At 38.1% G+C, this 144,179-nt stretch overlaps 9 protein-coding genes and 1 long non-coding RNA gene across 14 annotated transcripts; 4 read left to right on the top strand and 6 right to left on the bottom strand.

The window, feature by feature from the left end:
• Positions 1-5,594: 5,594 nt before the first annotated feature.
• Positions 5,595-43,139, top strand: LOC134824060 (glutamine synthetase-like). 3 transcript variants are annotated; one of them, XM_063835751.1, is made up of 9 exons: positions 5,595-5,630; positions 38,440-38,569; positions 38,964-39,098; positions 39,426-39,573; positions 39,727-39,927; positions 41,036-41,202; positions 41,542-41,694; positions 42,145-42,235; positions 42,726-43,139. In XM_063835751.1, the coding sequence occupies exons 2-9, from the start codon at positions 38,448-38,450 to the stop codon at positions 42,804-42,806; spliced, it is 1,098 nt and encodes a 365-aa protein (XP_063691821.1). In that variant the 5' UTR covers positions 5,595-5,630; positions 38,440-38,447; the 3' UTR covers positions 42,807-43,139. The 3 variants fall into 3 exon arrangements, with proteins under 3 accessions (XP_063691821.1, XP_063691820.1, XP_063691822.1); XM_063835750.1 differs by having other exon boundaries at positions 5,608-5,630; positions 38,426-38,569; XM_063835752.1 differs by lacking the exons at positions 38,440-38,569; positions 38,964-39,098; positions 39,426-39,573; positions 39,727-39,927 and adding exons at positions 34,655-34,786; positions 34,964-35,098; positions 35,333-35,480; positions 35,772-35,972 and having other exon boundaries at positions 5,608-5,630.
• A 3,247-nt stretch (positions 43,140-46,386) lies between these two features.
• On the bottom strand, positions 46,387-47,528 carry LOC134824621 (uncharacterized). Its single transcript, XR_010161446.1, has 3 exons — positions 47,383-47,528; positions 46,828-46,929; positions 46,387-46,663 (listed from the first exon to the last, which is right to left on the bottom strand). It is a non-coding gene; the product is annotated as an uncharacterized LOC134824621 (long non-coding RNA).
• A 1,511-nt stretch (positions 47,529-49,039) lies between these two features.
• LOC134823887 (uncharacterized) lies at positions 49,040-53,755 on the bottom strand. The gene is made up of 10 exons (XM_063835484.1): positions 53,511-53,755; positions 53,031-53,135; positions 52,489-52,614; positions 52,169-52,293; positions 51,651-51,808; positions 50,187-50,284; positions 49,858-49,997; positions 49,626-49,714; positions 49,315-49,441; positions 49,040-49,103 (listed from the first exon to the last, which is right to left on the bottom strand). Exons 1-10 carry the CDS (start codon positions 53,541-53,543, stop codon positions 49,040-49,042), a joined length of 1,065 nt encoding a protein of 354 aa, XP_063691554.1. The 5' UTR covers positions 53,544-53,755.
• A 33,241-nt stretch (positions 53,756-86,996) lies between these two features.
• LOC134824089 (uncharacterized) lies at positions 86,997-93,717 on the bottom strand. 2 transcript variants are annotated; one of them, XM_063835797.1, is made up of 8 exons: positions 93,635-93,717; positions 90,561-90,753; positions 90,212-90,354; positions 89,679-89,813; positions 89,110-89,259; positions 88,677-88,788; positions 87,757-87,879; positions 86,997-87,579 (listed from the first exon to the last, which is right to left on the bottom strand). In XM_063835797.1, exons 1-8 carry the CDS (start codon positions 93,677-93,679, stop codon positions 87,434-87,436), a joined length of 1,047 nt encoding a protein of 348 aa, XP_063691867.1. In that variant the 5' UTR covers positions 93,680-93,717; the 3' UTR covers positions 86,997-87,433. The 2 variants fall into 2 exon arrangements, with proteins under 2 accessions (XP_063691867.1, XP_063691866.1); XM_063835796.1 differs by lacking the exon at positions 93,635-93,717 and adding an exon at positions 93,460-93,618 and having other exon boundaries at positions 88,677-88,869.
• A 4,313-nt stretch (positions 93,718-98,030) lies between these two features.
• On the bottom strand, positions 98,031-127,014 carry LOC134824108 (uncharacterized). Of its 2 annotated transcripts, none has more exons than XM_063835833.1 (7): positions 126,988-127,014; positions 122,756-122,883; positions 122,144-122,263; positions 117,218-117,339; positions 116,930-117,042; positions 98,977-99,084; positions 98,031-98,577 (listed from the first exon to the last, which is right to left on the bottom strand). In XM_063835833.1, the coding sequence occupies exons 2-7, from the start codon at positions 122,874-122,876 to the stop codon at positions 98,466-98,468; spliced, it is 696 nt and encodes a 231-aa protein (XP_063691903.1). In that variant the 5' UTR covers positions 122,877-122,883; positions 126,988-127,014; the 3' UTR covers positions 98,031-98,465. The 2 variants fall into 2 exon arrangements, with proteins under 2 accessions (XP_063691903.1, XP_063691904.1); XM_063835834.1 differs by having other exon boundaries at positions 122,756-122,880.
• Positions 99,922-101,474, top strand: LOC134824212 (uncharacterized). Its single transcript, XM_063835988.1, has 2 exons — positions 99,922-100,160; positions 100,337-101,474. Exon 2 carries the CDS (start codon positions 100,360-100,362, stop codon positions 101,038-101,040), a length of 681 nt encoding a protein of 226 aa, XP_063692058.1. The 5' UTR covers positions 99,922-100,160; positions 100,337-100,359; the 3' UTR covers positions 101,041-101,474.
• On the top strand, positions 102,154-113,806 carry LOC134824211 (SCO-spondin-like). Its single transcript, XM_063835987.1, has 24 exons — positions 102,154-102,677; positions 103,417-103,542; positions 103,699-103,869; positions 104,182-104,352; positions 104,612-104,782; positions 105,212-105,382; positions 105,539-105,709; positions 106,030-106,200; positions 106,339-106,509; positions 106,689-106,859; positions 106,982-107,156; positions 107,383-107,519; positions 107,977-108,159; positions 108,399-108,522; positions 108,875-109,056; positions 109,412-109,591; positions 109,788-109,913; positions 110,632-110,811; positions 111,107-111,286; positions 111,492-111,653; positions 111,911-112,054; positions 112,954-113,204; positions 113,362-113,504; positions 113,645-113,806. Exons 1-23 carry the CDS (start codon positions 102,515-102,517, stop codon positions 113,500-113,502), a joined length of 3,822 nt encoding a protein of 1,273 aa, XP_063692057.1. The 5' UTR covers positions 102,154-102,514; the 3' UTR covers positions 113,503-113,504; positions 113,645-113,806.
• LOC134824276 (protein CREG1-like) lies at positions 118,790-119,991 on the top strand. Its single transcript, XM_063836078.1, has 3 exons — positions 118,790-119,073; positions 119,201-119,359; positions 119,476-119,991. Exons 1-3 carry the CDS (start codon positions 118,791-118,793, stop codon positions 119,685-119,687), a joined length of 654 nt encoding a protein of 217 aa, XP_063692148.1. The 5' UTR covers position 118,790; the 3' UTR covers positions 119,688-119,991.
• Positions 124,769-129,583, bottom strand: LOC134824107 (O-acyltransferase like protein-like). Its single transcript, XM_063835831.1, has 7 exons — positions 129,537-129,583; positions 129,116-129,206; positions 128,717-128,858; positions 126,012-126,105; positions 125,764-125,874; positions 125,396-125,541; positions 124,769-125,167 (listed from the first exon to the last, which is right to left on the bottom strand). Exons 2-7 carry the CDS (start codon positions 129,169-129,171, stop codon positions 124,880-124,882), a joined length of 837 nt encoding a protein of 278 aa, XP_063691901.1. The 5' UTR covers positions 129,172-129,206; positions 129,537-129,583; the 3' UTR covers positions 124,769-124,879.
• Positions 129,584-129,789: 206 nt separating this feature from the next.
• On the bottom strand, positions 129,790-137,840 carry LOC134823886 (uncharacterized). The gene is made up of 15 exons (XM_063835483.1): positions 137,647-137,840; positions 136,506-136,642; positions 136,054-136,222; positions 135,460-135,894; positions 135,218-135,281; positions 133,726-133,898; positions 133,406-133,510; positions 132,814-132,975; positions 132,536-132,625; positions 132,094-132,165; positions 131,840-131,933; positions 131,547-131,633; positions 130,616-130,715; positions 130,301-130,372; positions 129,790-129,903 (listed from the first exon to the last, which is right to left on the bottom strand). Exons 1-15 carry the CDS (start codon positions 137,831-137,833, stop codon positions 129,790-129,792), a joined length of 2,061 nt encoding a protein of 686 aa, XP_063691553.1. The 5' UTR covers positions 137,834-137,840.
• Between the last annotated feature and the right edge of the window lie 6,339 nt (positions 137,841-144,179).

Raw genomic sequence — 144,179 nt, 5'->3', positions numbered from 1 at the left:
TTTGCTTCAGCTTTGTTAAGTGATAAAGAAACTATTAGCATTACTGCTAATAAATAGACCATCTCGCTTCTTCTTTTCTCCTATAAAATAAATGTGGTTTAAATTTGCAATTAAAATGATTTAGTTGTACTGCAATTAAAATATTTACAAATTTTTTGAATATCAGGTAAAAACCCTTACGTGTTATCGATCGCGTCGGGCAAACTAATAGAAATACTAATACATGGCTATGTAATAGCCATAGCACATAGTTGGTTCGTGCGCACTTCGCGCTTTTTAAAACCAGAGTTGAAAAATACGTATTTTACGAATTTTATAAAATATCAAAAATACGTTAAATACGGCGTATTTTATTTTCGTTGAACAAAATACGTAATAAGTGTTATTGTACCATTGTTAGCTCCAATAAAGAAATAAGTACTATTGCTTTATATAAATTTACGATTTTATCAAAACTCGCGTAGCTCTGTCGTTTTTCACCTCGCATATGACTTCAGAGTACTGGGCACGTGCTATACCAAAGCATTAAAGCGTTGAAGTTAAATAGAAATGTGTCTGAAAAAAATGCAAACGAATGACATAACTTTAGTCTTTGAATGAAATTTCAAGAAAAACGTATTTTAACGTATTTTTGAAGTATTTTATTTCTAAGCAAAAATACGCAAAATACGGCGTATTTAAAAAATTATCTCACGTATTTTTCAACTCTGTTTAAAACACAACGCACGAAACGATCTAAATTCACGCACTTTTAGGTACCTTTAGGGACTTTGTACCAAATAAACTTATATACAGTATAAAACCCCGATTTACTGCGCCCCGATTCACCACAAACCCCGATATACCGCGGCCATCTCCTTTCCCCCAAACAAGGCTTATCATGTTTAATGTAAACAAACAAAACCCAGATTTACTGCGAACCCCAATTTACCGCGGATGTTTCCTTCCCCCAAACTCCGCAGTTATTCGGGGTGTTACTGTATTATAGTAGTGGTAGTACTAGTACACACACCATCGGACACTTTCACGTAATTTCAATCATTATCTAATTCTATATCAACAAATTGTTTTTTCAATTTATTAGTCACTATAATTAGCTAATTATCCAATTCAATGATAATTTAACAGGAAAATTGTCACAGAGTCACAGAGATAACATCAAAACAACAACAACAACAAACATCCTAGTTATAACTGGATCTTTCTGTGACCTTTACCTACCTTTTACAGTCGAAGACATTTCAAAATTAGCAACTATTCAATAATTGCTAAGCAAAAGATAGTGAATATTAATTTTAAAATTTTGGTATTCAAAATATCGAAATACCAAAATTTTCCAACTTTTTATCATTATGAATACGACTTAATACCTCCATCAATTTTGTGATTAGCATGAGCTTATTGATTAAAATCTAATTTGTCTTTTAAAATTCATTTTATAATCTTACGACTTTACTAAGTTACTACTGATTATCTTACTGTATAACTATATATAAAGCGAGAAGATATACTAGGTATATATGTTGCAATTTTATTTATAATGACAACACGGCATCAACTTTAACACGAATTTCCAAACCGTGAGAGATATACGATTGAAACTGGGTCAAATGCTTTTATGGCCTTATTATCAGTATACAGAAATAAGAACTCGGCCACGGAATAACAACTTTAGGTCCCGAAATTTGGACCCCCAAGTGTTGTCAATTGTAATAGGGGTAGCTGTACTCGGCAATTAAGATTCAATAAACATCAGCTAATTGGACATTACGATTAACTACCAATCTTATCCCGAAATACTAGGTATCGACGCGAAAGCAACCCAAAAAGACTTTTTCAGCATTTGATTGATATAATTAATTAAAACTTATTACAATTCGTAAGTCGTGAATAAATGGGAAAAGCGAGCGACCGATTTCATTCTCGGTATCATTTTGCATTTGTGGACGGTTATTCAAATTAATATCGTTTCCTTGCAAATGAGAGACACTGGCAGCGGTCCACCCTACCAGTGTCAAATTTTGGTCAAATTTATAAACAGAAAGACTTTAAAGCATTACTTGAAACATGGAAATATGGCCCGCAAGACAGGAGCCATGCTAAATTACTAAAAATCTATCGTACCCTGTAACGTAGCCAGTTTTATAAATGGCTACGTTCCTTGCAACGCGTTATCCTTTAACTCAAACTGCAAAGCATGATTTTATTTCTGGTGGTAATTGACTAAAGACTGGCACCGCGCTGCAATTAGATTTAGATTGTGCGTGGCACCGGAAAGGTTTCTGCAACAACTTGATTGGCGAGGTGCCGTGTAAGCTAATCCCCTTGATATCATTTTCTAACGTACAGAAGGGTCTGATAATAACGTACTGGCTAATCCCAGTCAAAGCAAAATAAAATTAAGAAGGAGTAGGACTAAATCAGTTTATCTCATATAAGTATATAGTCCTATATATACTTATATCCACCAGCGTGCGCTTTTTCGCATAGCGGGCTCTCACCAGCCCGCTGTCAAAGGGCCCGATATCTCTACAGCCCGCTCATGATATAGCCCGCTAACAAGTGACATTTAATTTGACCAGTAGCAATATAGCCCGGAGTTCTCTAAAATATTTTCAGTTTCTGTATCGTCTCCATGTGAAATTCCTTATTACACTGACTATATATACATTTTATTATTGTGTCCGGTAGGGCTGCTCATGCAGCTCGTGAGCAGATGACATGATACTTTGATTTATATCAACGTTATTATAACACACTACATAATACACATCAGCACTATAATCCCCCTATATTATTGATATTCATCGTCACTGACATTACATTCATTATTCCCACGGCCCAGGAATGCAGTGCATCTCCAGCCCCTATATACGACACAGCCCTTTATGATTGGCTTACATTGAACACGTGACGTGTTACCATGGTTACATTTACAACAATTAGTGGCGACCTTTTCTAGAGTTGACTTTTATACAAGCTCCATTGTTTATTTATAAAATTATATATATACATATCACCGGAGACTCGCGGGCGGAACAAAATATTGCACGCGCACGCGCGTGCAATATTTCATATGTCCCCGAGGGCGCTAGCCCGAGGAGGACATATTTTCGTATAGCACGGAGGGCCCATCGGGCCCGAGTGCTATACGATTTTTCCGCCCGCAGGTCGAGGTGATGTGGATTATATCCACCAGCGGGCGTATTACAGTTAATATATAATTTTATAAATAAACAATGGAGCTTGTATAAAAGTCAACTCTAGAAAAGGTCACCACTAATTGTTGTAACCATGGTAACACGTCACTTGTTCAATGTAAGCCAATCATAAAGGTAGGTAGTGCGCCATCGACAGTGAGCCGCGCGTGCCGACTGTAGGATGGTTTTTTAACGCTAATTTCGGCCAGCACAATTTTCTTCAAACAAATAGATATTGAGTATCCTTCCCGACCTCCAATTGCAACAAAAATTGGTAAGCTTACTCATAGACTTACAAGAAAAGTGTCCGAAAAATTTAAAGCATATCCAACCATCAAACATTATGTTACAGCTAAAAGCAGCGTATTTTGCCCCATTTTGATCACTATATCAACTCCGATATCCACCAAATTTTTCGGACAGTTGTGAAAGCCCTATTGGAAGGTCGTCGCCAATTTTCAGAATGATCTCATTTAAGGAACTGAAAATAAATCCGAATAATACGACAAAAATGGTCAAATTTGGACGAATTTGGTCAAATTACACGACTTTTACAGCTACTTTTGCTCCAAAAGCCGCGCACCATCAAATATGGCACCTAGGAGAAACTCACTGATCTTTCCAAAAAGGTATGACAAATTTGGTATTGTGAAAATTCTCACAGTCTCTAGAAAACAGTGGTACAAAAATTTTTAAAATCCGAGCAAGTTTATTTTTATCGTGCACCCCCTAATAAAGGGGTGTGTCGTATATAGGGGCTGGAGATGCACTGCATTCCTGGGCCGTGGGAATAATGAATGTAATGTCAGTGACGATGAATATCAATAATATAGGGTGACCGATTATAGTGCTGATGTGTATTATGTAGTGTGTTATAATAACTTTGATATAAATCAAAGTATCATGTCATCTGCTCACGAGCTGCATGACCCTACCGGACACAAAAATAAAATGTATATATAGTCAGTGTAATAAGGAATTTCACAAGGAGACGATACAGAAACTGAAAATATTTTAGAGAACTCCGGGCTATATTGCTACTGGTCAAATTAAATGTCACTTGTTAACGGGCTATATCATGAGCGGGCTGTAAAGATATCGGGCCCTTTTACAGCGGGCTGGTGAGAGCCCGCTATGCGAAAAAGCGCACGCTGGTGGATATATTAACTGTAATACGCCCGCTGGTGGATATAATCCACATCACCTCGACCCGCGGGCGGAAAAATCGTATAGCACTCGGGCCCGATGGGCCCTCCGTGCTGTACGAAAATATGTCCTCCTCGGGCTAGCGCCCTCGGGGACATATGAAATATTGCACGCGCGTGCGCGTGCAATATTTTGTTCCGCCCGCGAGTCTCCGGTGATATGTATATATATATACTCCTATGGAGAACCCGGTGAATGTCCTTGCTGTACGGCAGTGATAAAGTTAAACAAGGAACTGAAACTGAGGGGTTCTGTTCAGACTTCAGGCCCTACACACTTTGTATTTGTCTAGTTCTAATGTACCGTCACAATAGTGACTTTAATATACTCCTAGCTAGTCCTACAGACTGGTAATCTATTTGTCCAGGTAACACAAATTCCAACTACTCTCTACTTGTTCCGCGGAAGGAGTAATGAAAAGGATCGAGTGTCCCGCAGAAGCAATTTAATAATATAATATATTTAATATTTAACAATATTAATTATTAAGAGGTGCAAGAAGTCAACAAGCCTATAGAGACAGTGTACTTGCTTTGCTATACGACGATTCATCTGCACAACAAGCCTAGAGACAGTAAATTAACGACGGAAAGGTTCTCCTAGGTGCCGGAGACACAGAAAACTCTACTAGTATATGATGTTTTCAAGGCCGGTCACTTGGCGGAAAAAGTTTACGAAATTATGGCACTCAACAACATAGTTCATGAGCTATAGTCCCCGCCAACATGACAAACTTGTTCCAGCCTCTAGATATTACGGTAAATCGTGTTGCCAAGGACATTGTCCGACGTTGTTATAGTTCATATTACTCAGGGGATGTAATGAAACAGTGCTAGGAAAGCTCCACGTGATGTTAAGGTTAACCTAAAGTTGTCTAAGATAAAGCCACTTTACGTCGAATGGATTGTAAAAGTTAACACTGAAATACAGGACCGGGCTAGTTTGATAAAAAAAGGTTTCCATAAAGCTAGAAACCACTGATGCTTTAAGCATGGACTATTCTATGCACGAAAACCCATTTGATGAAGATGATAATATGTGATATTAAACACTGATCATGTACACATATTTTAACATTTTTAATGCTTAACGACTGCTTTTCTTACTTACTGAATAAAAAATGGATTTAAAAATCATTTGCTGAAATAAAAAACGTCAAAGAAAAATGAATTAAAAAATTATATTTTAATACTTTCAACACTACTATATAACAAATAATTTGAGGTATCGAATTATTACAAAGCAGTTGTTTAGTTTTTTTAAGAACTGACAATTTGTCATTTTGTCTTTCGGTCCTTGATCTTTGTAGCAGGGTGTTTAACATGGAAAAGATGGAGTTGGACCTGAAAAAGATGGAGGAACAATTGGAAAAGATAAACTGCAATACACTGAAGTTTAAAGGTAAGAAAGATGATAAAGATAATAAGATTAAGATAACTATTGAATCCGCAGCTAGTGGGGACCTTTTAGGTACATTTACCAAACCAGACATGCTTGTCGTTATCCAGGATATTTACACTTTCTCCAAAAATGCTCTTCGACTAACAAAAACTGTTCTAGGAGCAAAACAAGCCACAACTTCTACCAAACAGGAATCACCAGATTTCAAAGAAATTATAAAGACACAGCTCAAAGAGGTACTAGCAGAAGTACTCCCTACAATACTACCCGATTTATTGACTTCAGTGGTGGCAACACTACCCAAAGAAAAGAAGACTCAAGAAGAAACGAAGCTCGCAGAAAAACACATTCTCACAGTGGAGAAAAAGACTGGGAGTTCTGAAGAACCCATTACAAAGGAGGATGAAAAGGAAATGAAAGGTTCCCTTAAAGTGAACCCAGTGAAGAACTATACAGTGTCCGGAAATACTGCAACTTTCAAGTTTGTGACCAGGGATCAACTTCAGAAAGCTGAGACAGTATTTAAATCTCAAGATAAATACAAAGTATCATCAAAATCCGAACCAGGAAAGAAGTTGGACCCCAAATTGTCTATTCGGAATATTCCCTCTGACATCACAAACAAGGAGACATTGCTAGAGAAACTTTTGGAAAAGAATGAAATACTGAAGTTCTCTTCTGGAAAAGACGATGCAGTAAAAGTGGTTTTCTTCGATGAGATTGAGAAATCGGCTGTCATCCGTGTCACTAGGCAGCAATGCGTGAGTTAATCAGACAAAACAGAGACTATATACACATTGACCTCAGGGAACACCATGTCACAGACCGAATTCATGTCATTCAATGTTATCACTGCCAGGAATTTGGTCACATGGCCAATTCCATGTACTGTAAAGCCAAAGATAAAGACCCAATATGTTTCTTCTGTGCAGGAAGCCACAAGTCGAAAGATTGTAATAACAAGAGTGAAAATAATGTAAAAAAGATAAAGTGCTCTAATTGCGCCAAAAGTAGTAAACACTCGGAGAAGAACTCAGCAAAGACCCATAAAGCCTCTGATAACCTATGTCCCTCGTATGTAAGAGAACGGACTGGAATAATGAATAGGACAGCAGGATGTGAGAATGCAAAAAACTGGTACATACAGAAGACAAAGGAGACCAAACTACGCCTAGGAAGAGTTTAAGGATTGGAACGTTCAATGTTAGATCCCTAGTGAACAAAACAGTCGGAGTGTTAGAGCATCTTCAAGAAGTTGATTGTGACATCTGTTTTGTACAAGAAACCTTCTTTCGTGATGGAAACACAGCTAAGATAAAGGAGATCAAAGACCTTGGTTGGAATATACTCTCGGATCCAAGAAAACACAGAGGAGGAGGAGGTATAGCTATGCTATTTCGTGATGTGCTCCGGTTAAAGTGTAATAGTAAGGTCATGAAGTACAAATCCTTCCAAGTGATGGAATCACTGCTACAATCTCAACAAGATATTGTGAGACTTGTGAACTTGTATCGGCCTCCTTATACCAAGAAGGCTCGGTACACGGAGTGTGCCTTTTTAGAAGAATTCGAAGACTACCTTAAAGACCTCACAGTCAAACCTGGCTTCCCCATCATTGCTGGAGATTTCAACTTTCACATGGAAAAGCCTGAAGAACACTACCCAAAGAAGCTCTACCAACTCCTGGAGGAGTATGATCTATACCAACATGTTCCCCTTGAACCAACCCATGACCAAGGTGGAACCCTAGATCTTGTAGTGACTAACCGATCCTTCAAGGAAAAACTGACTTCATTCGAAATCTGTCCCTCTAGAACCAAATCTGACCACTTCCTTGTCTTCTTCGATGCAGACATCAAGACAAAGACCAAAGAAGACGCAAAATTCATGAACTACAGAAACTTTAATTTAATTGATACAGAACAGTTTAAAGAAGATATTTTAATTTCAAAACTGACAAACTTCCCTAAAGACATGTCTCCGAATGATGCTGTTGTCCTTTACAACACCGTGCTCACTCAGTTAATGGATAAACACTGTCCTTACATAAAAAAGAAGATTACTAAGAAGCCAATGCCTTGGTTAGACCTGGAACTTCGTATTCTCAGGCGAAAGAGAAGAACTGCTGAACGTGCGTGGAGAAAAGATAAAGTTGATGATATAGACAGTGCAAGATCTGAGTACCTGAGATCGGATTATGTTAAGCTAAGAGATGAGTTTTCCCGACTAGAGTTTGTCAAAAGATGCGCTCACCACAAAACCTCTCTTAGGTCCTCTTCAGGGGATACTAAAGCGTTGTACAAAAAAGTCAACAGGCTTTTAGGAAATGACACCCAAAACCTTCCAAACTACAAGGATCCTGTGAAACTGTCAGAAGATTTCAAAGATTTCTTCGCTGAAAAGGTTGCAACCATCAGCCAAGCCATTGAGAAGGAAGGAAAAGACAAAGACAAAGACAAAGACAAAGACAAAGACAAAGACAAAGACAAAGACAAAGACAAAGACAAAGACAAAGACAAAGACAAAGACAAAGACAAAGACAAAGACAAAGACAAAGACAAAGACAAAGACAAAGACAAAGACAAAGACAAAGACAAAGACAAAGACAAAGACAAAGACAAAGACAAAGACAAAGACAAAGACAAAGACAAAGACAAAGACAAAGACAAAGACAAAGACAAAGACAAAGACAAAGACAAAGACAAAGACAAAGACAAAGACAAAGACAAGGACAAGGACAAGGACAAGGACAAGGACAAGGACAAGGACAAGGACAAGGACAAGAACAAGGACAAGGACAAGGACAAGGACAAGGACAAGGACAAGGACAAGGACAAGGACAAGGACAAGGACAAGGACAAGGACAAGGACAAGGACAAGGACAAGGACAAGGACAAGGACAAGGACAAGGACAAAGACAAAGACAAAGACAAAGACAAAGACAAAGACAAAGACAAAGACAAAGACAAAGACAAAGACAAAGACAAAGACAAAGACAAAGACAAAGACAAAGACAAAGACAAAGACAAAGACAAAGACAAAGACAAAGACAAAGACAAAGACAAAGACAAAGACAAAGACAAAGACAAAGACAAAGACAAAGACAAGGACAAGGACAAGGACAAGGACAAGGACAAGGACAAGGACAAGGACAAGGACAAGGACAAGGACAAGGACAAGACAAGGACAAGGACAAGGACAAAGACAAAGACAAAGACAAAGACAAAGACAAAGACAAAGACAAAGACAAAGACAAAGACAAAGACAAAGACAAAGACAAAGACAAAGACAAAGACAAAGACAAAGACAAAGACAAAGACAAAGACAAAGACAAAGACAAAGACAAAGACAAAGACAAAGACAAAGACAAAGACAAAGACAAAGACAAAGACAAAGACAAAGACAAAGACAAAGACAAAGACAAAGACAAAGACAAAGACAAAGACAAAGACAAAGACAAAGACAAAGACAAAGACAAAGACAAAGACAAAGACAAAGACAAAGACAAAGACAAAGACAAAGACAAAGACAAAGGCAAAGTATCAAAGATGTCCTGGTATCAAAGATGTCCAACAAGTTCTGCTGCTTGGATCCGATCCCAGCATTTCTCTTAAAAAACTGTGTCGATGAACTAACACCTTTTTTACTTCATGTATTGAACTCATCCTTGAAGACTGGGGTCTTTCCCTCAGATATGAAGAAAGCAGTCATCAAACCGACTTTGAAGAAGGAAAATGCTGATGTTGATATTCTCAGTAACTATCGACCAGTGTCTAACCTTTCTGCCTTCTCTAAGATCCTAGAGAGAATTGTACTAAACCAGCTTAATGTCCATCTAACGAACCACAGCCTTTACTCAAAAGTCCAATCTGGATATCGCCCTAATCATAGCTGTGAAACATTACTTGTTAGAATGTGTGATGATCTAAACAAAGAAATTGAAGCTGGGAATGTTGTTATAGTTGTACTTCTCGACTTAAGTGCAGCATTTGATACCATTGACCACACAGTCTTATTCGGAAAAGCTTATGAAGGACTATGGAATTACTGGAAGTGCACTGCAATGGATAAAGTCCTACCTTGAGAAAAGACACTTCTGTGTTAAGATTGATGATACTCTTTCATCTTTCTTGGAGCTGCTGTTTGGAGTTCCCCAGGGATCACTCTTGGGGCCTATTCTTTTCATCCTTTATATCAAAGCTCTCCAGAAAATTGCTGCCAAATATGGTCTTGATATACAGCTCTATGCAGATGATTCTCAACTGTACATCTCATTTAAACCAAACCGTGTGGTACAGTTCATTGATGTCCAAGAAAGAACAAACAAATGTCTTGCAGAGATAAAAGCATGGATGGTGAACAACTACATGAAACTGAACGAAACAAAGACAGAACTACTGGTGTTAGGAAAGAGCCATGTTCTAAAAAAGTGTGAACTCAGTGTCAGACTGCAATTTGGAAGCACTGAAATTCTGCCTACGGAGTGTAAAGGAGACAGCTGGAAGAGTCTGGGTGTCAAATTTGATGAAACTCTAAATATGGAAAGACAGATCAATAATGTCAAAAGGAAATGCAGCTGGACAATGATGAATCTAAGAACCATTGGACGTTACCTTGATGAAGGCATTAAATTGATGCTGGTGAAACAACTGGTCATATCTAAATTAGACTACTGTAATTCTCTTTACATGAATCTACCCAAGACCAGATTGAACAAACTTAGATCAACCCTTAATGGGGCAGTTCGTTTCATCTATAACATAGAAGAGAGGACCACGGACTTGGTTCCCTTCTATAAGAAGGCCCACATACTCCCTATAGACCAACGAATCTTCTTTAAAGTTTGTCTTTTAACCCACAAATCAGTTCACGGTACTGCACCTGATTACCTCAAAGCACTACTGGATGTGGATGTAGTGGATAAAGAACTCTCAAACACCATGACCATGACCAGGTCGAAGAGACCTGATGACCATCTCATGCTCAAGGTACCAAAGAATAAAAGATCCAAAGTTGATGACAGACGTTTCTCAAGCCATGCACCGATTGCATGGAACTCTCTTCCCCTGATGTTGAGATGTATCACTGATACCAACTTTTTCAAGCGAATGTTAAAGAATCATTTATATAATCAGTTCTGATGTTTTTCTTTCCATTGTCTTCACTTTGCAAGACACATTGGCTTTTATTTTTTACCGCACTCCATTTTATGCCTTGATCTCTTACTTACTTGGATCTGATTCTTTCTTGATTGATTATGTCACTGTACTAACCTTTATTATACCTACATGTACTGTATGGTTTATGCTTCTATTTAGTTTAGTGTGGTTTACAATAAAAGATGTTTTAATTTTGTCTTTGCCTTATGCTGAGTTATACTTTAGTTCACTTTTTACACTTTTGCTCACATCACTCACAGTCAGCCGCTCTGACATGGTTAACCACCTTCCTTGTGCTGTTGGTTAATCATATGAGCGGGATATAAATACCTCATTTCATTTCATTTCATTTCATGTACCGTCATAATAGTGACTTTAATATACTCCTAGTCCTACAGACTACAGGTAATCTAATTGTCCAGGTAACACAAATTCCAACTGCTCTCTATACTTGTTCCGCAGAAGCAATATTAAGAGGTGCAAGGATCTCAAAGGAACTTTTAATCGAATTCCACAATCAAAAGGTCATCTGTGATTTGCCTTGAGTCACAGCAAAGGTATGTGTTTATTACCTGTAAAATTAGGTTACCAGTCTGCAGATATATATAGTCAACGTCCTACAGACTGCGGTAATCTAATTGTCCACTGTCCAGGTAACACAAATTCCAACTGTCTGATCTACTTGATGAAAAAAACGTACTGCAATTCCAACTGCTGATGATTCTTTCAAAGAAATTTCTAATAAAACAGTAAACTCAATGCCAACAATTTAAAATTAAATTAAATAAATCGCGTTACGACATTTGATTTTGATTGTTTGTCCTGAAAAAATGATTGAGTATTTTAAGTCAAAATAAAACAAAATAAAGAAGCTGTTGATAATAAAACGGTTTTGTATAAACCCTCACCCCAATCCAAACCATAAACACAAACCCGAAGGATCGGAGATAACCATAACCATATAAACCATAACTCTAACCATAACTCTAAACATTTGAATATAGTTTTACTTGAATACTCCAATTATTTCAGCCCTCAATAAAATTGATTGTGGATATAGACAATGGACATATTGATATATAAATACAATTACAGCGAATTCACGGCGCATTATAATGTACAAGGAGTAAATGTGCTATCCATTTATCAAAGTAATTGATAAATGACGAAGGAACTGATAAGAAGGAATGGGAAAAGCGAGCTTGTCAAACAGTGTAAGATTAAGAACTACACGAAAATGATAACAATTCACAATTTGCTACACAGTTTGAAATTAAATTTCATTTTCTGTGTTATGGGAATCATGGGTCATTTTATTTCATAGGTAACGATTCGCTTTACAAAATTTTGCAGGGCGTCTAGACGTTGACCAAATCGACTGCAAAAAATGTTTCAAGTTTCAGGAGTATCGGGAAATTGATTTTCTGGTACCCCTGTTTTACGACAGATTGTCGTGATACATATATACGTACATATATATTATATATTCAGTGATAGACGCTTTGCCAGTCAATTGTAGCCTGTATTTAAGTGTCCGTAGACATATTCCGAAAGTTTTATGGTGATCGATCAACAAATTTAGGAGGATAAATATTTGTAAACCCGATTTTCACTACATACGAGGGATACGCTTTTCTGTGCGGGAAAGTTGTGAGCATAATCAACGACACATTCCTAATTCCTATCCTATAATATACATATTTTCTTCGAAATTCCTGACCCGATAGATCAGTGATCTAACTCTAAGAAAACATACAGGAAGTTAAATGTTCTCTTCGATATTCCTGACCCAATAAATCACATACTGTGTAAACTGTAAAGTAGTTAAGTTTTCCCAAATTATCCCACATTTAAACAAAGATTTGGCGCCCCCTAAGATGGCACCCCCCCCCCCCCCCCCCCCCCCGCACACTGCACAGCAGGGTCGGCGGGGCCCTTTGTTAAGCCATGCACTGTGTCATCAATTTAAGCGATTTTAAAACTTGATTTTTGACAAATTAGTAACAACATTTCAAGTCAATTTTACAGCATAAAGAAGTTATTTTATTCAAAATTTTAGGCCTTGTTGAAGTTAGATAATTGTTTAAGCAATCTGAAAATCTACCGAAAAGTTTGCCTAGCTTGCTCCTTCCTAGAGATATTCGTCATTGAACATTGAAGTTAGTGCTTTTTTGAAGAATTATTTTATAAAAACGTCAATTTTACGATTTAGTATTCTCTGGTGTTGGGCCATGCCTTGGGTTGTGGAGCTGAGTTCTGCTTCCTATAGGTATAAATGGTGCATTAGGCTAGTTTTGAAGTTGAAAATCGAAAAGTTGCACAAGTGGGGATACGCCCAAATTGATAGAAAATTGCTAAAATCACTGAAAATTACTGTTTTCACCATTTTCTGTCAACTTTAGAACTTTGGAGTGCCGTTGTGATAACAGTTCTTCTTAAAATACTTTGAAACTTTGCATGCTTATTGAACTATACATAAATTACAAATATGCAAAATTGAAAGGTGATTAGATATTGGATGTGCACGCAACGTCCGCTCAAAGTTTGCACGTGCGAAAGGTGAGAATTTTGCCCATTCGTGATTTCGAACAATTACAAATTCTGCTTTGCCACGACAGTTCAATGCCATTGTATATGAATTTAATGCCAATTTGAATGAGTATAATGTGACATGTTCAGTCAGTGATCGACCGATATGCTTACCTCAACACAAGGAAATGTTTTCAAAGGAAAAATTTCGAAATCGTTGAAACTACCCCCTTATTAATGAAGATATCAGTTTATATTTTGACTTTATAAAGTACCCTGACATTATAATCAAAAAGAGGTGATACTTGACCAAAACCCATAATCATGAGTAGAGTGGACCGCTACCAGTGTCTCTCTTTCTCAAACAAAAGGAAAGAATATTTATTTGATTGACCGTCTGCAAATGCAAAATGATACCAAGAATGAAATCGGTCGCTTGCTTTTCCCATTCATTTAAAATTGTAATAGATTAAAAATAAAAAGAACTACCCGAAGGCAGCTGTACTCGGCAATAAAGATTCAGTAAGCTTCAGCTAATTCACTTACTACCACCCTTATCCCGAAATACTATGTATCGACTCGATCGCAACCCCCCTGGGCCTCCCCTACATGAGTAAATGGGGCAAGGGGCCCTCCCGAAAATTTTATGAGCCCCCCTCAAAAATTGGAAATGGTTACTGCGAAATTAGAAGAAAGAAAAAGAATTCGGTATGAAACAATTGACACATGAGTGCCCATTCAGCACTACCTTATCGGACCTTATAAACTCCTGCTTCAGAACTGTTAAAACCAATATAAATTAAAGTTCCATGTTCAAGTTCTTCTGATCAATTAAATGTAAAAAATAAAACCTTCCGGTGAGAATCAATTGTATACGACAGCTAAATACCGAAATCTAGTGGAGATTAACAAGGTAATCATTAATCAATACACACTTTTCAGCTTTCTAAACCAAAATGTATCAAGCCTGCGCTTTATAAGTGCGCTTAGGCAGGCAAATAATAACTCTTCAGATACAATTGATATTACTACAAACTACTTTACCATTGCAGCACGTAACCCGTCACGTAACCTATCACATAACCTATCACGTAACCTGTCACATAACCTATCACGTAACCTATCACGTAACCTATCACGTAACCTATCACATAACCTGTCACATAACCTATCACGTAACCTTTCACGTAACCTATCACGTAACCTGTCACATAACCTATCACGTAACCTATCACGTAACATATCACGTAACCTATCACATAACCTATCACATAACCCGGCACATAACCTATCACGTAACCTGTCACATAACCTATCACGTAACCTATCACATAACCTATCACATAACCTATCACATAACCTGTCACATAACCTATCACATAACCTATCACATAACCTGTCACATAACCTATCATGTAACCTGTCACATAACATATCACGTAACCTGTCACATAACCTATCACGTAACCTATCACATAACCTATCACGTAACCTATCACATAACCCGGCACATAACCCGTCACATAATCCGGCACGTAACCCGTCACATAATAACGTAATAGATCAGCTAAAATTAGAAAGACGATCGCATTGCAGAATCAGAGATTGCAAATTGAATTTTCGTGTCGCTTACTTTGAGTTGGGTTGTATTTATACCTCAACCTGTGCACTATAGGACTAGGAACACTATAGGACTAGGAAAACTTAGGACTAGGAACCGACCGGATATCCGGCTGAATCCGGATCCGGCCGGATATTTGGCCTCAATATCCGGTTCCGGCTCCGGCTCCGGCTTCAAAAATTTTGCCGGATTTTTTGCCGGATATTTCATTTTTAAAATGTATTTCTAAAATCTTGAACTGCATATTTTTCGTCACATTTTAATTCGAATCCCTAAAAATCAAAACTTTTTTTCACTATAAAAAATATTTCCGGCTAATAATGAACAGGGTAGCATAAAACGTGGAGAAAAGTGGTTTTCAGAAAAACTTCGAAAAAATTTTGACTTAAACAAGAATTGCGCCCGTTCTTTCGTTTTGGCGGACGCTAGATTTCCATTCCACATTTACTATAAATTTAAATATAAGCTCCAATCAGCTCACTTCAATCTTCATGATAATAATATTGATAAATTATGCATCAAATACGGGAAACACTTGAAATTCAGTTCGATTGCCGTAGAACTTAACTTGTATCTGTAATTCAAGAAATTATCAGCAAAGGTAAACTATACTCGTGTACACATCAATACACTACGCGTGCCACGTACAAATTGGGCTATTACCTAATATTAATATTATACATTACATGCATCATATACATTAAAACACAGTCGCGCCGCGCATTCATAGATCACAGGCTATCTATACATCACATCTCCGCAAGCAATCCTCGCGCGCGCGCAACTTTTTCGTTGCTTGGTAACGAACGGAAGTAAGCAAGGAACACGACATATATTTGACCCACCTACCGCAATCTCCAAAATCCACGTTTTTCTGCAAAAACCTCCATTCGTAACCTTTCACTATTGCCTTTTTACAAAAGGGTGAAATGGAAAAAATTTTCGGTCTGAGTGATTCTCGATACGTACCTCCTGTATCGAGAGCTCCCGCTTCCGAGCTTGTGTTGCAAAGGGAAGGCTTACAACAGATTGTCGTGAAGTATATACTGCCGTTCCCTGAGAAAAGGCATTAAGTCCATTTTTACGAAATTTTGAGATATTGGTACCAAAATTTTCAGGAGAAGATTCTCTACAACTTAAGCTATGAATCAAGTTATGAAATTACTGTTTTAGCTGTCACGAAAGGCAACTTAAGTCACAAAAAACTTGAATATTTAGCTCGTTATCCCAAAACCTTCCCTGAGAAAAGGCATTAAGTACGTTTGTAGAGCCTTCTCTGAGGGAACTTTTTCTGTTCCCTGAGATTCCCTGAGAAAAGGCATTAAGTCCACTTTATTTGCAGTTTTTGGCCTATAACTTCCACAGTTTTAGTTATATCGAAAAGATTTTTATGTGGTCGTTATCAGCTCAGCAAGCAAAAACGTTTGTACCAATATTTATAAATTTAAATAAATATTATTTTCAACATTTTTGAACCTGAACACAATTAGGGTCCCTGTGTGAATTATTGAAACATTATTTGAAAAATTTGGTGTTTTAATTATTGTATGTTCAAATTTTGTAACCCAAATTATTGCGTCTGACTGAATGCTATGCTGTAAAAATTATTTCAATATATTCGATATTTAAGAAGAAATTTATCCATTTTTCGTCAATATTACATACTTCAACTTTGTACAGGAGGCTCACATAATTATACTGCAAAAATATGATCAAAAATATAGAAATGTTGTATTTTCTGGGTTGACTTTATCTGAGGAAAAATGGACTTACTGCCTTTCTAGAGAGGAATCGGTTAAATTCAATCCTGATAAAAGGCAGTAAGTCCACAATTCCCTCAGAAAAGGAATTAAGTCTAATTCGGATGGGAAAATAGTTTAGTTATTCTGGAGAAAATTGGTTTTTATAGATCAGTGTTGGTGAATTTTTGCTTTTAAGCATGTTTAGGACATATGTAATAAAGCTTATTGAATGGGAAAAGCGAGCGACCGATTAGATTCTCGGTATCAATTTGCATTTGCGGACAGTTATTCAAATTAATATCATTTAATTTTGTTTGGGAAAGAAAGACATATTATATATTACTTCATCTTGTTACATTTTTACACGGTAAGATAAGAAAACCATCTCATTATTTAAATGTAGCCGTGTTCCTCCAAACCTACGACTTTAAGGAACTAAAAGTAGCTGTATTTCGCCGTTAACCTACACCATTATACTGTATACTTCATGATTGGGTCGTAATTCAAAAGCTAATTTGACAAGAACTAGAAGTGGGGCTCATTGGGTCACTTAACGTCACTTGCGTCACACTCACAGCGAAGGTATGTGTTTTCTGATCTAGGAACATGTACCTTGCTCGGATATTAGATTATTCTACTAATATCGATCCAGGATTGTTCCGCAGAAGCAATATCAAGAGGTGCAAGGATCTCAAAGGAACTTTTAATCGAATTCAACAATCAAAAGTCACAGCAAAGGTATGTGTTTATTGCCTGTACAATTAGGTTACCAGTCTGCAGGAGTAGGATCTCAAAAAGATCAGCAATATTAGTTCCAGTTCCACTTGTTCCGTGGAAGGAGTATTGAGAAGGTCGTATGTGATTTGCTTTGAGTCACAGCAAAGGTATGTGTTTATTGCCTTTACAATAAGGTTACCTGTCTGCAGGAGTAGGACTATATCAGTATATCTGTATAATATATAGTCCTAGTCCTGCAGACTGGCAATATAATTGTCCAGCCTTATTATCTGGGAGCCTTATTTTTAGGAGCCTTATTTTCTAAGGTCCGACAGTTTCCATTAAGCATTTACATTTGATTAACAATTGACAACACTTTTGCTAGGGCGTACGCCAAAACTTTTCTTAACGATGTGGCTGGGATTGTTTTATATTTTGTAAGATCGATAAAGTTTATCCTTAATATTTTCGCAGAGACAGCTCAAATTTTCGCAATGAGTTCGCAACAATACAATTGTCGATGTACTGATTACCAACCTTCACCACTGACCACATTCTCACATTAACAATCTTATCATACACCCATCAGAACAATCATGACAGTCCTGGGATGCTGCTGCAACGAGAAGCTCAAGAACGTTTTAATAACCGGCATTGCTATGGGTATCTCATTCTCTGCAGTATTTCCAGCAGGGGCAGTTCAGAATATAGCACTGGAATAGGAACCGACCGGAAATCCGGCTGAATCCGGTTCCGGCCGGATATCCGGCTTCAAAATCCGGTTCCGGTTCCGGCTCCGGCTGGAAAAAAAATTGCCGGATTTTTGCCGGATTTCAGTTTTTTTTACCGAAAAAAAAATCAAAAAAATATTTTCGGCTAATAATGAACAGGGTAGCCTGAATCGTGGAAAAAAGTGGTTTTCAGAAAAACTTTGAAAAATTTTCACTTAGAAGTTTTTCGGTCCGAGTCGTTCTCGAGACGTACCTCCTGTATCGAGAGCTCCCGCTTCCGAGCTCGTATTGCAAAGGGGAGGCCTGCCTTTCGAGATCACATTACCAGGGGAAACCTCGAGTCCAGAATTGTGTATCGAGGGGTAGGTGGGGACTTCGAAAAACCGAAAAAATATTTTCGGCTAATAATGAACAGGGTAGCCTGAATCGTGGAAAAAAGTGGTTTTCAGAAAAACTTCGAAAAATTTTAATTTAAAAGTTTTCGGTCCGAGTCGTTCTCGAGACGTACCTCCTGTATCGAGAGCTCCCGCTTCCGAGCTCGTGTTGCAAAGGGGAGGCCTGCCTTCCAAGATCACATTACCGGGGGAAACCTCGAGTCCAGAATTGTGTATCGATGGGTAGGTGCGGACTTCGAAAAACCGAAAAAATATTTTCGGCTAATAATGAACAGGGTAGCCTGAATCGTGGAAAAAAGTGGTTTTCAGAAAAACTTTGAAAAATTTTCACTTAGAAGTTTTTCGGTCCGAGTCGTTCTCGAGACGTACCTCCTGTATCGAGAGCTCCCGCTTCCGAGCTCGTGTTGCAAAGGGGAGGCCTGCCTTCCAAGATCACATTACCGGGGGAAACCTCGAGTCCAGAATTGTGTATCGATGGGTAGGTGCGGACTTCGAAAAACCGAAAAAATATTTTCGGCTAATAATGAACAGGGTAGCCTGAATCGTGGAAAAAAGTGGTTTTCAGAAAAACTTTGAAAAATTTTCACTTAGAAGTTTTTCGGTCCGAGTCGTTCTCGAGACGTACCTCCTGTATCGAGAGCTCCCGCTTCCGAGCTCGTGTTGCAAAGGGGAGGCCTGCCTTCCGTGATCACATTACCAGGGGAAACCTCGAGTCCAGAATTGTGTATCGAGGGGTAGGTGGGGACTTCAAAAAACCGAAAAAATATTTTCGGCTAATAATGAACAGGGTAGCCTGAATCGTGGAAAAAAGTGGTTTTCAGAAAAACTTCGAAAAATTTTAACTTAAAAGTTTTCGGTCCGAGTCGTTCTCGAGACGTACCTCCTGTATCGAGAGCTCCCGCTTCCGAGCTCGTGTTGCAAAGGGGAGGCCTCCCTTCCGAGATCGCATTACCGGGGGAAACCTTGAGTCCAGAATTGTGTATCGATGGGTAGGTGCGGACTTCGAAAAACCGAAAAAATATTTTCGGCTAATAATGAACAGGGTAGCCTGAATCGTGGAAAAAAGTGGTTTTCAGAAAAACTTTGAAAAATTTTCACTTAGAAGTTTTTCGGTCCGAGTCGTTCTCGAGACGTACCTCCTGTATCGAGAGCTCCCGCTTCCGAGCTCGTATTGCAAAGGGGAGGCCTGCCTTTCGAGATCACACTACCAGGGGAAACCTCGAGTCCAGAATTGTGCATCGAGGGGTAGGTGGGGACTTCGAAAAACCGAAAAAATATTTTCGGCTAATAATGAACAGGGTAGCCTGAATCGTGGAAAAAAGTGGTTTTCAAAAAAAATTTAACTTAAAAGTTTTCGGTCCGAGTCGTTCTCGAGACGTACCTCCTGTATCGAGAGCTCCCGCTTCCGAGCTCGTGTTGCAAAGGGGAGGCCTGCCTTCCGTGATCACATTACCAGGGGAAACCTCGAGTCCAGAATTGTGTATCGAGGGGTAGGTGGGGACTTCGAAAAAACCGAAAAAATATTTTCGGCTAATAATGAACAGGGTAGCCTGAATCGTGGAAAAAAGTGGTTTTCAGAAAAACTTCGAAAAATTTTAACTTAAAAGTTTTCGGTCCGAGTCGTTCTCGAGACGTACCTCCTGTATCGAGAGCTCCCGCTTCCGAGCTCGTGTTGCAAAGGGGAGGCCTCCCTTCCGAGATCGCATTACCGGGGGAAACCTCGAGTCCAGAATTGTGTATCGAGGGGTAGGTGCGGACTTCGAAAAACCGAAAAAATATTTTCGGCTAATAATGAACAGGGTAGCCTGAATCGTGGAAAAAAGTGGTTTTCAGAAAAACTTTGAAAAATTTTCACTTAGAAGTTTTTCGGTCCGAGTCGTTCTCGAGACGTACCTCCTGTATCGAGAGCTCCCGCTTCCGAGCTCGTATTGCAAAGGGGAGGCCTGCCTTTCGAGATCACACTACCAGGGGAAACCTCGAGTCCAGAATTGTGCATCGAGGGGTAGGTGGGGACTTCGAAAAACCGAAAAAATATTTTCGGCTAATAATGAACAGGGTAGCCTGAATCGTGGAAAAAAGTGGTTTTCAAAAAAAATTTAACTTAAAAGTTTTCGGTCCGAGTCGTTCTCGAGACGTACCTCCTGTATCGAGAGCTCCCGCTTCCGAGCTCGTGTTGCAAAGGGGAGGCCTGCCTTCCGTGATCACATTACCAGGGGAAACCTCGAGTCCAGAATTGTGTATCGAGGGGTAGGTGGGGATTTCAAAAAACCGAAAAAATATTTTCGGCTAATAATGAACAGGGTAGCCTGAATCGTGGAAAAAAGTGGTTTTCAGAAAAACTTTGAAAAATTTTCACTTAGAAGTTTTCGGTCCGAGTCGTTCTCGAGACGTACCTCCTGTATCGAGAGCTCCCGCTTCCGAGCTCGTGTTGCAAAGGGGAGGCCTGCCTTCCGTGATCACATTACCAGGGGAAACCTCGAGTCCAGAATTGTGTATCGAGGGGTAGGTGGGGACTTCGAAAAAACCGAAAAAATATTTTCGGCTAATAATGAACAGGGTAGCCTGAATCGTGGAAAAAAGTGGTTTTCAGAAAAACTTCGAAAAATTTTAACTTAAAAGTTTTCGGTCCGAGTCGTTCTCGAGACGTACCTCCTGTATCGAGAGCTCCCGCTTCCGAGCTCGTGTTGCAAAGGGGAGGCCTGCCTTCCGAGATCGCATTACCGGGGGAAACCTCGAGTCCAGAATTGTGTATCGATGGGTAGGTGCGGACTTCGAAAAACCGAAAAAATATTTTCGGCTAATAATGAACAGGGTAGCCTGAATCGTGGAAAAAAGTGGTTTTCAGAAAAACTTTGAAAAATTTTCACTTAGAAGTTTTTCGGTCCGAGTCGTTCTCGAGACGTACCTCCTGTATCGAGAGCTCCCGCTTCCGAGCTCGTATTGCAAAGGGGAGGCCTGCCTTTCGAGATCACACTACCAGGGGAAACCTCGAGTCCAGAATTGTGCATCGAGGGGTAGGTGGGGACTTCGAAAAACCGAAAAAATATTTTCGGCTAATAATGAACAGGGTAGCCTGAATCGTGGAAAAAAGTGGTTTTCAAAAAAAATTTAACTTAAAAGTTTTCGGTCCGAGTCGTTCTCGAGACGTACCTCCTGTATCGAGAGCTCCCGCTTCCGAGCTCGTGTTGCAAAGGGGAGGCCTGCCTTCCGTGATCACATTACCAGGGGAAACCTCGAGTCCAGAATTGTGTATCGAGGGGTAGGTGGGGACTTCAAAAAACCGAAAAAATATTTTCGGCTAATAATGAACAGGGTAGCCTGAATCGTGGAAAAAAGTGGTTTTCAGAAAAACTTTGAAAAATTTTCACTTAGAAGTTTTCGGTCCGAGTCGTTCTCGAGACGTACCTCCTGTATCGAGAGCTCCCGCTTCCGAGCTCGTGTTGCAAAGGGGAGGCCTGCCTTCCGTGATCACATTACCAGGGGAAACCTCGAGTCCAGAATTGTGTATCGAGGGGTAGGTGGGGACTTCGAAAAACCGAAAAAATATTTTCGGCTAATAATGAACAGGGTAGCCTGAATCGTGGAAAAAAGTGGTTTTCAGAAAAACTTCGAAAAATTTTAACTTAAAAGTTTTCGGTCCGAGTCGTTCTCGAGACGTACCTCCTGTATCGAGAGCTCCCGCTTCCGAGCTCGTGTTGCAAAGGGGAGGCCTGCCTTCCGAGATCGCATTACCGGGGGAAACCTTGAGTCCAGAATACAGAATAGTGTATCGAGGGGTAGGTGCGGACTTAGAAAAAACCGGAAAATATTTTGGGCCACCTCCCTGGGCTAGCCCCCGGCTATAATCGCAAAATTGGCAGTATTTAATCTTCTGATTATGAAATACGAAATATGAAGGTCACGTGTTCAGGGTCTGGGTAGCTACTTAATTAGCTCATTACTGCAATCATGTGACTCAGCTCTAGACGCCAGACGGTGATTAGTACTGTACTAGACAGTGCCTGCTTACGAACAACCTATTAAGCACCTTTGGTTGTAAGTCACGTGACCCAATGATACTCAGACTTGCATGAAAAAAGGGAATTCGCACAAACGCGCTCAATCAGGGGTCTGGCAGCATATGCCAATTAGATATCATTTCTGATTATTACTCGTCTAGTGTCGTGACTCGTGTCTACTCGTGTTACATTGTGTCTGCTACGTACTGCTTGTTTAAGCAATGTCTAGTAGTAGATAGGAAGATTTGTAAAAAAACTATATCTGTTCGGACGTTGAAGCCGCCCTAAGTCGAGTCGAGTAGTACCTAGTAAATCTAAAACATCGTCCGTCTGGTTGTTCTACTCAGAAGCAAATGGGATCCCTTATGCAAGCTGCAAGAAGTGCTCGATGAAGATTAGGCGTGGAAAGGAAGGAAATTTTCCGGCAACATCCGGCAAAATCCGGCAAAATCCGGCTGCCTTTTATTTCACTCTGAAACCACCGGTTCCGGTCCGGCAAAATCCGGCTTGCCGGATTTGAGATCCAAATCCGGCTGAATCCGGTCCGGCAGCCAAAACCCCAATCCGGTCGGTTCCTACACTGGAAGAAAGTAGCGACATCCCCCTCACTGTAGGCTACTACTCCGCTATAATTCAGAATATAGGCTCCATGGTTACTGCTCTGGTATTTCAGTTTCTGTATAATCGTCTCGGACTCCGGCTAACAGCAGGCCTCTCAATAGTACTGACAACTGGTTCGTACTGGCCTATGATTTGGATTACAAACCAGTATGTTATCTACGCTGGAGAGTTCCTCAGTGGAATTGGGAGAGGTGCGGGCTGGATCTTCGCTCCTATGATTGTGATGGATAATTCCGAGGTGGGTAAATCTCAACGGAATATGGGCTATCTCTGGACCACTGCACACGCGGGTATGGTGGCAGGAGGACTAGTTAACTATTTCTACTTTGTTGAAGTGACTTCAATATCTACCACTAACAGACAGATAGTCTATGCTCTCTGTGCTGGTGTCACTGTCCTTGCTAGTCTTCTGGCTGGGTTTGGAATATCCGAGATTAAAGGTAGGGATTCTCACAAAACTACTGCAGACGTGAATTATGTGAAAATTGATGAAAATAATGGGGAGGATGATTCTGTTATGAAAGTAGATGAAAGTAGTGTAGGGGATGATATCGTTGATATGCCAAAAGAAGATGGCGACAAAAAGGAAAGAATGGATGGGGGTGAGCTAAACAATTCATTTAGTGACTTTATTGTATGGTTCAAGATGATGGCAAGGCGCCCTGTTTTTTGGCTACATTTTGTTCCCTTGATATACTCTGGATTTATCTGTGCCTACTTTTACAAGATGTTTCCCACAGTAATAGCTTCAATATCCAATCAACGGAAGCTGATTCCGCCTACAACAGTAGTGATTGGCGGATCCAATCTTGTCGGAAGTGCAACTTCCAACATAATTTCCAGATGGATAACCCCTACCGGTTGTATTGTTCTCTCTGGTTCACTTATCCTGGTGGCCATGATACTCTCCATCTTGATATTCCCCAAAGAAGCTTTCTCCCAGATCCTAGAAATTGGAGCGGCTGAGACCTTTATCAAAGGAGGAATTGTTCATTTGATGGTCATCTCAGCTCTTATCGGATTGGGAGATTCAATGTTCAGCGTGATCTATGACACAGCAATAGGACAAGAAGACTTCTTTCGGGTACTCCATTAATACCCTTGTGTATCACTTGATGTATGGACTTGGTATGTTTTCTCCTACTCTATCTGATATGCACTCTTACTGTTACATCACCATGGTGACGGTGGTAGCTTATTGTCTTTCCCTCGCTGTTGGACTCAAACAGTACGTTAGGGAATGAGAATTAGAGAGTGAGAATAGAGGGAAGAGCAGCTATTATAGAACCGTTGTTAATGTTTCCGTGATATGATAGATATGATTTATGTGTATTAAAACTATAGACAGTTTTTGGGTTTTTCCAAATAATTTCTGATTATTCTGATTTGCGACAAATGATATTGCACTGTTAGGATAAACGACGTTTCAAAGTAACAACTTCTTATTCATGCTGACAAAATTGGTAAATATGTGAGAAAACTGTCTCATAAAATTTATTAATCAAAAATGGCTAAACGACAACAAATTGTTCAAATACTCGACTAAAATTAGAATCAAAATCTATATATTATATACAACACTACTCGATCTGCTATTCAATAAACTTAAAACATCCACTAAACAGCAAGTACGTGATTGTGATCGTGTGATGGAATGACATGTACAGTGATAACAGATGATTTAAGATGTAAGTGATAACAGATGATAAGGTAAAAGATACAATACATGTGAGATGGTGTATACACAATGTGAGTGAAAATATAGTGAGTGGTTACTGATTGTGAGCGAGATGTGAAAAAACATTAAAACTTACTACTGCTAGAAAACTTAAACTGTATGCAATAAAAAGGGAATGAAACTAAAATATCTAAAATTCTTCAGTACTAGCTATGATAAAACGTTTAATAGTATCCAGTTCTTCTCTCTTGTTAATTGTAGGGTTCAGATTAATAATGAACATCGCTTCAAAAATCTTTCTTCTGACAGTATTGGGTTCAATTCTTAAAATATCTACTTCTAAACTGGGATTTAACCCCTCATGACAGCTCGAATAATGTATGGCAAAAGCTTGACTAACATTAGAAGGGGTAGCAGGGTAGGTAGCGTAACGTAAGTGTTCTCCTACACGAGCATGTACTTTCTTACTGGTTTCTCCAACGTACAGCTGGTCACATAATTTACACTTAATCTTATATACAACATTCTTCACTTCACAATTTTTATTACAAACTATCAAAGGACAAATTTTACATGAATTAATACTGCACACACGTTTATCATACGGTCTGTTACTACATAAAATATTTCTCAATTTCGAAGTAGGTTTAAAGTTTACTTTAATAGGTAAATTGTTCTGCTTTACATAATTTCTAATCTTATTGCTAGTACTGTCCGAAATGAAATCTAAATTAAGAACTGTCCTGGAATCATCCTCAACACTCTGACGCCTGTTAGAATTACTACTGTTACAATAACGTCTTGGGTTCTGGTAACCGTTTTTCTGTAATAGATCATCAAGGAGTCTGAGAGAGTGCTCCTTTTCCGCTGGACCAGATGAGATACGGCAAGCCTCGCTATATAGGTTCTTCACTGTATTAATCTTAACAGACTCAGGATGGCAAGTTAATTCATGTAAAATTTGTCCTTTGATAGTTTGTAATAAAGATTGTGAAGTGAAGAATGTTGTATATAAGATTAAGTGTAAATTATGTGACCAGCTGTACGTTGGAGAAACCAGTAGGAAAGTACATGCTCGTGTAGGAGAACACTTACGTTACGCTACCTACCCTGCTACCCCTTCTAATGTTAGTCAAGCTTTTGCCATACATTATTCGAGCTGTCATGAGGGGTTAAATCCCAGTTTAGAAGTAGATATTTTAAGAATTGAACCCAATACTGTCAGAAGAAAGATTTTTGAAGCGATGTTTATTATTAATCTGAACCCTACAATTAACAAGAGAGAAGAACTGGATACTATTAAACGTTTTATCATAGCTAGTACTGAAGAATTTTAGATATTTTAGTTTCATTCCCTTTTTATTGCATACAGTTTAAGTTTTCTAGCAGTAGTAAGTTTTAATGATTTTTCACATCTCGCTCACAATCAGTAACCACTCACTATATTTTCACTCACATTGTGTATACACCATCTCACATGTATTGTATCTTTTACCTTATCATCTGTTATCACTTACATCTTAAATCATCTGTTATCACTGTACATGTCATTCCATCACACGATCACAATCACGTACTTGCTGTTTAGTGGATGTTTTAAGTTTATTGAATAGCAGATCGAGTAGTGTTGTATATAATATATAGATTTTGATTCTAATTTTAGTCGAGTATTTGAACAATTTGTTGTCGTTTAGCCATTTTTGATTAATAAATTTTATGAGATAGTTTTCTCACATATTTACCAATTTTGTCAGCATGAATAAGAAGTTGTTACTTTGAAACGTCGTTTATCCTAACAGTGCAATATCATTTGTCGCAAATCAGAATAATCAGAAACTATTTGGAAAAACCCAAAAACTGTCTATTGTTATAATGCGACTAATAAATAATGTTCCAGTCCGTAATCTTTGTACATGAAAAATGTTGAATTATGTTTGAAAATCATTCGTCACAAATCATAAACCGTTATTATACATAAAATAATCTATAATTAAAATTCAGTATCAAATCAAAAAGGCAATGTTGTTATTACTCGAGATAATTACTCAAATAAATGTCCGATTATTCAGGATCAGCGGACGTATGGTGGGCAGAAAAAATGTGGATTTAGAAATATAGATATATTGTTTTATGTTCCGTCACAAATCACTAGTACTGTCAAAAAGAAGTAAAGTTCAGCGATTGGAAGGAAAAAGTGTTATCAATTTTTTTTTTAATGAAAATCTTTTCAAAATTTACGTACAATATAACATGTGGCGCAAAATAAAAACAAAATATAACTGATTGCGATCTCTAAAGGACTAGGAACCGACCGGATTGGGGTTTTGGCTGCCGGACCGGATTCAGCCGGATTTGGATCTCAAATCCGGCAAGCCGGATTTTGCCGGACCGGAACCGGTGGTTTCAGAGTGAAATAAAAGGCAGCCGGATTTTGCCGGATTTTGCCGGATGTTGCCGGAAAATTTCTTTCCTTTCCACGCCTAATCTTCATCGAGCACTTCTTGCAGCTTGCATAAGGGATCCCATTTGCTTCTGAGTAGAACAACCAGACGGACGATGTTTTAGATTTACTAGGTACTACTCGACTCGACTTAGGGCGGCTTCAACGTCCGAACAGATATAGTTTTTTTACAAATCTTCCTATCTACTATTAGACATTGCTTAAACAAGCAGTACGTAGCAGACACAATGTAACACGAGTAGACACGAGTCACGACACTAGACGAGTAATAATCAGAAATGATATCTAATTGGCATATGCTGCCAGACCCCTGATTGAGCGCGTTTGTGCGAATTCCCTTTTTTCATGCAAGTCTGAGTATCATTGGGTCACGTGACTTACAACCAAAGTTGCTTAATAGGGTTGTTCGTAAGCAGGCACTGTCTAGTACAGTACTAATCACCGTCTGGCGTCTAGAGCTGAGTCACATGATTGCAGTAATGAGCTAATTAAGTAGCTACCCAGACCCTGAACACGTGACCTTCATATTTCGTATTTCATAATCAGAAGATTAAATACTGCCAATTTTGCGATTATAGCCGGGGGCTAGCCCAGGGAGGTGGCCCAAAATATTTTCCGGTTTTTTCTAAGTCCGCACCTACCCCTCGATACACTATTCTGTATTCTGGACTCAAGGTTTCCCCCGGTAATGCGATCTCGGAAGGCAGGCCTCCCCTTTGCAACACGAGCTCGGAAGCGGGAGCTCTCGATACAGGAGGTACGTCTCGAGAACGACTCGGACCGAAAACTTTTAAGTTAAAATTTTTCGAAGTTTTTCTGAAAACCACTTTTTTCCACGATTCAGGCTACCCTGTTCATTATTAGCCGAAAATATTTTTTCGGTTTTTTGAAGTCCCCACCTACCCCTCGATACACAATTCTGGACTCGAGGTTTCCCCTGGTAATGTGATCACGGAAGGCAGGCCTCCCCTTTGCAACACGAGCTCGGAAGCGGGAGCTCTCGATACAGGAGGTACGTCTCGAGAACGACTCGGACCGAAAAACTTCTAAGTGAAAATTTTTCAAAGTTTTTCTGAAAACCACTTTTTTCCACGATTCAGGCTACCCTGTTCATTATTAGCCGAAAATATTTTTTCGGTTTTTTGAAATCCCCACCTACCCCTCGATACACAATTCTGGACTCGAGGTTTCCCCTGGTAATGTGATCACGGAAGGCAGGCCTCCCCTTTGCAACACGAGCTCGGAAGCGGGAGCTCTCGATACAGGAGGTACGTCTCGAGAACGACTCGGACCGAAAACTTTTAAGTTAAATTTTTTTTGAAAACCACTTTTTTCCACGATTCAGGCTACCCTGTTCATTATTAGCCGAAAATATTTTTTCGGTTTTTCGAAGTCCCCACCTACCCCTCGATGCACAATTCTGGACTCGAGGTTTCCCCTGGTAGTGTGATCTCGAAAGGCAGGCCTCCCCTTTGCAATACGAGCTCGGAAGCGGGAGCTCTCGATACAGGAGGTACGTCTCGAGAACGACTCGGACCGAAAAACTTCTAAGTGAAAATTTTTCAAAGTTTTTCTGAAAACCACTTTTTTCCACGATTCAGGCTACCCTGTTCATTATTAGCCGAAAATATTTTTTCGGTTTTTCGAAGTCCGCACCTACCCATCGATACACAATTCTGGACTCAAGGTTTCCCCCGGTAATGCGATCTCGGAAGGGAGGCCTCCCCTTTGCAACACGAGCTCGGAAGCGGGAGCTCTCGATACAGGAGGTACGTCTCGAGAACGACTCGGACCGAAAACTTTTAAGTTAAAATTTTTCGAAGTTTTTCTGAAAACCACTTTTTTCCACGATTCAGGCTACCCTGTTCATTATTAGCCGAAAATATTTTTTCGGTTTTTTGAAGTCCCCACCTACCCCTCGATACACAATTCTGGACTCGAGGTTTCCCCTGGTAATGTGATCACGGAAGGCAGGCCTCCCCTTTGCAACACGAGCTCGGAAGCGGGAGCTCTCGATACAGGAGGTACGTCTCGAGAACGACTCGGACCGAAAAACTTCTAAGTGAAAATTTTTCAAAGTTTTTCTGAAAACCACTTTTTTCCACGATTCAGGCTACCCTGTTCATTATTAGCCGAAAATATTTTTTCGGTTTTTCGAAGTCCGCACCTACCCATCGATACACAATTCTGGACTCGAGGTTTCCCCCGGTAATGTGATCTTGGAAGGCAGGCCTCCCCTTTGCAACACGAGCTCGGAAGCGGGAGCTCTCGATACAGGAGGTACGTCTCGAGAACGACTCGGACCGAAAAACTTCTAAGTGAAAATTTTTCAAAGTTTTTCTGAAAACCACTTTTTTCCACGATTCAGGCTACCCTGTTCATTATTAGCCGAAAATATTTTTTCGGTTTTTCGAAGTCCGCACCTACCCATCGATACACAATTCTGGACTCGAGGTTTCCCCCGGTAATGTGATCTTGGAAGGCAGGCCTCCCCTTTGCAACACGAGCTCGGAAGCGGGAGCTCTCGATACAGGAGGTACGTCTCGAGAACGACTCGGACCGAAAACTTTTAAATTAAAATTTTTCGAAGTTTTTCTGAAAACCACTTTTTTCCACGATTCAGGCTACCCTGTTCATTATTAGCCGAAAATATTTTTTCGGTTTTTCGAAGTCCCCACCTACCCCTCGATACACAATTCTGGACTCGAGGTTTCCCCTGGTAATGTGATCTCGAAAGGCAGGCCTCCCCTTTGCAATACGAGCTCGGAAGCGGGAGCTCTCGATACAGGAGGTACGTCTCGAGAACGACTCGGACCGAAAAACTTCTAAGTGAAAATTTTTCAAAGTTTTTCTGAAAACCACTTTTTTCCACGATTCAGGCTACCCTGTTCATTATTAGCCGAAAATATTTTTTTGATTTTTTTTTCGGTAAAAAAAACTGAAATCCGGCAAAAATCCGGCAATTTTTTTTCCAGCCGGAGCCGGAACCGGAACCGGATTTTGAAGCCGGATATCCGGCCGGAACCGGATTCAGCCGGATTTCCGGTCGGTTCCTATAAAGGACAGATGTATGTAAATTTCAAAGGGAAACCAGAACGCAGTAAAATTGTAGTCGAAACCACACCGCACAAGCCTAGTCCCTGGTAAATGAAAATCAATCAAATAATATGTTGATAAAAAATCATATCCCATCAGTCCTTCTCGGAGCTTACGATCTTATTGTTCCTTATAACATGAACTCGCTGAGGCTCCAATTCCCGTTTCTGCTTAACTTCAAGAACTAACTTCCTGAAGGCAGCTCTCTGCTCGGCTGATCGGTCGGGGCTGATGTACACTGAGTCATACCCCTCCACTTCTCTTAGTTTTCTCGCTTTGCTCAACACTTGCCGCACATGATCTGAGCCGCTGAGAGTGAACTTGATAGGTTTAACGGCTGGTCCTCCATCTGTTACAGTTCTCCCCATCCTACAGCAAGAAACGATTCGAGGTTTCTCATCTATGTTTTCTAGTACCTCAAGCACTCTCTTTTCCAGGATTTCTTCACTCTTTTCTGGTAGACCGTAGATGACCAGATTTTGACTACGATCCTCTTCCTCGGAGGCACGTTTCAGAGCAGCTTTCATTTTCTTAGGCGCTAGCGCCTTGCTGCATGAATTCTTCACAACTGACGACCAGGCTTTGAGTTCGCTTTTCACTGTCGTCTGAACAGAGGTCAAATCTTCACTTTTCTTCTCAAGCAATTGTCCTTGCAGTTTAATCACAGTGTTCTGATCTGCAATCTTTTCGTCCTTCAGTTGGTCGATTTCATCTTGTAGTTTGGTCGCTGAAAACAACAGCGGTGAACAATAACTGTCGAGAATGTCGATAAAAGTTTCCATCCAATCACACAGCGTAGCCTTGGTGATCTGAGGCTTGTTGAGCGTTTCTTTACGTAACACATTGGATTTCTGAACACCTGCCGCTTGACGCATATCGTTGAGTAGCATAATCTGAGCACCCAAAATCTGTTCAGCATACATTGATCTGAATTTGAGTGTAGAGTAATTCAACGCTATTTCATTGTCAAGATTCTCCAAGTATTTGTTAACCATGATGTACAATGTACACGCAGGGCCAGTTTAATATACACGAGTATATTATCTGCTACACAGTGAGAGCTGTTTAAACCGACGCAAAAGCAATTAACTGATAAGAATAGTTTCCAATCGTATTGAATATTACAAGAAAAACTTTCCTGAAACATTTGAAATAAAAGAAAACACACTGGAAAAAGATGATGTTAAAAGAAGTCTTAAATTGCTGAAAAGTAAATACATTATTTGTAGTATCGACAAAGCTTCTGGTAATTTTTCATTTATTTGTAAAAAGTTTTATGTAAAAACTCTTGTCAATGAAATGGGTTTTGATCCTAATACTCTAGAATGTATAGGTAATGCTACATATAAACCCTGTAGCGAAGACGAGACTCATTATGTCAATAAAATATCTGAGAGTCTAAAGGAGAGATTTAATGTACAAGTTGAAGATAAAAACTTGCGACTAGCACGCATCTTCTGGAACCCTAAGCTTCATAAGAACCCTTACAAGGCGAGGTTCATTGCAGGTGCCCGTTTTTGCGTTACGAAACAACTTAACGTCCAAGTTAACTGTTGTCTGAAACTTTTGAGGAAATCTTTCAAGAAATACTGCGAGGCAATCTACAACAACAGCGGTATAAACATGTTTTGGAGCATAGATTCCTCAAGTGAATTCCTTGAAGCTATCAAAAATAGCGATGTTTATAATATACAAGTATATGATTTTACTACTCTTTATACCAGATTAGACTTGATTGAAGTAGAGAATATGATTAATGAAGTTGTTGATTTAATATTTTCAGACCGTAATAGATATATTTGTATTTCTAAAAGAGACAGTAATACATGTTTCTTTTCCAATAAAACCTATGATTCTCATGCCTGCTTTAGTCAAGATGACCTAAAAGAGGCTGTTAAATTTATTATTTATAACACTTATGTCGTCTTCGGTGGGATTGTATTCATACAAACCAAGGGTATTCCTATGGGTGGAAATTCAAGTTCCCCTATAGCTGATCTCACTGTTGGCAAAAAGGAATTTAATTATATGAAACGTTTACTTCAGGAAAAGAAAATGGGATTAGCAAAGATATTATCCAATAATAAACGATATGTTGACGATTTATCTATTATTAACCACCTTTACTTTCATAAATTGATTAAAGATATTTATCCTAATTCATTGGAGATGGAGCGAGCTGGTTCCAATAATAAAATCATTAACTACCTTGATTTAAATATTAATATTTCCACAGAAGGACTAGAAATATCAGTGTATAACAAAACTGATGATTTTAATTTTCATGTTGTATCCCTTACATTTCCTCACAGTAACATCCCAACCGAGGTTGGCTACAACGTTTTTTCAAGTCAAGTTCTTAGATATGGTAATGTTTGCACTAGATTGGATATCTTTACCTCCCATCTTCACAAAATATTCAAAATTCTAATTGATAGAGGATATAGCCGTGATAGACTGATTAAAGGCATTAAACGTTGTCTGAGGAAATATGATAACGTTTTCAGGAAGTTCGGTATTCTAGATGACCGTAACATTATTAAAGAACTCCCCTGATATCTTTTGATTTATTGAAACACGGGTACTAACTCTGCTAAACTGAACAAATTCTGAAACTTAGGTGAATAAGTGTACAACGTGCTAAACCGAAGTTCAGACTGACCAGTGAAAATGGGCGAGCGTACCAAATGTCATTTTAATTAGAAGTTTTAGTCAGTGATTTATTATTGAAGCTTGTAATTACAATATCTAATACTCCTATAAATACTTTAATTAATTGTTTGTCCCGTTATTCTTTTTCCTTCCTCTTTTCCTTGTCATCCCCTTTAGTTTTAAGACTCTTGCTATAAATGGCTACAGCTAACACTATTAATGCTAAGTACCAAACAACAAGTGGGAGGTGGATCGTTGGTACCATTAAATCGATTTAACACCGCAATTCCAGTCGCAAGCCTGGGACCACTACTAGCATAGTCACAACATCTACAAAGCTGCCATATAGCCTGACTGACAATTTTCTCGACTGACTGACAATGTTTCTTCTTTTTCCCCATTTAGAATACAAAGATTAGTACATTTTAGCTTATGATTAATATTATATTTTTACCTATAGTTTACCTAGATATAAGATTTTCTTCCTGATCACAATCACGTGACAGAAGCTCTAAACGATTATTTAAGAGTGCCCTCTGCAGGAATACGATCATTAACGTATATATTTCACAAAAAATAATTCTAGACTGATCGGACCTCATCTTATCATGCAAAATTGCAAATGGAGTCAAAAGATGCTGGCTCAACTTTAAACATACTTCTCCCTAAACTTCGTTCACTCTTCTTTTCATGCACAATCAACACGCGGTCATGTTAAAATATCCAACCGAACAAAAAAGAACATTTTCTTAGAATCTGTATCTACTGTCATGTAGCAGCAGCCCGACCTGTGAATATGTCTCCTTAAACTCTTAAAGATGACAATTCAGAAATCACTTGATATCGTGGCTGCTTATGATCAAAATCAGCGATTTTAAATTTAACTTGAAGCACAAAAAAAAAATATGAATAGTTATTAATCGTGAATAATCCACGTGATGCAGATAAGCAGATTGAGCGTTTGCACAAATTTAAAATTAACCGGTTCTGGGGATATAATAATAGAAATGGTAAAACTATTTAAAGTATTATAAAACTATTTAAAAAATAAGCGGTTTTTGTAGGAATAAAAGGGAACGTGTTCATGCAGGCAGCTGTGCTACTTGTTATACGGATTATAGCGATGTTTCTTTGAGCAATTCGGGCAAGCCAATTATTTTTTCTGTTTCGGGCATTTGACTTTAACATAAACAATTTCTACATTTCTTACAGGCCTGAAAATTGAACAATTTGAACGATTGCTACATCAGTTACAGATGGTATGATATGGTACCGCGACAATTGACCCCCGACAATTGACCCCCCCCCCCCCCGACAAATGACCCCCCGAAAATTGACCCCCCGGGTTTTACTGTATTTCTACTGTATTGGAGGACGTACTTAATAGATGTTATTGTTGTCCAGAAGCGATCCCTGTAACCTAAAGTAAATAACCTAATTATCCCAGACTTTGCAGAAGAATGACTTCAACAATCACCGACGGACTAAACGGAAGGAGTAACCCCTTCATGAAGCTTCCTCAGGGGGATAAGATACAAGCTTACTACATCTGGGTTGATGGCTCCGGAGAGAATGTCAGGTAACCGAAAATAGCTCTTAGAGTTTACACGAGATCCTGTTTGGTGGAGATTTTGGCAAATCATTGAGCGATCGTAACTTTGTTTTAAATTGAAAACTATTGTTTTTAATTTGTCAAATTGATGGCTGATAAATAGTTTATATTTTACATAACTTAATCTTAATGCACTTGTACCAGGGGAAAGACAAGGACGCTGGACAGTGTCCCAGACTCTCCTGATGACCTACCGTGGTGGAACTTTGACGGTAGTAGTACAAAACAGAGTACTGGCGAAAACAGTGACGTTCTTCTTAAACCAGTCGCTATCTTCAAGTCAGTTGATTATGATTCTTATCGAAGATGAATGTTATACTTTGAATTTCAATAATTTATTTGGAGTTAAGTAAGTATAAACTTCAATAGAACTATCTAACTTCCACTTGTCGGCTAGAAAAACACCTTATACTTAAACTTTTCTACACGGGAAGCAGAAAAGATGAAGGAGCAGAAAATAAGATATATTAATAATTAATTCATTATTAATTTGTAAATTAATATTTGCCTCAGGGATCCGTTCCGAGGAGGTGACAATATAATCGTTATGTGTGAGACATACGGACCCGACGAGACCCCTCACCCGACTAACCCACGACACGAGTGTATTGAAAATATGGAGAAGGCTGCAGAGCTTGAACCTTGGTTTGGTATTGAACAGGTAATGACAATCACAAGCCTCTGCTTACTAAAGTAAAACTATTTTCCTTGTATATTATTCAATGATTTCTGCCAACATCTAACAGTTGGGCTATGATAAGATATTTTACTGCTCTTGATCCGTTTCCTAAGGAGTTCAGGGCAATTTGCACTACCAAAAGTCTGATTTCTTGCCTTATGTACGTTTACCGATGATCAATATACAATATTCATCTATCAAAATGTATTTTTAAATCGGTCTCTACATAAATTTAAAATCATAATCCTCTCACTCTCATCACGCTTCCTTCAGGAATACACCCTGTTTGACTCTCACAACAAAGAAGTATATTGCTGGCCACGTCACGGGTTCCCAGGCCCTCAAGGCCCTTACTATTGCGGTATCGGAGCTGACAGAATCAAGGGGAGGAAAGTGGTGGAGGCTCATTACAGAGCTTGTCTCTACGCTGGTATCATGATTGGAGGTTCCAATGCGGAAGTTATGCCCTCTCAGGTAAGAATCGTTCTTATTTTATTTTGATTACAGCTTATAATCCATGATGAATTATATTGAAAACGTAATCTTGTTAATTCTATACCATTTACAATACCTCTATTTAAATCAGTGTATTGATATAAACATACAGATATCTTCAGTTCCGAAAATATTAAATTTTAAATACCACTTATATTGTGTTGGGTTAAATTTCAAAGGACAATTATCAACGAAAAAATTGAAAATTCAGTCATGCGAAATGAAAATTTAAATGTCTCCCAATTTTACAATTCCAGATGTGTCTTTCAGAATGAGTAATTTTTCCAATAATGCATAAAAGTTCACTGCATAAATTTTGTTCTTTCCAACAATCCACAACAAAAACCGTTGATCATGATACAACGATACTGACCACCGATCATTGAGTTTACCCACTTAAGGTCACGAATAACCACGCTCGCTGACCAACATGATAAGCACACCTTCTCATTTAAACACACCTTCTCGTTTAACCACGTACACGTACATGCCAGATATCGTCTGTCAACTCATTTCATGATTTTCCGAGAAATCATCACTGGTTCTAAGTAATCTCAAATTGATTAATTGTTGGAGTTGGCCATCGCGAGCTCCGTCGAGACGCTTCTCCGATGTTTTTAAAAGCAATCACGATATACAATATGCAGCCGAACTATAATGGCTAATATAAGGTCTTGTGATCAAATATATGTCATATCATTAGCAGATTCTAACGGTTCCTGGATTCTTCTCGAACTTCCATGATTCTTCTAGATCTTCTTAAATTCGATCTAGTCTGACTTGAGGACTCCCTCGAAGAATCCGGTGAGTTTTATGGTAAATTGTTCCTGGATGAAATGCTTATAAGCTTTGATTTTACCACTTTTTGTTGCTTTCTTTATAGGTCTCTTATTTTAGGTATAAAGAATATTTTGTATCTTAACAGTTTAATATTCTTAGGTACTATAATTGCAGGTATTTAAAAATTAAAATCGCGTTCAAGTTTCAAATTACCATTTCCAGCCTCTTTTTGGTCCTGTTAATTCGTACAGACCCGAACTACCGGTCCCTTTTATGAAGAAAAAAATGCCACAAAGCATTTGCAACCCGCTTATTATTTATGTCAACAATCAAATGCCCTTTTAAATATTCAGCACTGATTTCATCATAAATTAACAAATGTTAATTTTTAATCCTAAGAACAAGCATGGACAAATATGAAGACCATGATTCCTCCCGTGGTAATTCTCCTCTTGAGCAGAGTAAAATCTGCTTGTTACTGTCATTCGTTATATAAGATATATTAACCGCAGTTATTTAACTACTGGTTATTGAGCTGCAGATCAGCAAGTAATTGTATTATCCTGTATAAATTTATGCATGACTCCAGAGCCGATATAGTTAAAATCGTAGACAACTGAATGTTCCACATTTAATAACTTAATATTTTAATTATTTGATAATTCTGGAAAAAGAAGTCTATTCTTTTCTATCGTTACTGTGGTATCCACTACGGCTATTTAAAAGCAGATATTTTCCGCCTCAGTTCTCAAATATCTTAAACTTGACTGCGTCTGTTCTCATTATCGAATCGAATCGATAAATTATTTTTCCCATAGCCACAATTAATGTAACCGCTTACAAACCACAAGCATCCACCTCGGTGATCTGGAATGTTAGATAAATAACACTCTCCACTATCTCTTATTCTTGATGTCAAGCACTGTGCGGAGTAGATGACTAGATGAGTCTTCAAACAACGTGCTTAGCGAGTTGTAATTTAGTGCGTCCGGTAATCAAAGCTCGCTCCAAACTTAAGCACACTAAAATGTCCTAAATCTTTGCCTTCAAGTGACAAGTAGCAATGTTTTCTTTGAATGCTTGCCGGTTAACAAAATAATTGGTCAGTGGAGGGATAATTGCTTGTCATATCATTCACCGAAGTTCCCTTCGCTGACCAATTATTTTGTTAACCGGCAAGCATTCAAAGAAAACATAGCTACTCGAAGGCAAAGATTTAGGACATTTTACTGTGCTTGAGTTTCGAGCGAGCTTTGATTACCGCTCGTCGTATCAGTCAAAAACGTCAAATGATTACATTGTGAACACTTTGCATTACAATTAATAAATAATGTGCTTGCGTTACTAATATAATTATAGAGATCAGCACCTTTCTTTTTTAGATGTCAACTCTCATACAGTAGAGTCACTATTGCCATTTAAAAACATACATCTGCGATTCAGTTCTGCACCACCAAGTCCAAGATATCCAGCATGCCGCAAAGTGCGCTCGTTTAAAGTTCAGTTGCTATTACTCTTCCTATCTAAACTTTCTACTATGAGATATTTAGGGGCAGTCAAACTATATCGGGCTTGAATGAATAAGGACTTGCTAACCCATGGCAACATTAAAATATATCGACTCTGTTACATCGCGTCCTATTAATTTAAAGCTCCGTAATTAAAGGAACAGCTATGAGTGGTGCAGTTGTCATGGACGGATTAAACGGGAGATCCAACCCCTTTATGAAGTTAGATCAAGGAGATAAGATACAAGCCTACTACATGTGGGTTGACGGCTCCGGAGAAAACTTGAGGTAACTGCAACAGTTATTGAACCAATTTTTAAGGATGATCACAGTTATTGAACCAATTTTTAAGGATGATCACAGTTATTGAACCAATTTTTAAGGATGATCACAGTTATTGAACCAATTTTTAAGGATGATCACAGCTTTATTGAACCAATTTTTAAGGATGATCACAGCTTTATTGAACCAATTTTTAAGGATGATCACAGCTTTATTGAACCAATTTTTAAGGATGATCACAGCTTTATTGAACCAATTTTTAAGATGATCACAGTTATTGAACTCATTTTAAAAGCTGATCACAGTTATTGAAATAATTTTTAAGGCTGATCGCATCGCTTAGATTTGGAAAATTTGTTTAGTCCACACAGTATTTGACATATCTTGATTACTCTATTAGAGGAAAGACAAGGACGCTGGACAGTGTGCCAGATTCTCCCGATGATCTGCCATGGTGGAACTTTGACGGTAGTAGTACAAACCAGAGTCTTGGTAAAAACAGTGACGTTCTCCTTAAACCAGTCGCTATCTTCAAGTCAGTAGAATATGATTTTATTGAAGATGAATGTTATACTTCGAATTATTTGTTAAGTATAAATTTCAATAGAACTATCTAACTTCCACTTTTCTTGTCGTCTACAAAAACACCTTATACTTTACCTTATCTTCAAGTACGAAATAAACATTTTTGCTCACCAATGTAAAAAAATGCTTATACTTTTCAGCCTGCAAAGGATTTCATTTTGCTTATATAATTATATTCCATACCTCTCGTTTTGACAAATATTACCTAATTTACTATTTTACTAGAGATCAACATGTGAATAGTCAATCTAAAAAGTTGAATTATTACTTGCTCCAGAGATCCGTTCCGAGGAGGAGACAACATCCTTGTTTTATGTGAAACTTACGGGCCTGATGATGAGCCTCATCCCACTAACCCAAGACACGAGTGTATTGAAAATATGGAGAAAGCTGCTGAGCTTGAACCATGGTTCGGTATTGAGCAGGTTTGGACAGCTGATGATTTTAAAACTAGTTTTTGAAACTGATTTGTTTTTAAACTTCTTCTTTAGTAAATGTGACACAATATTCAATCAATTCAATGCTTGGAACTTCTTTTTCGAGTGTTTATGATAAACGTACAACCTGTTTTTTTCCAGGAATACACCCTGTTTGACGCCCACAACAAAGAAGTATACTGCTGGCCCCGATACGGGTTCCCTGGCCCTCAGGGACCTTACTATTGCGGTATCGGAGCTGACAGAATCAAGGGGAGGAAAGTGGTGGAGGCTCATTACAGAGCTTGCCTCTACGCTGGTGTCATGATCGGAGGTTCCAATGCGGAAGTTATGCCCTCTCAGGTTCAACTCATATAAACCACGTGATCAAAAGCACGTGATCAAAAGCACGTGATCAAAAGCACGTGATCAAAAGCACGTGATCAAAACCACGTGATCATAACCACGTGATCAAAACCACCTGATCAAAACCACGTGATCAAAACCACGTGATCAAAACCACCTGATCAAAACCACCTGATCAAAACCACCTGATCAAAACCACCTGGTCAAAACCACCTGATCAAAACCACCTGATCAAAACCACCTGATCAAAACCACCTGATCAAAACCACCTGATCAAAACCACCTGATCAAAACCACCTGATCAAAACCACCTGATCAAAACCACCTGATCGAAACCACCTGATCAAAACCACGTGGTCTAACCACGTGCTTATTCATGACCACTACGTCATAACATAAGAACTTTAGTAACTCACTAAGTAACTCACGGGCCCACTTTAAGAGCTACTTTCAAAATTAAAACTCGGAACTTACCAAATTTGGTATCTTCATCACCATACTTTTTTGACTATAAAGTATAAATGTCATTATCAAAAATGTAATACTGAAGTATGTACATAAACTTTCGTAAATCATCACGGCCGTTTCGAAATTATTTATTCTGAAAGACATGAACGTTGAAAATTCGGAACTGAAGATATTTTATAAATCGAATCTAAAAAATCCTAATAAATCCTAACACTCATAACACTCTAACACACCACTCTAACACACCTTCCCACCACTCTAACACACCTTCCCAACACTCTAACACACCTTCCCACCACTCTAACACACCTTCCCACCACTCTAACACACCTTCCCAACACTCTAACACACCTTCCCACCACTCTAACACACCTTCCCACCACTCTAACACACCTTCCCAACACTTTAACACACCTTCCCACCACTCTAACACACCTTCCCAACACTCTAACACACCTTCCCAACACTCTAACACACCTTCCCAACACTCTAACACACCTTCCCAACACTCTAACACACCTTCCCACCACTCTAACACACCTTCCCAACACTCTAACACACCTTCCCAACACTCTAACACACCTTCCCAACACTCTAACACACCTTCCCACCACTCTAACACACCTTCCCACCACAGTGGGAATACCAAGTGGGACCCTGCTCTGGAGTAGACATGGGTGACCACCTTTGGGTATCACGGTACATTCTTCATCGTGTAGCAGAGGAGTTTAATGTTTGTGTCAGCTTAGATCCTAAGCCAATTGATGGAGATTGGAATGGCGCTGGTTGCCATACCAATGTCAGGTAGGGACTGTTAATTTTTTGAAACTAATTAATCAATCAAATAATCACCTACTCATGTGCCTGTTACACAAGTACGGCAGTCGTATTAAACAGGAATTAAATAGGAATTAAACTAAACTAAACAGGAATTAAACATGAAATGACCAAGGAGAACATGAAATGACCAAGGAGAACACTAACGAACTCGTATAAGTAATACAACAATTCAGTCGTATGCTACTGAAGGGGGGACTGGAGAGGGCTCTCTCGTCATTAGAAAGTTAGAAGATTAGAGTAACCTTTGTATGTTGTACAATTCTGTTAATTTTGTTTACAATTCTGTTAAATCTCTTGTCTCAGCACCAAACCAATGCGAGAAGAAGGAGGAATGGAACACATCATGGTAGCTATAGAGAAGATGGAGGCTAAACATAAGGAGCATATTGAAGCTTATGATCCGTCAGGAGGAAAGGACAACGCTAGACGGCTGACTGGTGCTCACGAAACAGCAAGGTATTAAAACTATTTTCACAACTACAATTAAATACATTTATTGAGTGCTATGTAACCTGGCAGTAACGTTGAAAAGGACTTTGAGGGGGTCTGTAGTCTCCCGCATAGTATGTTTGTGTTTCACTGATTTGTAAACTGAAGACGTAAATACACGTGTTGTTTAACTATTATCAATTAGTTAGCTAATTATAATTAATAACGTGCTTATTTTCTGATGTTATAAACGGGATTTATAGCTGAATAAAAAGCATGGAAGCTATCAAATATTAAGGATCGAGCACAATTAAGTGTTATAATATTATGTGATACTTTTTACATAATTTGTTTTAATTTTGGTGACGTTTTTGACTTATCAAACTCAAATATTCTGATTCTGTCACCATGATTCACATAATTTTTATATTTTGCATATTTTACATATTTCACTTACATTTACACACATTTCTTCAGTATTAACGAGTTCAGCTACGGTGTAGCCCACAGGGGAGCCAGTATCAGGATCCCAAGATCTGTTGAGAAGGACGGTTACGGTTACCTTGAGGTATGTCTCTCACTTTTAAGTTTGTTTGTTTGTTTGTACTTTGTGGGGCAGCCACTGAGGCCACTCTACAAGGAAATCTTAAAGGATTTCGCGAGTATTTTGGCCTGTCTAGTCATTGACTACTGATTAAACTATACATAAAATTTGTCGCAAATAATGGGAAAAATCGCGATTCCGTACATGCCGCGATTTCCTTTTGTTTCTGGTAAGGAGGCTATGTTCATTTACTGGGCTGACGTCTAATGGGGTCCCTTTCGTTGCAGATATCCGGTTATAACTGAGCTATATATTGTCATTCACTTCTATATATCCTACTTCCTTGTTGAAACTGTTTGTGTATTATAAAAACAGAATATATTGATTTGTATAATCTAGTGCAGGTTCACTGTGGTCAGTAGAAACATTTCATTTTCTTTATCACTGTTCTTTGGTTCCCTGATCTAATAAAAAATAATTAATTAATTAATTAATCAAATAATTAAATCCCCAGGATCGTCGTCCATCCAGTAACATGGATCCCTACGTGGTCTGCAACAGAATCATCAAGACCATTGCAATTGACGAAGATTAAAAACTAGTGTTGATTTACATTGGACTCGTAACTAGCATAACTTAAACATTGATTAGTTAATCAATTAATTAATTTGTTAATTAATTGATCATTTTTCACGGTTTAAGGATTCCAAACCTTGTGGTTGAGATAGATATTTATGATTGTCAATTGTTATTTTGTATTATTGTATAGTCATATGAAGTCTCAGCTTATGAGCCGGGTCTTAATTTTAAAATAAAGCATTATTTTGCCAAATCTAATATTTAGATTCCAATATAGTGTTTAAATAATATTTGTGAATACCTATACATTGTGATATATGAAATGGATTATGTAATATAATCTAACATACGCATTGTTTTCCTTTTTGTTTCAGAAATTGAAAAGCATTTAATAAAAAAGTTGAAAAATCATATCATAGCCTTTAAAAAAGTTTCGCTAAACTTTATGCAGATTGTTCGAGTTCATGATTGCACAAAAAACCGCGGATTATAAATTTCACTAATTCGATTGATGATAACGCGTTCTGCATATGCTTCAGTTATATTATTAGGGATTGGGTTGGGATCATAGTAGAGTGTTAGGGTTTTTGGATGGTCAATCAGGGCCATATAGAGAAAGTTTAAACAAATCACTAGATAGTCGAGTGTAAAGTGATTAATCATCATCCGACCGCAATACTGAGCATTGATACCAATGAAAATTCCCCAAACCCGTACTAAACGAAAAGTGCCGGAGGGATAGTATTACCGCCCGGGCGAAAATCAAAAAAATTATTGAAAATATGTTTTTTAAGACTTAGTTCACATATAATACTGTATGCCTGAAAATTATTTGCTCCATTGCGAGGAAGCACACAGCACACAGCAAAAAGGTCAACTTAACGAAAATTTGTATTTTCCAAATCCTGTCCCATTTTCAAATATGAACATTTCTGAATACAAATTTGACCAAAACCCATAATCATGGGTAGAGTGTACCGCTGCCAGTGTCTCTCTTTTCCAAACAAAAGGAAATGATATTAATTTGAGGAACCGTCCGCTAATGCAAATTGAAACCGAGAATGAAATCGGTCGCTCGCTTTTCCCATTCATTCACGGCTTACGAATTGTAATAAAGCTTATTAAATGGGATCGGAAAAGCGAGCGACCGATTTCATTCTCGGTTTCAATTTGCATTAGCGGACGGTTCCTCAAATTAATATCATTTCCTTTTGTTTGGAAAAGAGAGACACTGGCAGCGGTACACTCTACCCATGATTATGGGTTTTGGTCAAATATCATCTCTTTTTGATTATAATGTCAGGATAATTTACACAGTCGAAACTTCATTAATAAGGAGGTAATTTCAACGATTTCGAAATTCTGCCTTTGAAAACGTTTCCTTGTGTTTAGGTAGGTATATCTGTCGATAACCGACTGAATATGGCACTTTTTACTCATTCAAGTTGGCATTAAATTCATATATAATGCCATTTAAATATCGTGGAAAGCAGAATATATTCGAAATCACGAATGAGCAAAATTCTCACCTTTCGCACGTGCAATCTTTGAGCGGACGTTGCATGCGCATACAATATTGAATCACCGTAAATTTTTGCATAGTGGTATTTAATATATAGTTTGATAAGCATGAAAAGTTTCAGAAGATTTTAAAAAGAACTTGGATCACAAGGGGACTCCAAAGTTGATAAAAATCGTGAAAATCAAAATTTTTAGTGATTTTAGCTATTTTAAATCAATTTGGGCGTGTCCCCACGTGTGCAACTTTTCGATTTTTAACTTTAAAACTAGCCTATAACACAATTTACACCTTTAAGAAGCAAAATTGAGCTCCACAACCCAAGGGATGGCCCAACACCAGAGAATACTAATTCACAACTTTTGTGTTTTTATAAAATTATTCTTTAAAAAAGCACTAACTTCAATAGCAAATATTTTTATGAAGGAGCAAGGTAAGAAACTTTTCCGGTAGATTTTCAGAATGCTTAAACAATTATCTAAGGTGAAAATGTCCTCAGATTTTGGATATAATTACTCCTTAATGGTGTAAAATCGATTTGAAAATTTCTTACTTTGTCAAAAATCAAGTTTTAAAAACACTTAATTTGATGACGTCATCAAGTGATGATGATGACGTTAAATTATTTTTCAATAGAATGTAAACTGAAGTTTAAACGGTTATCTTTAAAACCTGTGGTTTGAGATGACTGTATCGTTTATACTTTTGGATCTACGGACACTTAAATGTAGGCTACAATTGACTGCCAAAGCGTCTATACATCATATATATTATACTAGAAACCCGCTAGTCGAAAGCTTTGTTCGAGGAAATTTTAAAAATCAGTTATGTTTTAATTTCTCTTCATCATATAGCTCTGTTATACTGTAGACATAATGGAATTTATCTAACAATGGCGACAGCGTTGTTAGTATTCGGATTCCCAAAACGATACTTTTTACCGCATCAAAAAATACCAATCACAACCAAAGTTATGAATATAAGTCATAGCGTGAGCGTAAATGTGAGCTAGTTTTGAAATTATGACGTAGCATACAGCATAACAACGCGCGTAGTTAAGATGTTCTTGCTCGCGCACGTGCTACGCAACAGCGCAGTAAACCTTTGCTAAAATAACGACATTATTCTAACGGTTATTTTACCTCACTTCCGACGTTAATTATAAAAAATCTAAAGCCTAAATCAAAATTCTAAGAATGCTATAGCCTATTCCTATCCTTTTTCTACAACCCTGCTAAAAATGGCGAGGTTTCAACTCCATTTGCGAGCTGGGTTTGATTTCACCAGAGGGTCATTTTGAGGTCGATTTTCGGTGTTTTTTCTTCTATGTCCCCGTTGCCGGGGAAATTTCGTCAAGTTTAAATTATAGTATAGATATATATGCTTCACGACAATCTGTTGTAAAACAGGGGTTCCAGAAAACCCACTTGCCGATACTGCTGAAACATGAAATTTTGTTTACAGTCGATTTGGGCAAGGTCTAGACGCCCTGCAAAGTTTCAGATCTCTAACTCAATTTTAACACGGTTTTTAAGGCACCTGAATATGGCGATTTTGGGTTTTTTACCTAATTTCGTATAACATGCTGGCGCGTATTTTGCGCAAATTTCTTAAAAACCTCCATATAACTATTTCTTATTCCTGTCATCTTTAACATTGAATTAGAATGTTTTGAACTTAAATATACCTGCTGAACTACTTTCGATGAGTCTTAATGCCTGGAAAACAATAAAGGGGATATAATAGTATAGGGGGTAAATAGTATTGTGAATATAAGGGCGACGGTAATGCTTGCCAGCATTGTGATTTGACAGATTGGATGAACTTTTTGCCCAGAAACTAATTAGTTAGTTAATTTATGCTAGTTAAGTATGAAACCAAATTGAGGTACTGGAAGTCAAAATGGCGAAGAAAATTGCAAAATCATGTTTTCCCATTTCCTGTCCCATTTTCAGTAGAATCATAAAGATAAAACTAAAAGATAATTCATAAAATTAGCTTTGTTCGTAACTCCGTGAGCAGCATTTTCAATCAGTATAATATGTAATATTTACAAAAACAACGTAAACAATCAAACTTTACTTGAACATCAAATATTGATCGCAAATGTTTTTAGAAAAGTTTGGCTCATCTCCAACATTTCATGCTTCGCTGTTAGATCAGCTCAAAATTTAAACTAATTTTTTAAATTATCAATAAATCTAAAATTGTTCAATGTATTATTTATATTCATTCTCTTCTGCCATGTCATTTGAATCAAGGGACAAGATGAAGCTATTACTTCTTGGAGATATCACCTCAGGAGTCCCCAGTAAGGGTGCTTGAACTACACTTCTTCTACGAACTCTGCTTCCCTGTGATTGGTTTTAGAGTTACGTTAAGTTTTAATTTAACAATTATTTAAAAAATTTGTGTGCGATTTTGTGCGATTAATGTTTCTATGGTACCATCATCTTAAAAATGAATCAACTTATAAATCAACTCATTATGTGAAACTGACTATGTACTGCATAATTACCAAATGTGCGGATTTATTCTCTGTAATAGTTACTTGCTGGTCAAGGGGCTCGCTCGAAAAGAAGGACTTAGACCCGAGCTTAACACAGAACTTCTTCTCCTACTAAAATAACAGTGTTAAGATTATACACTTTTAATCATATTTTAATACAGAAAATAAGATATGATAATACTCATTAATGTACATATTTCTATTGGCATTGCTCATTTCTCTTTCTGGGAGAGGAAAGTAAAACGGATGAAAATCGATGATCTGCAAAGTATTGGGTTTATTACAGAAGAGAATGGGTAATTTTTATGTAATAATAATATGTAATGAAAAAAATACTCAAAATAACGCGTTCACCCCCTCGAGTACAACAAAACAAAACTAAAAAAGAGAAACAAACAACATAGTTTTAAACTAATTACAACACTACAAATCTATTACATTTATTGAGAATTATGTAGTGTAACACGATGGAAGTATTTTAAGCGGGCATATCCTGTCCAAACCCAGGATGCACGACATAAAGAATTTGTTTTAACTTGTTTGTATAAAAAGCATCAATAGTACCTCATTGCCGGTCTGCCAGTGGAGATATGCGTCGTCCAGGTTGTTTAACAGCTAATAAAACTTTCTTTTGCTCTGAGCAGTTCAGCGTGCTTCTCTTCCGTTATTTCACCTCGTTCTTTAAGGAAATTAATCCATTTCATGAGAGTTTCAACCTGAAATGAGTGTCATAACTCATACTTTTTTAAAAAGGTTTCAGAAATGTATAGATGTGGAAATTGTGGATATGATTGACTGAAATTGTGACCAGTGACCAGTGGCGAAACTTTGCTTGTTGGCGCCCCCCCGCTCAGTGACAAAAAGCCCCCCCAAAAAATTTTTTTTTCCCTAAAAAAAAAAAAAAAAAAAGGGTCGGGTATTTTTTTTCTCGCCCCCCTACACTTTTTCCCCGGGCCCCCTTTTTAAGGGAAAAAAGGGAAACCCAAAAAATTAATTTTTTTTCCCCCGGACCCCCCCGAACGAAAAAATTGGGAAGGGGAAATCAAAAACTGGGTTTTTTTTTTTTTCAGGGGAAGGGGCCAAATTCAGGAAAATTGGCCCCCCTTTTCCCCCCGGCGCCCCCCCCCGCCCCGGGGGGCCCTGGGGGGGGCCCAAGGGGAAGCCCTCCCATGCCAAAATTGAGGTTGACACAAAGTCGTCATCAAGGTACGGGGAGCATGAAATTCAGGTTTTATAGATCAAAACACCACCGGGGCCATTTTTGGGCCTGGGGTTTGAAATTTCGACTCAAGTGGTCGGAAAAAGAAATTAAACCTGGGCATGTGGTTTTTCCTGGGGAAATGTAATAAGCTAAAGGGGGTCGTGAACAGTACCCAAACCCGGGGCCTGTGGAGTCCTGGGTACGAAAAACTGCTCAAGTGGCCTTTGGAACGTTTAACCGGGCATGGGGTAGTCCTTTTACGGGAAATATAAACTCAAGGGGTCGGGGGGGGAACAGTATCAAACCTGGAATGTTTTAGTCCTTGGGGGAAACTGAAATTTCTGACTCAAGTGGTCTTAAACGGTACCCAAACCTGGGCTTTGTGGAAAGTCCTGGGGTACGAAATTTTGAAAAAAGGGGTTTCTTAAAAACTATCAAACCTGGGAGGGGTAGTCCGGGGTTCTGAAATACTAAATCAAGGGGTGGGTTAACTTACAAACCCGGGGAATGTTTTTGTCCTGTGGTAAGTAATCGGACTAAAGGGGGGGTCTGGAACATTTTTCATATTTTTTACCTTCTGCTGAAAAAACCGGGCCCGACGGAAACTTTTGTACGGAGCCAAACCCCCGGGTCCACGCACTTTTTCCCTAAGGGTTAATGATGTGCAGTTAATAATTGACAATATCTATGTGTTTCTATTCTTCTGTTTTACTATTAATCATGGCAAATAATATCGGTAAAATTTTGTTCTGTATTGGAAAATTATCCCCTATGATTTATATATCATGTATAATTTTGTAGTACCGCGTGTTATTGCCACCTCGCTATAATACCCTGCGATATCTGACAACGCGGACCCTTAGCTATAACGCTGATCTCGCTATAACGCTGACCTCGCCTATAAGTATAACGGTATAGTATAAAGAACCCATCAAAGTCTCCAAACCACACGTTTTACCTCAAGGGAAGGCTGCAATATGGTGTTCTGCACTGAACAAGTCCAGTTCTCTTTTGTCGTGTTTAAGAAAGATTGGAATTATTCCAGCGCTCTGTATAATCAGCTTCAACCCATCCGAACGTCTTCCTGCAGAGCATATTCTAAATTTTAGTGAAATGTAAGTGAAACTTTTGTGAAGTGAAACTTTTGTAAGTGAAACTTTGTTTTATTTTATTTTTACCTAAATTGACACTAACTTTTGTGGAATGGAGATTATTTGGGACTTACGAATTCAGCAAGCACATAGAAAGCTCATATAAATTGCCGATGCTTGAAGTGAAGATTTTAAACAAATTACCCATATGAACGAGGCTGGTAGCCTTCCAGCAACACAAACTTCACACAGTAAGTTCTTGTTAGGTTCTGCGCTCCACTGAAATGCATACCTGCCTCCTGGACCTCGGACAGTGCCATGTAACACTTTCCTGTTGTGTGGTAAATAGCTGTTATTGGTCTGAAAAATGCAGTTCAGTGCTGTTTTCTGTTGACGCTTGTGTTATTTGTAAGGCTTGGAGAAACACCACACCTACTTGATAAGTGTTTCATAGTTAAATTGCAGTTAAGAACTTATAAGGTTAAATAATAAAATATATAAGTAAGGAAAACAACCTAGTTGATAATGGTTGTGGGTGTTGTGAGTTAGCTCCACTGATCGCAAGAGAGCATTTTTTGCCTCATCCATCTCCCCTATCCTCATTCTGAAGATAAAGCGGTATAGGCGCAGGGATGATATGATCAAATTTGGTCGATTGAAAGATTGAAAGAGAAATCATGAAAACTGCTCATTTTCCTAAATCAAGATTTCAGTCACGTGATCATTTTTTTCAAGCAAATTACTCACCGTATTTTTCCGTGTAAATAGAAAGCGTGAGAATGGCAACATTCTGACCAGTTTACTTTGCTGGCGATGAAAATGGAGTATGGATGAGGATTTTTGTTCGTCTTTTGGGATATCTTCCACTTTTGGTTGAGTGATTTGACCTACATTTTAATGGGATTATGGTTGTGTTTCAAAATCTCAGTTTCAGCAATATATAAAGTTATAAATAGACAAACACCCTATCAATTACATTTCGGAATGAACCATGTGTTACCTTGATGTCAACATATTCATATGATCGTTAATTAGGATAAGGATTGAAATAAAAAAGAACAAAATATATGACTGACCAACAAATCAATATTTGGAAGAAACTTCGGGCTCCTTCTATTGATATCGTGAAATATTTTGATCGCTTTCTCTATAGAAGAATCATACATCATCTTTCCTGAATCGGGGTGTTATTAAAAGCATATCAAAATCGTTTTACAACAATTTATCAGCAATAAAGATCAAGTATAGTGAGCTAGATTACATGTTTAATGCAAGTACAAATCAAGAAACAAAATATATCATAAAAAACATCACGACTTTAAGGGGGGGGGGGGGGGGGGGGGGGGGTGGGGTTCACCCTGATTTTTTTGTGAAACTTGGTTTCGAGATAGTAGTTGACCAACAAACTAGGACCAGTGACCGAACTTTTGAGGGGTCCCGGACCCCAACCGCCAAACGGTGCCCGCGGGGCAGCCACGCCCATATTTGGTCCAAATTAGGCCCAATTTAGCCAAATGCCCTGAACATGCCAAAAATCCAGATTTTAGGTACTCTACTTGTAGCTAGTGGATCCTTGAACTCGTATATGAATTTTCATCAAGATTGGACCAAAAATGACTGAGTTATGAGCAAAAAACCATATGACCATATTTGGGCATACGCACCAAATTTGATCGATTTTGGCCCATAAATTGGTCAAATATCAATATTTTTTTAAAGGCCTAACTCAAAATTTAGCAGTGCAAATTTTGGAATTTGGCCGCCAAATTTTTTTAAAGGCCTAACTCAAAATTCTGTCCCAAAACTTAAGGTCATGAGACAATTCTACGTTGATTCTGAAAATTTCATGAAAAAATATTGAAACCCTATTGAGTTCTATTGTTTTGAGCGAAGTCAGTTTTGCAAATATCGCAAACTGAGATATGGGCAATTTTGTTCATTTTTTGCGATTATTTGAACACAGAATCCACAGTTAGGTAGATACTGAGCTGATACTCATAAATAATGTGTAGTATAGGCTTACCTTCCATATAAAGTTGGTTTCATTCAAAAATATTGATATTTGACCAATTTATGGCCAAAATCGATCAAATTTGGTGCGTATGCCCAAATATGGTCATATGGTTTTTGCTCATAACTCAGTCATTTTTGGTCCAATCTTGATAAAAATTCATATACGAGTTCAAGGATCCACTAGCTACAAGTAGAGTACCTAAAATCTGGATTTTTGGCATGTTCAGGGCATTTGGCTAAATTGGGCCTAATTTGGACCAAATATGGGCGTGGCTGCCCCGCGGGCACCGTTTGGCGGTTGGGGTCCGGGACCCCCTCAAAAGTTCGGTCACTGGTCCTAGTTTGTTGGTCAACTACTATCTCGAAACCAAGTTTCACAAAAAAATCAGGGTGAACCCCCCCCCCCCCCCCCCCCCCCCCCCCCCCCCCCCCCCCCCCCCCCCCCCCCCCCCCCCCCCCCCCCCCCCCCCCCCCCCCCCCCACCCCCCCCCCCCCCCCCCCCCCCCCCCCCCTTAATTAGAATTCACCTAATGAGTGTTCCAGAAGAACCCGTCCGAACAAAAACATGATAAAATCGTTAACATTAGCACTCCTAGAAACGTAATCATCCAGTAGAACACGTGCAGCTACGTTTAGATTGAACAGTTGGAACAGTATCGCCAGATCTAGTTTTACTTCTGGTGACCTGATAATATGATGAGGGAGTTGAAATTCTGTGATTTAATATTTCTCAAGATTTTAACTACTTTGCTAACCAATCTATTAATCGTCGTCGTTATTTTACTGAATGAATCCGTATGTTTATTACAGCTTACCATAATAGTTCACATCTAAGAAAATGAAATAATATAATTATAGACACTTTATATAGCACTAATAATATTTTGTTTTTACTGTAATTAATAAATTACCCCTGCTTAATTAATTAATAAATCACCCCTGCTTAATTAATTAATTAATCACCCCTGCTTAATTGATTAATTAATTATCCCTAATTAATTAATTAATTAATTAATTACCCCTGCTTAATTAATTAATTAATTACCCCTGCTTAAGTTCGTTAAGCCTCTTGAAGTAAATAGCTGTTTTCTCCCTATTCCCAGTTTCACATAGCAAGATGACGTAGTTTGACAGGGTTACCTCTGAACTGGGTTTAACTCTGATAGCTTCCTGGGATAATAGCTTCACGTGACGTACATTATTACAGTTTATAATTAGTTCATAATTAGTTCATAATTAGTTCATAATTAGTCGATTATTGGTTCATAATTACTCGATTTCATTCAATATAAATGAACCCGAGAGTATAAAAACGCGATTATCATTAAGAACAAATAGCAAATACAAACTTCCCATAGAACTAACCAGGAAATACTCCTCCGCTTTCCCCTGATGTCCATTAATAGCAAGGTATGTAGCAATGAAGTTGTAGAAGTAGTGGCGGTGGGCACTTGGGTAACTTGCTAACTCCCATTTAACTTTTTCGAATACCTTTTTAAATGTAAGTGTTATGAATCATAATAATCATAATTTTTAATCATGAATAGTTCAAAATGTGATATAGTGGTTCACGTTAAAAATCATCGTAACTTTATAAATAATGCGCTTTATAGTCTATAATTAAGACACCGTGATTGTTATAAAAAGGAGATGATGAAGCAAGTATTCATGAACATAGGCAAGGCATGACACAAAGAAGAACGGTCGGTGGGGATTGGGACCCACTTAAATCACCTTAACACAGTGCCCCTCAGTACCTAATCCAGCCTGTCACTCAAATTATTTGTTATAATATAGTAGTTTGAAAGTATTAAAACTGAAAGTAACTAATATTTCAGAACCCAATATTTGACTATAAACTGATCTGTAAAAAGTAACCAATTTAAAGTAACCGATTTAAAGTATACCTCGTCAACAATTGATTTATCTTGTTGGTAAAGTAGCTGGAAGTAGTTCGGTCGAGAAAAATACAGAATGTTCTTTAACGCGCAAAGTTCATTTCCTTCCAATATCTGAAAAACAGAAAAAGTAAATAATAACGGAACAATTATATTTCTTTAATGGATGATAGTTGGGGGGTGAGCCATATTTCCTTTAAATATTCTTGTTTTGATTCTTGTTTTGATTCTTGTTTTGATTGGTCAATGCTTGACGATGATTAGACAATCGCTTAGTTTACATTCCCCCTAGCATTCAAATGTTTTTAACTGTAAGCTTCGGCTTATTTTGTTAGTGACAACAAACGCGGATTTAGAAAAAAATAATCTACCAAAAACTTTTCTGTAATTATAAGTACTAGCCATGACGTCACATGGCTAGTAGTATGACGTCACTGATACGTGACATCACGTCATAGGTCAAGAAGTATGACGTCACTACCTACTAACCTCTTCTATTTCTTCCTCTGACAATCGATACATAGACTTTAAACAGTAACACTTATCACTCAAAAAAGTAAAAATAGAAATAAATGTCACGCCTATATACAACTTGTTCGATTTTATAGCACGATAATATATAACTATAAGACAACGTGAATTATGGAACAACGATTTTGAAAATACAACAGCTGAATTGACTTTATGATGGGTCCAGGATAATTACATAGCATACGTGCCATGCACCCTGGACAATACTCAAGATCAAGTTATAGGCAATATGGCCATAGCAACAAATTATACACACAGAGAGCAAACCGTAGTGACGAAAATAATTTGATCTAACTCGAGGGGGTCTAAGAGGAGGCACCCTTAATAACGTGAACTTAATTCAGTTTAATGGACAATGTTTAATTATTGGTGTCTGATGCAAAGTACTTAGATTAAATTAAAGCCTTTTGAGTACTAAAAGAGCAAAGTGGAATTCGTATAATTCGTGTTGCAATTAAATCGAATTACTGAATTAATGTTTTTAAGGCGAGGATGAAAGTCTGCGAATTAATAATTTCAATCGAGACTTCAGGGGAATCCGTAGTCCGTAAAGGTATCGCAGAGTTTTGAAAATTATGTTTGTACAAATAATATAGTAACATGTTTCATCTGCACAAAAATTCAAAAAAGCTGAACGATATTTAATACACTTATTAACCATTAACCATTAGTTGACCTCAGAAAAGACTCTCCGAATCATAAAACCTGCTATAAATATGAAATGCATCGTAATAATCATGTGTGCATTTGGGTACGTGACTTTCTGTCTCGTGACATGACGTATTATAAGTAATATAAGTGGTATGACGTCACGAGTCACTTCTCCCCAAAGAAATTAATTTCATCTCTACTTTGGACCTGTTAAAATCGTCACTGGCTAAATTCCTTAAAGAATTCCCCGACACACCTCCGACTAAAGGATACACCGCTACTAACAACAACTCACTCTTGGAATGGTACTTACAAAAAGACCCCAGTGGAGGGATAGGAGGACGTACTTGATACTGTTGTCCTGAAGCGATCCCAGCCAAACCTACTCAAAGTACTCAAAGTAAGTACTGGGTACGTGGGTACGTGACTTTCTGTCTCGTGACATGACGTAAGTGGTTTGACGTCTCACTGGGTACGTGAGTTATTCTCTTGGTTCAAACCTCGCATCATAGATCACATACGAGCTCAGTTCACAAGGCTATCAAATTATTGGCTACCGGGTTCTCTATTATGTGAACTTTTAGAGCATGTGTAATACTAATAGCAGGGTTGGTAGGCATGCTCTTATTCCTCATGGTACTACTTAATCTTATTAAAACATGTCAATCTGACCTCCAGCTCGCCATTTTTGAGATTCAAGCAAATCGAGGATGTTCAAAAGGTGCAGGATGTTTAGCTCGTCAAAATACCGGTAGAAATATTTTCGTAGGCCCTAAAATGACTCTTCCAGATCCAGTATTATCCTTAAATTGGACATAACTCACTTATAATCTTATAGCTGAACTAGCTCTTATACTTCATCAGATGGCCAAACTGATGGCCAAATGGACCAAATTATTATATTCAATGTGACTGCATAATGCTGGGGTATCTACAATTCAGAAAGTGCAATGATTATAACTGGTCAAACTATAAAGTACGAAGATATGAATACATACAAAGCACATATTGTATCAAAAGATGTAAAACTGAAGAAAACGGATACTATGCATGATTTAGAGTTACTATACTGTTACTATACTGTTGAAATATGGAATGCAGGTGTGCTTTGAACTGAAAGAAAATTACCACTTTACCTATTGTACGCCTACAAAATTAACAGAAAGTCTGATCTTCGCAGTCGGTTGAGTCCCAACCGTTTACAAGCATGCGTTTCCATGGTAACATGAGTGATTAGCAATGTTGCAATATCACAAAGTGATACAATCAAATCACACGGAATTTCAAAAATTACATAACTCCCGTGTGATACATTATTGTGATAAGTTCTCCTTGACTTATAAGCCCAGGACTATATATCGGAGAGAAAGGGGGTTATAAAAATTACAGTTTTCGCCATTAATAAAGTTTTGTTTCTTCAGTAATTATCAAATTAACGAATGACATGTGCTCCAGACTGCAGCTATATTTCCAGACAGCGTTCAATTAGTATATCAAATGTTAAAAGAAATTTACCATAAATATCAAATGTTAAAATTAAAACCTTCGTACCTGATTTGTTCCCACTTTTGGCTGCCTAAGGGTGGTTTTAGAGGGTTTCCTCGTCCTGTGTTTAACCACCATCCTGTGTATACCGTCTAAAGTTTTAAAGTATGACTACTTGACTAGTATAGCAAAGTGAAGAAAATGTTCCTATACAAGTTACAGGCATTACACCGATATGAAATGAGAAAGTCTTTGAAATCGATTAGGTTTTACTGTGCATCAATACATAATTTTTGCAAGCAAAATCGTGAGAAAGAAAGAAGACAGAGTCTGCGGAGATTTGAAATATAAGGTCTTTGGATTTTATATTTTACATGGTCCAGTTCTTGTAACATATTTTACTGAAATCATACTTAATTAATTAATTAATTATTTGCGTCCTGAGAAATATACCAATACTTGATTAGTGTAAACACAATGTACGACAATGTGACTTGATCCAATAAGTGAAAATAACTAAAATCGCGAACATTAACATTCAAAATAAATGAAAATTTAAGTTGGCCCGAAAGTATTCCTGTTATTCAACAAATGATTATCATAACAAAAGTTACATTTTGGATCGCAAATTTGTTTATATTAAAGTCACTATTGTGACGGTACGTTAGAACTAGACAGAAACAAAGTGTGAAGGGCCTGAACGGAACCCCTCGGTTTCAGTTCCTTGTTTAACACTGCCGTACAGCAAAGACATCCACCGGGTTCTCCAAGGTTGGGCACATAGCTCACTCCACACTATGCTCTGTCAAATGTTGCTTATATACCAAAGATCTACAGGAAATATTTCTTTGTAAGTTTATATGTCATACTCATATGAGATCGAAAAATTTTCAGCAACGGAACCATTCGCATTTCAGAATCAAAAACCATTTCAAGCTTGAATATTAGCGCTAGAAAACACTGCTGATCCCCACCAAAAATGTGCAGCAGTTTATTTCCCTAATTTATTTTCGTTGTTTTCATGTTTCAAGTTGACGGGATGCAATAAAGTTTGTTTATGAACTTAGCAATATAGAGGAAACGAAAATATTTGTCTAATTGAATGGAATAAAAAATCCTTCATTCTGAACTGTAAACATGAACTCAGAATTAAAAATTGTAATCATAAAATGTTCGTCTTTTCAAGGGATGCAGACTCGCCACTAAACTGCATCAATCTTCTTTTAAGTTTGAGCTCTCCTCGGCCCGTCGGCCGTTAGGTGATTAAGATTTCGTGTGATACTGATGATCTTAAATATAAACTATGGGACCTTTACTCGCCTACTGCTGCATATCATGGAGACCCCGTAACAATGGTTGCGACATTTCGCTTTTTCCAAGTTAAAAACCGGATCCTGACAAAACAATTCCAACACACGAATGACCCCTGAAATACTTCCCCTCAATAACCACACACTCACTCGCCACCATATTATATATATCCTCCTGAGCCTCCTCACTCAGATGCTTGTACTCCGCCTGCAAGAAGAACGATATCACGTGGTCCCTGTTTGAATCGCTGGTTTTTCTCACGAAACTATCAACGTCCACGTACGTCTTTTCTTGAACAACTTTCATCGGTATATTTGGGTAGTTTTCTTGGAGGCGAGATATTATTGTTTCCGCAGTTAAAGAATGGTCAACGAATGTTTTCCTTGCAGAGAAGATGTTAGGATCACTTTTACTTGTTAAGTAAGTAAAAAGATTTGCACTTCCAGGAGCTCCCTGATGGAGGACAAGTATTTTCCCGGTACGTTTCAGGAAATTTGTGGCATGAGCAACCGCTCCATCAGGGTCATCAAACCCATATAAACTATGCGAAAACAAAATCAAATCAAAACTCCGCTTTGCTGCTTTAGATTCCTCGCTGAACTCAAAATCTTTACTGAAAAATGATCTGTTGATATCGTACTCCACATCAAGACTTCTCAAAGCAGTCTCCAAAACCACTCCATGATCATGGTTCGGTTCGATAGCACAAATATAATTCAACTTCAACCCCAGTTCCCCAACAAGATCCACTTCAAACCCTCCTGTCCCTGCTCCTACAGTCAGCATGTGTATTGGTCTTATGTTGAACTTGTTATCCGTAATCACCGACTTGGCTATGTTCTTCATTGCTGTGTATTCTGTTGTTTTTTCTATAACTGTAGCAAATGTTCTGGCGTATTGTTCTTGAGAGAGCGGCGATGCTGTTTCGTGTGGTCTGGTCATTTTAACGTGCGATTTAGAGCTGTTACGGGTCACGTGTGAGTGATAGCTGCACCGCGCCTATTAAATGTTATAAGATTTTATAATATGTAATTGTAATACGATTAAAGGAATTGAATTATATCAAGCAGCTTATCAAAAATCATAAACTGACTTCTTAGATTTTAATAAACAAATTCACTTAATTACTATCACAGTGCTGGCAAGCACGACCGTTGCATTTATTGTGGGTATACTATGTTCCCCATTTACTATTATACCCCCTTTACTATTATACCCCCTTTGGTACACGTTACAAGCCTCTTTCGTGCACGCGAAGCGTGCACTCCGGCCGGAGGCGGCGGCCGAAGGCCGCCGCCTCCGGCAGGAGTTTTTCAGGCATTAAGACTCATCGGAAGTCGTTTAGCAGATTTATTTTTAGTTCAAAACATTCTAATTTGATGTCAAAGATTTTTTGTTTGGGGACTGGTTTGTAAGCCAGCCAATGTTTACGAATATAATGGGGACTGGTTTGGGGACTGGTTTGTAAGCCAGCCAATGTTTACGAATATAATATTAATAACTTTATTACATAATCATAAATATATATCATAAATAGATCAAATCTGAAACACAAATTTGCACGCAGTTAATAAACTTATAAAAAAAAGAAAATGGAAAAAAAAAAAAGGTTTATTGATAAAACAAAATATGTAGCACTCGGTGCTTCCAACAGCCTTTCAGACTCGCGCTAAGTTTGTTAGGGACTGATTTAGGATATCGTAGATATTGCTATACTATGCCATGCCATTAGTTTGGATATGTAGTGTTTGTGATTGTTGAAATCAATTAATTACGGTTTGTGCTGATAGGAAAATAGTGATAGTGGGGAATGTGGCAGTGTAAATATGGACCTGGAATTTAGGATGTGTGGCTTATCCATTAATATTAGTTGCCGCTAGTCTGTGATCAGTTTGTTCTAGTTTTTTTGTGTGCAAATATATATTCATAGTTTATTTTTGTAATATCATATAATATATATTACTTAATAATAACCATATGACTAATAACTGATTTACTAATTAACTAATTAACTAATTCACTAAACTGATATAATGACCGTTGTGTCCAGTAACTTTCAGACACGTTGTGACCTTCTTAGACCTGGAATATTATGTAATAAGAAACTGGGCCACGTGTCATCGTCATTTTCACTCTGCAGGTTCAAGAGCATGCGTTTTGTAGCCGATTTAAAAAGGTTTATGGAAAAAAGTGTGGGTAGGGTGCTTACATTTGCATTTGCAGCATAAATTGAGAGTAAAGGTCCTTTGAAGAACATTGAAGATCTGAAATGTGTGGTGTTGTACTCGGCTAACCAGGATGCTGCAGTCACGTGATCTGAGTTTGCAGTGGGTGCATTTTCTGGGATAGTCATACAGATTTGTTGAGGGACTGAGCTGCGGAAATGTTTGATTCGGTGCATGAGAATTAGTGTGTTTTTTACAATAACACTGTGCACTGTGAGTATACCATTGTTATTGAAAAATTGTTTTGTGTGTTCTGGCAGTCGACCGTCTTTGTAAAAGTAATTAATGTGACCTGGCATTACTGCCCTGATACCCTGTTTTTGTCGTGAGAAGAGTGATTCAATGTGATTTTTTGCTGCAAACCCCCATACAATTGAACAGAAGTTTAAATGCGATTGAACAAAACTTTGATATATCTGTAGCCTTATTTGAATCGATAGGTGACGTTTTATTTTATACATAATTCCTACATACCGCATCATTTTTGATCTAACAGCTGCTATATGCTTAGACCATGTTAGTTTATCTTCCATTATAACGCCAAGGAACCGTGCTTCCCTTTTACGTTCTAATTGTGTGTCTGCAATATGAATATTTGGAGTATTATCAGTATTTCTAACACCGAAAAGCATATAGCAGGTCTTTTTTAGGTTAAGTGCAAGTCCATTACAGTCAACCCAGCGATGACAGGAATAAAAAATAGTTATGTTGAGATTTTTAAGAAATTTGCATAAAATACTCGCCATGAGCACTGTTATACGAAATTCGGTAAAAAAACCCAAAATCGCCATATTCAGGTGCCTTAAAAACCATGTTAAAATTGAGTTAGAGATCTGAAATTTTTCAGGGCGTCTAGACGTTGACCAAATCGACTGAAAAAAAGTTTCAGGTTTCAGGAGCATCGGGAAATGGGTTTTCTAGAACCCCTGTTTTACGACAGATTGTCGGGACATATACATACAGATATACAGATATACATATATATTCAGGGATAGACGCTTTGCCAGTCAATTGTAGCCTGTATTTAAGTGTCCATAGATTCAAAAGTATAAAAGATACAGCCATTTCCGACCACAGGTCTTGCAAATAATTGTTTACACCTTAGTTTACATTGTATGAAAAAATTATTTGACGTCATAAACACCCCTTGATGACGTCATCAAGTTAACCGTTTTTAAAACTTGATTTTTGACAAAGTAATAACTTTTAAAATTAATTTTAAACCATTAAGGAGTAATTTTATTCAAAATCTGAGGAAAATTTCACCTTAGATAATTGTTCAAGCATTCTGAAAATCTACCGGAAAGTTTTTCTAGCTTGCTCCTTCATAAAGATATTCGTCATTGAAGTTTGTGCTTTTTTGAAGAATTATTTTATAAAAACGTCAATTTTGCGATTTAGTATTCTCTGGTGTTGGGCCATGCCTTGGATTGTGGAGCTCAGTTCTGCTTCCTATAGGTATAAATTGTGCATTAGGCTAGTTTTAAAGTTGGAAATCGAAAAGTTGCACACGTGGGGACACGCCCAAATTGATAGAAAATTGCTAAAATCACTGAAAATCACTGTTTTCGTCATTTTCTGTCAACTTTAGAGTGCCGTTGTGATTACAGTTCTTCTTGAAATACTTTGAAACTTTGCATGCTTATCAAGCTATATATAAAACAATTACATGCAAAAATTTACGGCGATTCAATATTGGATGCGCACGCAACGTTCGCTCAAAGTTTGCACGTGCGAAAGGTGACAATTTTGCTCATTCGTGATTTCCAACAAATTCTGCTTTGCCACGACAGTTTAATGTCATTATATATGAATTTAATGCCAACTTGAATGAGTATTAAGTGGCATATTCAGTCAGTGATCGACCGAAATGCTTCCCTAAACACAAGGAAATGTTTTTAAAGGAAAAATTTCGAAATCGTTGAAACTTCCTCCTTATTAATGAAGATATCAGTTTATATTTTGACTTTATAAAGTACCCTGACATTACAATCAAAAAGAGATGATATTTTACCAAAACCCATAATCATGGGTAGAGTGGACCGCTGCCAGTGTCTCTCTTTCCCAAACAAAAGGAAATGATATTAATTTGATTGACCGTTCTCAAATGCAAAATGATACCGAGAATGAAATCGGTCGCTCGCTTTTCCCATTCATTTACAATTGTAATAGATTAAGAAGAACTACCCAAAGGCAGCTGTACTCGGCAATGAAGATTCAATAAACTTCAGCTTGTTCAATAAGTAATAACTACCACCCTTGTCCCTTACCCCGAAATACTAGGTTTCTACCCGAACGCAACCCAAAAATATTTTTACAGCATCTGATTGATGTAATCAATCGAAACTTATTTATACAATTCGTAAGCCGTGACTGAATGGGAAAAGCGAGCGACCGATTTCATTCTCGGTATCATTTTGCATTTGAGAACGGTCAATCAAATTAATATCATTTCCTTTTGTTTGGGAAAGAGAGACACTGGCAGCGGTCCACTCTACCCATGATTATGGGTTTTGGTAAAATTAATCATACGTACTCATAGTGTTCGGTAACGAAATTCTGCTCAATGTACTGAATAAGGTTTTCCACCATTCACTCTGATTTCTCCGGCAACCTTCCCCAGGATTACCACAAGTTAGAGGTAGGCAGAGCATCTCAATTCTATCCTCTCGTACGTGGGCTAACTTGGCCCAGCAACAACAAAAGAGGTCGAACATCATCACAGCCGGTCTGGAACACTCCCTAAAAGCCGGTACTAGAGCTCGAATCTATCATCAAACCAGCTATTTGCCGGTTACTCTCAAGCGTTCACTGAACTGCTAGCGACCACTTTCACTATTTTGAAATTGTACACACGTCTAATTAGTACAGTCAAATCCGTCCTTATTTGAGCCTTTGTCGGACAAAATTCGCAACAAAGCGATTTTAACGGGATATGGTCGGGACAGGTCCCAGAAATCATTCCAGAAAAGTCCCAAAAAATCTGACTTGAGCAAAATCCACAATTACCACTTTTTTACCACCTTTTTACCACTTTGGTTTTCCGCAAATAAGTCACGTTCTGAATATCTTAGAAGATTCTAGTTTAAAGCAGTGTGTTTAGGAAACAAAGGAGAACAACTTTTTCTTTAACAACTTTTTCAAAAATAAATTATTTAATTAATTAATTAAATAATTAATAAATTTTCAAATATTTAAAAAATATATTTTCATAAAAAATGTTCACAATTAAATTCCACGTATATTGAACCAATTCTTATAAAAAATTTGAAAATTTTCACTTTCAATATTTTGGACTTGTAGAATTTGTAAAGAATAACTAAACCACTATTTACCACTTTTTACCACATTGGATCTCCGCTAATAAAACGACTTCTGAATGTCGTAGAAGGTTCTAGATTGAACCGATGTGTTCAAAATATAAAAGAGAACAACTTTTATTCGCCAACCTTTGGATTAGATAATTAATCGATTAATTAATTAGATGATAAGTAAATTTTTGAAAATTTCAAAAATATAATTTTTACCAAAAATCTTTGCCGTGACGTAAAACGTAAAATGAATTTACTTGAAAAATAGAACAAACACCGTCACATAGATTAGATAACAGATAAAAAGAGATGCAGATAAATGGAATAAACGGTAAAATATCCAAATTTGTACGATACTATTATATTATAGATAATAACTATTTACACATCATCTCTCGACTTAGTGTTGTGCTTTTAAACTAGATTGTTAAACTGGTTCGTTTGGAAGCGTAAGCTTCAATATTTAATTTAAGGAATGAATCCTGGCATCACCAACCAGCGATGGAAAGTGAAAGCCCTCCAAGAGTCTATCAGCTCCAACCCGATCCACACTCCTTTCTTCACCTTGACGGAAACCCACCTCAAGTCGTATCACTTAGATGCGGAGGTTCACATCCCAGGTTATACCGGCCCCCTTCAGCTCCTTTTGACAAGTTTGATGAATGCCTCTCTACCCTCCAACAGTTCATCAACGGAATTCAACGCACCCCTGTACTGCACATTACAGGAGACTTCAACCTACCCTTTATCAACTGGACGAATTCTTCTATCGACTCAGGATGCAGTATTTCCCTTTCAGACCGACAATCAGCCCTAGCACTTCTGAACTTCAATGAAGAATGCCTGCTCCAACAAGAAGTCCTCGAGCCAACTCGCAAGAACAACATCTTAGATCTCGTTTTCTCAAACGACTCTGACTCGATCCATAGTATCTCTGTTACCAAGACAGAGTTATCAGATCATGACATTGTGAGCTGCACTCTCCTCAATCCTGAACTCCTCCTCCCCTCGCAGACTCCGGAACGGCCAGTCTTCACCCCCTCCTGCCTCCTTGATGACATTAACTTCAACTCAGCAGACTGGGATGCCATTAATGCAGAACTGGTAGAAGTAGACTGGGCTTCTATCACTGACCCAAGCAACGATCAGGATACAGCTTGGACATTGTTTGAAGACAAGGTAGCGTTTATATGCTCTAAGCACGCTCCCTCGCACAGCAGAAACATCCAAGTGTCATCACAATCCTCCATTCCCAAGCCCAGAAGAGAACTTATTCGTAAGATGTAGCGACCATGATGCTCCTGTACAAGTCCTACGTACGATCTCATCTGGAATACTGCTGTCCTCTGTGGTCTCCTCACATGCAGTGCGAAATTATTAAACTCGAAGCAGTTCAACGATCCTTCACTGCTAAAATCCAGGGTCTTGGAAATCTCAACTACTGGGAACGCCTCCGTCGCCTGTCTATGTACTCCCTTCAAAGGCGTCGTGAGAGATACACTATCATCCTAGTTTGGAAGATCTATAACAATCTTACTCCAAACAGTATAGTATGAACATCAACTTCCGCGAGACCTCACGATACGGAACTACGTGTATACGACCACTAGGGTCCTCCAAGTACACTAGTGTCAATAACCTGAGGTTCAACTCCTTTGCCTCTAGAGCCTCTGCAGTCTGCACTGTACAACGTGGTCCCTCCTAACATCAAGTCCCTCCTAACCTTGACCGCTTTCAAACCTGCTCTTGATGCTTTCCTCAATAAATTCCCTGACACTCCACCATTCAACACCTGGGTACACTGGACAGAACAAGAACTCAATGCTGGAGTGGGCCGGTGGCACGTGCCTCTGACGCGCTACTACTTGGCGGTGGATATGCAAGACATTCTTGGCCTGGTAGCACTCTAGCTCGGAACCCAACCCAAGTAAGTAAGTAATAATAAAGGGCCTTTAGTAGGAGTGCATACGCTAGGGTATTGTTTCTCCGTAGCTTAGTGCACTAGATTCCCACTATAGGGATCGTGCACAAAGCCCAATTACAGTATCGTAGCACCCTGTCGCATGATTAGCGATTAGGTAATCATTGATTACCCAATCAATTTCGCTAACGAGACAAACGAATTGCTGACTTCGTCATTTTCAGTCTGTTTCGCGCCAATATCTTTTCAGAATTCAGATCATATTCCGAATGTAATGGCCTATTGCAATGTGCAGTTAACAGCATGTTCGCAAACACGATTATTTTGATTACAAGACTCAACGTATGTGTATTAACTCACGGCACCCCCACTCCCCCTAAACTTGGAGGATATTTTGATTTCTAAATGGTATTTAACGACCACGTTCATTCAAAACATCAGTTGCAACTGTTTAAAATCAGGTTGTGGCAATGCTTGTTCATGCAGAAAAGCAGGAATACATTGTGGATCAACCTGCCTCAAATGTCAGGACAATTGCACCAATGTGCCAGCTGAGGACTCATAAGTATCTAGTATATATTGGCTATATAAGTGCTGCTTCGATTTCCCAATCAATTTAATGAAAAATTGTTAATTATTCGTGTTCTGCAATTTTAAAATATTTTGATCGAAAATAATTTTTATAATTTTTGAATATTTGTTAAATAATTGATTAACTGATTAATTAATTATCTAATCAAAAGGTTGGCGAATAAAAGTTGTTCTCTCTTATGTTATTAACACATCGGTTCAATCTACAACCTTCTACGACATTCAGAAGTCGTTTTATTAGCGGAGATCCAATGTGGTAAAAAGTGGTTATTCTTTACAAATTTCGAAAATTTTACAAGTCCAAAATATTGAAAGTGAAAATTTTCAAAAGTTTTATGAAAATTAGTTCATTGTACGTGTAATGTAATTGTGAACATTTTTATGAAAATATATTTTTTAAATATTTGAAAATTTATTAATTATTTAATTAATTAATTAAATAATTTATTTTTGAAAAAGTTGTTAAAGAAAAAGTTGTTCTCCTTTGTTTTCTAAACACACTGCTTTAAACTAGAATCTTCTAGGATATTCAGAACGTGACTTATTTGCGGAAAACCAAAGTGGTAAAAAGGTGGTAAAAAAGTGGTAATTGTGGATTTTGCTCAAGTCAGATTTTTTGGGACTTTTCTGGAATGATTCCTGGGACCTGTCCCGACCATATCCCGTTAAAATCGCTTTGTTGCGAATTTTGTCCGACAAAAAGACGGATTTGACTGTACTAAATGTGTATTATGAGTGATTCAAGCTATTCGTCGAGACAGCTGTGTCGAGATACTCTGAATATCTCTATAAAAAAGTCATCAGAATCTGGTTTATGCATGTTATACATGTTATAGAATACTGAACGTGAATCTGTAGATGTAAAAACCGTAATATCCTAGGAAACATATGACGATCTAATTCCATCGTGTCACGTGTTTAACTGTCTGATCACATTGACTGATAGTCAGTCAGTCAGTGGTCCGACTGTGGTCACATGTGGCCAATCAAATGACAGGGACACACGACACGTGTGGTCTGTCGATCTTGTGTCACGTGGGTCACTACAACTCCAGGGTACGTCATTGATCATGTGACAACTCTCGGTTACGTTATTGATCATGTGACAGAACAGAGTTTCTGTTTAGCTTTGACGATGTTATCAGAGATAGTCATACGACAGAATCATCTCCATCAAGATATATAAACCCCTCATATCTGATACAACCATCATCAGTACTTCTGTCATAATATTAATCAGTCAGATCTTGTTACAAAGCACTACTTCGACCCTACCTTAGATACACCATCATGCACCAGAAAACAGTTACTGCTCAGTTTCACGCTCCCCCTCCTCCCCCTCCTCCTGCCCCTCAGTTTTTCTCCCCACCACCACCACCCTACCAGGAAGTCTTGCCACAAAACCACTGCTACAAAGCAGGAACACGGATCATACCTGCTAACAAACTCATCCTGCAGTTCCCTATCAAGCAGACGCTTGTAGGTTTACAACCTACCAAGACGCGCGCCGAGTTGCACTCGTCGACGGTAATATTTGGAACAAATATTTTACGAGTATCACCCGTTAAGCAGACGCTCAACCTTGATTCTACCTACGAACACGCCTACTGTCATAACCCCATCTTACCCCGACCTGGGGCGGTGTGTTTGAACAAGTCACGTGATCTAGAGACCCCTTCAGGATCCTCTGAAAATGTAGAGACCCCGTGTAAATCCTCTGACAAGGGACGTACCAGGAGAAGGTTTTGGAGGAGCCTCGTTCGAAAGGTTACAAAGAAACGTTTGAGGTCTAGTCCAAAACCTTGCTATAGATCAGTAAGCTCGGGTTTAAAACAACGGTTCAGATCCACGAGCTGTGATAATTCCCGTCATACTATCCAGATAAAAGCAGTGACGAACCCTACCATCACACCAGCTGCTAACTCCTTGGTGAATGGAACACTTTCACTTAAACCCCCAACTCTCCCGCCCAGAGGTATCGTGAAACCGCCACGAAGATTTAAAAAAACCTCCCTGGACAATTCAACTTCAATTTATTGCAGAAAACACCTTTCGTCGGATGAGAGGATGAGGAGTCCTCCAACTCACTGGTTAAAATTAAAAAGGCTGTATCCTTCGCTTATATCTGTACCAGTACTCTTACCCAATCTAGAGATTACGGAAAAGAAGTGGTTACGAAGTCTTACCTTGTTAACGGCTATGTTTTTACTGATTTGTGAATTTCTTATCATGCTTTTTTAGTAATTTGTTTTGATACACTTATAAAGTTTTTGGTATTTTTTAATGTATTAAGCGTTATTTTATAATAATTATTGTCTTTCCTCTTAGTACTCCAAATATCGATATAATTGTTTTCCTGTGCTCCAATAAACTGTGCGTTAAAATGGTGGTCGGTGTTTGACTAACAAGCCAAAAATAATTCATCGTTGGTGGTGACCAAAGCAGGATAAAATTTAACTTAACAATAACAGAAGGTAAACAGTTTTAAATTTCTTAAACTCTTAAACAAAACGAAACTGAACAAGTCATATGAGATAAAGCCGTTGTTACATGAGTTATGAATACAATGTACATTGTACAATGTACAATGTGAATGTGTTCTTATCATATGTTACCGCGTAACTTGATCTTGTCGCTAACTGAACCATTTTGTGACGAGAAAAAGGTGCTGAACGCATTATTATCAATCGAATTAGTGAAATTTTATTATCCGTTGTTTTTTGTGCATTCATTAACTCGAACAATCTGCATGAAGTTTAATAGCAAATATTTTTTTAAAGGCTATTAATTAACCAGCTAATCCTCGTGCGCGGCACCAACTACCATGATCAGCCTAATTGACTAATTGGTTTCTTGGCAAAAATTTTATCCAATCTGTCAAATTTGTGTTCAGAAATTTCATATTTGAAATTTTACCAAAACCCATAAATATAATTGGGTATAGTAGAGTAGACCGTTGCAGTGTCTCGGCCCTTTCCCAAACAAAAGGAAATGATATCAATTGGAATAACCGTTGAACCGTTCTCAAATGCAAAATGATACCGAGAATAAAATCGGTCGCTCGCTTTTCCCATTCATTGACAATAAATTAAGCAGCACAACCCAGAGGCAGTTTGTCTCTGCTGAAGATTATCAGATAATGAGAGATGAATTCAACTGCATAATACAGGTTCATAATCGGTTCTTTTGCGATAGTCAAAACGCAACAACTAGCGCTGGATGGCGACAACTAGCGCTATCCTGCAGCGCTAGTTGTCGCTGGCTATGTGCTATGCGACACTGTCGCACCCGATAGTTTGTGATGGCCAGCGCAACTGGCCATCGCAGAAAACAGCTAAATAACTAGCGCTGGATGGCGACAACTAGCGCTGGATAGCGACAACTCACAACTAGCGCTGGCCAGCGCTGGCCATCGATGGCCAGCGCAAAATGTTTGCGATATTACTCGTCAGCTAGCGCTGGCCAACGCTAGCCAGCGCTAGCCAGCGCTGGCCAGCGCAAAATATAAAAATCAAATATTTGCGATATTACTCGTCAGCCAGCGCTGGCGTACGCAATATAATTGCGATATTATTCGTCAGCTAGCGCTGGCGCCATGGCCAGCGCAATAACTCAAAATCAAATATTTGCGATATTACTCGTCAGCTATAAGCGCCAAGTGTTGTGGCGTTGTGCATGTGGCGAAAGCCACGATACAGTTGACCATTGTTAATGATCTGGCCCGGCGCGCGCTACTTCGTAGCACTTCGAGAAGAAAGCGGCGCGCGCTACTTCGAAGAAATTTAGACGAGTAACATCCGTCAACGATACAGCTGCGCAGCAGGATATAAGGATATAAGCTTAAGCAGGATTTATATTTGTAGGTTTACTACCTACCAGGACGCGCGCCGAGTTGGACAGATATTTTACGAGTATCACCCGTTAAGATTTATCACAATGCTGGCAAGCATTACCGTCGCCCTTATATTCACAACACTATTTACCCCCTATACGATTATATCCCCTTTATTGTTTTCCAGGCATTAAGACTCATCGAAAGTAGTTCAGCAGGTACATTTAAGTTCAAAACATTCTAATTTAATGTTGAAGATGACAGGAATAAGAAATAGTTATATGGAGGTTTTTAAGAAATTTGCGCAAAATACGCGCCAGCATGTTATACGAAATTAGGTAAAAAACCCAAAATCGCCATATTCAGGTGCCTTAAAAACCATGTTAAAATTGAGTTAGAGATCTGAAACTTTGCAGGGCGTCTAGACCTTGTCCAAATCGACTGTAAAAAAAATGTCATGTTTCAGGAGTATCGGGAAGTGGGTTTTCTGGAACCCCTGTTTTACAACAGATTGTCGTGAAGATATATATATACTATATATATATATATAGACGCTTTTTGCAGTCAATTGTAGCCTACATTTAAGTGTCCGTAGATTCAAAAGTATAAACGATACAGTCATCTCGAACCACAGGTTTTAAAGATAATTGTTTAAGCTTTAGTTTACATTGTATTGAAAAATAATTTAACGTCATCATCATCACTTGATGACGTCATCAAGTTAAGTGTTTTTAAAACTTGACTTTTGACAAAGTAACAACTTTTTAAATCGATTTTACACTATTAAGGAGTAATTTTATTCAAAATCTGAGGACATTTTCACCTTAGATAATTGTTCAAGCATTCCGAAAATCTACCGGAATAGTTTCCTACCTTGCTCCTTCATAAAGATATTTGCTATTGAAGTTAGTGCTTTTTTGAAGAATAATTTTATAAAAACACAAAAGTTGTGAATTAGTATTCTCTGGTGTTGGGCCATCCCTTGGGTTGTGGAGCTCAATTTTGCTTCTTAAAGGTGTAAATTGTGTTATAGGCTAGTTTTAAAGTTAAAAATCGAAAAGTTGCACACGTGGGGACACGCCCAAATTCATTTAAAATAGCTAAAATCGCTAAAAATTTTGATTTTCACGATTTTTATCAACTTTGGAGTCCCGTTGTGATCCAAGTTCTTTTTGAAATCTTCTGAAACTTTGCATGCTTATCAAACTATATATTAAATACCACTATGCAAAAATGTACCGTGATTCAATATTGTATGCGCACGCGACGTCCGCTCAAAGTTTGCACGTGCGAAAGGTGAGAAATTTGCTCATTCGTGATTTCGAATATATTCTGCTTTCCACGATATTTAAATGGCATGATATATGAATTTAATGGCAACTTGAATGAGTAAAAAGTGCCATATTCAGTCGGTTATCGACAGAAATACCTAACTAAACACAAGGAAACGTTTTCAAAGGCAGAATTTCGAAATCGTCGAAATTACCTCCTTGTTAATGAAGTTTCGACTAGCTGTGTAAATTATCCTGACATTATAATCAAAAAGAGATGATATTTGACCAAAACCCATAATCATGGGTAGAGTGTACCGCTGCCAGTGTCTCTCTTTTCCAAACAAAAGGAAATGATATTAATTTGAGGAACAGTCCGCTAATGCAAATTGATACCGAGAATGAAATCGGTCGCTCGCTTTTCCCATTCATTCACGGCTTACGAATTGTAATAAAGCTTATTGAATGGGAAAAGCGAGCGACCGATTTGATTCTCGGTATCAATTTGCATTAGCGGACTGTTCCTCAAATTAATATCATTTCCTTTTGTTTGGAAAAGAGAGACACTGGCAGCGGTACACTCTACCCATGATTATGGGTTTTGGTCAATATATGATATATAATTGCGCCAGTTAGCGTAAGGGGTCGTTCGTTCACTTCACATATTATTTTTATTGTTAAGTAATCTTTTTTGGAACATTTTTACCCTCCACACTCCGTAATATCAAATTATACTAGCGTCATCATTTGGAAACCCCCCTCAGCTATTTGAATACGTAATATGTGAACGAGGTTCTTTTGCGATAGTCAAAACGCGACAACTAAGCGCTGGATGGCGACAACTAGCGCTATCCAGCGCTATTTGTCGCCATCCAGCGCTAGTTGTCGGCTGTCGCTATCCAGCGCTGGATAACGCTATCCAGCGCAAAATATATAAATTCGATAATTGTCGCTATCCAGCGCTAGTTGTCGCCATCCAGCGCTAGTTGTCGCCATCCAGCGCCTTAAGTGGTAGCTTTAAGTGGTACCTAAATGATAAATAGTCCAAGTACCATTTTTATTTATCCAATATTCATGTATATCATAAACGTTCAGGAGCGTGTGTGCGTTATATTTTATACATCCTGAAGTGCTGCGTGGAAAATTGTATGATATAACAGAGTCGATATATTTTAATGTTGCCATGGGGTGGAATTGTGGCAAGTGGCCATTCATCGTAGTCCGATAGTTTCGATGCATCCTAATATATATATATATTCGACAGAAGTTTTCGTCTATGCGGGAGGAGTTTGACAACTTCATTCATTTCCACACACTATCGATAATCAATGTATGTATAAGCCTTTTTTAAACCAAGACATGTCATTTTAATTCGTATAATTAGTTTCGTATGCTTTGCGAACAATGAACGTAAACATCAACTAATGGAATAAATTGGAAAACACGAAGAAATAACCTATTTAATGTCAAGATATAATCAAATTTAGACGTGCACGCACTTTAAATGATTTTTTCAAAAATATTTCTGATTTTTCTGAATAGGCTCGGCAATGGAAATTTTATTAATAAATTAATCAGATGTTACCAAAACAAAGCTACTTGTCTATGTTACTGAAGGAAGTTGGGACAAACTCTAAAGAGGAACTGTGAACCCTGATGCGGGACAGGGACATATTATGGAGGGGTTATCTGGCGTAGATCGGACTTAGTTCCGACATAGTATTAGTAGTAGTAGTATAGTAGTATCAGATGTTACATTCTGGCACTAAATAGTAAATATGTGATGAAAATATTCTGGAACTCAAAAAGCTATCTGATCCCGTTACAAATTATAAAGTACAATTCTAAACAAGAAATACTGAACATTATTTCTCGAATCATCTACATTGATTATTAGGAGGTAGTGAACCTACCGGGCTACGATGAATGGGGACTTGCCACCCCATGGCAACATTAAAATAGATCGACTCAGTTACATCGCTTTCCGAAATCATTTATCAAATAGTAGCGTTGAAACCATAAAAATTAATATTAGATTATCAGTCACAAAAGCGCAAGGGTTTATATGTTGTCATCATGCTCTTCAGCCTAGCAGACGCTTTGGGAGAATCGCTAAAAATCCCTAATTGAGTTTGGAATTATATTCGTGGAGAGCTGGCTGGAAAACAACTGCATGTTTGTGCCAACAACAAGAAGAGTATAAGTAGATGAATACAATTTTAAACACGGGTAGTTTGTCGGGTTAAATTCACGCTGTCTGGGTTTATTGGTGGACTGTCAGATTGAAAACACAGTTCATCTGGTGCTATTTGAGTTATCACTGGAGAAGATAGCAGTGTGATTGAGTGAAGCTCTTGAAATAACAGTGATCTGATTTTCTGAGATTCGTATTTTAATACTAGTACCGTTCTTTTTGGTGTACTGCTGAGTAGTTTCCTAGTTGTTCAGCTGTTTGCTTCTTCAAACGTTTTTAGTTGTTGTTTAGTACTGGCCTCTTGTGACCGTTTTTTCTGGCGGAGTAGTTGGGTAAACGATGGGTAGATCAGAGAGAAATCAACAGGTAATCTTCTAGAACTATGAGAAAGTTATTTGAATGAGTATTTGGTCGCAACTATCATACTCATAACTGCCCCACAACCTCATAAATCCTCCTAACCCCTCCTCATAACCCCTCGTTACCCGCTATTAATCCATCGTAACCTCTCATATAACTCCTCCTAACCCCTCTTTACCTCTTAAACCCTCCCTCACAACTCCAGGACGAGTTGCAGACAGTGAGACCCCCAGTGAGATCAGGTCGTCGAGCATCTATCTTCCAGCCACTTCGTCCTCTGGTGGACGTCTCTCAGCTCCCTTTTATACTCATTACAGATGAAAACGGTGAGTGGTAAAACTCATAACAGATGAAAACGGTGAGTGGTAAAACTCATTACAGATGAAAATGGTGAGTGGTAAAACTCATTACAGATGAAAATGGTGAGTGGTAAAACTCATAACAGATGAAAATGGTGAGTGGTAAAACTCATTACAGATGAAAATGGTGAGTGGTAAAACTCATTACAGATGAAAATAGTAAGTGATAAAACTCATTACAGATGAAAATGGTGAGTGGTAAAACTCATTACAGATGAAAATGGTGAGTGGTAAAACTCATTACAGATGAGAATGGTAAATGGTAAAACTCATTACAGATGAAAATAGTAAGTGATAAAACTCATTACAGATGAAAATGGTGAGTGGTAAAACTCATTACAGATGAAAATGGTGAGTGGTAAAACTCATTACAGATGAAAATGGTAAGTGATAAAACTCATTACAGATGAAAATGGTGAGTGGTAAAACTCATTACAGATGAAAATGGTGAGTGGTAAAACTCATTACAGATGAAATGGTGAGTGGTAAAACTCATTACAGATGAAAATGGTAAGTGATAAAACTCATTACAGATGAAAATGGTGAGTGGTAAAACTCATTACAGATGAAAATGGTAAGTGATAAAACTCATTACAGATGAAAATGGTGAGTGGTAAAACTCATTACAGATGAAAATGGTGAGTGGTAAAACTCATTACAGATGAAAATGGTGAGTGGTAAAACTCATTACAGATGAGAATGGTAAATGGTAAAACTCATTACAGATGAAAATAGTAAGTGGTAAAACTCATTACAGATGAAAATGGAAAGTGATAAAACTTATTACTGATGAAAATGGTAAGTGATAAAACTCTAAAATTCTAGAAGATAGCAAGTAGGGAAATTATCATACCTAAGGTATACATATTTTACAACTCCATCTGAATTCTGAATGTGAAAAATTGGAATCGCTTTCATTACACTTCATCAGTCGCATACTTGATACAGAAATATAATGCCTCGGTAGTTGCTAAATGGATACAAAATAATTGAGCTTTGTTTCTAGAGTGCCAATTTAATATAAAAGCAACCACACTAAACATTTTCACAGAGTGTACATTTCAAATACCATTTTTTACATAATGTTTCTCACTCCAGCTGCAGTCTGGTAGTGTTGAGTCTCATGAATATTTTTCTAGCTCTCTTTTCCATGTTTTTGCCTCACAGGAGATATTGTGGTCTTTTCTAAATATAACTGTAATACATTGATGTAAAGTTTATTCGAATTTTGAAATAAAAAAATGTGAAAAACCACATACTGCTGATAATGACTTTCATCACACTTTACTAATTGTCTTATAATTGACATATAATGCCCGTACTTAGCACAGACCCTACTTCCTGTAGACCTCTACCCAACCTCAGAAAACTTCAAATATTCTCACACAAAACCCCGATTAATGGGCTACCAATAAAACACAATTAATAACGATCATTGACTGCCAGTAAGCACCGTTACAATTCAGAGCGAGATTTTGAGAGAGAGAGAGCACATTGCTGTTGTTACGTCAGGTAGGTATCAAATAGTTCGTGCAGTAGTTCAGTAGCCACATTTGAGTCCTTAATCAACGTGTCCACACTCGATCATGACAATAATGTCGATCAGGACCTGCCATTTTTGTGAATATGTCGTAGAACAATACGGAAATATTTTCTTTTCTTTAGGATTATATACGTTAACGTTATTATTTATAATCACTGGAGTTGTTTTGTGCGCTGTGCCATGCTGTGCGTCAAACCATGGCACAGTGCACAGCATGGCACAGTTGTTCGTTCTTTTAGGACAGTTCTGTCGTACTGTCCACCCTTTCAGAAAAAATATGCCGTACTGCCTATTCATTTGAAAAAGTTTCGCCATATTTTCCAACCTTTTAAAAAGTACCGCCATATTTTCCACTCTTTTGAAAAATTTCCGCCATGTTTTCCACTCGTTTGAAAAAGTTTCGCCATGTTTTCCACTCTTTTCAAAAAGTAAAGCCATATTTTCCACTCTTTTAAAAAAGTACTGTCATATTTTCCACTCTTTTCAAAAATTTCCGCCATATTTTCCACCCTTTCAAAAAGTACCGCCATATTTTCCACCCTAATGTTCCGCCATTATACTGTCTTCCGTGTGTTGAAAAAAAGACAAACCTGGATAGTAACTGTCCTTAGTCTGAAGGGTCGCGAAATCTCGAATTTAATTTTAAATATCAATTTAATGTATATTAATTAAACAATCATTTTCTACCCGCTCGATAAAAATAATCATTTTGTGCATAGTAGCATAGTGATTAGTGCAGCTGCATATTAAACATTGCTTCTTTAATCCTCAATTAATTCATAAAACCAAGACATGTATCCTCAATTAATTAACTTTAGATTTTCAAGTTGTCAATCTGCTAATAATTTAATTGCTGCTAGCGTAGTAAGGGAGCAATGTTTCCGGTGACAATGTGTCGGTCACTGAGCTTCAAATTATTAGTGCGAACAGTTAGACGCCTGGTTATGTCAGTATTTTAGTGTTAGAGGAACTCGACCGAGTTGTTCATTAACTGCTTACTTTTTACTTTCTTATTTTCTTACAGACAGCTTTACTTTTTAATTTCTAAATCAGTTAACACTAACTATTTAATTAATTATTCAATATTCATATATATATATTTCATAAAACTATAATTCACCAATTTACCGTTTTAAAACATTCACCTTTTGACTGCAGTATATACAGATTCATTTCATTGTTCTTGTAAGTTTTGAAGTATTGACTTATCTCTGCACCAGTGTTATGGATGTCCGGAACCATTACCGACATGACCCACAACTATCTCTACCAACAGTCCCAGAGATAACAACTCACACAGATCACCTACAGAGTATAACTAACAACAGGACATCTTGTGAAGAAGGAGCGGGTATATCACGTCGTCACTCACTCACACGGCAGATGAGTCAGGAAATGAGTGATGATGACGACATGTCCTCACAAAGTAGGAGTCACTCCGCAAGCGATCGTAGCAGGAGAACTGGTGAGCTTGAAGCTCCTCCAATATCCCCTCATCCCCCCACATCTTGCACTGTGGGACAACAGTCGGATAAACTAGAGGAGTCACTTAATACAGGGGATAGCACTACACGTGACATGACACGTGGCACGACACGTGATGTGACACGTGTCATGATCCAGGAGAGTGATGTAATCAAAGAAGGTGAGATTCCTCCGTGGGAACTGAACTGGGAAGTAACACCCCCTCAACTGCTGGCATCTGATCCTCCACACATGTTCAGGTCTGCATCAGACAACAGCATTAAAAACAACAAGCTGTCATCATCACACAGCAACAAGCGACAAAGATCTGTTTCTAAACTTGAGAAACCCTCTGTGCTAAGACCAGGACGATTTTCTTTAGATGACCGTATAAAACACAGCTCCACTTTGGAAACAGAGAGAGGTTCCAGTGCGGGTTATCTGCTGAAGAACAGGAAAAAGAAGAGCCGGATCTCCATGGACATGAGATCACCGTCTCTGTGGAAAACGCTGAGGAAAACGCCAGCCGACCAGAAATACGAGCACATAGCGGATATAAAGGTGGAGTTTGGAGAGTATGTTAAGAATAGGAGGTGTAGTAAGGAGACACACAATCATGGTTATAGAGGTGAGTAATTGTTGCACTGTTTATAATCTTTATAGATAGATAATACATTGATTAATTTTCATAGATTTTAATATATTAAACATGAGGATTATCTAACGATGATTCTTTTCAACTTTATATCGGCGCCTTTTCGATCAGTCCCTTTATTTTAATTTTACCCTAATCGAAAAGATGAATTCTCTCAAACTTCCCGATTTTATCGTGTGACTCTCCCAAAATATTAAATCAAATTTGTAAATATTAGATTTGTAGGGTTATGAGTCCATTGATTTAAGAAGAAAAAAACAATACAATAGTTTAATTTGCTGGTTCTTCACAAATCATTGACATGTGTGAGCAATCAAATAGTGAGCAAACAATATGAATAAGAACAATAGATAAAGATTGCAAATACCATAATATTAATGATAGTTCTGCAAGATTAGTACATAGAAAATAGATTTGTCCTGAGAAACGGTATCAGCGATATGTAGTACGTACTAAAATGATATAAAAGATGATAATAAAATGTCCGCGCTCCAGTGGCGTAACAAAGGGCCCTGCTGACCCCGCTGTGCAGGGGGGCGCCGTCTTAGGGGGGCGCCAAATTGTCGTTTGAATGTGGGACAATTTCGAAAACTTAACTAAAGTACTAGCAAAACTGCGCGTTTTGCTCTAGATACACATTTTTTTAGAGATTTTACCGGCGTATCCTCTAAAATCACCCAATTTGTTCAATTTTAGGGAGGGGCACCAAAAGGGGAGGGGGCGCCAACAGGGGGGCGCCTTTTCGGCAGGGGGGCGCCAACAGGCAACGTTACGCCACTGCCGCGCTCCTGTTCTTTTCGATTATAGTTAAAACAAGTCCTTCATATCATGGAGCCAGGGTCTGGACTGGTTTCACTTGTTTAAAGCATTTCCATCCTATTAAATAATGATTTTCAATAAATGTAACACATTTGTAGTGTTGTGATTACAACACTACAAATCACAGTGATTAGTTTAATTCTAATTTCTCACGGCAATGAGTTAAGATGATAAAAACTGTCCACCTATAATGCAGTCAAGAATATGATGTCTCCAACTTTCTCATGAAAAATGTTTCTAAATTGTCTCCGACTTATTCTAAATGAATTGCAACATATTTTATATAATATATTTTCTATATAAAGACACACAAGGAAGCCCCACAACACCGGCACGCTACCATCAGTTGAATATAATCTAAGCTATAAAACCGTACAACTTAACTTAATTAACTCAAAATATTAAAACTAATTAGCTGCGGCCCGCGTAATCTGATGACATATTGGTGATTTTAAAGCTACTTTAATAGCTTAATGAAGTAAATTAACCGAAACAATAAGACAGTGGTAAATGGGGAGTTGTCCCGCTTTGTTTTTATTTTCGTGGTGGTTGAGTAATTACAACTTGTTTATTTGTTCGTTTTCACTGGTCTCTACATATTGTATACTAGTAGTTGTATGACTGGTGAAAACTTCGTTAATTTTGATACCAACACGTGTACGAAATGAAGAAGCTGCGTAGAAGTAACTCAGCAAGCGGAGATAAAGGGCTAGGAGGGGTACTAGCGGGGATGACGGGGGTAATAACCGGGATAACTGTAGGCTCCTCCCCCAGCGGGAACGATCCTTTATTATCACTGCACAATTACATAGTGGGGACGGGTAATCCAAGGAAGAGGAGGAAGTCACTACCTGATCAAGGAAGTAAGAATTGAACTAAGGAGAGAATATCTTACTGTAGTTACCTCTTGGTAACCATAGTAACCTCCTGGTAACCATAGTAACCTCCTGGTAACCATAGTACTCTAGTACATACAACGTAATACTACCTCAAGCTAAATTCTATTAGAAAAAATATTATGATAAAGTCGTACTGTGTGTCCACTATTTAATTATGTATGATTTTACATTTATCATTTTCAGAAGATTATGAAGCCAAAACTCGCAATAAACTGTTAAGATACGAGTTTAAAAAAGATGAAGAATATACAGGTAACATTTTGAACAAATTTAAAATATTTTACAATCAAATGACTGACACGGACAAAGGTAGCTTTAAAGCTTTAACTTCTGATCTAGGAATGATTATCAAACACAAGGAAACATTTTAATACTCTTTAATATCTAACAATCAAAATTGTTCAAGGAGAGATTGCTGATAACAAAGCTCACGGTCATGGTGTGTTTCTGTACAAAGACTGTAAATTTGGGGGTCTTTGGGACAGTGGTTACGAATATATTGGTACCTTCCATTCTTTTAATTGTTGCCATCAAATCATAAAAGTATACCACTATTTTGGTAAATGTGCAAATAAGAAATTAAAATCAAAATGAAATTATCTCCATATAATGTGCACTTTGCAGATTTTTACACATATAACGTGCAAATTGTTGCACAAATAATGTGCAAATTGTTACACTTAAATGTGCAAATTGTTACACATATAATGTGCAGGTTGTTACACATGGCCGAATAATGTGAGGTACAGTGGTTTCTGGGCGAAAGGAAGGAGGAACGGGGAGGGAATAGAACAACACAAGAACTATGTTTACAAGGTAAAAACCAGCAAGTATTTATAAAGGTAAAAGACTGATGTCATCTCTGAAATTAATACCATCACGTATTTTAGCGCTATTGTTTAAGCAGTTGTTGTTTAATAGCTACCGAAAGTTTACCAGTACCGCTTGGTAGCCACACAATTAGCTTGTTGAACCACGATGGTTTGATAACGAGCTTAACATTGGTAGATGTGAATTCTGGTGGGGATGTGTAGCATCATTTTAGACATGTGGTAGTATTTTGGCGTTTGATTGGTCAATAGTGGAAGCTGATTGAGGACCTGAAGGAAGGGTACGGAGTAATAACAAGTCACACTTCAGGGAGAGTGGGTGGAGGACCTGAAGGAGGGGTACGGAGTAATAACAAGTCACACTTCAGGGAGAATGGGTGGAGGACCTGAAGGAAGGGTACGGAGTAATAACAAGTCACACTTCAGGGAGAGTGGGTGGAGGACCTGAAGGAAGGGTACGGAGTAATAACAAGTCACATTTCGGGGAGAATGGGTGGAGGACCTGAAGGAAGGGTACGGAGTAATAACAAGTCACACTTCAGGGAGCATGGGTGGAGGACCTGAAGGAAGGGTACGGAGTAATAACAAGTCACACTTCAGGGAGAATGGGTGGAGGACCTGAAGGAAGGGTACGGAGTAATAACAAGTCACACTTCAGGGAGAATGGGTGGAGGACCTGAAGGAAGGGTACGGAGTAATAACAAGTCACACTTCAGGGAGAATGGGTGGATGACCTGAAGGAAGGGTACGGAGTAATAACAAGTCACACTTCAGGGAGCATGGGTGGAGGACCTGAAGGAAGGGTACGGAGTAATAACAAGTCACACTTCAGGGAGAGTGGGTGGAGGACCTGAAGGAAGGGTACGGAGTAATAACAAGTCACACTTCAGGGAGAATGGGTGGAGGAACTGAAGGAAGGGTACGAAATAATAGCAAGTCACACTTCAGGGAGAATGGGTGGAGGACCTGAAGGAAGGGTACGGAGTAATAACAAGTCACACTTCAGGGATAATGGGTGGAGGACCTGAAGGAAGGGTACGGAGTAATAACAAGTCACACTTCAGGGAGAACGGGTGGAGGACCTGAAGGAAGGGTACGGAGTAATAACAAGTCACACTTCAGGGAGAATGGGTGGAGGACCTGAAGGAAGGGTACGGAGTAATAACAAGTCACACTTCAGGGAGAGTGGGTGTAGGACCTGAAGGAAGGGTACGGAGTAATAACAAGTCACATTTCAGGGAGAATGGGTGGAGGACCTGAAGGAAGGGTACCCAGTAATAACAAGTCACACTTCAGGGAGAATGGGTGGAGGACCTGAAGGAAGGGTACAGAGTAATAACAAGTCACACTTCAGGGAGAGTGGGTGGAGGACCTGAAGGAAGGGTACGGAGTAATAACAAGTCACACTTCAGGGAGAATGGGTGGAGGACCTGAAGGAAGGGTACGGAGTAATAACAATTCACACTTCAGGGATAATGGGTGGAGGACCTGAAGGAAGGGTACGGAGTAATAACAAATCACACTTCAGGGAGAATGGTTGGAGGAACTGAAGGAAGGGTACGAAATAATAGCAAGTCACACTTCAGGGAGAATGGGTGGAGGACCTGAAGGAAGGGTACGGAGTAATAACAAGTCACACTTCAGGGATAATGGGTGGAGGACCTGAAGGAAGGGTACGGAGTAATAACAAGTCACACTTCAGGGAGAGTGGGTGGAGGACCTGAAGGAAGGGTACGGAGTAATAACAAGTCACACTTCAGGGAGAATGGGTGGAGGACCTGAAGGAAGGGTACGGAGTAATAACAAGTCACACTTCAGGGAGAATGGGTGGAGGACCTGAAGGAAGGGTACGGAGTAATAACAAGTCACACTTCAGGGAGAATGGGTGGAGGACCTGAAGGAAGGGTACGGAGTAATAACAAGTCACACTTCAGGGAGAGTGGGTGGAGGACCTGAAGGAAGGGTACGGAGTAATAACAAGTCACACTTCAGGGAGAGTGGGTGGAGGACCTGAAGGAAGGGTACGGAGTAATAACAAGTCACACTTCAGGGAGAATGGGTGGAGGACCTGAAGGAAGGGTACGGAGTAATAACAAGTCACACTTCAGGGAGAATGGGTGGAGGACCTGAAGGAAGGGTACGGAGTAATAACAAGTCACATTTCAGGGAGAATGGGTGGAGGACCTGAAAGAAGGGTACGGAGTAATAACAAGTCACAGTGGATCTAAGTACGAGGGAACGTGGCACAGGGACTTACAAGAGGGATGTGGCATTGAGACTTACCGGGATGGAAGTTAGTGAGTCTTTAAGATTTGGAACCCTTCCAAACTCTTACCATAACGTTTTAAATGTTTACAGGGAGGATTCCTTCGTGTAATGACTGGTCTTCTAACGCCTTTGTAATAGTTACTGGAGCTGTTCTGTAAATTTGGTGTCACCAGATATAGTCGCACTACTTGGCACAGTGCCATCTAATTTAATCGCACTAGTTAGTTGTTGCATCGTACCTGTCCGAAAACACAATTTAGTTATATAGTGATCTCAGATGTTTTCGTGCCGTGTCTATGTATTTTACAAGCATTACAAGCATTACAAGCACTACAAGTATTACAAGCATTGCAAGCATTACAAGTATTACAAGCATTACAAGCATTGCAAGCATTACAAGCACTACAAGCATTGCAAGCACTACAAGCATTACAAGCACTACAAGTATTACAAGCATTACAAGCATTACAAGCATTACAAGCATTACAAGCATTACAAGCATTACAAGCATTACAAGCATTACAAGCATTACAATCACTACAAGTATAACAAGAATTACACTTATGCACACCAGGTTTCTACGCGGGGCAGTTTGATGCAGGATTGCGTAGTGGGTATGGAGTGAAAATAGAAAACCCCACTGATCAACAGAAGTTTGTCTTTTCTGCTTTATTGGTGAGGGAAATAATGTTATCACTTAATTCATTGGAGAACATTTTCTTAATATGTTTATACATATTATTACATTAGGTACCTTGATAAATTTAAAAATCAAAAAATAAAACAAAATGTATCAACAATTGTATATTTCAGTAATTTTTTAAATCTTTGGTTTTGATAATTATAGGTTCTGCCCTTTTTTATAAATATAAGCTAGCAAGGGATTTTAAGGCTTTGGGCTGGGTAGACAGTAAAAAAAGGTAAATAAATTTTAAGCTAACAGTAACATTTAAACTCTGAAATAGACAGAAGACGGGTTAAATCCTGAAACGGGAGGAACGGAAATAAAACAAATTCGTAATCCTCTTATGTCGGCATTGGATGTTATCAGTTCTTTGGATATAGAGTTATCCAGTGACATATTCGAGAAGGTAAATTAATATTTATATTTGTGCTGAAATATATTACTTATTCAACAAATAACCACAAAAACGATTTGAGATTGGAACTGATAATTTAGTTTTCAGCAAAATTTCGTGCGAGTTTATGTTAGAAATTATAAAAAACTAAAAAACAAGAACCAGTGATTTTTATACTCCGTTATAAGGCAACCGTATTATACATGGGACAATGGAAAGATGATGCGAGGTATGGATTTGGAATAGAGAAAACCTCTCGAGGACAAACTTTCAGGGGGACATTCAAGGTAAGTTTTAGGATTTGTAACCTATCACGGATGATAACATTGTACATTGGATGATCACGTGACTAAGTTTAGCACGTGTGCTCTAAGTTAAAAGCACGTGTGACTGAGTTTATCACGTGACTAAGTTTAGCACGTGTGACTAAGTTTATCACGTGTGCTCTAGGTTTATCACGTGTGCGTGTGCTCTATATAGCTCTGACGGATAATTCAACACCATGACCTTCTACTTAGATTTCGACATCAAGTAATAAAAATGTTGATGATGGATTCATACATTCCTAACCCCCATTCAATAGAACGAATATTTGCAATATCTCATACTCGTACTACGTAACCAGGACAACAAGAAGCACGGACAGGGAGTACTGATAGACCTGAACGGTCTGGAGCATTGTGGTAAATGGAGTAAGAACGTTTGTAAAGTCAACAAGAGAATCCTCACCAGTACAGTACGTTTTACATTTCTGATAATTCTAATGTATCAAATACTGTAAAACTATTGTACAGTATACATTACACACTAAAATAACTTTAAAATATATGTACTAATTCGCGTACTCATGTGAACATTTGGTAGTGCTTTATCTTATTCTATTGTAAAATTCTGCCGGGCAGAATGTGTCAACATTATTTTTACTGCAGTAAAAGTTACATGTCTGCGTTTGTCACAGGCACAGAGGTCAGCAGTGGCGGGGGAGGAAGCAGCGAAACTAGCAAAAGAGAAAGCAGTGCTGTCACGGGGTCGTGCTATTGGAGCTAGAAAGTAAGGGCTGTTTTTGTATCTTACTTAAGGGGAGGGGGATTTTTTGTGTCTTACCTAAGTACCGAAGGGGGGAGGGGAGTGTTTACTTGATTCAGATTTCAGAGTTCCCACTGCGAAGAAAACGATTGTTGTCAATAACTGGGTTACACTATTTATAAGTGTTTCCTGAAACTATTCAGCTTATTGTGATTGCACTTTGTTACAGGTGTGCACTTGAAGCAACTGATTCGGAAGCCCGGGCCAACGAACAGTTTATAATCGCTGAACAAAGGAGAGCAGGTTGGTTTTCTTCTATACGAAACTTTTTTTTGGGATATTGATAATTGACAAAGTATAACGTATTAAGTTCAAATTCACATTATTCACTTATCAGCATATTTACTTAACTTATTAGCATATTGTTGTAACTTTATTCATCAGAGACGTTGAACCAGATCAGGCTGGGTAACATTGCAATCAACGTGGTAGCTACAATAGATACGGATCTGAAACCGCCCAGTCCCGGTACCACTCTTCAGATTAACCTCGCTAAGCAGGCTATAAACCTTCGCTCTAAGTACGTGCAAAATATTATCCATCTTTCTGAACATTTATTTCAAAAAATATTACAAAGGGGACCATGGTCGCATGGTAAAAAGTCTGCTAAACTAAATTTATTCTACCATAAATATTTTACCCTAAATATACTATAACCTTGTTTGACAAATTATATACGGTGCCTTGGTTACGGTACCTTGGTTACGGTACCTTGGTTACGGTACCTAGGTTACTGTACCTAGGTTACGGTACCTAGGTTACGGTACCTTGGTTACGGTACCTTGGTTACGGTACCTTGGTTACAGTACTTTGGTTACGGTACTTTGGTTACGGTACCTTGGTTACGGCACCTTGGTAACGGTACCTTGGTTACGGTACTTTGGTTACGGTACTTTGGTTACTGTACCTTGGTTACGGTACCTTGGTTACGGTACCTTGGTTACGGTACCTTGGTTACGGTTCCTTGGTCACGGTACCTTGGTTACGGTACCTTGGTTACGGTACCTTGGTTACGGTACCTTGGTTACTGTACCTTGGTTACGGTACCTTGGTTACGGTACCTTGGTTACGGTACCTTGGTTACGGTACCTTGGTTACGGTACCTTGGTTACAGTACCTTGGTTACGGTATCTAACCCCTGGTTTACTGCAGGATATCCGACATGGTCAAGTCACCCAAGATGAACAGGATCATGTCAGTTACAGGAAGTTCTGGGTTAGAATCGGTAAGTAATTAGTCAATTAGTAGTACTATTAGTGATTTAGTAGATTACTAATAGTATTATTAGTAATTTAGTAGATTACTAATAGTATTATTAGTAATTTAGTAGATTACCGTTGTATTTATGAGGTTTTTTCTTAAGAACCTGCTTGTATGCATTTTCAAATGAAGACTTATCAATTATTTTGTCACAGCCTAATAGCAGTGAACAAAGCTCACCGAAGACAAAGACCAGTAAACTTAACAGACCTTCACGGACTGAACAAAATCAGATAACAACACGAGATGTGACGTCACAACACGAGATGTGACGTCACATGCTACGTATCGTTATTATGGTCACGCGACCTGAAATTGGACAGTTTAAAATTTAAATTGATGACGATGTTCTATGATTTGATTCTAGTATTTGTTTGTTTTGTTATATTTTAATTTATAGCTTTAGAATTGGTAAGATTTATTTTCCATTATTTGACTTTAAGTTTTAGTAATAATAATGAAAAGGGTTTCCAGTGAGCCTCTATCAGTTAAAATTGGTACACAGTAGTTGGACAAAAGGGATGAAAATGTTTTAAATGATTCAGAGACAAATAATGAATTTTCGAACAAATCACTAATTCTAAATTTTTATATTGATAGTTTCATACGAATGTAAAAAATGAAAAATGCTCATGATAATGAGATTTTTGAAAACCACATTAAAAAAGTACAAGGTATTGTAGTATAGAATCAACACCTTCATTGATGAAAAAATAGCTCAAATATTTTCTTTTGATAGAAATTGTACCGCCAATTGGACAATGCTTTATTCTTTTATTGGTGTTCTATCATAAAACGATAAAAGGAAACTAATGAATAGAATCATCCAATATTTTGAAATGTAATAAATTTCCAAAGGCACATGCTTTCTAGCAAGCTTTTATGATTATAAAATTATTTTAATCTTAATGAATTCCTCGACAGTATTATAATATACCTGGTAAACGTGACTGATTTTATGGTGGTTATATTATCACCACAGACAACAACAACACTACACTAGATGAAAGATCATTCAAGCTTCCTGATTATTGCACCGTTTATCAAACTGAACTCACTGCCATCATCGAAGCTTGTAAATATCTATCAACTTACACAAACACACATATCATCATATGGTCAGACAGTCTCTCCTCTATTCAAGCTATATCCTCACCTTCAACGAGGAGTAGAACCACTAGAGACTGCTACGACACCCTCAATACACTCGGATCCACTAACACCTTAGAGATCAGATGGATAGCAGCACACATCGGATTGTGGGGTAATGAAAAAGCAGACGAGCTGGCCAAAAATGGCACAACCAGTGAATCCACTTTGAATTGCCCAATTCCACAATCTTACATCAAACGCCTGATCAACGACAAAGTCACAAAACTTAATCAAGAATCATGGATTACTAATGGTCCCAGACACACTAAACTGACACTTGGACATAAAAACATCAACATCATCAAAAATCTCAACACTACACTCAGCAACAACAGACAAAATTACAGAACTGCAGTGCACCTCATCACGGGACATTGTGGCCTCAACAAACACCTACACACCATCCACAAATCAGACACAAGTGCTTGTCCAAAATGCGGCGACGGAGAGGAGACTGTCTCACACTTTCTCGGACAGTGCCCGGCTATTGCCCAAATAAGAGGTCAATATTTCCGGGACTACTACCTCTCTGTCAATGACATATTCGACAACCAACACATCTCCACCATTGTCAACTTTACAAACCACACTAAACGCTTAGTGGTGCCGGAGGAGTTGGACCAGACAGGTGTAACATAGCGACTACTTTAACGCCGTCTTGTTTCGCCCCTCTCTTCCACACTCAACCACCACCTAACCGTTTATCTATAACACACCCCACAACACTTACCATCATCCGTGATTACACATCTTGATTCCGCTGGCATCCTCCCACAGGACTGCCATACCCCAGAGGTAGGCAAAGCATCCATATGCTATCCTCTCGTGGGCCAACCAGGCCCAGCCTCTCTTTAAAAAAAAAAAAAAAAAAAAAAAGTGACTGATTTTCATTATTCGAATCAAGAAGTTAATAACAAAATAATGTGTTACAGCTTATACTGTCACACTTAAATAATACAACTTTTGTTCCATGTTTGATTTGCAAATTTCATAAAACACTATTGGTAATTAAACATTCAGCAAAAAGTAAAATTCAGTGTCTTTTTGCTTCTGACATAATGTTTTTCAGCGAATACCAATATATTTGTTTGGTGTCTTAAATAGTTAAATGAAAGGAATAAATTTAACGATGATTGGATTTATCAATGTAAACGTCTCATCTTGCATCTCAACGCCTCACTTTAACGCCTCATCTCAATTTCATCATTTTTCCATTCCAAATCCTCGCACTTGCATTACCATTGAGTTTCAAGTTCGTCAAACAATCAGTTACAACACAAATAATAATTCATCTTGTCAGAACTCAGAATCAGATTCAGTCGACGTGTTCTGTTTGATCCTTTGCCTTAATGTCCTTGACTGACTTGAGCCGGCTCATTCTGAAGCCTGCCCTGTTCTTTGAGGAGCGAGTATTTTTACAGCTCTGGAAACTGAGGTTCATGATTCTCATCCTCACTTCCGCTGAAAATATGGTGTAAATTGTTTGTCTGGCCATTAGATAATACAGTTTAATCAATTTCATCTAATGTATAATACATTGTATATAAGTGTATAGTCATACGTGTGACGTCATACCACGTGCGGTGTGACGTCATATTACATGCGATGTGAAATTCTAACACCACTATTTAATCCTACCTGTGAAATCTCCGCTAATAATGTGTGTAAAGAAGGACTCCGCCAGCTCCTGGTTCTGTTTGAACACGTCAGCAAAATCAAATGAGTCCAGAAGAGTCGGGACTACTTCCATATTTTTAGTGTCTGAAATTGAAGAATGAAGAGGTGAAATTTTATTAATTATCTAGGCCTAGCATGATTATTGATTATAAAATCAAAACGTTTCAATTAAGATGTCAAGCATGCATGATAATGGAGTAAAAATGAAGGTATTCGGGAAAATTAGCTTTTGATAATTAGTGTGCTAAACGATCGCATATTTTAATCAATAATTATGCTAGATATGCAGTTCAATACATGTAGAGTCACCAGTCACGTTGTACATGGAAATGCACGAGGTTTTTAGCAGTAAGAGGAACGCGTGCTCGAGCAAAACATCTTTATGACAAAGAGATGGTGAGCACTTACGTTATGACGTCACACCGCACGTGGTATGACGTCACACAGCATGTGGTATGACGTCACACAGCACGTGGTATGACGTCACACAGCACGTGGTATGATGTCACACCGCACGTGGTATGACGTCACACAGCACGTGGTATGATGTCACACAGCACGTGGTATGACGTCACACCGCACGTGGTATGACGTCACACCGCACGTGGTATGACGTCACACCGCACGTGGTATGACGTTACACAGCACGTGGTATGACGTCGCACAATTAAGTTAGGGAATAAAACGAAAGTTCAACCATCATCTGAATGTAACCGTTAAGAATCAACAGTCAACACGACCAATTATAATTCACAACAGTGTTTAAAAAAACGAATAGAAATTTGAAAGATTTTTACAATTCAATTTCAACATATGTATGGATGTATCAGATCATCACTGAAATACAAATCAAACAGAATTATAAAAGGAAATGTACAGACCCAGTCTGAGCCAGAAGAGAACGAGGGACAGGACATCTATCGAGTTGTGGGTGTTTACACTGCACAGGAACTCCACCAAATCACGTGACAATTTCTTCATCTTGTTACATTCCTGCAACGAAACTATCTGTGTAGGTTGGAGTGCGACAGCATGCATTTTTTTCCTTACGGACCTTATGCGAACCAAGACGCCCTGAGCGTTTAGTATTTTATTCAAGCCCTAGCACTGTTGGTTTCCTGGACACCCCCGTCATACTCATTACCATGTTAAACTCTCGCTATCTCGATTACTAAGTGATCATTTAATTCCTATGATTATCACCAAGGATATTAACAAACCAATTAATTGATAAGTTAATTAATTAGCTGGTTAATTAGTTAATTAGTTAATTATTTAATTAGTTAATTAGTCAGCTAACTAAAGACGACTGACCTTTATGTGCGCACAAGTGAGCTGCATATTGTGACCCTCCTCCAGGTATTTGGAGCACAGCTTCATCACTACTCTGTAGCTATCCATACAGTGGTTTTGGGACCGTAATCCCAGCTCCAGGAAGTCAAACACTAGCTCCGGGTTGATGTGCTGGTCGGGGTGTTAGGGGGTGTTAGGGGTTGTTAGGGGTTTTTAGGGGTTGTTAGGGGTTGTTAAGGGTTGTTAGGGGTTGTTAGGGGTTGTTAGGTGTTGTTAGGAGGGTGTTAGGGGTTGTTAGGGGTTGTTAGGTGTTGTTAGGGGGTTGTTAGGGGTTTTTAGGGGTTGTTATGGGTTGTTAGGGGTTGTTAGGGGTTGTTTGGGGTTAACTTGATCGCGATTGTTTATCATCCGGTCTATTATCTGGTTTTTAATTTTTGTCTTCTCGACTTATTTATATTGAAGGAAAAACAAATGCAAAATGTTGGCTTCTGAAAGTACGTATTATAAAATTGTTTCATACCACGACCATATTGGCCATTTTTAATTTGCAGCACTTTTTGGTCGAATCATCTAAACTTCTTAAAACAAACCTCTGTAAAGTAGACTAGACAGCAGTCAAATATCCACTGAAATTCAAAGAGAGTGCTAAACATGAGGAAACTGAGGAGATTGCGGGAGTTTAGAGAGAGTCTCCCGTTGTAAAGAGGCCTCACCATCTCTTTAACCTGAAGATAAGACTGTTTTATTGGTGATGATGATGTCATATTGGTGATGATGACGTCATATACTTACTTACTTACTAAAAATCACGGTAATTGATTGACGCCGTGACGTTTATCAATACAGTGTCACATGAGATGACGTCACACCATATAAGATGACGTCACACCGCTTGACATTACGCCACACCAATCGACATGACGTCACACCACATGACATGACGTCACACCATATAAGATGACGTCAAACCACATAAGATGAATTCACACCACTTGACATGACGTCACACCATTTGACATGACGTCACACCTCATGACATAACGTCACACCACATGAGATGACGTCACACCACTTGACATGACGTCACATCACTCATGATGATTATACTTGACGCTAATAAAACCTGCTCGACGTCCAGCTCCAAAGTAGATACATCAAGACGTTTGCAGTTCTCAGAGTGGATCTTGAAGTGAATAAAGGAGCTGTTAGCTGCTAAAACTATTCCGCTGAGTCCTATCTCCGAGGATCCCACTTTAAATTGGAAATCTGCAATAGTGCAAGAGGTGTTAAATTGGAAATCTGCAATAGTGCGCGAGGCGTTAAATTGGAAATCTGCAATAGTATTAAATACATGAGAGAGGAGAAAAAGGAGAAAACTAGGGAAAAAAGAAAAAGAAAGCAAAATTTGAATAAAGAAAAAACAGTAAACGCTGTTAATGTTATATCCAGTGAGTACACACTAATCTTATGACCTGAGTAGGATGGGTTGTTGATGTAGACATCAGGATCAAACACCAACTTGTCCCTGTAAAAGTACTTGTCCTGCCCGGAGGAGGAGGAAACAGAGGAGGAGGACCTCGGAGCGGAGTTGTTGGAAGAGTGTGGAGTGGAGCCTACTGAGGGGGCTCTCTTGTCTCCAGCGCTCACAGCTGCACTCTCCGCCACCTGTTGGGGGTGTGATATCTAAATACGTGACGTCATAACACGTGACTTCATAACACGTGAAGTCACATGATATCATAATACGTGATGTCATAACACGTGACGTCATAACACGTAAAGTCACATGATATCATAATACGTGATGTCATAACATGTGACGTCATAACAAGTGACTCTCCATATATGAACGTCATACACTCTGTAGCTCATACAGTGGGACGTTCATCAGTGAAGTCAATAACACTCGGGTGGCTGGCGGGTTTATGTTTAAGGGTTTTATGGGTTTAGGGATTAGTTAAGGTGTAGTGTTGGGGTTTAGGGTTGTATAGCGTTGTAGGTTGTATTTTAGGTTGTTAGTGTAAGGGTTTTAGGGTGTTATGTAAAGGTTGTTAGGAAGGGGTAGGTTGTTCAGGAGTGTAGGGTGATAGTGATATTGTTACGTTTCGATTATTTTAGGGATTGATTGTAAGGGAAGTTATTTGAGGGAGGGATTTATTGTTAGAGGTTGAGGTATATCATCATAAGGGTCGATTTTTTGATTTTTTTGTAGTTTTTTATTTTAGCTGATTTTTAATCCGATTTTTTCATCAGTTATTATCTGGCATTTGCTTCGATTATTATAGAAGGAACACAAATAGCAATATGTTGGTCAATACGTATTAGAAGTTTATACCCGGTATTGGCTTTTACTTTGCGAGATTTTGGTCGAATATCTAGCTACTTAACCAACCGTAAAGGTAGCTAAAATAAATATCCAATGAGTTAAGAGATCTAAAGCATTGAGCTGAACTTAGGAATTGCAGTAGTTTAGAGCAGTTGGGTCGTCTTGCCCGTTGAAAGAGTTGGACATCAACCTTGAAGAAAATGTGGTTATGGTAGAAGACGCGGAGATGACGTCAAACTGTGATCATTACTAATAAGTGTGCATATTTGACCAATCATGAATATAAAATTTAGTATACCTGTTTTATTAACTTCAAAATTTTTGAAATGACGTCAAAATGACTGACGTCAACACATACATACGTTCACATATATGTGACCACAAAAGATTTCACACACTTGAAGAGCAAAATTTTTGACAAAATGATCAACGGACTTAAACATGTGACGTCACACCATTAATGAGTACGACCTTGATTGACGGACACTTATGGGATGATAATCCGCTATGGTTACCTTGACGCAAATTAAATGTCGATGTCCGTCCAAGTAGTAATAAGACGTTATGGTTCTCACGGGATTGGTTAAAGGGTGTTAGTTAAAAATTGTGGAGTCCAATCATCATGTCCCCACTTTAAATTGTAAACTTCTAATTAGGCAAATTTAGTTGGAAATTAATGTTCGCAAGCTTCTAATTGGAATTTGCTTATTCAAAAATGAGAAGTGAACTGAACAAAGAGAAAGAGAATTACTAAAGAAGTCAAACGCTGTTATGTTATATCAGTGCATATCTATGACTAGTCATAATGAGTTTTGATTTAACATGTGATAAAACGCATACTTGTCCTGGTATAAGTATTTGTCTGCGAGGTGGAAACAACAAGACACGGATTTGTGAGAAGATGTGAGTGGACCTATTGGGTCTCTGTTACGCTCACAGGACTACTGTTGATACAAACGACTACACATATATAACAGGTTACGGTCAATTGCTTATAACATACGTATAAACTGAACATGAATGTGTTTTTTTTCAACAAAGGATTACTAAATTAACTTAAGACACGACCGTTTAATGACAGATAGTACAGTAAACAACGTATTGTACAATCATGGCGATATCGAAAGGTTGAGTAAAGATTCTAAAAAAGACTCATATTTAGTATACCGATTGGTAAAGCGGGCGTAAGATATATTAACCCTATAAATTAATTCAACCGTACTATATTAGAAGCACATATTATAACGTAAGGATTGTGTCAACTTCTTTTCTGAATTTTGCTTAATCGACTGACCAAAATGGTCGTAATAGAATCCTGCTATTTTAGGTTATTAACATATGACGAGCTCAATCAATAGCTTTTTATGTTTCATTAAAACGTTATCATAGCTTAGATCGTGTAATATAATCTGCAGGCAACTTGACAGATTACTATACACAATGTCGAATTGATTCAGTTACGTTAAATACGAAAAAACTTTGTATAGCGTTAACATTAAGTATGCTTACTTCATTTATAACGACTGAAGTGTTAACATTTTTCCAACAAAAGTGTTCTTACTGCAATTACTGAGCAAAAAATATAAAAATAACCCTTAATTTATGAGTGCTATCAACGAAAGTGACAAGTTTTATGTCTTTTGCATATTAGAAGACAAAATTTCGTCCGTCGCGAAATATGTACGCCCTTAGAAATTGTCTCGGATAATAATACTCAATAAATGTATTTAATTGTAGTTGTGAAAATATATTTAGACTTTTAGAGATATCAAATATCAGGGAGTTTAAATTGATTAAGATAGCAATAACCTTATTGCTTATGGCCCAGTGCATCTAAGTAATACTTATGGTGCATCAAAGTAACACTTGGTTGTGGCTATATTAACAAGTTAACAGTAGAATAAAGGCCGGGTTTCGTAAAGTTCAACAATTAAATCAAATTCCCAAACTAATTTTTCCGAGATCATAATCACAGCATACAATCTATTAGCCAGATATACTAAGAGATACGTGTAAAGAAGAGCAATTAGATAAACATAACATACCTTTTCTTGGCTAGTGTTATCCATCCAGTATCATAAAAAGTACAAAAAACTATATATTATACTGATAAAATATCCCCAGAAAAGTAAATAATTCTCAAACTATCAGTAGGGCAAACGAATAAGACGACATTATGCAAAAGACAAAGTAATTCATCCAGCATTCCCGGGTACATACCTTTTTGGAATTCGCAATTCCAAGTCTAATAACCGAACAAAGCATCTGGATACGGTTTAAACACCCCGCCTAAGCTTGACCTTAATGATTTATAAGATCTGTGTTAGAAGTTGCGAAAGTCACCTTTAACCGTGTGTATTGTATCACCGAAATTAATCAAAGGAACAAATTCCTGAGGAGTCGTGTTTGTGGTGAGATTGAGCAAGCTATTTTCTTTTATTCGATCTCATTCCCAGGACTATTAAATTAAATGACGGTGATTATAATAGTAGTAAGACAAATAACAGTGATTATTAATGGTTTATTCCAGACTAATTTAAGAATATTCGACAATAACGTAGGCGCCCGACCGATTAACAACATTATGTCGGGTGTCGGTAAATTATTTCCAGGTTTGGAGTTCCGGCCAATTAATCAGGTCTTTGCCCGCGTTGGGAGTCAATTAACAATTAGACACTTATAAGTTATAACGTGACTAATTGATAGTTCAACTGCAGATAGTTCAACTACAGATAGTTCAACTGCAGATAGTTCAACTGCAGATAGTCCAACTACAGATAGTTCAACTACAGATAGTCCAACTACAGATAGTTCAACTACAGATAGTTCAAATACAGATAGTTCAACTGCATGTGCAGATAGTTCAACTACAGATAGTTCAACTGCATGACGTGCAGATAGTTCAACTACAGATAGTTCAACTGCATGTGCAAATAGTTCAACTACACTTACAGATAGTTCAACTGCATGTGCAGATAGTTCAACTACAGATATCGAGTTTGGAGTAACCGCAACAAAACGATAATCAACAAATAATTAGTTGAACTGCTAACAGGCACTGGAGTAAATGTAGATGATGTTGGCGTGAAGTTACTGAGACTGAGAGCAGGAGTGACAGGAACATCAATCTGCAGCACCGGGGCTTGTTTTGGTAATACATTAAAAAGTTCATCTAGGCTCTTGATGAACTTGTCTTTCTTGGACTGCGCTGACTTTGCCCCCAGTTCTCGACGTCTTTTATCGATGGTTTTGATTTTCCTGCAATAGTTTTAAAATTACAAACAGTATAACCATACTTTAATAAACGGAACAAAATAAAAACGGATCGGACAAAAGCAACAAAAATAAACGGATTATATATAAATTATAATTGACACCATGAGACTCTTTATAAAAATATGCAACTTACTTAGTAATATCAGATGCAAATCTATGAACTTTGGAATTTTCTGTGACATCGTAGGCGGCAAGTAGGTTGACAGCAACAGGACGGTAGAACTCAATAATCGAATGTATTATATTTTACATTTACCAACGTTGGCTTCTTCAACAAGAAAAAGTAAATGCGATAACACATGATGAAGCAGAGTTGGCTGACAAGAAAAATTTAAACGTTTTGGTTTTACACAATCCTCAAGTTTCATGGTGAGCAAATGGCTCGCAAATTCATAAAATTGGTAAAAATATTATCCATGATGTTTTTATATAATTATTGAATATTGAGGTTAATTGTGCATGGGGAGGTGTGGATTTTGTGCACATAAACCCGATTTTGTTCCAGAACATTGGAACTTCGGTGGCAGTTACTAAGTATTGAAGTATTGAAGTATTTACCTTGGGGCTTGGACAATGGACCATGTGTTCTAAAATACTAAAATAGAAGTTAAAATTGTGTCTATTGAGCACTGTTACCTCATGAGGTTAATTGGTAATTATATATTATGTCGAGGCGGAAAAGGTGCAGGAGACCACCTACTCCACGGTGGCATCTGATACGATACAATACAATACCTCATGAGTCATAATGTCTAATAATGAATAAGCTTCGGGGCAATTACACTTACAGTTCAAATTGTATCGAAATAATTGTTCAAGTTACGAAAATACACCACCCCGTTGGGTGAATTAATGGTCATCCATCCGGATCCCGATGGCATTATCGCGGCACTGTCGTGACACTATGACGGCACTCTCGTGGCACTATGGCGGTATCACATAGCAATAACAAGTCCCACGTGCAATGTTCAGTTGTTTTAGAATCTGGATCGGTATGACGTAGGTTATAGATATTAACTTGACGTGAGGACAAACAGTACGTACGATCGAGAGGCAATCAGCTCCGCCGGTATTTGTAGGATCACCTCAAAGTCCACCGCAGGTAACCAAGTGCGTAAGAGGGTCCTCTGACAATATTGACGATTCCACACCCATGAAATCAAGGAAAAGATATTTGTTCATCTAAAAACTGTTTCATTTGCCCCACGAAAACCTCACAGAACCTCCACGCGGTGTGGGGTGGGTGGCTCGAACGCACAGGAGGACCAATCTATGCTAGGAAGGGACTAGCCATCTTTACATGACAACAAAGGAAATTGGCTCTAATAGCCTCTACTAACCTTAGAACCGCAGCATAACCGCTATTCCATATTCCCACTGGCAAATAACACCTTCCGCAGGAAACTAACACGCTGCACAGGCTCGCTGCTCGCTCGCGCTCCCACGTCTTGTGTACCCTATGATTTGGTTTTGGATCGGACACTCAAAACAACGATAGAAGAGCGGTCTGCACGCTCACAAGATACCATTTCTCGTGCGTATATCTATGTAAATGTTTAATATATGACTCAGAAGGAAAATTTTAACAATAGTGTTTCAGTGTGTATCCTAGAAAATTCAAGTCCTAGTAGTTTAGATGTTAAGGAGCACTGATATATACATGCCTTAAATTCCCTCCGCCCCTCAGGAATGAATAGTACAAACCCTTTTAAGATTCCTTTATTGCATAATTGATTTTTATTTTGTCTGAGGGGCTTTCCATAAATTATTTTTTTAAATAATTGGTCCTTTTATTGATGTTTCATATTTCACGGCAGTTTCCTTTTCAGAGTTTGAGTTTATATTTAGAAACTGACCATACTATCTTTTAGATTTATGTCACTTATGATGGCTCCGGCTGAAAGTACTATGACTCATTTTATCTAGAAGATTGTAGTTTCATTGCTTCTGAAGTAGCTATCAGTTCGCCGGTCAATGTTGGGTATAATACTCTGATGTTTAATATATTTATGGTATATGATTTGGGAGTCTCTCAGTCTCTCTCCAGCAGCAGGAGTTGGGGAAATGGGGACGCGTTGTGAAAGCCACCGTAAGGAAGGCTTACTGTCGACGCCGACCAATCAAAAGAAGAACTGTTTCATTTGTTTGTGAGTACACTACGGAAAATCAAAATATCATGCATTGCGACTTGCGCAGTGCTCTCAAAACAGTGCGATTGTTTTACTTTTAAATTTGCATTGTTTTGAGAGCAACTTATATTTATAACAACATAGTCGGTGAAACAAAGAAATATACCCAGCAAGGTATCTATATTGTGACTTTTACTTACTATTATATAATCAGTGTTACCAGTTACCACAGTTCATATATTGATATAAATACTGAACAGTGGCATTAATACAAATTATTAAATGAATCGAGTTTATTCCCAATTAGCCAATTCCATTTAATGTAAAATGTGTGCTTAGCTCTCAGATCAATTAGTCTTTATATGTGTTTACCATTTTATTTTAGTTTTCTTCATTCAATATCTCCGTGAGTTTATAATATTTTATTCTAATCCATTTTCCTGTTATTTCCTTTTTCATGAAATTTCTAATGAATGAATCGAAAGGTTCTGATATCTTGATGTTATATTTTACATATAAGGAGGCAGTCAAAGTACTTATAGCGGGCTATAATTAATGGCGACTTGCCGTTAGTATATTGACTTTGTTGCATCGCCATTTCTGTTAACATGGCTAATAAAATACTGCGTAAAATAAAAGGATTTCAGATAATATTATGTTATTGTTAATCAATGACAATTTAATATATGCCTTTAACTAAAATACATTTCAATTGATTGCAGTATCTCATTCTCTTGTCACTGACAATATCATCAGTAGCTCAGATAGCAATTAGTAATATATTGCAGTAATAATGGTCATGAAGTTGAGACTGAAGGATTGGTGGTTCAATAAATAAAGGATGTAAATTTTCATGTGATTTATGTGATTCATGTGATTTATGATCATTATTAGCCGAAAATATTGGACCTAGCCCTCAAGAATTTTTCCTGGAAATTAATGAAATTTCTGATTGATATCCGGCCAATTACCAATACCTTCTAAACTACTTACTATAGTCGGATATCCGATCAATTTCTAAATTTTATCACTATCAGAGTAAAATTGAGTGGAATTTGAATTAAAATATTGTCAAATTGTTATCATTCTAGAGCCAGAGGGTAAAAAAGAAAATTTTTATTAACCCCCTCCCCCTCGGCTGATTACATATGAACGACCCTTTATCAACTTAATGATAACGTCTGATTCCAGAGACAAAAAGAAACCATAAATTGTTAAATTTTGTTGCTAAAATCTCCAATCTCGCAAATTAACATTAACAATTCAACAATGAACCATATCTACAAGACAAACTCATAATACTCCTAATAAATGTTTTTACATCACCTTTAGCTCTTTACACACCATGATATAAAAAATTCTAAAATTCAAATAGTAGTATCAAATAATATTAATATTTTGGATTTAACTCAAAAACTTGCTAAAAACTTACAATATTTTCACTCAAAAATAATTACATCAAATAAACAACATTTCCTTATCACTCTGCTCGTATAGACGATAGAGTATACTGTTTTCTTTTTCAATTATTTCAGAAACAATTTCAGCATGAGAAAAGACACGATTCCTATTTAAAGACGCATAGTTAGAGACACGATTTTTATTTAGATACATGGTCTGTTGGTCTCTAGTTAGAGACATGGTCTCTAGTTAGAGATTTTGTTGAAGGGGTTAAAGGGGTAGGTAAGAGTGACGTGTCTTGAAAGGGACCCAGATTTAACAAAGTGGGATGGATCATGAGCGGCAGCTGGGAACGGTCTGAAATAAAGTGGAGGTTTGATGATAATTCTGATAGGACACTCTAACACATGACAAAGGAAGATTTATATTACACACCAGTACCCCGCTATAACAGTATAACACAAGGGAGGAAACAATTTGTACCAAAACAAAAAACCGCGTTATAACGAGGTCCGCGTTATAACGAGGTACAGCTGTAGTTAATTAACAAGAATTAGGCATTTTTGAGGATCAATAATGTATCTTATTGCTTTATTTGTAACAAATAAGAATTAAGTATTAACGCGACGAAGAGAGGGAGATCAGGAAGTATTTCAACAGTATATCTGTGAACAGTGTTTTAATAATAAAACTGTTGCCGCTAACAAGGGTTCTCATTAGTTTCTAAAAAAGCTGAAGGAAGAAGAAGAGTCTGACCTGTGAACTGTGTTGACAGTGGTAGCATCATAAGAGAAAGTGGGTGTACTTCTCCTCACCACCGGAGTCTGAGGAATGTAACCAGCGTACCCTGGCAGCCTTCTCTCTCTGAAAACAACATTGCTATAGTAACCAGGTTAGTAACTATAGTAACTAGCATACCCTGGCTGCATTCTCTCTCTGAAAACAGCATTGATCAGAGTGGAAGTTTTTGTTCTGATTTGGTACTATAGTAACCAGGTTAGTAACTTTAGTAACTATAGTAACCAGCGTACCCTGGCAGCCTTCTCTCTCTGAAAACAACATTGCTATAGTAACCAGGTTAGTAACTATAGTAACTAGCATACCCTGGCTGCATTCTCTCTCTGAAAACAGCATTGATCAGAGTGGAAGTTTTTGTTCTGATTTGGTACTATAGTAACCAGGTTAGTAACTTTAGTAACTATAGTAACCAGCGTACCCTGGCAGCCTTCTCTCTCTGAAAACAACATTGCTATAGTAACCAGGTTAGTAACTATAGTAACGATAGTAACCATAAACCAGTATACCCTGGCAGCCTTCTCTCTCTCTGAAAACAACATTGATCAGAGCGGAAGCGTTTGTTCTGATATGTTATGTTCAACACGGAAATATATTTAAAACTGAAAATAGAAAAATAGAAATAATTGAGAAGTTGTTATTTTCAGTTCCATCACTCTGTAATATTACATCAGAAAATAGAAATAATTGAGAAGTTGTTATTTTCAGTTCCACGACTCTGTAATATTACATCAGTAACTCGCAAAAAGCTGGTCTTATATGGTCTCTGAAAACCTCGGATATAATATCACGATAATGCTGTGTCAGTAAATATTTGACATAGTATCCCCGCGTTACTTTGTCAGTACACGTTGTATATAATATAACTACACTGTCAACAACTTGACGAACTCTATAACTCGAGGTAAAACGTACACTGCCACTAAATCGTGTTTTCTCTCAGCTTGGTACGACCGTGTATTCAGTGTGGACAGTTTGATCGAGTCTATAAATTATCGTTATTAATTAATTAGCATTGCGTCATTTGTAATTGCACTTGGATTCAAGGAAATTGATTTGACTTGACCCAATTTTAATGATTAAGAAGCTGTTGTTACCTTGGATTGGGTCTTGACTATCATACACAACCACTGCTCTGAGATTTGGTTAGTTATTGGTTTGATTGTGTAACTACTTTCATTTTACGGTAATCCTATTGGTGTTTTTAAGAAATGCTGTGACCGTTGTACTGTTGTAGACCAACTTATCCGTTATCTTCACTTTTTGGGTCTTGATACTTTGATATTGATCTCGGACCAAATAAAATCTCTCTATAATTCAGAACACAGTGAGACGTTGACTACAATGAGAAAACGAATGAAAGCAAAACAAGAGGGCGGGTCCCCCCTAGCACACAGGTGCCCAACAGGGTTCTCCAAAGCTAGAGAAGAAGATGAGGCACGTGAACTGAGGGAGGCTGAGTCACGTGATCCGGAGGTGGCTAGGAACAAGGAGGATGCTATGAAGATACCTGGTGCCAAGTGGGACCACCAGGCTGCTTCTGCAGGAGGAGTGGGGGTGGGTACAGCTGAAAAATCAGAGGAAGAGGCTTACAAATCAGAGGAAGAGGCTGACAAATCGGTGGAAGAGGCTGCGATTCCAACAGATGATGCACCCACAGAAACAGAAGTACAGACTCAAATAAAAGATACAGCTGTGATAAGACAGGGAGATGATTCCGGAACGGAAAAAGAAACAAAGCAGGCTGACAAAGTCTCAACTCAGCAGCCCCCTGCAGAGATCCCCATAAAGACTGATACAAGTGTTAAAGATCAGGAAATGAAAAAACAAGACTCAGAAGTAGGGTCCACTCAGCTGTCAGTAACAGGGACACCGTCAGTAACAGGGACACCGTCAGTAACAGGGACACCGTCAGTTAGGGATAAGTGGAGTGAGTGTAGCAACAGGGGTTCTGAGGCGGTAACAGAGGAAGCGGGCAACACAACTGTTGGTAGTGTGAGGAAGAGACCGTGCATAATTCTGTGAAGTTTGACAGCACGATTAATCAATCATTATCACGTGACGTCATCACACTGTCGCGTAACGTCATTACACTGCCACGTGACGTCATCAGCAACAGAGTAGGCTGGAATCACTACATCTTACTATTTGTACTGGTAGTATGAACTGTGAAGAAGAGACTGTGAATTATTAGCTGGCTTGATGTGTCAGCTCTTTTATAGAAACTAAACTAAAATTGTTCCTGGTGAACGGGCAATAAATGATCATGAGAAAACACCTTTAAAGATCTGCAATGACTGAAGTGAACTGATTTGATGCTAATATCCAAGTTTTTAGTTGGAGAATAATTGATTTGCTTTGACGCGTGCATGAATTATGAATTTGTTGATAAAATAAATGACAATGTTTGTTCACCCTCTATTTGAAGAATATTTTATTTGTAGTTGATTTTAATTGCACATTTGCATTTTGTAATTTGTATATCCGGAAAGTTTTTTAAGTCACGCAAATACGGTCATGAATAAGTCTTCAAGTTGTGTAGGAGAATGATGATTGAACTGAGTGGTATAAATGTGCCGGGGTAAGGGTTGCTCGATGATGACAGTTTCCAGCATATTGGGGAGGGTCCCACACGACGTCATATACGTACGAAACCTTAGCAACTCTGTTGTCACACAACATTTCGTTTTCATTGAAGTTGAACAAAATAAACTATGACGTTATAACCACACCTCTACTCCGGGAACTAAGAAGTTTATTGTCCAATGTATGAAACTGAGGGTCCAGGGGCCGCTGTTAACCATCACCACTACCTCGTCACCACCAGATGTGTGTGTGTGTTATAAGTTAAGTTAGTACGTTATATAATATCACACCCTCCACTGCACCCAAATAACAAAGCAATAATACATTACTTTGCTTTGTTAGAGACGCTATAATATGATGATAGTACGAAACAGCAACTTTAATGAAGTACAAGGGGGACAATTCAACATGGGATGACAGGCAAACCTGGATGAAATTTACAAAAATGGGGAATATTGATAAATTACATTTAAAGGGAAGAGATAAGAGATTTAAAACGATAACCTAGACTTAAATGTCAACTTAGAATAATTAAGTTATAAATTGGATTCTTAATTTTAGTTGTATCGTATTCTAGTCGGATATCGAACTGACTACATTACAGTACAGTACCTAACTTCCCAAGGCTTGGTCGTCTAACCTATCTCACGTGACGTACTACAAACAATCACGTGACATTTAGCAAGCATTCAATGAGTTACACGACAGTTAAAATCAACATGAATAAACCGACAATACCCCATGTTGAACCTAACCTTTCATTTTCTATCTTTGTAAATTTTAGAGAGAATTAATACAACAGATTTACCGTAGTCACCATCTTTTTATCGCCCGTCATCATAGATAGTTTCCACGGCTACAGATAGTTTCTACAGTTAATTTCCACGACTGAGATTGTTTAGATCTGGTAGTGATGGGGAAACTGTCCCCCTTGTTTGTCTTGCTGGTTGTTATCTTAGTGTGCGATGCGCGCAGAAGAGGAAAACAGCACCAAGAGGAGGAGGAGCACAATGTTTGCGAGGAGAAAGTTGTGCACAAAACCGAGTTTAAGTTCTACAAATTCTGCATCGCCTTCGGTAATCTAACACTTCGTTTATGCCACTATTTGGTTAATACCCGTGAAGGTCGTGTTTCGGACGGGTTTAATGACTAATGGAGTAGGGATCTGCCGTTAATTGTACAGCAGTCCTTGGTTTGAGCCGCTCACATATTGGGCCGTCCAAATAAGGGAGAGATCCGAAAACCTGTTTAATTCATTGACTGTATAAATTAGAATTTCTGTATCAAAAACAGGTTAGTAACTAGATAGTAATCAGGTTAGTAACTATAGTAACCAGGTTAGTAACTATAGTCACCAGGTTAGTGACTATAGTAACTATAGTAACTATAGACCGGCCTTCGTGACGTGGCCCTTTGATAGCTGTGATCAATACTATACTTTAAAGTTTAAAAGCACTTCTGGTGAATTGACGTCCGTAATAAGATTAATTAAACCTAGTGGATTTGTGTAGTGTTATTGAGTCTTATGGTTTGATGTTTCTTTCATTCATTCAAATTTCTGATTATTTCTGGATAGATTCAGTGAAGACAGATTCCAATGAAAATAAATAGCTGAATAACGTATCGAAATCCTACGTCATACGCATATTTTCAAATTATTTGATATATAGTAGTGTTGAAAGTATTAAAACCTAAATATAACAAATAATTTGACAATATGAGTATGACGTAAAAATTTCGATACGTTATTCAGCTATTTATTTATTTCTGATATTGTTGAAAGTACCAAAACTGTTCAGTAGATCATCCTTGCAGGCTTCAAATCGAAGATAGGCTGCGTCCATCATCCCGCTAAGAAGATGAAGAGAATGCATCAGAAGAGCGAGGAAAAGTGCACCAAATATGAAGAGAAACTTCTAGAATGCAATTACAAATGTCCAGGTGAAGAAAACATATAATATCAGCTCCACTTTTTACTTGATTGACAACAATTTTGAAGTTTTTGTCCACATTTTTTTCAGCTCTACCCTAACAGTGCAGCCAGACTATTTCTAGATAAGGCACTATAATCGCTATAAAAGTAGCATATAATTGCAGTCGACGGAGGCTGGAGCGAGTTCCACAACTGGTCCAAGTGCAGCGCTAAGTGTGGGGGTGGAACACAACACAGGAACAGGACCTGTACCAAACCTGCTCCTAAGAACGACGGGCTTGAGTGTGTGGGGAGTGCGGAGGAGTGGCAGGATTGCAACTTGGAGCCTTGTGCGGGTAAGTGCGGGTTAGTGCGGACAGGATTGCAACTTGGAGCCTTGTGCGGGTAAGTGCGGGTTAGTGCGGGCAGGATAGCAACTTGGAGCCTTGTGCGGGTTAGTTTTATATATTTGAATTTCTTGAGCGGGTTGGTTTTACGTATATATCTATTGTGCAGGTTGTCAGGTTGGATTCAGAAGATTAAATTTCGTGCCCGATTATTTCCCGAATGATCGTCCAACTGTGACTATTCTGATAACCATTACAACTCCATTTTCAATTACTGCGACTATTCTAACTATTCTAACTAACAATACTCCACTCCCTCAGTGAACGGAGGGTGGGGTGACTGGACGGAGTGGTCCCACTGCAGCGAGTTATGTGGAGGTGGGAACCAGACCAAGACCCGGAGGTGTAACAACCCACCACCCAGTTCGGGGGGTCTTCCTTGTGACGGCATTATCTCCACTACTCGGGAGTGTGACATTCAGCCATGTCCCAGTGAGTATGACCGGGTAACTTTTAATTTATAACATGAGTTATATTATAATGTGGGAAGTGACAAATGAATGGAAGTATGAATATACTATGATAAGTTTAAATTTGATAGATTTACCATGATTCAATGAACAGTATCAGGTCCATTATCACCTCAGTCAACAGAGTGAGTATGACCCGGTAACTTTTAATCTATAGCATGAGTTATAATGCGGGAAGTGACAAATGAATGGAAGTATGTCCTCTAAATAACACACCTCAGTTAACGGAGGGTTCAGCGAGTGGGCGGAGTGGAGCAAGTGTACCGCTAAATGTGGGGGAGGAATACACTCGAGAAAGAGGAAGTGTAACAATCCGGTCCCGCAGTACGGGGGAGTGGAGTGCACCGGACTGGGAACAGAGACGGAGACCTGCAACACTCAGGGATGCCCAAGTGAGATATTTTTTGTAGAGGTCTTCATGTCAGGAATGTCAAAATGAAAACTTGTATAATATTATTTCTTGACAGCGTCTTTCTTTTGATAATCCGCCTATTTAAAGCGAACTCAGGATGATTCATCAACATTTTAACAAGATACCAATAGCTAAGCTACCGATTCTCATTTTTAATGGTAGTCCCTATTTGGAGACACTACAAACAATGTTCCCCTCAGTTGACTACAAACAATGTTCCACTCAGTTGACTACAAACAATGTTCCCTCAGTTTACTATAAAAACAATGTTCCCCTCAGTTGACTACAAACAATGTTCCCCTCAGTTGACTACAAACAATGTTCCCCTCAGTTGACTACAAACAATGTTCCACTCAGTTGACTAGAAACAATGTTCCCCTCAGTTGATTACAAACAATGTTCCCCTCAGTTGACGGTCAATGGGGTAAGTTTGGAGGCTGGTCGATGTGTTCAGTCAATTGTGGGGGCGGCATCCAAAACAGAACGAGAGTATGCGACAACCCATCCCCGGAGAACGGAGGGAAGGAGTGTGAGGGGGAGGACCTGGTGGGTCAACCCTGCAACCTCGACCCTTGTCCAAGTAAGGGGATTGTTATCTTACTTCAGGACTACTTCGGGGTCTTAAACTTGGTATAATTAGCTTAATTTCCTTGGACAAATACAGTTCCAGCGAGCAAATCATGATTAATCCCTCGTGTAAGTCAGCGATTATCAACAACAAATACATATTTTCAAGTTAACGGAGGATGGGGTTCATTCGGTAACTGGAGTAAGTGCAGTGCGGAGTGCGGAGGAGGAGTGCAGACTCGGAACAGGCAGTGTAACACTCCCAAACCCCAGTACGGTGGAGTGGATTGTGAGGGGGATGCTATCAAGGTGGCAGAGTGTAATGTTCAACATTGTCCCAGTAAGTTCTTAAGTTTAAAATTATGTTCAACATTGTCCCAGTAAGTTCAAATTATGTTCAACATTGTCCCAGAAGTTATCTGAAAATGTGATACGATTCAGAGTATAGATTAATAGTGTTACTTTCAATTCTGATAGTTTTGGGGTTTCCATTTTCATCATTTAAAGGTTTAAAGGTAGATGGAACGGCTTGAGGTGCCCTCAAAAATATGAACTATAAAGGAAAATTAAAATAAAACAGAAATAACAACCACTCAAACAAAACTTAAAATAAAATCAACAGTTAATTTAGGAAACTGAAACCCAAATCCCACACAATAGTTGACGGAGGCTGGGGCAAGTGGGGTGATTGGGCAAAGTGCTCGAAGAATTGCGGAGGAGGAACACAAACGATGACAAAGCTGTGTGATAATCCTCACCCCCAGTACGGTGGAGCCCACTGCGAAGGGGATGACACTAAGAGCAGGGTCTGCAATGAACAGCCTTGTCCTGGTCAGTTTACTCAATATATGGATCATTTAAACTATCGTCGACAAGTAATGATAATCTTCATCTTTATCCAACATCGTGAGACACGTTTATGAAAGAGCACGTGTTTATTATTCAATATGGTGAGACATGTTTGTTCAGTCGATGGAGGTTGGAGCGACTACGGACCTTGGTCTAACTGTACCGAGTCCTGTGGAGGAGGGAAGCAGAACAGAAACAGGACCTGTAACAACCCCGTCCCCAAGCACGGGGGTAAGGAGTGTGCTGATAGTGACGTTGATGAAAGGAAGTGTAGCACACAACCCTGTCCAAGTAAAGTCCTCTCTTAATATTTAAATTTGGTTGAAATTATTGCGGTATTATTAATATAAACTTTCTGTTTTCGTGATTGTTTCCTTGAACGGTTCTTCATCCTCTCAGTTGAGATATGATTATATCGCTACCTTAAACGCTATTCATAACTTCATTATCACACCTCCACCCTCTACCAGTTGACGGTAACTGGAGCCTGTACGGAGAGTGGGGCCACTGTTCAGTACCCTGCGGTTCTGGCAACAGGACCCGAAACAGAACCTGCAGCAACCCGGAACCTCAGTTTGGGGGCGCAAACTGTACCGGAGCATTTGAGAGGATCCAGGAGTGCAACACATTTGCTTGTGGACGTGAGTTTTTGTGCTTTCAATTCCCTTGCTTTGAGCTTTTTTGTGCTGAGTATATTATAAAAAATATATGAGTAAAAAACATGAAAATATGTTTATTTTAACTCTCTAACCACACTCCACAGAGTTTGAGATAATAGGAAGCGACGGGAAGCCTACATTTGATCAGTTGGAGGGGGTTTTGTTATTTGAAGGAGGCACAGTTTGTGCTGATGGGTTTACTAATTTGGCTGCTGATGCTGTCTGCAGACACATGGGGCATCACGCGGCTATTTCGTGGAGGAGTGGCATTCTTTTCAGGTACTGAGGAATTTTGTAATCGAAACAAACCATTTCTATTTAGTTATTTTGACCTTCCTATCAAAATAAATCATTTTTATACAGAAAACTAAACGAAAACATCGTTAAAAATGTTCAATCTAGTATTTTTAAAAATGTGAAATAGTAAACAGCATATAATCTGAAGCGAAGCGGTAGAAAAATTAATTTTTCTTTTCACCTTCCACTAAATCTGGTATTACCGCAGCGATTACCAGAAGTCGGTAGAAACTATAAAGTTGGATGATATTGAATGTAACTCCAACGATTGGTTGGAATGCACTTCCATCAGAAACCCATCTCACTGCACCCACGAGAAAGATGTCCTCATCGCTTGCGAGCTAGGTTCGTTAGATTGATCCATTGTTTTTCATATTTAACTTTAAGTGGTGTGGGAGTTAACTAAGATATATGTGGGAGAAGCCCCCAACCCAACCCCCTGTGGAAGGTAACCCTTCTTGTTAAATAATATTCTTAGACGATCTTATAACCCAACACTGCCGCTTATCAAGGAGTTGGCCGCCATGTAGTTAAGAAAACCTCTGCTTCATGCATGATACTCTCCAATTTAGCAATTTGTTTACAAGTTTACATTAAGCCCACTCATCATTGCTATACTGATAAACGCCTCGGGAGTCGGGATAGGGTTAGAGTTAGGGTTATCGAAGAGAATTATGAGATCCTCGGCCTCCCCGTAACAGCACTATATTACTACTGTTATATAGTGAGATCGTAATAATATAATGCTATCGTAATATAGTGCGAGAACCGTTCTTGTTACAATGATAATCCCTGTTCACAGCACTGCCACGGAACGGGGACTACACAGAATGGTCGGAGTGGTCGGAGTGCTCGGAACAATACTGTGGAGGAGGTGTACAGGATAGGTCCCGGAACTGTAGTAACCCTTCTCCCCGGTATGGCGGTCACGATTGCAAGGGTAATGACACCGAGGCTAGGGAGTGTAATAGTGATATCTGCGGATGTGAGTATGGAATGTACAAACGCCAATAAAATATTTTCCAAGTCCTTTTAGATTCTCAACGTGCTTTTGAACTTGAAGTGCATGAGAATATTTAAATGTATTTAGATTTCCAGCTTTAATTTCGTTTCTACGACTACAGTTTTTAAAATAGATGCCGTAATACAGCATGAGATGCCGTAATACAGCAGATACCGTAATACTGAAGATGCCGATAACCTAACCCTTTTTTAACCCACCAGATTTCGAGACAGTGAACGCTAAGGGAAACAAAATATACTCCCAAGAAGAGGGTGTGCTGCTGTACGAGGGGGGAACCGTGTGTTCAGATGGGTTCGATAATCACACTGCTAACGCCATCTGCAGGTCAACACCCACAATGAAACAGTTATCTACACTCAAACATTGCTATCGTTTATTGTTTAACGTCTGAGAGGTTTTGTAGTTTCACTTGGTTTGAAGGTTTTGTAGTTTCACTTGGTTTGAAGGTTTTGTAGTTTCACTTGGTTTGAAGGTTTTGTAGTTTCACTTGGTTTGAAGGTTTTGTAGTTTCACTTGGTTTGAAGGTTTTGTAGTTTCACTTGGTTTGAAGGTTTTGTAGTTTCACTTGGTTTGAAGGTTTTGTAGTTTCACTTGGTTTGAAGGTTTTGTAGTTTCCCTTGGTTTAAAGGTTTTGTAGGTAGAGATGAGACAAGGTATCTCACAGTACTCTTCACAGGGAGATGGGACACCACACAGCTATTTCCTTCAGAGGAGGAATCCTCTACGGGGACCTCCAAAGACAGAGATTGATAAAACTAGACGATCTGAGCTGTAAGAACGATGACTGGACTACTTGTACTTCTGAGAGAGCCCATGATTGCACTCATGAACAGGATGTTGTATTGGCTTGTGAACTAGGTATAATTAATAAGCAATTATTCATAAACTCACTGCCAATAACTAAACTCATAAACAGCAGGTGATACCGAATTCAGTTTTGCGAACATGGTACAGTTCATTTAAAAAATGTAAATACATAACTTAATAGACAACAGACAACTGTTTATAAACATTTTGATCATATCAAGGGTTCATTGAAACGACTGGATACGGATACCGTCAATTAACATTGTTTTTAGTACCAGAAAAGGTTCCAGAAATAATGCATCAGAGATAATTTTCATTGCCTCTAAACTATCATCGCCAATTATCCATCTTCGATCTCATCACTGCACATTGTAAATAACCTGCTTCACACATAACATCATCCCAGCATTACCCCGCGACGGCCACTGGAGCGAATACGGGAAATGGACGAGATGTACAGCGCAGTGTGGAGGTGGGACCAGAAACAGGACCAGGTCGTGTAACCGGCCCTCTCCGCGATATGGGGGCGCTAACTGCGAGGGTAACGCTACAGAAGTAGGGGAGTGCAATGCTTTCCAGTGCAAAGGTTAGCATACTAATATAGATAGTACACTATATTATAATTATATATTACTGATTACATACTATATAAACTAAGATTGCGAACGTTCGTCCGCTTTCAAAGTAAGATACTTCTTCACAATAAATATGCTGAATGTAAGCGAACTAAAATCACTCAATGAACTGGATTGGGCGAGGAAGATAATAAAATACCATCACAGAATTCAGACTAGTAGACGAGTTCGGAGAGACTAAAACAGATGACCAGTTGGGACTTATCCTTTACGAAGACGGGACGGTTTGTGATGACCAGTTCAACAACCACAGTGCTAACGCTATCTGTAAAGGTAGGTCCAGTTTAATAACCTCAGTGCTAACGCTATCTGTAAAGGTAGGTTTAGTTCAACAACCACAGTGCTAACGCTATCTGTAAAGGTAGGTACAGTTCAACAACCACAGTGCTAACGCTATCTGTAAAGGTAGGTCCAGTTCAACAATCACAGTGCTAACACTATCTGTAAAGGTAGGTCCAGTTCAACAACCACAGAGCTAACGCTATCTGTATTCTGTAAAGATAGGTCCAGTTCAACAACCACAATGGTTAAAATACACTTTTTAATACAAGTGATTATTTACAAAGCTGCTTACCTTTTTACCACGTATGGAAAAGCAAACCATCACAAGGGTATTTACCTATTTCATATTTGATCAAATAGTATCTCAGTACAGGACCCGACTTATGGGCATCCCCTGCCCTAACCCTATTACTTTCGCTTTCACTTTCTACTTATTATACCTCTACAGAATTGGGATACCAGCCTTAACCCTGTTACTTTCGCTTTCCCTTCTATTTATTATACCTCTACTGCAGAGTTGGGATAATAGCCCTAACCTTATTACTTTCGCTTTCACTTTATACTTTTATACCGCTACATAGTTGGGATACCAGCCCTAACCCTGTTACTTTCGCTTTCACTTTCTACTTAGTATACCTCTACAGAGTTGGGATATCAGCCCTAACCTTATTACTTTCGCTTTCACTTTCTATTTATTCTACCTCTACAGAGTTGGGATACCAGAAGTCAGTAGAGTGGAGTAGTGGAATACTGTACGATGATCTACAGTACAGCAAGAAGATCAAGTTAGACGACGTCAACTGTACCTCAAATGCGTGGAGTTCTTGTAATTCCAGTACCATACACAACTGTGATCATACTGAGGACGTGCTCCTTGCTTGTGAGACAGGTCGGTTGTACTTTTCTTTCACTTTCTTATTCACTTTCGCTTTAACCGTAACAATCTGATCATTTTATCGAATATGTATAGATATTTTATCCTCTTTTGTGAGACAAAGTTATGTTTAGCATATAATTTTGACTGATTTTGTGATCTAATTGAATTTATTATTTATATAATTTGATACCACAGGCTAGATGTCCTCATTGAAAACTAACTAAATGAATATTTCTCTGTAAGATAAACTAAATATCACCATGGACTAAACTCAGTTTCACTTTCTGATTAACTCCCTACCTCACAGCAATTAAACGTGACGGAGGTTGGACCCCGTACGGGAAGTGGTCAGTATGCAGTGCAGGATGTGATGGAGGTAACCAGACCCGGGCCCGGACCTGTACTAATCCGGCACCCAAATACGGAGGAGCAGAATGCGTGGGGGATAAGAAGCAGAGCAGGGCATGTAACACTTTCAAGTGTAACGGTGAGTGTAACACGTTCAAGTGTAACGGTGAGTGTGAAACTTTCAAGTGTAACGGTGAGTGTAACACGTTCAAGTGTAACGGTGAGTGTAACTCGTTCAAGTGTAACGGTGAGTGTGAAACTTTCAAGTGTAACGGTGAGTGTGAAACTTTCAAGTGTAACAGCGAGTGTTACATTTTGAAGTGTAACATTTTAACGAATCACAGAGTTCTACTTGGTGGACAGCACCGGTACCGTGATAGAAGACGACCAAGAAGGACTGCTGATGTTTGAAGGGGGTACCGTTTGTAACGACAAGTGGAGTAACAACTCAGCAAATGCTGTTTGTAGGAACATAGGACGACACGCTGCACTTTCTTACAGAAACGGTTCCTTTTTATCATATTTCTGTTTGTTTGTTTGTCTGTTTGTTTGTTTGTTTATAGAACCCGTCCCCAATCTCGTATTGGAAAATGACTAAACTCAATTCTGAGTGTGAATACGGGTGGTATTATCTTTTTGTTATGGATTATTTTAATTCTGGATTGAATAACTTTTGAATCATATCTGACATCTAAGGGTTGAAACTTTGGGGCAATCTATATTTCTATAAGAAACTTCCATGAACCCAAATTTCCCGTTTTAGGTACAATTTTCAAGGATCTACAAATGAAATTGAAGATAAAAGTGGATAGCGTGAAGTGTAGTGGTAATACGTGGTCCACGTGCAATGTTACTCGAGAACACAACTGTGACCATAGTGAGGATGTATTCTTAGCTTGTCACTCAGGTTAGTTTCCTCACACGGGGGATTAAGCTAAATTTAACTGTCGCGGTATATATAATTAATTAGGATCGGGCATGATATTAGTTTATTAGGTTATTAGGGATGACAATGCTAGTATAATACATAATGCCCTGTACATCATGAAATAGCGTCACGCATCATGTGACGTCACGCCAGATTGCAAGTTTTAGTCTCCGTTTCCTTCCTTCAAAGCTGGGTTATTACACTTTTGCGTCGTGTTTCCTCCTGCATATCATGCTACAATCCGCTATTATCACTCCAGTTTTCAAACAATCTCAACCTATCGTCTTGTGGCTGTGAACAGGGTATCTGGCGTGACGTCATGTTACGTAGTATGTGACGTCATTTCATGGTTTATATGACGTCACGTCATAAGATCAGTGACGTCACCTTACACCAGATACCCTGTTCACAGCCACAACTCGAGATGGAAGGTGGGGCTTGTTTAGCACCTGGAGTGATTGTAGTGTGATGTGTGGGGGAGGAAGGGTGAGCAGGAGCAGGAAGTGTGATAATCCCAGACCTACTTTTGGAGGAAATGATTGTGAGGGTAACGAAACAGAGACTAAAACTTGTAATAATGCTCCCTGCCCAGGTTAGGAGTGATTTCCAAGTTCATGCAAGCTAGCCATGTTGAATCTAGAGTCTAAGTTTTGAGATTCTCATGTTTGCAATTTGCCATTTTCTTGGTAATGCACTCTAAATTGTGAGACTCGGCACATAACTACATAAAATTGGTTTGGTGATCCAATCCACAACGACTATTTTAAACCTCTACATAATATGTCTGACGCACAAGTTGACAAGTTGCTGTGTACCAAGTCGATATTTACTGTTTCAAACTTGAAGATAAAGTGTTTCTAGTTCCCGATAACCCCCAGTTGACGGCGGCTGGGGCGTCTTTGGTAACTGGAGCGATTGTTCCGCGGAGTGTGGAGGAGGAAACCAGACCAAAACCAGGGAATGCGACACTCCTGCCCCGAAATTCGGGGGAGCAGAATGCCAGGGTAACTCCACCAAGACCAAGGCATGCAACACTCAAGAGTGCGGATGTGTGAAGGAGAACTACGAGTATCTGGGTGCTGATATTAAGTCAGTCCCGGATGTTAACACTATTCAGGATTGTTTAGAGGTAGGTTATTTTATGAAATGATGATTTTAGAAATTTTATTTCAGTGAAATGTGACAGAATAAACTTATATGAGAGTTCCGGAAAAGTTCATTATACGTTTATGTCCAAATATCTCTAAAAGAAACCGACTTTCATAGCTTAAGAAACGTTTCCCCAGATTTGTGCAGCAGAAGCGGGCTGCGTGGCCGTGTCTCAAGAGATAGCAACAAAAGTGTGCGGTTTGAAGAGTAAGAGGTTCGGAGAGACACAAGGAGTGAAGGATGGGGTGAGCAGCAGCAATATTAGGTGTGGAGATTAGAGGTGAGCCAGACTTATGTTTTTTGTTATCTTCAATCTTATGATAGATTTTCCATTTTTCCAAGTATATTTCCACAAAAGTTGAATCGTTCTCAGGTAACTAAATAAAATGTAAATGATTACCTGACATTTCTATTTTGCAGGCGATGCACATCGGTGGAAAGGACGACATCCAATACTCATGGACAATGGATCAAACTTAGTAACCACCAACTTTCTTAAACAAACACTGAAACCATCTAACAATATATTGCTGACCTTGGAGTAATGTTTATAGTGCATGTGAGCTCCATATTTTATTTCAATACTTCTCAGTTTGACTTTGTTCGGTAGATAATATTAAAAACAAGCTGGCGGTCTGCTTTAACCCATTAGGGACGATAGGGTCGTTTACGACCCACCTTTTCTAGAGGCTATAGAGGACAAACCATAATACTAAACGCAACGAATCTTTCGCACATGTGCTCAAAATTTATTGGGCTACATTATTGACTTTCCAGTCGAGACCCAATTAATCACTAACAACTAAATAATTAGGCTAATTAGTCGTCATAATTGGAAAATATTTCACTTTACTTCTTGCCTTGATTGGGACATTAAAACTTTATGTAGGCTTATTTTGTTGAGGACAAAATAGTTGCGGGCAACAATTTCCTTGAGACATATGAAAAGCCCGTGATAATCAGATGTTCACAAACAGAGCTAGACGCTGTTTACTAACTGCGGTCGCATACGACCCACTCGTCCGGGTCGCAAACGACCCATCACGGTTTTTCGGCTTTAACTTCTGAAACAAAGACGTTAGGATAAAATAAAAACTGTAGCATAAGTTAAAAACATATGGTCAATACTGTGTAACTCTAACTTTTTAAAAATAAAGAATTTGGGTCATTAACGACCCACTCGGCTCACTTGCTTATTACTACATATGTCCATGTAACTTCTTGAATTCAGCCTAAAGCATGACATCATAAGTTCAAAATCGCCTCTCAGCAAGTGATAATCATCATAAACTGCGAAAAATCGGTTAAATGGGTCATTAGCGACCCACTAGGACCACAAAATTGATTAATTAAATATAATGTTGTCAAACTTTTACAAATATTAGTATAAAAACATGTTATATCTTGGTCATTACTCCTGTACGTTGATTTAACTTTTAAAATCGATCAACTGGGTCAATAACGACCCACTCGGAAGTTGAACCACCTCATCAATTATTATCAGTATCATGCTGTTCCACCATCAAGAAAGACACTCGTAGGTCTTAATTCCACGCAAACCACGGGTGGCTGACTACTAGCCCTTCTAAGATCCAGGGCCAACTGAAGGGCCGTCATCACTCATCAAAGAGCTGCGAGAATAACACTACTGCATATGCCTGGAGTTGCGTCCTGACTAATACTATGGTGCGTGGAAATCTGTACCGAAAGGACCGTGGCCGTGCCGCAAAAGAAAAGGAATCGGCCCTCGTTCCTAACTTGCTAAGTAATAGCCATGCTGTTGTTGTTGCTTATTAGATTCTGTTACCTTTTTCGTCAATTTCGAATCTTGGTAAACGACCTGCTACAACCCACCGCTTGAGACCCAGGGTCCCACGGTGATCAGATCATGTCACTCAAGAAAAATCCCCTGAACGAAGTATACGAGATATCATGTAACCTTGGGTAAATACTGAAAGACGAGTGGTCAAATTGCATATTCTAATCCAACATGCCAATCTGTTTTTTTTTTCATTCCTAGAAAGTACGAGAATAACTAAACAACTGTTGCATTCAGATGGCTACATCTACATTCTACAGCTCTGTGAAGAAGGACAAGGTAAAAGCCCCCCCCTCCCCCATTTGGCTGGCGGTGCTGCAACCTGCAATCTCTCAGACAACTACCTCGTTGTGGGTAACAAACCCCGCAACAACGAGGCAGCTTTCAAAACGAAAACAAGTATTACGTAATCGGCCGAGAGGGAGGGGAGTTTCCAAATGATTACGCTTGTGTAATTTTGACATAATACTAATAGCTATGTGGTGGGGGGGGGGGGGGGGGGGGGGCGTAAAAATTGTCCAATAAGTGATTACGTTATATATGAACGGCCCCTAAGAAGTAAACAAAGGGAGCTGCGAAGAGAGTAGATGCAGCCATCTGAAATCTGAATCCAGCAGTTGTATAGTTCTTCTTGGACTTTTTAGGTATCGGGAAAAGATAGGCACGTTGTTTGCTGTCTCACGACATTACGGTCGTATACTAACAGCTGATAAACTCACCTACCTATCAATCCAATTCTGCCCATTATTCGTCAGTCATTGGGTGACGTGATCTGCAGATTACCGTGAGACTCCAGATCTCAGAAGGGCTAGTAGTCAGCCACCCGTGGTTTGCGTGGAATTAAGACCTACGAGTGTCTTTCTTGATGGTAGAACAACATGATACTGATAATTAATGTCGTGGTTCAACTTCCGAGTGGGTCGTTATTGACCCAGTTGATCGATTTTAAAAGTTAAATCAACGTACAGGAGTAATGACCAAGATATAACATGTTTTTATACTAATATTTGTAAAAGTTTGACAACATTATATTTAATTAATCAATTTTGTGGTCCTAGTGGGTCGCTAATGACCCATTTAACCGATTTTTCGCCGTTTATGATGATTATCACTTGCTGAGAGGCGATTTTGAACTTATGATGTCATGCTTTAGGCTGAATTCAAGAAGTTACATGGACATATGTAGTAATAAGCAAGTGAGCCGAGTGGGTCGTTAATGACCCAAATTCTTTATTTTTAAAAAGTTAGAGTTACACAGTATTGACCATATGTTTTTAACTTATGCTACAGTTTTTATTTTATCCTAACGTCTTTGTTTCAGAAGTTAAAGCCGAAAAACCGTGATGGGTCGTTTGCGACCCGGACGAGTGGGTCGCATGCGACCATAGCTGTATCTTTTAAAGTAAACGAGATACAGATTAGCTTTTTTGGATATCTCATTTTTGCTGTAAAGAGACCTAGTGTGTTAAACGGCATCAAAATCGGCAAACTTTAAAACTCGTCGTCCCTAATGGGTTAAAGAAGAGAAGGTCTTTTAATCGAAATTAACGTTGGCTTGATAATATAGTTCAACAAAGTAGCCAAACTAATAATTACTTTCTTTTACAATAGTCATGTCTAGTTTTTATAATTGAGCAGTTTAAATAAGACAAAATATAAATAAAAAAGATCAAAATAAAGTGATCGATTCAAGAAAATATTGAAACACATTTATGTCATAGTGGATACTTTTGTATGATATTTGTACAATAAATAAAGGCTCGCGCGTTACAACTAAAGCGTAGTGCGCGCAATATCACATGGCGAAGCCAGGATTCTATTCACACAAAATACACCAAAAGACTTTCCAAAGTCCACCGAGCATGAAAAAGAGTAATACTACAAACCTTGTACAACGAGGGACTCTAGAAAGTTGGGGGAGATCTCCGGGACGATCATGAACGAAGACCTGGTCCAAGGGTCTCTTAACTCCCTCCATATTAGGTGGCACTGTCTTCACCTGGGTTTAATAGCACGTGGTCTTGAAGCAGCAATTATAATTGTGTGTTAAAAAGAAGTCAAACCAGTGTTTTACTAAAACCAGTGTTTTACTAAAATCTTTGTTTTAATAGTGAATCCACAGATCGTTCCAAATTGATCACATTTAAATTCACGAATGAACGTTTTCAACATACCATGGGTAAGCTCTTATAGAAAGACTTGTTTGTTGAAACTAAAGTTTTAGTTTTAACAATGTCCCGAATATCGTCCATGTCGATCAGTTCCTCTTTCTTGGGTGCTGGAATACTCTCGCTACCTGGAATGTGTAATTAGTTAATTAGTTGACAATTAAGTAAATGCCTGCGCCTCTGATAAAGAATTGAACTTGTAGACCACATTTGGAGGGATGAAAGTATAATTTAAGAATAATGATAGTAAATACTAATTCGAACATTTAAATTGTATGCAGTACATTAACTATAGTTTACAGATACATATTATTTTTTCCTATGATAATTGATAAGACCTAATACTTTATACAACTTGGTTTTACTTGGTAATTAAACATTAATTTGATATAACGTGGAATTTCTTTGTAGTATAATAGTTGGTATTATAAACTTGGTATTCAGTACTTCAGTAGTAATTTGATAATATTTGAGGATCTAATGAACAAAGGTAGAAAGTGTTGCATGACCTAAACAATAGCGTGCTCCTTAAGCATATATCAACTCTTCTAGCGATAAAATCACAGGGTACTAAATAACAAATTTCAGATGGTCTGTCCGTCCTATCAAATTTCCTGTTTTATCCTGCTATATCATGTAACGTGAATGATCTTATAGAATTTTAGAAAACATACTTTAATTTTCTTAGTTACAATCTTGAGCTCCTTTTGTAGATTTGGTATTGTTAGTCTCGTGTTAGATAATCTTATATTGAATTAAATGTCAAAATAATGCCAGGATGTCGTCTTAACACATGTTTTCCGGCTTTGTGTTGTCAATTTCATTTTACTTTGCTTTTTTGCTGATTTACTCTGAACTTTAAAATAAGACATGGCTTAGATCCGAACCACTCACAAATTTTACACTCACAAATTCTCAAATCAGCTTCATTTTCTGACAGAGGGTCTGGTACATTGCTGAGAGTAGCTCAGGAATGTGAAACTAAATACCTCAACTTCAAGCAGATAAGACCATGTTTCTAATTCCAACCAACTAAACAGATAAGACTTTGCTTTCAATTCCAACAAACAAAGAATCACACGGCTAATATAACATCAGCTGAGAGATAAATAATGTCACGGTAAACTAACGTAAGGAACTTCAACAATTCTTCACGGCATGCCTGTAAGGTGAACTGTATTTTATTTTATTTATTAAGTTGCTGCGTTATTTATTAAGTTGCTGCGTTGCAGGTACAATTTGGCTCCTTGTGCCGTCTTCAGGTACAATATGGCTTCTTGTGCCGTTCTTTTTTCACGTACAATGTGTGGCTCCTTTTTCACATACAGTGTTGCTCCTGATTCGCCAGAGTGAAAGTATGCACTTTTTGACCGAAGTCTTTAAATTTCATCAATCGCGAGGAAATGTTACAGTCCAACAGAATTTCCCAGTATTATTTTGCTTGTAGTACTGCCAAACATATTAAGAATATCGTACGATTCCTCAATACCGCCAGTAATCGGATAGATCATATAGATATATTTATATAAATTTGGATATTCCATTAAAAAACCCTCTTACTCCCTCCCTGACAGTAGTTATGAAGTGTCTACTCCAGATAGCCATCCTCCTCCTCCTCCTCCCCCTCACCCTCACGGTACCGGTCCTAAGAGAGCCAGTACCGGTCCTAAGAGAGCCAGTACCGGTCCTAAGAGAGCCAGAACCACCACCTCCCCACCAGGATCTAGTGGGGAATGCTCGCTGGATGGTAAAGTTCTCTAATGTCAGCATCCTAGCTACACAGTCTTCTTTTCTGGATGGGTTCCCTTTTGGACAGAACAAGGATGTGGCTGATGGACTGTGGAATGAGACCTTGTCAACTGGTGAGTTTGGTTTGATCTCGTGGTAGGGTGGTATTTTAATTGATTTCTTTGATTAAAACCTCCCCGGTCTCCCACTACAACTTCTCCCCTGATAGTGATATAACATCGACCCCACGGCCACCTCCAGGAGTACCCTGTATCTACACCTCTCACCTGGAGATACAAGCACAGGACTTCCTGAAGGACCCCAAAGTTACATTTGGCTACAGTTCCGAGTTTACTCACTGGTGCAATGACAATGGTGTGGATAACGACGATCCGAGATGTGGCAAAGTAATGTTGTCAGGTATTGTACTTAAAGTTTTTAGGCAAATTTTTAGAAAAATACTGTCGAGCACCTCTAATTACCTCCCCCCCCCCCCCCCCCCCCCCCATCACCAATTTAACTTCCACCTTCCGCAGGAGAGATGGAGAAAGTAACTGACGAAGCTGAAGTCACATGGTCGAAATACGGTATGTTCACAAGACACCCTGCAACCAAGAACTGGCCAGTCAGTCACGGGTTTGCTTTCTACAAGCTCAACATACAGAACATCTTCGTGCTGGATTTCTACGGTGGACCTACCATGCACCTTAATGTTACTGAGTACCTTGATTACAAGTTTGATTGGTAGAGATGGAATGTTACTGAGTACCTTGATTACAAGTTTACGTTTGATTGTTAGAGATGGAATGTTACTGAGTACCTTGATTACAAGGGGGGTGATGCAACGTCAATTAATGTCAATTAATGTCAATTAATGTCAATTAATGTCAATTAATGTCAATTAATGTCAATGTCAGTTTTGCAAAATTTTGGAATACTGACATTAATTGACACGATATTTTTCGACCAGAGATTATGTAGTTCTACCATATTTTTAGCACTTTAGAACGTTTATATCATCAATTTATTCACTACTATCACATATGGAAATGTGAAATGTGAATAAATTCAGATCATTAAACAATAAAACTAAAATAATACGGTTTTCCGAAATTAAATTTTCTTAAATGGGCGTGGCCATCCAAGGGCGTGGTTCTCAACATCATCAGAACTTAAAACCCACATTAAACGAAATGCCTTCATGACATTTATATTTGAATAACGAATCTTAAACAGCTAACATTACTCCTTCATACTAAAAAAAACCGATTCTAGATATTTTACCTGTATAAGAAACCAATAAAATATGGGCATGGCCGGTGGGGACCGAAGATGGAAGAGTTGGAAGCTGAAATTTTTTTGGTGGTCTTTGAAGCTAAGGATCAACAGATAAGAACATACTCATAATTATTCAGGACATTTTGTTTTTTTGAACCGGTCTAACTTACATAGACGAGAATATCTTGAATATTTATCGAATTAATGATAATCTCAAATTTCAAGACAAATTAATGTCAAATTAATTGTCAGATTAAGTCAAGTAATGTCAATTATGGTCTATTAATGTCAATTAATGTCAATTAATGTCAAGTATGTCAATTAATGTCTATTAATGTCAATGTCAGTTTGGGGTTTTTATGGAATACTGACATTAATTGACGTTGCATCACCCCCATTACAAGTTTGATTGGTAGAGATGGAATGTTCATGTTAGTGTGATGTTTTAATACACTATTTGTTTCGGAGGGAATTTTCTGTTATTTCAATCGACAATTCTGAAAAAATTATAAATCTAAGGCGAATATTTTTTCGGTGGTACGCTATCTTTATTCTCATTTTTTGTGTCCCAACCTTTTAAAAACTTGTCTTGTTTTTTTTACATTTGAGCTAATTAATTGAATTATTTGATAAAACCTCCTCCACTATAGACTTTTTACCTAATAGTGAATATACATCGAGCCACGGACTCCAGTGATTTTAACCCTAATACCAACCATCTCACTTACAAGCCCGTGTCTTTAACCCCAATAGTTCACATTGCACACTGTTCCTAAAAGGCAATTACAATGTGTGTAGTGGATACAGAATCAGTTTGGCAAAGTAATGATCAGGTACGAAAGATCTTGACATCTCTGTAAATGTGCCAAGAATAAAAGGTCAAATTTTTAGAAAAGACTGTCGAGCCACACCTATTGCCCCAACCCTCCCCCAAGAATGTGACGAAGCTGAAGCCACATGCTTCAGCGAAATACGGTTGTTACAAGAACCCTGGAATAGTCAATCACGGTTTTTGCTTTTCTTCCAAGTTTCACTTACAAGAACATCTTTTATTTCTACTGCACTCCCATTTAATGTTATGGATCTCTACCTTTCTAGGATCTGTCTCTCTTTTTGTTGATCATGTACTGTATTATCATTTATTATACCTACACGTATTGTTATGGTTTCTGTTTCTTTTAGTTTAGTTGGGGGTGTTTACAATAAAAGATGTTATTAATTTGTCTTAAGCGCCTTTTGAGTTATACTTTGGTTCATTTTACCACAGTTGCTTCACATTACTCACAGTCAGCGCTCTGACATGGTTAACCTCTTCCTTGTGTTGTTGGGTTATTCATATGAGCGGGATATTAAACACCTCATTTCATTTCATTTCATTTTCTAATGAATCATGAAATTAGCTAGTGCGACTTTTCAACAAGATAAAGGAGTACAGCCCAACTTTTAAAATATACAACGACAGAGGGATTGTCTGAATGAAGTCAGAACTTCAGATCACTAAATAATCTAAATGCATGGCACACCGCACATGTTTCTTTTTTATATCTTAAATGTGTTGTAGTTAGTATCTCAGTCTTCAAGAGGTACTTAAGTAACCACAGAGACAAACAGAAGAGTGACACGAGCTAGAATATAATCAAAACACATTGACAGAAAGATGTGACATCAGACATGACTGTGACATAACTGTGACATAACTGTGACATGACTGTGAAGTGTGACATAACTGTGACATGACTGTGACATGACTGTGACATAACTGTGACATGACTGTGACATAACTGTGACATAACTGTGACATGACTGTGAAGTGTGACATAACTGTGACATGACTGTGACATAACTGTGACATAACTGTGTCAGTCTACCAGTTACCACTTACCACTGATACAAACTGAAAACTAGATGGAAATACAAAACAATTACCCTCTTTGAAGATAGTTGGTTTGGTGAGATGCCCGAGGTGGAAGCGGTACCAGTTGTCAGACACCATGCTGCCCATACCCAGACCAGGAGGTCTGTCAAACTCAACCACACGATGTGGGGCTGAAACACAAGGTTAAAAACACAAGGTTAGAAACTCAAGGTTAGAAACACAAGGTTAGAAACAAAATGTTAGAAACACAAGGTTAGAAACACAAGGTTAAAAACACAAGGTTAGAAACGCAAGGTTAGAAACACAAGGTTAGAAACACAAGGTTAGAAACACAAATTTAGAAACACAAGGTTCTAGAAACACAAGGTTAGAAACACAAGTTTTAAACAAAAGGTTAGAAACACAAGGTTAGAAACGCAAGGTTAAAACTTTGCATGTCAAAGAACCACAATTTTCTATCTTTAAGATCGGTTATATTATAATATGTTTTTAATTTTCATATCGACATATTATTATGGTGTGACTATTTTCAAAAAATGCCAATTAATAATAAATAGTTCGAAAATTGTGGCAACAGGTGAATAGTGTGGTTCATCCCCGTTCTCTGAATTATATATAAACCAAATACGATCAAATTAAAATCAACTCGATCACCACCATACCAGGCTTCTTCCGGATGGTCCTGAAGTTTCTCCATTGAAGTGAAGGGAAGTCGTAGTAGTTCACCCGAGGTTCAGGGTTGTGGTTAGGGTAGGACTGGTCATACGTGGTGGTACGTGTCATCTCTACTGGGAAACTAACTTGTTAGTAAACGGAAAATGTAAACATCACGTACTAGGAGTAGAGTTGTCTGTTAGTAAACTTTAAATATCACATACTAGGAGTAAATATCACGTACTAGCAGGGACAAAATTAAATCGCGGCATGTGCGGGATCGCGATTTTTCCCATTCTTTGCGACAAATTTTATACGTCGTCTGCTTAACTTGTACCGCGATTTTTGGGCAAAATAATCGCGACTTTCTTTTGTCCCTGCGTACTAGGAGTATATTTATTTGTTTCTAAACGCCATGATACATTATGAAGAACTTAAAAGGGCCTTATTTTTACCAGTACATTTTAAAATTCTATAGGACATTGAAGCAAGCATTGCATACTTTAGCTGAAGTGTGACAGTGTGCTGGCGATACCTGATTTTAAGTTTATCTCTCAACTTCCGATTACTTGAAACAGAATTGCAGTTTTTATTCTTATATTTTAAAGCAAATGGCTCTTTTATTATTATGAAGTATCTTTTAGCTCAACGCAAATAAACAATCTCATTAATCTAATGGTCAAAAACAGAATAAAAATATCAAAACCTTTATATGAGAATCAAATTATGTACAAAATCAAGTCACGGTTCGCAAGTATCAATTTGAAAATATAAAGCATGCATTAAACACATCACTCCTCTGATAATGATATATATTCAGGAAATTCTTTATATATTCCTCCTCGAATATCATAAGTGCTGCACAGCAGTCACATAACTTGAGATGATATTAGGAGATTTACAGCATGCTTTAAAATTGAGCACTGCGGAGAGGCTGGAGTGCTTGTTAAGGTGCACACAATAATACTACTCGCTCTATAAGTGGTATTGTGGGTTTGTTTAACTTACGTTTAACAGTTTTACTTCACGAAACAGTGCATAACTCTGTTTTACTGAATGTGTCACGTGATTTTAATGACTCAATATTATCTTATTATGTGACTACGGAGGACGAGAGAAGATTCTAGAATCTAGAGTCTTTTAACAGCTGGATTTACCGAGACAATTTGCTTTCAGTTTTTTAGATACCAACTGGAACAGTTTTAAACTCAATGAGAACTAGGTATGGGGTCGTTACGTAATCAGCCGAAGGGGGGGGGGGGGGGACGGGGTTTCCAAATGAATACGATAGGGTAATTTTGACACAATAGCTGTGTGTAAAACTGATTACGGAGGGGGGGAGGGGGGGGGTTAAAAATTGTCCAAAAAGTGATTATGTAATATTATGTGAACGACCCCTATCTCGCCGAGCATTTGGTTTACCGCTCAGCATACATGTTTATTGTTGATCGCAGACGACAGGAATTTGATAACCGGTCATAACGGAGTAATTAAGTAATTAGTAATTGGTAATTAATAATTATTACCGTCATTCTGAAGTCAAAAAATGTTTTGAAATAGACATGATGCAAATACTGAGCGATAGCTTAATACGAAACAAAGTTTAAATCACGATGAAAACTTTCACAGCAACAAAACCCTCAAAAATTCAAATCTACAAATTAATCAACATTAATTACTCGTTTAGCTGGAGCTAAGTATGTAATCCTCAAGACTAACAAGTCGTACAAATAAAAACAGAAGTTCGATACAACAAACTGGGCAACCTTGTGTAATTGGTCGGCTTGGAGACGGCTAGTTAAGGCTTTAAGGATAATGACCTGGGCTAACAGCTAAACGTTTTGTAAGATTCATTGTTCACATAAGTGGTTAACAAGCGACAATGGGATTGATTCAGTAACCAATCTGAAAAGTTGGGGTTTATTTAAGGTACCCCCCCCCCCCCCCCCCCCCCCCCCCCCCCCCCCCCCCCCCCCCCCCCCCCCCCCCCCCCCCCCCCCCCCCCCCCCCGTGCTATCGGAGGCAACCAAAGGGTCTAAAAGTTAATTTTTGAATCCATTTTGCCTGGTTAATGGTTCACTGCTTTTCGTTTTGTCCATGAATTCCCTTTTTCTGATCAGGATTTTATCGCTCTAGTCAGGAATTTCCAGTTTCTCTTCAGCAGTCTGAACAAAATCCCCGTGGCCGTTGTGATCAGGAATTTCTCCAAGCTCTTCAGGAACCTCCATTTTCTGTTCAACTTGATCGCTGTGCTCAGGTATGTTCCTCTTCTGATCAGGAATGTTTGTAGCAACATTCCTAGGAGGTCGAGGTGCAGGAAGGAGCAGTTTCTCCAGATTAGCAGACGGTTGCTCGACAAAGAGAAACAGTAACACTCCACAAAAGTTTACAGTTGCTATAAGACCAAGGAAGATGACCACCTGAAAACAGGAAATGTTAACTAAATGTGTCACGTGACGTGATGACGTCATCACGACAGTATCCTTCACTTAATGTCGCGTGACATCATCATTACAATATCATTCACTAAATGTCACATGACGGTATATCATAAGATCGCCACGCTGTTTCGTGACGTCATCACACTTTTTCGTGACGTCATTACACTATCACGTGACGACATCACACTATCACGTGACCACACTAACCGACTGAAAGTCAGGACTGTAGCTGTAAACATGACGGAGTTGAGCCACCCAGGCGATGTTGATCCCGTAGTGTAGAAGATAGACAGAGTATGTGAGACGAGACAGCGGTAACCACCCCCTCCAGCTCAGGAAGTCATTTATAGGACCTGTCAAACACAATGTTATGTTAAACTTACTTGCTCATTGACCATTGTAAGAATATTTACCCTGTCATGTGATGCCCAAATAAGGGCAATAATCAAACTCGTCCGTTTGTTTAATAATTGAATTTTGGCGCAGACGTTGGTCACACAAATCTCACAAACAAACACAGTCATAATTAACTGTTAAAGTTAAGTGTAAAATCTATAAATTTAAATTCCTCGAACCTCCGAGTCCAGCCTGACAGAGGAATATCTGTGTGAGTAGAGCACCAGCCCAGCCCACCCTCCCGAATATAGCATACGGTATTGTAACTCCCGGGGATTCTACTGTCGGCGCTATGGAAGTTGTTGGTTAATTGGTTAATTGGTAAATTGGTAAATTAATTAATTAGTTAACTAGTTAATCTAACTAATTGCTTGCATAACTAAATAAATAATTGTCATAATCCAAACAAAACATTTTTTAAACATACCAATCCCTGCATCGTTATGTGTCCCGAATATTACCGCGTACTCTATAGCTATTGTAACAGCCCACAACTGTACTGACAACACAAGCTTCGTCAGCTGAAACCAAGGTTATTTTTATTATCATTATTATTAAATTATTTGCATTTTAAATTGTCGGTATAAAGTGTGACATTTATTTAAATGATAGGAAAGGTAGTATATCCAACCAAAATGACACAGTGTTCTTTCGGACTGATCTTATTATAATTTGTTCACGTTAATCATCAATTCATACTGGATACTTCATCTACATACCTTCGGAAATGATAATTATGATCAATAAACATGATTATATTGTATAGATATCATGTTATAGATATCTAGATAACATGTATAGCCATGCTGAAGCAAATTACCTGATTTCAACATTTAATTATAGACCGACCATTTTGTAAAATCATAACTTCCAAAGTTCCAACAATCAATCAATCCACAATATTGAAATACATTCAGACTCAAATTAGTTACGTTCAATTATTTTAATCTTTTCGAGAATGGTTCGTTTAACAGTTTCGATGACCCTAATGGGTTCAAAAGGTTTTATCACATGTGCAAAAATGAATATGATAATAATAAAAATAACACCAATACTAAGATAAAACTAATACTCAGCTGCAGCGTTTCTTGAGATAAGCAACCAAGACATTTATTTGGAAACTTATGCGTTGAAAAGATATCGGTTTAATACGGATGTGAAGAAAGGGTTGGTACGCTGAAATTTACCCTAAGGAAGGCGGAAGCTGGTGGCAGGCCCTATCACCAGGTGGGCCATTCCTCTTTTTTGTTTTTAGATTAGGAGTTATAAATCATAGCCCACAATATTAATAGTTCTTTTATTCAAATTTCTGATTGTTTCTGAATAGACTCAGTGAAGACAAATTCTAATGGAAATAAATAGCTGAATAACGTATCGACATTTCTACGTCATACTCATATTCTCAAATTATTTGTTATATAGTAGTGTTGAAAGTATTAAAACAGTTTTAATACTTTCAACACTACTATATAACAAATAATTTGAGAATATGAGTATGACGTAGAAATGTCGATACGTTATTCAGCTATTTATTTCCATTAGAATTTGTCTTCACTGAGTCTATTCAGAAACAATCAGAAATTTGAATAAAAGAACTATCAAATCATGAGACTCAAAAACACTACACGAATCCACCAGATTCCACAATATTAAATTAAGAAGATCAGGAAGAAAACATTATAACTTTTATGGACAAGGGCCAATGCAACTAAAATGATGGTTTTTTCGAGTGAAAACTGAGCAGTTAAAATACACATTTTTTAACAGCGAGTTTATCTGAAAGTCTGTAAATATGATTGTAAGAATCTCTTCATGAGTTGAATGCGATATCATTTTTAAGAAACCTTAATAATTAAGTTAACATCATCAAATCCAGCGGATAATATGAGTATAATTGAGTTGGTAGTTTGATATGTAGGTTTACAGTTGAACTTAATGCGGTTTTCGGTATGTATTTCAGGATATGGGGTGCCTGGGCCTTATATCATGTTTCAAAAATGCTGTTGTCACCTGTAACATGTAAACAAGTTACGAGCCAGGTACTAAATTAAAGTAAGAAGTAATTTAGGGGAAACAGAATAAGGCTATCAAATTAAAAAAGAGGCAAGAATTTCAATTTTTAGTTGGCCAAGAGCCATTTCCGTATTCAAATTGTCACTATCTTACAGTTAACTGGAGTCATATATGTGAAACGTTATTAGATTCCCCCTGAAGATAACGTGAATATAAGGTTACCTCAAATACACGAGCTAGTTTATGAAGGAGCACGTCTTATTTGAGAAGTCTTTGCTGAGCCGCGCATCACTGATTTTACCAGAGGCAAAAGCGCTACAACAAGACTATCGATATGAAATAGAAGGTACAGATTCTTATCTCTTATCTGCTGAAGTGACGTAGTTAGGTGCATTCCCTCTTGCTAGTGCCTTGGGTTGTAACATTTACATCTGTTACAATACTCAGCCCATATCAAGTATGTAAGTTATGGAAATTGATTATTTAAATGTAGTTATTATAATTAACTATTTAAATGCAGAGTGAAGACATTGTTTGAGATGATCTAGTACTCTAGTAGAAATGATACAGCCAATGATAAATTAGACGTTTAAATAGTGTAGACATTAGACAAGTCTCCTAGAAACTTAGAAAGGTAGAAAGCGTGATATTAGTACTGGACCCTACAAAATCTTTACAGACAGCTTCAAGTGGTTATCTATACTGGTTTTTAAAAATCAACAGCGCTTTGCATACATTAATTTCAAGCAATATCTGCATTAATTTCAATCATTTTCAAAATAATTTCCCTGTTATTCACAGTCGAATAATAACAAAACTTATGAATCATTGAATATGATTAATGATCGTCTTGAATAACATTGCAGTTTTAATAACTTTGATTCATTATAACTCGTTGGGAGCCAACAACTAACAACCATAACAAAAACACGTGTCAATAGTCACATGTCTGCTGACTGGTCACGTGTCTTAAACACACTAACAGATAAATTAGCATTTCACGTGTTATTTGATTGCGAGTTGCGCTAGATCAAGATACAATACAACATGTCACATTAGTCATCACCCAGACAAATGTCACGTGCCAATCACATGTCACGTGACTATCTCTCAACTAACTGGTTTCATTTTAGCAAGTTGTTCCATTCTCTTGGCGTACTTATGGTAGAGCCAACCCCCGAATATGCCCACAAGATAGGGAATAAAACGGAAGTAGGGTTTTGTGTAGTAGTACTGAAACTCTTTACCGTACACTCCTGCCCTGGTTATATGGGGTCACGTGATGTATCACATGTAATATCATGTGATGTATCACATTACATATGATCACGTGATGTGATGTCCATTATCCATTGAAATGTAATATATGGTGAATAATGAGGAACTCCAGGGTGGCCCATAATGAATAATCAGCTATTCGTAGGGATGCACTGGTAATATTATTCAAGTAAAGTAGTGATTATAGACTAACAAAGTGTGTAGAATAGTTAAAATTAAATACTGTTTGGTGTACTGTACCTGAGTGGGGAGGTGGCGAATTTGTAGTACCAAGTAGCAACACCAGCAGCCAACATGGACACGAGCACAGTCACCCACAGTACAAGGTTACCTGAAGATGGTGCCACGTGTCATATCACGTGATATTATATCACGTGTCATTAATCATTATCCATTATCCATAAAGTAAAGTAAAGTAAGTAACAATATAAAGTTACCCTAATCTTACAAGCTATAATCTTGATTGACCAAGGCTTCTCCTTTCCCAAAACTCCGCGATAAATCGGGGTTTTATAGTATTATTATAAGTATTGCTCAGTTGGAACTACGTTTAGATAAAAAGGGGCGCACTATAAATAAAAGTGTCAGAGCTTACCTAATACGGGTGATTTCCATAGCAACCATATAAAAAGTGGGGCTACTATAAAGTATCACAGCTTACCTAATACAGGTGATTTCCATAGCAACCATATAAAAAGTGGGGCTACTATAAAGTATCACAGCTTACCAAATACAGGTGATTTCCATAGCAACCATATAAAAAGTGGGGCTACTATAAAGTATCACAGCTTACCTAATACAGGTGATTTCCATAGCAACCATATAAAAAGTGGGGCTACTATAAAGTATCACAGCTTACCAAATACAGGTGATTTCCATAGCAACCATATAAAAAGTGGGGCTACTATAAAGTATCACAGCTTACCTAATACAGGTGATTTCCATAGCAACCATATAAAAAGTGGGGCTACTATAAAGAACTGCATGTCATTAGCCAAGTACCAGGATTGTCCCACACATTTAGCTGGCTGGGAAATATGCGGGTAATTATCATCTAATTAGTATGATCAATTAGGCTAATTAGTGTGATCAATTAGGCTAATTAGCGTGATCAATTAGGCTAATTAGCGTGATCAATTAGGCTAATTAGTGTAACAAATTAGGCTAATTAGTGTAACAAATTATGCTAATTAGTGTAACAAATTAGGCTAAATAGTGTGACTAATATGTAAGTTAATTACCTAATTGTATATTGACTAGCTTACAATCGGTCCCTAATTTGTTGGTCAAGTGCTATCAAAAAATTAAAGTTCACATAAAGTTCACAGAATAAATAAAAACTAAATTTTTAAATAATGTAATGAGGAAAATGTAATCTACTAAGTCTAAAAGTATTTTAAGGTTAACATTTAAATAACAGCTTACCGAGGACCAAGGTAAAAAGTTGTTGATATAAAGTAGATTAGCCCACCACCATTTCTTACAACCCTCGTATCCCTGTGCGATAATTAAATAATTAACTGTTCATAATTATAAGTATAGTGTGATTTAATTAGTCTAATTATATTAATTATTGAGAGACTTGATTACACACATCATTACTTGTGTAACAAAAAAATCCCGACGCAGCAATTGAGAGACAAATTAGAGAAAAATTAGAGAAAAATTAGAGAAAAATTAGAGAAAAATTAGAGAAAAATTATTCATTCACCACATAAAGAAACTATTCTAAAAACTAACAAGTGTAAAGTTATCAGCAAAAGGACCAGTGATATACTGTCTGTAGAGGAACCCTTGTATCAGTATCACCATCAAATACGGTATAGTAAGTCGTATGTACCTTAAATAATAACATTAGTATCAAATACGGTATAGTAAGTCGTATGTACCTTAAATATTATCATTAGTATCAAATAGGGTATAGTAAGTCGTATGTACCTTAAATAATATTATTAGTATCAAATAGGGTATAGTAAGTCGTATGTACCTTAAATAATATTATTAGATCGAGAGTTAAATAATAACATTAGTATCAAATAGGGTATAGTAAGTCGTATGTACCTTAAATAATATTATTAGTATCAAATACGGTATAGTAAGTCGTATGTACCTTAAATAATAACATTAGTATCAAATACGGTATAGTAAGTCGTATGTACCTTAAATAATAACATTAGTATCAAATAGGGTATAGTAAGTCGTATGTACCTTAAATAATATTATTAGTATCAAATACGGTATAGTAAGTCGTATGTACCTTAAATAATAACATTAGTATCAAATACGGTATAGTAAGTCGTATGTACCTTAAATAATAACATTAGTATCAAATAGGGTATAGTAAGTCGTATGTACCTTAAATAATATTATTAGTATCAAATACGGTATAGTAAGTCGTATGTACCTTAAATAATAACATTAGTATCAAATACGGTATAGTAAGTCGTATGTACCTTAAATAATAACATTAGTATCAAATACGGTATAGTAAGTCGTATGTACCTTAAATAATATCATTAGATCGAGAGTTGAGAAAGTGCAGATAAAATTACTATTCATCCTTGGTGTTGTTTGGAAAAGGTCCAAAATTTGGAATTATGTGATTTTTTTTCTGTGAATATTCTCTTAGAAAGATCACGAAAAGTTGGAAATGTTGATCTGAATATTATACCTGTGAACGTAGTAACCGACAGCTATTCCTCTGAAAGTTTTCCCTTTCTCAAAGTTCTTGATAAGAAGAAAAGACACAAGAAAGCCACTGAAAATAGAAATTGTTGACAAATTTATGATCAAGATCCCATCATCCTCTATTGAAAAATAAATGTGACTGATTGATTTAGAAGGTTAATATTGGCCCTTTTATGTTACCCATTTTGTAGTGTTGTAGGGCGAATGTGTGACATTGCTTGTATAAAAACTAGAATTGTAAAACTTAGATATTCTTAAAAATTCTTGAAAAAGTACCTCATCACAAAGAAACTATCCACAGAAGGGAAGCCGTTGAGAATTATATCAAAAGAGCGTCTTTTTCCTTTCACGAATGCTTGGTACGCATCTCCTGTAATCAGAAGCTAGTTGATCTGAGAACAGTCAGTGTGTATAAACACAGAAATATGGAGATGCTGTGAACTTGTTGTGAAATGTGTAGATTTAAATGTGTAAATGTGTAGATTAATTAAATAAATAGGTACGGTGGAATTAAGTTTTTCTAGGGGTACCTTGAGAAGCGAGTAGAGGGACGAGAAACATGTGGGACAAAAGCACCCAACCGATACTAAGACTTCTGATCCCTGAAAATGTGATGTTATAAACATGTTATAACATGTTCTATGTTATAAACATAGAATTTGAAATAATTCTGATAAGGTATTCTGTTCAGATCTAATAGACAAAGCCCAAAGGGTGCTAAATCGTTTGTTGATATTAAATAAGTTTCTGAAAATGAGCTCAAAATTACATTTTAAATTAAATTATTGGTTACTCAGAACATAGTTGCCGATCACTGGAATTGTTGGAGCTAGCATAGTTATAGGTTAAAAGTCAACTGGTAAAAATTGTAATATTCTAAAATATAAAAGTAATAATTGAATAAATTCAATAATAATATGTATAACTTAGTAAACTTAAGATAACTAAAATAATTATTAAATAATAACTTACCGTTCATACAAAGTACTTGGCCAGGTTTTACGGTCGTGTCCATTAAGATTTGAATGTTCCTCTGTAAGGAGAAGCACTTCAACACTGAAACTGAAACAGAAAATTGTTTATTACTGACTCTAGGACCTGGGTTGCTGTAGGATTAGTGTAGGATTAGTGTAGGATTAGTATAGGTTAAGTGTAGAATTAGTGTAGAATTAGTGTAGGATTAGTGTAGGATTAGTGTAGGTTAACTGTAGATTCACTGAAAGTTAACTGTATTTTGTCCAGTAACTAACCTGAAGTTTCCGAGATTTTATCCAAAACCACGTGACTACTTCTAGCACTAGGATAGAAGCGATACAAAGCGTTCCTAACACCGACCAGAGGCTCGTGTCCTTCAGACGCTGTGTCTTCTGGATCTACCCCTGTATCGTATAGGTTCTCTGTAACCTCGAACCCTGAGTCAAGTAGTTCATGGTTAAAATTAGAAGTAGTATCAAATGTACACAGCAATAATATAATTGAATAACTTTAATCAGCTGTAACGGATATTCAAATTATAAGTTCTATTAACTGTTAATAAAATACACTTCTGATGAAATTCGAAACATTTACCATGTAATTAATTAATAATTATGTATTGAAAAATTATTGGATAGTAATAAGACAATGTAATGATACAGATGGTCTTTGAAAATTAATTATGCTGGAATTAATGTGATAGACTTACTCCTAACTACGATCATTTGGCGTTAGGACACTATCTTGCGGCATTTATTTTAAAATATAAATTAATAATTAACAGATAAAATAAGCTAGTAAAGCAGTCACAAGAAACTATTTCAAGAACGCGATTTAAATCGAAATGAACAGTGAATAAACACGAACCTGCTCTAGTGTCGTCTTCATCTGCTTCTTTTTGGCAAGATGCCTGAACATCCAACAAAATGTTAGCATCGTCAGCTGTCTTGTTTCCGATCACTATGTTTATCTCTAAAAAATCGATCCAATGAAATTCTATTCTGTTCTTGCGAAATTTCCCATTTTTACATAATTAGAACATCCTGAATTATACGTATTTATTCATGTCTTGGAAAGTTTCTGTGCAAAGTTTTGTGAGTATCTGAAAATTTGCAGGTACCGATCCAAAAATGTCCGTAAATGACTGGACGAACAAGCTGCAGGAGCAAATGATAGCTTGACTTTACCTTCAGTATTCTCTTTGACCACTACACTTCTTTTCTTATTATAAGCAACTTCTGGTTCGTTATCTCCAGCCTCTCCGCACTGTACTTCCTTAACAAACCAGCTGATGTACTTTTTAAGTGGTCCACGTACTGATCCCAGTGTGGTGAGAGTGATGAAGAATATACAAAATACCCTGAAATATAATAATAATAATAGAGAGCAAGACAAGATACTGGCTTACCAGGACCTAAAAAGAGAAATTAAGAAGAACTGGAATTTACGAAAGGTTACAATTGTCCCAGTGGTGGTAGGCGCTTTAGGAACTGTCACCACAAACTTTCGTAAGCACCTCGACGCAGTCCACTGCAATCTGAGCATCTCTAATCTTCAGAAGACAGCTCTGCTCGGATCAGCCAGAATTCTCAGGATGGTCTTGGATATTTAGTTGAGTGTTTAAAACACTGTAGGTTTTCTTTTAGTTTTAGTCTATTTTTTACTGTATTATACACTTTTTGCCTGGTCCTCCTGTATCTCTCCCCTTGCTCCGCAAGCCCTGTCTCTTGTTTATACAAGTTCTTTAAACTCATATCATTGTACATATCGGGAACTTTGTGTATTTATTAAGTATACTGTATTGAAAATTGTGTCAGATTTGTGTAATGATTATCTTCTGGACTTTGTGATATACAATTGTTGCAGTTGTTTCTCTTGTTTTTCTTCCCTTGCTCTGCAAGCCCTGATTCTTGTATAAACATTGTGTTTATAGTATTTTTTATATTGTATTTATTGTGGTAAATTGTGGTTCAGATTTCGGTATTAGTAATTATAGGTGTTTGCTGAATTACTGTATTATACACTCTGTTGCCAGCTCTTGGGTGTCCCATTTCTTGCCCTGCAAGCCCTGTTTCTTGTCTATACAACATATTATAATTGTGTAATAAACTTTGATTGTAGCGTAGGATTGTTTGAATTTCTATTTGCTAATTCATATAATATACACTTTATGATTGTTTCTCCCATTTTTCTTCCCTTGCATTGCAAGCCCTGTCTCTTGTAAAAACAACCACTTTTGTAGATACACACAGTCTCTACGTCTTTATCCTCTGGTCCCTAGGGTCAGCTGACTCCGGGCCATAGGAAAATTACCGATTGCCAATGTTTGATGCATAGGCAGTCGAGACCTCTTATTGAGACCCGATATAATAATAATAACAAAATTTATACATCGCTTTATAGCCAAAAAGAACTCAAACTTCAAAGATTCAGTTCAAGCAATTTAAAGCGACTCATGAACAATGAACATGTACATAAGAACCTAGAATTTTATGAAGTATGGGTTTTATGATAATATGGTGACTTATCAGTTCTTTTGTTCAAATATTAGAAATTGCTTTCACAAGGAGACAAAATGATTTGAAAGAAAATGAAACATGGAACCATCGTGATGATGATCGTTTATTTTAGTAAACTTAAAACTTATTTACAAAGTAAAAATCATAAAGTTTCGCTTACGTTCCAATATAGGCTCCAGCGTCATATGATATGGGATCTTGACAAGTCGTCTTTAATGTATACTCTGCAGAGTGAAAACGAGCGTGAGTGTGATGTGCGAGGGTGATGAATAGAGAACGAAAATGAATCCTGGTCTTTATAAGCTTTTAAAGCGATATTGATGCAAATTATCGATGATGCACTCTTTGATGCAAGTTTGCAGACTGTGATAATGTTAAATTTCTTATTGTGGTATTACTTACCAGGCTTTACGTAATATTTATCAGAGGCTGTGTCTGCGGTTGGGAACTCTATTTGTGTCACTTTCTTAGTCCACAAAGTGCTCCAATTACCAGTGTATTCAGTGCAGACACCGTCCGAGAGCGCAACATCCAGAACTGTTACATCATTACACACTACTTTCAGTCCAGGTTTCTCTGTTTTGGTGATGTTCCAAACCCGGTCTTTAGCAACGGGAGGCGACACAGGAAACAGTTTATAGTCCCCGCAATTTCCGATCTTATATTTAAGAGTAGTTTTGAAACTGACAGCAAAATATCCAGATAAGTCTTCCAGCTCGTCGTAGAAGTTTACCATGAGCGTATCATTTGATAACCGTGTGCTGTTTGTTTTGATTCGAAGTGGGATAGTTTCAAGATCATATTCGATCAATGTGTCGCGTTCTACAGGCTTCCACCCTAAAAGTATTTTGATCATTAAACCTATAACCACGATTCAGAAATTTTACGTGCTTTTAATCATCCCGATTATGATATGTAAATGGTTATTGCAACAAAATTTAATTGAATTTATCAAGATAATTTTAAGTCAGTGAAAAAGAAAAGCAAGCTGAAAACCTAGTATCCCAGTGATTTTATGCACAATTGGATATTTTCCAATTGGAACATATTTATCGACAAGAGGTGTAATGGATTCGTCCAGAATGTTAATAAATACATCAATGAAATCGTTTCTGCAATCTGATGGAAGGCAGGAGGTCCATATTAACATTGCTGAAGTAGTATTCTGAAAGGAAACATTTTAGAGAGCATCCATAAATTTGTTTGAATCAAATTTAATGAATATTTTCAATATGTACAACCCCGATTTACTGCAGAGATTGGGGATATGTAACAGCCATTGTAAATCTGGGTCCAGGGGGAAATAAATGGACACAGTAAATCACGACTTGCAGTAAATCAGGGTGTGAAAATCGGGGTCTTACTGTAATATGCATCAAATAAACCACCAACTCCTCCACCAAATAGAATTTGGCGACTTAGCTCTGGGTTATAAAAATTTAACATACAGACAAAGGAACAAGCCCAGACGTTTTACAAGGTAGCAGCCCAACTGTTTTTAACTGCATACACAGATCATAGCTACCCCACCAATTTAGATTGCCAAGAAGAATTCCACTTGCAGGCTTTCCAATAGCATCAAAAACTGAAAATGGAAAGTTTATTATTTGGGGGCTATCATTATATTGATAGGGCTATAATATGTCTAACTTTGACAAGGGAACAATAGTCAGCAGTACAAGCAGATACCGCCACCGGTAGAGCGTCAGATACCACTGCGGGTAAGGGAATGGTCCGGTGCCATTTAGAGGAATTATATTATCATCGAGGCCATAATAGTTCCTAATATCATAATTTTTCCCGCTGATATTTCACAATACTGGGAATGTGACCTCTGAAGAAAGATATGATCTCAAAATTAACACATGACCAGATCATAGTGCTGATCACATACTGTGTAGAAGGCATTTTGTTCCAAGTGAAAGGCACTACGGCAGCTGATAGAGGACGTGGACAGGAATGAGGAAGGTGATGTGGTGTGGCAGACCTATCAGTGGAGGGAAGCCTTCTGGTGAAGCAGTGGTGCTTTTTCTAGATCTGTTGCAACCACCGCTGAACCTAAACAATGAGACGCCACCCAGCAACTCCAGAGCTACTCTTTGTGCAACAGCTTCAACAATGTCAACATCCTTTGAGAGGATATACTCTTTTCTCAAGACCAGATGCAAGGAGGATGACGGGGTGGAGATAATTATCACGAAAACTTGTCCCTATTCAGCTCACTGGATGTCAAGTTATATGTTCCCATTCTCCAAGACACTTCTAGACTTTAGAGAAGTCCTATGGCTGTTAGGAAATATCCAGCAGCAGCCTTCTTTGAAGGTGTGGTCACTGGTCATGGGTGGAGCACAGTTTTATCTCCATTCTGTCGGGGTTGGAGCAAGCTGCAATCACCATGTGACCAAAATCATGCAATCAGGTTGACAATTTAGTCCAGATAAGCACGTAACCAGATCTGCTGCACTCATTGCACTCTTAAAACATAACATTTTTTAACAATTTTTGTTAAAATTAAGTGATTAATATAACGATTCATGGTCAAGACAGTAATGCATTATATCTAGTTTAAGTATCAATGAAGTTTATTACATGGAACACTTGTTTTTGCGTCACCAACAATCTGTTTCAGCTTAGATTTGCAGAGTGTGTTTGGTCCTTCCTTCAAATACTTGTAAATGCCTTTAACTACCCTATCACCTTCATAGGGTTTGGATACATCTTGACTTTTGACGATGTCAAAGAGGAAAAGAAACCCAACCAGGTAACAGCATTTCATGACCTAGAAAAATAGAGTATGACTAATAGATTTCTTGCTCATTAAGTTTTGATACTTCAAAACAACTATATAACAAATTTCGGATATGATCATAGAGAACCAAACTGGACATTATTGGGATGGAGCGAATTTATCATTTCTTTTCGACTGTTCAACAAATCTCACTTGTATATTTATGAATTATCTATATCTGTACTCTTCAATTAACTTCAATTAACAACATTTTAATACTTTCAACACTACTATATAACAAATAATTTGAGTTTCAGGAAGCAATGTCAATGGCGGGCCAAAAGGGGCACGAGGCCCTGGCCAGTAAGAAGCTCAAGAAGACTCTAAAGCCAAAGAAGAACTCTGTTATACTTCCTGTATTTGAAGACGGCTCGTGTAAACAGTGTGGGAGTAATGACACTGTGAATGAATCGATTATCTGTAATGTCTGTGATGGGATGTTTCACTCCGCTTGTCGCAAAAAAACCGGTGTTCAATTTCCTGAGTCCCCCAGCTCAAGATTTATGCGAGATTGCGAGCCGGACTCATCGCACAAAATTTGTAAATAAATGAGGAAACAGAAAAAGTTTAACTTAAAAGTTGAGGTAATTAGGAACTTAACATGTATTTTATACTCTTAACGTGTATTTTATCACTTGTTTATAGCGTGAAAACTTCGACGTAACGCGCGCGAGATTTTTGCCAGATTTTTGCGAGTTTCGTTTAAATCTCATAGCTAGGCTCACGATATCGTGAGATTCTCCGCGAGATTTCGGCACCCTCTTTCAGCACTACATATTCGGTCGCGCGCTTGCATTTTCATCGCTTTTCAGCGTGTTTATTCACTGTACTGTCTAAGTCTTAAAGGATACTAGTTGTTATAAGATCAAGATTCACAGTGGTTACTATAGTTACCATGGTTACCATTAAAGGAGGTACTATTCCTGGCTACAGTCTACTCAATCTTTCTCAGAATATACTTGATACTGCCATAGGCATAGTGAATTAAAGGTTTGAGAAAGGGTCTCTTCAACTGGAGAACTGACTTATTAATCCAGGCAGGTAATTAACTCTGGATCCTCATCACATTGATTCCATTCTAAATTCTAGCCATAAACAAAACAAACATTACCAGATAACTCCGTTTACAATAATTTGACATGTTCCAGTGTGAACGAGGCCTTCCCCGGACAAATCCTTAAATGCCAGTCTTCTCTTGATCTTAGTTCTCTAGATGAAGTACGAACAGTATAATCTATCGGATAACGTGTATAACAAGGTGCTCTGATGATAATTTTAGTAAAATAATTAATAATTGCCAAAAGAAAGACCGCTGACGAGACTCGAACTCTGGTCAACTGCTTGGCGAGCGCGCCCTAAACCATCGGGCTACGTGAGGCTTACCATAATTACAATATGTAACATAATATAATTCATAAAAATACGCACGTAAATTTTTCGTTATTTATGGATCCAATAACAGTGACATACTTTTCGCTTACAAAGGGACTCGCGAAATCTTTTTAAATAGAAAATAATTAGTGGGGCAAGAAATCTTGCAGGCTGGAGGGGGGGGGGGGGGGGGGGGTGGGTGGGGAGTTCATTTCGCCACTGCACGTGACACGTGAAAATCGCACTTCTAGTGTCAAAATCCAATCTCATCGCACTTTTTTTAGAATCTTGATAGGGGCTGAGTCCATTTGTACAAATACCTTCCGTGCTAAGGTGAGACCTATGATTGCAGATCAAGCTCGTTGGGGTTATTTTCTATTCGTATGTGAAGATTGCATTTCACTGGTAGATGACACCCGTTCTTCCAAAAACTTTTCTCCACCTGTACCATCTGTGGTAGATGCTCCTAAGTCCAACCCTGTGATGAGTCATGATAATGGTCATGATGAAGCTCCTGATATTCTCTCCAAAGTTGAGCATCTGATGAGGGCAAACAACTCTGCCCTTCTGGAATCATTTCGTGAGGAAATGCATAGCATTATTGTCGACAAGCTTGCTCTATGTGCTCCAGCCTCTGAACATTCGCTTGAAGAGCGAGTTTCTAATGTTAACAAAGAAAACTTGCAATCCCGGTCTCCAAGTGCACTGTCCTCTTACAGCAATTTTGCTGAAGCTCTTGTAGGTGGTGCTAGTTCTCCTCAGCCAAGTAAAGTGTCCGCTAACATAAATCAAATTAGCAAGGAAAGTAAAGAGATATTGGTGCTAGATAGTCCCTTTCCTTCTGCTGATATTTCATCTGCTCCAGATGTTCTATCTGAGTTGCTCTATGACACACGATTGATTGCTATGAAAACTAGCCTACTAGATTCACATAAGAAGATAACGCTAGTTTTTCCATCTTCATCTGATAGGCTGAAGGCTAAAAGTCTTATTGAAAACTCTGATGTCATTAAATTACTTGGTTTTCATCACTCTCTCACAGAAAGCTCTCCCTAAGGTCACTGTGTCTAATATTCCCAGTCAGATATTCGAAACCATTGATCGCCATGGTTTGCCCGCTGAAGATTTCCGGTTACAGACTAAAAAAGCTCTTCTAGATATTATTCCCTTGAAAAATCCTGGACTTAAACACTTGCTAGATAATGAGCATTTCTTTGAAATTGTGTACATAAATGTTGGACTAAGGTACACTACTGCTGGGATCAAGGTCTCTCCTCAGATTAGGAACCTATTGACAGGAGACGGCAAAATCTTCATTCTGAATAGTGCTTGTCCTGTAAAGGATAGATTCATCATCAAGCAGTGCTATAATTGTCAGAAGCTCCACCATATTTCCCAAAATTGTCCTGAGAAAGAAACTCTGGTTTGTATGTATTGCAGCGGTAGGCATAGAACATCAGACTGTCATTACAAGGAAGACCCTAGCAGACATAGATGTCGCAATTGCAGTCTGTCAAAAGATCCAAGAATCTCATCTCACTGTAACACTCGCCATTCCAGCTCAGAGCAGTGCCCCATCATGCAACAGGCATTGAATCGGTATAAACAAAACATCCTTACTTCAAAAAACTAGCTACAAACTCTAAGTCAGAATGTCAGAGTATGAACTTTGCCCTGTTCAATTGCAGATCCATCTGCAATAAAACTGCTGGAGTCATGCAATTGCTTGAAGACTTTGATACTGATATTTGCTGTGCTACAGAAACTTGGCTGAGAAAAGATGACAATGCTAAGTTTTCTGAGATGAAAGAACTTGGATATTCCATTCATAGCCAGCCAAGAGCTGGGCGGGGAGGAGGTGTTGCTGTTCTATATAAGAAAAGTCTTAAAGTGACTCCTCAGAAGTGCAAGCGATTCAAAACGTTTGAGTCTTGTGAATGTACCTTCAAATCATCTTCTGGAGATATACTACGAATTGTTTCAATTTACCGTTCTGGCACCTCCACATCTCAGAGTGCTAACATCCCCCAATTTCTAACTGACTTTGAGCAACTCTTGGTTGATTTAGTAGACAAACCTGGAAAGCCCTTGATCATGGGTGACTTTAATATCCACATTGAAGACGTAAATGATTCAGTTGCACAAAGGTTTAATTCACTACTTAAGTCTTGTGGGTGGGTGCAACAAATTTCAGCTGCAACACACAGAGATGGGGGCATATTAGATCTTGTAATTACCAGGGATGGTTCTTTTACTCACGATTGCATTGAAGTTCTAGATCCTGTCATTACTGATTCTGGTACATCGTCTGACCACTACTTTGTTGCTTTCAATTGCAATGTATCTCCAGCACCCATAGGCACTCTAGAACCAATTACTTACAGAAACATTGCTTGCATAGACCTAGATGCTTTTGTTGAGGATATTCTTAAGTCAAAACTATGTGACACTGATTGCTTCAATGACCTCGATAGTGCAGTTGATATCTATGAGTCTGAGTTGAGCAGTATTTTGGACAAGCATGCTAAAGAAAAAACTTTCATCCCAAGAAAAGATCATAACGCTGAATGGTGGTCTACACACTGTCAACAAGCAAAAGCAATGAGAAGAAAGATTGAGAGACTGTATCAAAAGAATCATGATTGCCCAGATTATAAACGACTGTACAGGAAAGCATCAGAGAGAGCATCCTCAGTCATTGTATCCACAAGAGATCACTTCTACAAAACAAGGTTACAAGATAGTGCAGGTGATGCTAAAAAGACTTATTCCATCGTTAATAAGTTGCTCAATAAAGAAAAAGTTAGTACTACTACACCTTCTTGCTCTTCAAATCTTGAGAGTGCTAACAACTTTGCACAGTTCTTTAAATCAAAGGTCGACAACATATACAACAACATTTATTTAGAACAACAATCGCAAGATTCTCCTAACTCAGATGAATTTGTTCCTCTTTCTAATAGCCCAAAGATAGTACAATTCCGTCATGTGTCTGATGAAGAACTAGTAAGCATCATAAAGAATATGTCTAACAAATTCTGTGATCTTGACCCCATACCTACAAAGATTCTCATCAAGTGTCTCCCAGAACTCCTTCCTCTGATCTCATTTATAGTCAATGAATCATTAGTTAAAGGTGAGTTTCCTATAAAACTTAAGGAGGCTCTCATTCGTCCAAGTTTGAAGAAACGTGGCCTTGACGGTGAATCTCTATCTAACTATAGGCCTATTAGCAATCTCTCATTCTTGTCAAAAATCATTGAGAAGTGTGTATCTATACAGCTCACCAGTTATCTTGAGGATAACAACTTGCTTTCTAAAGTTCAGTCCGGCTATAGGAAGTTTCATAGCTGTGAAACTGCAACAACCAGAATCCATAACGACATCTTGATAACTATTGACAAGAAAACTAAAGTTGTTCTTTTACTTCTAGATTTGAGTGCTGCCTTTGATACTGTCAATCACCCAAGATTAATCAAGAAGCTAAGATCTGCTTATGGCATTACAGGCATTGCTCTTACATGGATCAGGTCCTACTTGGCTAACCGTTCATTTTGTGTCAAAGTCAAGGATTCGTCTTCCTCAGCAACTGTTCTTGAGATAGGTGTGCCACAAGGTTCAATCCTTGGCCCCCTGCTATTCATATTGTACACCAAAGATCTTGAGAACATTGCAAGTATGCATGGGTGCTGTATTCATTTGTATGCTGATGACACCCAGCTGTATTTCACTCTTGATTCTGATGACCCATCACAGCTAGAGCACAATATGGAACACTGTATGTCTGATATCAAGAAATGGATGACAAACAATTTCCTTCAACTGAATTCTTCTAAGACTGAAGTCATCGTTATATCCTCTAAATTTGACTCAACAAATATTCCAGCCTCTCTACAGATTGTTAAGGATCAAGAGCCACATGTTGTTAGTGGAACTGTGAAGAGTCTTGGGCTGTATTTGGACAGTTATCTTTCAATGAGTGATCAGATTACGTCAGTGGTTCAAGCATGTAATATTCAGATCAGAAATTTGTGGTTTATTGCATCAAAACTGTCTTTTAACCTTAAGATTCAGCTTGTTCATGCTCTAGTACTCTCTAGAATTGATTATTGCAATAGCGTATATTTTGGACTGAGCTCTTATGATTTAAGTCGTTTACAGAAGGTGCAAAATTCTGCTGTAAGATTTATTTTCGGGAGAGGAAGAAAGGCACACACTACTCCACTACTTAAGAAAGTTCATTTTCTACCAGTTAGATTTAGAATAGATTTTAAGATTGCCCTACTTGCCTACAAGTGTTTAAATAATATAGCTCCTCCTTACTTAAAAGAGTTGATATCTCCTAGGCAGCAAAGTTTTAAAAATGTACGTCTTGATAATGATTATTTTTACCTTAGTTTTCCGCCCTCTCCTAACTATGTAAACACAGAGAAAGCTTTTAGTCACTGTGCAGTTAAAGTATTTAATTCCTTGCCATACGACATAAGATCAGCTGAGTCAGTTACATCTTTCAAGACCAAACTTAAAACATACTTCTTTTCTCTAGCATTTGATTGATTTTGCATTTACATAGGTAAAATGAACTTGTCATGTCTAATTTTCAATTAAACTAAGCTCAGTTAATGTAAGAGCCGCTTTAGAAAGCACTGGAGTTTATCTCCAGGATTAAATTATATCGAGTTATATGATTTAGCTATAAGGCGGTTTATAAATGTTGTAATTATTATTATTATTATTCAACCCAAAACAATACTTAATCAAAATATCTTTAATTAAACATCTCTAATCGAACAATCTTGTGAAAACTGGCCACGGGCCTAAATATTACATATCAATCAATTACAATTCATTAATATTACCAATATTAAAAACTATCGAAAATATTCAAGAAAGTATTCTCTAGCCAAAGGGCTCAATATTTAAATCTAAATCGAACAATCTTCAATCAAAACCAGCTCATATC

Source organism: Bolinopsis microptera, chromosome 12, assembly GCF_026151205.1.
Source record: "Bolinopsis microptera isolate Bmic1 chromosome 12, MBARI_Bmic_1.0, whole genome shotgun sequence".
NCBI classification, from domain to species: Eukaryota; Metazoa; Ctenophora; class Tentaculata; order Lobata; family Bolinopsidae; genus Bolinopsis; species Bolinopsis microptera.
This window is presented reverse-complemented; position numbering and strand designations above follow the sequence as displayed.

Excerpts from the sequence above, each read along its gene's own strand:
- LOC134824060 (XM_063835751.1), top strand. The coding sequence starts at position 38,448 with ATGAGTGGTGCAGTTGTCATGGACGGATTAAACGGGAGATCCAACCCC. Across the intron at positions 39,099-39,425 it reads AAACCAGTCGCTATCTTCAA|AGATCCGTTCCGAGGAGGAG; the intron begins GTCAGTAGAATA and ends TACTTGCTCCAG. Across the intron at positions 41,695-42,144 it reads GGTGCTCACGAAACAGCAAG|TATTAACGAGTTCAGCTACG; the intron begins GTATTAAAACTA and ends ACATTTCTTCAG.
- LOC134823886 (XM_063835483.1), bottom strand. The coding sequence starts at position 137,833 with ATGAAATGCTGTTACCTGGTTGGGTTTCTTTTCCTCTTTGACATCGTC. Across the intron at positions 136,643-137,646 it reads CGCAAAAACAAGTGTTCCAT|TTTTTGATGCTATTGGAAAG; the intron begins GTAATAAACTTC and ends TTCCATTTTCAG. Across the intron at positions 132,976-133,405 it reads TGAAGACGACACTAGAGCAG|GGTTCGAGGTTACAGAGAAC; the intron begins GTTCGTGTTTAT and ends TACTTGACTCAG.
- LOC134824276 (XM_063836078.1), top strand. The coding sequence starts at position 118,791 with ATGAAGTGTCTACTCCAGATAGCCATCCTCCTCCTCCTCCTCCCCCTC. Across the intron at positions 119,074-119,200 it reads GAATGAGACCTTGTCAACTG|GAGTACCCTGTATCTACACC; the intron begins GTGAGTTTGGTT and ends GGCCACCTCCAG. Across the intron at positions 119,360-119,475 it reads TGGCAAAGTAATGTTGTCAG|GAGAGATGGAGAAAGTAACT; the intron begins GTATTGTACTTA and ends CACCTTCCGCAG.
- LOC134824107 (XM_063835831.1), bottom strand. The coding sequence starts at position 129,171 with ATGTTGGCTGCTGGTGTTGCTACTTGGTACTACAAATTCGCCACCTCC. Across the intron at positions 128,859-129,115 it reads TTCGCCACCTCCCCACTCAG|GGCAGGAGTGTACGGTAAAG; the intron begins GTACAGTACACC and ends CCATATAACCAG. Across the intron at positions 126,106-128,716 it reads AACTTGCTAAAATGAAACCA|CTGACGAAGCTTGTGTTGTC; the intron begins GTTAGTTGAGAG and ends CCTTGGTTTCAG.
- LOC134824212 (XM_063835988.1), top strand. The coding sequence starts at position 100,360 with ATGAGAAAACGAATGAAAGCAAAACAAGAGGGCGGGTCCCCCCTAGCA.
- LOC134824211 (XM_063835987.1), top strand. The coding sequence starts at position 102,515 with ATGGGGAAACTGTCCCCCTTGTTTGTCTTGCTGGTTGTTATCTTAGTG. Across the intron at positions 102,678-103,416 it reads CAAATTCTGCATCGCCTTCG|GCTTCAAATCGAAGATAGGC; the intron begins GTAATCTAACAC and ends TCATCCTTGCAG. Across the intron at positions 111,287-111,491 it reads TAACACTTTCAAGTGTAACG|AGTTCTACTTGGTGGACAGC; the intron begins GTGAGTGTAACA and ends AACGAATCACAG.
- LOC134824108 (XM_063835833.1), bottom strand. The coding sequence starts at position 122,876 with ATGACACGTACCACCACGTATGACCAGTCCTACCCTAACCACAACCCT. Across the intron at positions 122,264-122,755 it reads GACCATCCGGAAGAAGCCTG|CCCCACATCGTGTGGTTGAG; the intron begins GTATGGTGGTGA and ends CTTGTGTTTCAG. Across the intron at positions 117,340-122,143 it reads ACCAACTATCTTCAAAGAGG|GTAGCGAGAGTATTCCAGCA; the intron begins GTAATTGTTTTG and ends TACACATTCCAG.
- LOC134824089 (XM_063835796.1), bottom strand. The coding sequence starts at position 93,483 with ATGGATAACACTAGCCAAGAAAAG. Across the intron at positions 88,870-89,109 it reads TCACTTGTGCGCACATAAAG|GGCGTCTTGGTTCGCATAAG; the intron begins GTCAGTCGTCTT and ends CTAAACGCTCAG. Across the intron at positions 87,880-88,676 it reads TCTCTTCTGGCTCAGACTGG|ACACTAAAAATATGGAAGTA; the intron begins GTCTGTACATTT and ends CTTCAATTTCAG.
- LOC134823887 (XM_063835484.1), bottom strand. The coding sequence starts at position 53,543 with ATGTATCGATTGTCAGAGGAAGAAATAGAAGAG. Across the intron at positions 53,136-53,510 it reads CAGAGGAAGAAATAGAAGAG|ATATTGGAAGGAAATGAACT; the intron begins GTTAGTAGGTAG and ends TCTGTTTTTCAG. Across the intron at positions 49,442-49,625 it reads CCACAACCATTATCAACTAG|GAAAGTGTTACATGGCACTG; the intron begins GTTGTTTTCCTT and ends ACCACACAACAG.